The sequence below is a fragment of the Lissotriton helveticus genome, chromosome 1_1 (assembly GCF_964261635.1).
Source record: "Lissotriton helveticus chromosome 1_1, aLisHel1.1, whole genome shotgun sequence".
Classification (NCBI taxonomy): domain Eukaryota; kingdom Metazoa; phylum Chordata; class Amphibia; order Caudata; family Salamandridae; genus Lissotriton; species Lissotriton helveticus.
Genome location: NC_136057.1, coordinates 1,294,276,059 through 1,294,420,237, shown reverse-complemented (window position 1 = coordinate 1,294,420,237; position 144,179 = coordinate 1,294,276,059). Strand labels below are relative to the sequence as shown.

The 144,179-nt window shown below is 44.9% G+C and overlaps 1 protein-coding gene across 1 annotated transcript; it reads left to right on the top strand.

Annotated features, from left to right (window-relative positions):
* The first annotated feature begins 29,404 nt into the window (after nt 1-29,404).
* LOC144763920 (uncharacterized) lies at nt 29,405-135,498 on the top strand. The gene is made up of 4 exons (XM_078649962.1): nt 29,405-30,504; nt 57,276-58,052; nt 58,525-58,579; nt 135,143-135,498. Exons 1-4 carry the CDS (start codon nt 29,551-29,553, stop codon nt 135,496-135,498), a joined length of 2,142 nt encoding a protein of 713 aa, XP_078506088.1. The 5' UTR covers nt 29,405-29,550.
* The last annotated feature ends 8,681 nt before the right edge of the window (nt 135,499-144,179 follow it).

Here is a 144,179-nt window from a genome sequence, read left to right as displayed (position 1 = left end):
TGCCTTATCTTTCTACAGCGAAATCTCGCTTTCGCCTGACCTCAAAATGGCCGACTTGTTGTGTCCGCGTTTCTATTGGCCCCCTCTGCCTCTTTCTAAGATGGCCGCCGATCTTTTGCTGCTCTCGCGATGCTACACGCTTCAATTGCGAGCGCGCGAACTCCCCACGCGGTCTCCCTGCAGTCTTCGGCTCTGCCTCTCTCTACGGCGGGGCTTCTCTTACCGCTCGTTGGCTGTTTCTGTTGGACGCTTATCGGGGTGGGCTCCCGTGTAGCTCCTTGCGTCAGCGCTCTGCACCTGGATTTCGTTGCGCGTCGTTTTGACGCGCGTCGCAGTGGCGTTGCAGTATCACCCACCTTCGTCGCCAGATGTCATGTAGTGCGTTGCGCTATATGCAGGAACCACACCGGAGACTGATTGCATGTACAGGTATTGCTTTATTCTGTTTCCTCGTCCGTCCTCGTCTGGGCACGTCCGTCCTCGTCTCCGTCCTGCTATGTACTGCCCCTTCTTCCTGTCCGTCCACAGGAAGTAGTCTGGTGACCTGGTCACCACCCTGTGACCCACAGGGTCCTAGTGTCCGGCGTCAGTCGTGGTCATCACAGGGTGCATTTTCCTACTTTGCGAGTGGAGAGAGCTGTGATGCTGTTTCCTATATTCTATGGGCTGGCTATTGTTCTGCTGATCATGACTCTTTGACTTTGCTCCTTAACTCTTCTTGAGGGCTTAGCTTACTCTCATGGCTAGAGGGTAGCTTTTCAGATTTTTTTAACCACATATGTTTGGTTAGTATAATATTCAGAATTTGCATAACTTATTTGCAAATGTCTCATCCTTTATTCTTTGGTCTCTACGGTTATCCACTCACTCATTGCGCTGACGTTTGAGATGTATAATTGCTATTGTATTTACTAATGATTATTCCTTGTGTGGTGATCTATGATTCGAGCTGTATTGTACATGATGAGCGATCACATTATTTGGATAAATAATTTTAATTCAGAAATTAGTTTGTCATTATTAGTATTATTGATATTGTGATATAAAAGGTATATTTTATGGTGATTGAGAAATTCTGATAATATTTTCCCAAACCCTGATTAACTCATAAAGATTTCATCGCCAAAGAAAGGATAAACAATGATGAACCAATTGGTAAGTTTGGTTTAAACTCACCCAGCGTGAAAGGTACTGTAGGGTATTGAAATTGGGTCCAGATGATAAAATGTATTTGTTCCTGAAATGCTGGATCAGGTAAAATGGAGTTTGCCACTCCCTCCAGCCACCCGCATTGTCCCCAACAAATGGCCATGTGAGATAGATAGAATTACAGGGCAGTCGAAGAATAACGGATAGTGAGGGTGGAGGAGGATTCACTGAGGGATTGATTGGATTCTCTGAGGGTCCGAGAAGGTGGGGGTGCGTAACTGTTTTAGTTTCAGAGATTACAAGGTTTGAGTGGAGAAAGGAGTGAGCTTGAATTTATGATGAAACAAGCAGAGTGAGAGCGAGGAAGGTGCAGTGAACGAAGACGCGAGTGTGCTTAGAGCTAATGCGCGCCAGTGCAGAGGTTTGTCTAAGGGTTACACTGAGGTATTTAGTGAGTGCTGGTCAGTGAGTGTGTTGCAATTTAAATTGGGCCTGGTGGGGTCCCTAGGGGACCGCACCACCACTCCTCAGGGATCAGGATATTCCTACCCTGCCCCCTCTCTTTTTTGTTTAAGTTTTTGATAAGGACTCAGGTGAGTCCGAGTCCCAAGACGGCTGCCAACACTTCCTGGTTCAAGTGTTTGTAACCCAGAGATTGAGAGGATTGGCGTAGGCTCCGCACCCCTAGACTTATAAATCTTTTTTTCTATTAATAGCTCTAAAACTCCTGAACAGATCTACACCAAACAACACAAGGTCACTTTCAAAAGCAATACCTACCTTTCTGCCAAACTTGGTGTAATTCTGTTCAGCAGTTCGGGCTGTAGTTGTGTCTGAAATCACTATGGGAATTAACATGGGAAACACACTTTTTTTGAGCCACCTTTTTCTCAGCCCCAGCTTGACAGATCACCCTGAAACTTTCTATGCACAATAACATTCTATGTCAGGACCAGAGGCTTCAGAATATTCTTATATCTCTCTTCGCTTTATTATTACAAAATCTCATAGCAGCCAGAAAGATAAACAAATAAATCTTTAAAAAACATTAACAGGAAAAACTTCAACTCCCATACATCCATGGAGGAACCCGAGTATATAGTCCTTCTGTTGTGTCCATTGCCAATAACACATAGTCCCTTGTTTATGTCCCTCCTTCGCCTGTCTTTGCTGCTACACAGCCAGTTAAGTCGACTTTTTGCTTCTGTCTCTATTTATTCTGGAAAAATCGTTCTATCATCTCTATTTTAAGGGCAAGGCGTTAATTGGTAATTGTTTGATTGCTTTTGCTCCTACCCAGTTGTTTCTGCATTGTTTCTGCATTGCTCTGCGTTTCTTTCAGATTCCTCAGTCAGCCACGGAAACATTTTCCGCTACTTCCGCCGCTGGTGCCATGCTGTTTGCGGTGCTCTCTTTGCCCGCTAGAGTGACTCACTCGTCTCATTGGTCTCGCACTGCAGCTCCTCAGATGAGGAGCTGCACTGCGAGAGGAGACTGCACCGAGCTTTGTCCCCCACTGCCTTCACCTTGACGCCCGTGTTATCGGGTTGCATTTCCCCGCATTTCTTTCACTTTATGTCCCGACGGGGGTCTATAATGCGGGTCCGCCCGCGGTTTACGCTTGTGAGCGCTTTTGTTTTTTGCACATTTTCCTATTATTCCCTTCCACCACACCGAAGGATGATTCTGGTATGTTGCTTCCCGATGAGATCATGCATCCCTGGTCTGCAGCCATGGTTCCCGGCGACAAGGTAGCCAAATTTGTTGCGGGTCGTCTCCGTAAGCCTCTGGAAAAAGAGGCTCGGGTTGCCTTAGGGTGGAGTGCCCAAGGCCCACCTTGGATGACAATATTGCTTTTACGCCCAAATTGGATTCTAAAATGGCCACCTTTCTGGCAAAATACATGAAAGATCCACGGAAGGGTATAGATAGAGCCTGGCAATCCTGTCAGGATAAGCTCCTTGACGCCACTGGTCCTATGAGGAAAATCTTGGATATGGCAGAGAAAGCCAAAGTCTCAGGTTCGGCTGTTTCATCAGAAGTCCTTTCAAATTGGGCCCAGTGGGCCATCATTTTTACGGGCAATGCTAATTGTGCTCTATCAACTGAGCTTCGTCGGTCGTTGTTGATCAACCTCAATCCTAAGCTTGGGGTTTGGCCTCCTCGGAGGCAGGGGCAGTAGCCCAAGGGGGCCTTTTTGGCAACCCTTTTGTTAAAGAGTTGGGTAAATTTGTTACAACATTTACGTAACTGGATAAGGCCCAGTCTAATATTAAAAGGGTCATCAAGCAACAGGTTTTCCATGGGGCCGGTCGTGGTTTCCAACAGAATCCCCCAAGGGGATAAGACTCTGGTCGCGGGTAGTATAACTCCCCTGCAAATTACACAAATTTCTACCCAACTCGAGACCAACGTTTCAGAGGCCGCGGAGGTTTCAAGAACAATCCGGGTGGTGGAAATACCAGCAGTAAGTGTTCTTCCAGCAACCCACGTTTGCATCAAGGGTCGATTAGCGTCCTTTGGGGATGCTTGGGCGACCATTACTTCAGACGCATGGGTCTCACAGACCGTTCAAGGTTTTCCTATAGAGTTTTATAAGAACCCTTGTCATGAGGTTTCTCCGAGGCCAATATTATTTAATTCGCACGAAGCATAGTGATCGACGAAGAGGTTTCCGAGTTACTCCACAAAGGGGCCATTTGCCGATTTGTCGCAAAGGGGCCATCAACTTTGAATCTTCATGGTTTCCTCAGCAACATCTTTTGGGTGGACAAGCCCAATGGGGGGTGGCATCCAGTTATCAACCTCATAGAGTTCCACGGGTGGCTGGTTTACCGCCTTTTCAAGATGGAGGGAATCCATCTGCTCCGAGACGTCCTTCTTCTCTCCGACTGGATGGTGCGGTTGGATTTAAAGGATGCCTATCTGGTGCTTCCGAACCATCCTCCCCGTCGGCGTTTTCCTGCAGTTTTGTTGGGAGGATCTTGTTTACGAGTTCAGCGACCTTGCAATCGACCTTTCCTCAGCCCCTTGGTGCTTCACTAAGGTACATCATCCGGCTGTGGAGTTCCTCAGGGCTCAGGGAATCCGGATGATCGTTTACTTGGACGATCTTCTTCTTATGGCACAATGCCCTTGGCCCTCATCCAGACAGCTCCAGCTGACGGTCTCCCTTTTACAAAGCCTATGGTTCATCATCAACGAGAATAAATCGGTTCTCAAGCCTTCTCAAACAGTGAAGTTTCTGGTATTTGTGGTGGATTTCACCCACACGACTTTGAGTCTACCGTCTCGGAAAATGGCCAAGATTTATCACGAATTGCGTCAAACGATTTCCAGACCTTACTCCTCCCTCCGACAACTGGCCAGACTGGTGGGCCTTCTGTCCTCGTTTATTCAGGCGATCTTCCCGGGGCACCTATATTATCGAACACTCCAGTGCCTCAAGGTGTATCTTCTGAGGATAGGATTGTCATACGACCACTCAGTGCCTCCCTCAGCAGAGGCAAAAGAAGAAGTCGCATGGGGGTTGTCCCATATAGAGGCGTGGAACGGTCAGGCGATTTGTGGCTCGGTTACAGACCTTATCATAGAGTCCGATGCCAGCAGGACAGGCTGGGGCTCCCCTGGCGGTGATTATTCCACTGGAGGCGTTTGGTACTTGGATGAGCAAGACCTTCAATCAATTAATCAAGGCATATGTAAAGCGATACTAATCACCTGTGAGGGTTTCAAGGCACTGAGGTGGGGGGGTGCAGGTTCTGGTCCATCAAGGTCCTCTGTCGAAGCGCCAGGTCTTGAGTTCTCTAACGAAGATGGGAAGAGCTGTTGTCTGTCTGTGGTGGAGGGGAAGGGCGTTCCAGGCCTTGGCCGTGAGGAAGGAGAAGGAGCGTCCTCCCTATCTGTTTTTTCTGGTGCGTGGGACCACGGTGTAGGAGAGCTGGGCTGATCGTAGGGTCCTTTGGGGTGTGTGGAAATTGAGTCGGCTGTTCAGGTATGCTGGTCCGGTGTTGTGGAAGGCCTTGTTTGTATGGGTGGGCATCTTGAAGGTGACTCTTGCTTCGATGGAGAGCCAGTGGAGTGTGCGCAGGTGCTGGGAGATGTGGTAGTGTTTTGGCAGGTTACGGACCAGTCTTGCGGCGGCGTTCTGGACGTTCTGTAGCTTGTGGGTGAGTTTTTTGTTTATTCCGGCATGGAATGCGTTGCAGTAGTCGAGTCTGCTGGTGACCAGGGCATGAGTGACGGTCTTTCTGTGTTCAAGGGGGATCCATTTGAAGGTCTTGCGTAGGATGCAAAGGAGTGGAAGCAGGAGGATGAGACAGAGTTGATCTGGTGGTCCATTTTGAGCTTGGGATCTAGTATGATTCCGAGGTTGCGTGCGTGGTCCATGGTGGTGGGTGGGTTTCCGAGGGTGGGGGGCCACTAGTTGTCGTCCCAGGCTTCTGGGTTTGGGCCCATGATGGGTACTTCCATCTTGTTGGTGTTAAGTTGTAGGTAGCTGTTTTTCATCCATTGGCAATGGCTTCCATGCCCTCTCGAAAGTTGTGTCTGGCGTTGTTGGGTTAGTTGGATAGGGAGAGGATGAGTTGGGTGTTGTTTGCGTATGACACAATGCTGAGTCTGTATGTTTTGACGATGGGGCGAATGGAGCCATGTAGATGTTAAAGAGTGTAGGGCTGAGGGAGGACCCCTGAGGGACTCCGAAGGTGGTTGGTGTAGGGTCCATGAGGAAAGGGAGGAGCCTGACCCTCTGCGTTCTGCCGGAGAGGAAGGAGCTGTTCCAGTTGAGGGCCTTGTCCTGGATCCCTGCGTCATGAAGTCTGCATATTAGGGTGCGGTGGGAGACTGTTTTGAATACCGCTGGAAGGTCGAGAAGGATGAGGGCTACTGTTTCTCCTTTGCCCACAAGGGTGCGGATGTCATCCGTTGTGGCAGGAGGGCAGTTTCCGTGCTGTGGTTTTTTCTGAAGCCGGACTGGGAGGAGTCGAGGATGTTGTGCTCTTCGATGAATGTGGTGAGTTGGCTGTTTATTGCTTTCTCTATGACTTTCGCTGGGAATGGGAGCAGGGAGATGGGCCTGTAGTTTTTGAGATTGTGGGGTCCGCTGACGGCTTCTTCAGGAGGGGGTTGACCTCAGTGTGTTTCCAGTCATCGGGGAATGAGGTTGGTTGTCTTCGTCAAAGTTGTCGTAGATGTTCTTGATTTTGTGGTGAGTTTGTCGCATGGGTCTTGTGAGGGAGGGATGTCAGTCAATTCGCTGGTTGGTTGGGTGAACTCCTTGATTATGTTGAAGAGTTCTTTACTGTTGTGTGCATGTGTGGAGATTCGGTCTTCAATCGTTCTTTTCCTAGTTTTTCTGATGAATTGGTGGTGGGCGTTGGTTGCGACTCTGAAGTTGTTGTGAGTTTCTGTGGATTTTGTGTTCCTCAAGCCTTTTTCGAGGCGAAGGCAGGGGCGTCTGGACTGTAGAAGTTCGGTGGTGAACCATTTGGCTTCCTTGGCGTGGGTGTTGTTGTTTTCCTTGAGGGGGGCTATGGTGTTGCTGTCAGAGATCCATCTGTGCAAGATCAAGGCTGCTGTGTTGGGGTGGAGTTGTTGAGTGAAAAGGTAAGCTGTTGGTCGGTGATTCGGGTCCAGTTTCTTCGTGGTAGCAGGTGCTGATGTCTGTGAGTGATGGGTGTTCTGAATGTGAAGTGAACGCATCAGTGGTCAGTCCATGGGAATTTGGTGGTGTGGCTGAAGGTGATAGAGTTTCCTATTGTGAAGAGGGGGTCGAGGTTGTGTCCTGCTGAGTGCGTGGGTTCAGTCACAACTTATCGGAGTCCAATGTTGTGGAGGTTGTCCAGGAGGGATGTGGTGTTGGGGTCCAGTTGGTTGTTGAGGTGGAAATTGAGGGTCTCCCAGCAGGGTGCAGTTGGTTGATGCGATAGCATGTGGGGAGATGATGTCCGTCATGTTGTTGGTGAATGATTCGTGGGGTCCAGGGGGTCAGTAGATGAGGGTTCCTCGGAGGATGGTGGTGGGGTTGGTCTGTATCTTGGAGTGTAGATGTTCCATCATGTCTGTGGGCTCAATGGGGAGTGTAGTCAGGCGGAGGGTAGATTTGTGGACAATGGTGATTCCTCCTTCCAGGTAGGTGTGGCGGTCCTTTGTGGAGATCTTGTATCCTTGGGGAATGGTGATGGCAATGTCTGGACCCGAGGTGGTGTTAGTCCAGGATTCGGTAAGGAGTGCTATGTCCGGGGTGGTGCTGTTGAGAAGGTCCCAGATTTCGGTGGCGTTTGTGGAGGGATCGGAAATTGAGGAGGATGCATTGTATGGTCTTCAGTTCCGGTATGTTCTTGCGGTCGGTTTGTGCTGGGTCCGTTTTCCTGGCGGTGCTGTAGGTTTGTCGGCATTAGTGACAGCTGAAGGGTCCTTGGGTGTTGGCATGCGACGCTAGCTTGCAATTGTTGTTGCGGCCTGGGCTGAGTGCATTGGGTGCCACTGGGTCGTAGCGTTGGCGGTGTGGAAGTCCAGGGTTCCTGACGTTGGTCATGCTGGAGCAGACGGCTTGCCTTAGGCGCCCCTTCGGCACGCCAGGTGCGCAACCACATAGCAGCCGCCATTAAGTAGGGGAGGGGAAGGGACGGTCAACTGGGAGCCGAGGACGTGTGTGGGCCAGGGGAGGGGCCACAGGGGCAGCAGCAGTGGGAAGAGGGAAGCAGGATGCCAATGAAAAGAAAATGAACAGGGGGAACAGAAACTAAATGCAGAGCACAAAAATACAATACAATAAGGATAACACAGAGCCAAATACAAGGGGCACAACCAGAAATACCGGTCACGCAGCGGAGCAGGCAGTAGCCTTGAACCCCTCCAGGGAGGGAGTTGAGGCTCAATGGCGACGGCGAGGCAGATGGTATGGAGCTGCGGGGGAAGAGCAAGCCAGTGACCAAGGTCAGAGGTCTTACTCGCGCTCCCCCGCAGCGGCCACCATTAAGTAGGGGAGGGGGGAGGCATGGTCAGCTGGGAGGCAGGAATGTGTGTGGGCCAGGGAGAGAGGTTGGAGGGGCGGCGGGGAGAGGGAAGCGGGATGCCAATGAAAATGAAAAGAAAATGAACAAGGGCACAGCAACTAAATACAGAACACAAAAATACAATACAATAAGGATAACACAGAGCCAAATACAAAGGGCGCAACCATAAATATCGGTCACGCAGAGGAGCAGGTAGCGGCCTAGTACCCCTCCAGAGAGGGAGTTGAGGCTCAACAGCAACGGCGAGGCAGATGGGGCCCGATGTAGGTAATCCCAAATTACCGATTCTTAAATACCGAATCATACCGATTCGGTATTTAAGAACAGGCAAATGGGATGTAGGTAATTTTTCTTTAAAAATTACCGAATCAGTAAATTTCGGTAATTACCGAATCGGTATTTACCGATTCGGTAATTGCCATTCATTCCTATATGCCTTCAGGCCCATAGGAATGAATGGCAATTACCGAATCGGTAAATACTGATTCGGTAATTGGGGGAAACATTGAAGGGTGGCAGGGTGGCACTTTGACACCCTGTTGCACCCCTCAATTGTGTATGGGTGCACATGTTGCAGACATACATGCCCTAAGGGCATGTATGTCTGCAACATGGCACTGTTGGAAAAGCAAAAAAAATGCTTTTTCAAAGGTTTCCATTATTTACCACCAACTTGTAGTTGGTGGTAAATAACAAACCCTAAAATGGGGAAAGCACTCATTTGAGTGCTCCCTACATTTCAGATTCGGTAATTTACCGATTCGGCATTTTTAAGAATCGGTAATTTACCGAATTCTTAAATACCGATTCGGTAAATTACCGAATCTGAAATGTAGGGAGCACTCAAATGAGTGCTTTCCCCATTTTAGGATATGAAAAGCCTAATTCCGGTCGGTAACGGCCGAAATTCGGTAATTTCGGCCGTTATAGACCAGAATTAGGCTTCCTACATCTGGCCCATGGTGTGGAGCTGAGGGGGAAGAGCAGGCCAATAACCAAGGTTAGAGGACTTACTCTTGACCTTGACCTTCATATCAACTGCCTGGAACTTCTCGCAGGCTCTTTTGAGGTTCGATGTTGGACCAAGGACAAGGTGCAGTCCTGTGTCCTTCTAAAAATGGACAACATCTCAGTGGTTCAATATTTCAACCAGCTGGGCGGTCCCCGATCTCAGGCTTTGGCAAACCTAGCGAAAGATTTTTGTTTTTTTTTGCGTGGCACACCACATTTCGGTCACAGCGGAATACCTTCCGGGCCAGAACAATCAGATTGCAGATTGGCCTCGAGAAATCTTTACGATTTCAGTCTCTGGAAACAAAACCCTCATATCTTTGACCAGGCTAGGTCGCCCCCATGCTCCTCTGCTGCCTGCTACCTTCCAGGTAGCCTCCACGCTTCCTGGTTTTGCTGCTTCCTTTTTTTCTGCTTCGGACGACCCAGCCGCCGCTGAGCCGCCCACCCGTCCCAGACTCTTCCCGCCGCTGCCTCCCTGTGGCCCCGCCCCCGCCAGCCCATTCGCCACTCCGCTCCCGCCACCCAGCTGCTCCTCCCTCCCGGCTCCTTACTTATGATGCCCAAGCGTACGCGCAGCGGACACGCGCAGCGGGCGCGCCGATTGTGCGCCAAAGGCAAGCCCATCTGCGCCCGTCCGCGCCAGGACCGTGCCCAGCGCCAGGACCCCTGGCCCCGACGACGCCAGACCTCACGAGGGACCTACGACGCCGCCACCCTCAACGCACTCAATCCCGGCCGAACCCCGGCCTGCTACCGAGCCACCCCGAAACGCACCCACGGACTCTTCACCTGCCAAGCCTGCAAGTTCACCTGCCACCGGAACTGCCCCGCAACTGACAAGCCGAGCACCAGCAGCAACCACCTCAAGTGCATCCTGCTCAACACCCGCTCCGTCCACAGACACGGCGTCGAACTCTGGAACCTGCTCGACACAACATCACCAGACGTCGCCTTCCTCACAGAAACCTGGATGAACGCCTCCTCAGCGCCCGACATCGCCACAGCCATCCCGGACGGATACAAGATCATCTGGAGAGACCGCGTCAACCAGACCGGAGGAGGCCTCGCCATCGTACACAGGAACACCATCCGCATCTCGACCAACTCCAACGACACCCTCACCGCCGCCGAACACCTCCACTTCCAGATACACACCGACCCCAAAACGACCCTCAGAGGCACCCTCATCTACAGACCCCCGGGACCACGCACACAATTCAGCGAAGACATCGCAGACTTCATCAGCCCGCACGCCCTCTCCTCCTCGGACTACATCCTCTTAGGAGACCTCAACTTCCACCTGGAGAACAACAACAACAGCAACACCACCACCCTGCTGGACAACCTCGCCAACCTCTGACTCAAGCAACTGGTGAACACCCCCACCCACTACACCGGCCACACGCTTGACCCCGTCTTCTCCGCCAGCAAGCACATCTCCTTCAGCCACTCCACAGGACTTCACTGGACCGATCACTGCGTCCACTTCAGCTTCAGGAGAAACACGACCCACCACCACCCACAACAGGCTCCTCGCTGGAGCTGGAGCAAGATCACCGCCGAGCAGCTCACCACCTCCCTCAGCCAGAACCCTCCTGCCAGCACAACGGACCCCAACGAAGCAGCCAGCAACCTCAGACAGTGGTTGACCGACTGCGCCAACGACCTCACACCACTAAAGAACCCTCCCAACAGGCCCGGCAGCAAGAAAACCCCCTGGTTCACCGACGAACTCAAGGACTCCAAGAAGAACTGCCGCACCCTCAAGAAAGCCTGGCGCCATTACCAGACCACAGACAACATGACCGCCCTCAAGCACCCGCAAGCACCACCAACTGATCCGCACCACCAAGAAGACAGCATTCAAAGACCGACTGGACAACAACGCCCATGACAGCAAGGAACTCTTCAGCATCGTCAAAGAGCTCTCCAACCCCAGCGCCGGAAACAACGACATCACCCCCTCGCAAGACCTCTGCGACTCACTCGCCTCGTTCTTCCACCGCAAGATCACCGATATACACAACAGCTTTGGCGCACCAACCACGCACCCACCCGCCGAACCAACGCCCCCTAACACAACCCTCTGCAGCTGGACCCTGGTCAGCACCGAAGACACCACCCGCACGATGAAAACCATCCACTCTTGATCACCAACCGACCCTTTCCCCCACCACGTCTTCAACAAGGCGGACTCCATCATCGCACCCCATCTGCAGGACATCATCAACACCTCCTTCCACACTGCCACCTTCCCGGAGAGCTGGAAGCAAGCCGAGCTCAGCGCCCTCCTGAAGAAACCAACAGCGGACCCCACCGACCTCAAGAACTTCCGCCCCATCTCGCTCCTCCCTTTTCCAGCCAAAGTCATCGAGAAGACCGTCAACAGACAGCTCACCGCCTTCCTCGAGACGAATGGATCCCTCGACCCCTCGCAGTCTGGTTTCCGAGCCAACCCCAGCACCGAGACCGCCCTGATCACAGCCATCGATGACATCAGATCTCTGCTCGACAACGGGGAAACAGCAGACCTCATCCTCCTGGACCTCTCCGCAGCATTCGATACTGTCTGCCACCGCACCCTAGTACAGCGCCTCAGCAACATCGGAATCCAAGAGAAGGCACTGGAGTGGATCATCTCGTTCCTCACCGGAAGAACCCAGAGAGTCCGCCTCCCCCAGTTCAGATCCGAGGCCACCGAAGTCATTTGCGGCGTACCACAAGGATCATCACTCAGCCCAACCCTCTTCAACGTCTACATGAGCCCCCTCGCAGCAATCGCGCGACAACACAACCTCAACTCATCTCCTATGCCGACGACACCCAGTTGATCCTCTCCCTCACCAACGACCCCGCCACTGCCAGAACCAGCCTACACGAAGGGATGAAAGACGTCACCGAGTGGATAAAGAACAGCCACCTGAAACTGAACTCAGACAAGACGGAAGTCCTCATCCTGGGATCATCGCCCTCCGCCTGGGACGATTCCTGGTGGCCCCCTGCCCTGGGCTCCACTCCCAAGCCAACGGACCACGCCCGCAACCTGGGCTTCATCCTGGACTCCTCCCTCTCGATGACCAGACAAGTCAACGCCGTCTCCTCATCGTGCTTCAGCACCCTGCGTATGCTCCGTAAGATCTTCCGTTGGATCCCCATCGAGACCAGGAAGACGGTCACCTAGGCACTCGTCACCAGCCGACTGGACTACGGGACCGGGAACACCCTGTACGCCGGAACCACAGCCAAACTGCAGAAAAAACTCCAACGCATCCAGAACGCCTTCGCACGACTCGTCCTGGACATCCCCCGTCACAGCCACATCTCCGGCCACCTGAGAGACCTGCACTGGCTCCCCGTCAGCAAGAGGATCACGTTCAGGCTCCTCACCAACGCACACAAGGCTCTCCACGACCTGGGCCCCAAGAACCTCAACGACCACCTGACCTTCTATACGCCCACCCGCCAGCTACGATCGACCAGCCTCGCCCTCGCTGCCGTACCACGCATCTGCAGAGCCACCGCCGGAGGAAGATCCTTCTCCTACCTGGCAGCCAAGACTTGGAACTCACTCCCCATCCACCTTCGGCTGACCCAGGACCATCTTTCCTTCAGGAAGCAACTCAAGACCTGGCTGTTCGTGCAGTAACGTATCCCCTCCCCCAGCGCCTTGAGACCCTTCCGGGTGAGTAGCGCGCTATACAAATGTCATGATTGATTGATTGATTGATCTTTCAGTGGGGGAAACATTATGGGGACCATTCTCGGTCGACCACTTTGCGTCACATCTGGACCATCAAGTTCCTCGATTTTTCAGTTGGAGACCGGACCCAATGGCTCTGGCCACAGACACCTTCCTTCAGGAATGGAGGGAAGAGAAGGGCTACGCATTTCCTCCCTTTTCAATCATCAGAAGTGAGGCAGCCAAGATTCGCCAGCATGGGACAGAAGTGACCATAATAATGCCTTGCTGGAGATCGCCAGTTTGGTTTCCATTTCTGCTAGAACTTTCTTGGGATTCTCCAATCCTACTCCCCTTGTTTCCTTACCTGCTGCTGAACCCAGACGGTGTTCCACATCATCTGATCACCCAGGGGTTACTCACCTCATGGCGTGGCGGCTTTAAGGGAACGCTGGTCATGGGTCTTTCGAGACTGGCTGAGGTCCTCTTGTCAAAGGCTTAAACAGATAGCATCACAAAATGTTATCAGTCCGCCTGGACGAGATGGGTGTCATTTCAATCTTACATTTTTTTGCTGACTTGGTGACAGAGGGGCTGGCATATTGTTCGATGAATGCAATGCGATTGGCAATTTCAGTGGGCCATACCCCGATAGACGGCACCCCAGTAGGGGAACACCCATTTGTTTGCAGACTACTGCATGGTATCCGGCTTTCTCTGCCTCCAGAACTACGCTATTCGGTCCTATGGGACGTCAATCTCATATTGAACCTCTTTTTGTCCTGGCAACTGAACAGATATCTGTATTTGAAGGAAATATCATCAAAACTGGCAATGCTTCTGTGTCTAGTCTCCTGTAGGAGAGTTTCCGATGTCCAAGTATTGGATATCTCGGCGAGGGTTTTTTCCCGGTCGGAGAAGTGTTCACAGTTGGATGACGTACTAAGTCTCATACCTGAACGGTTTCATATCCGGCTTTTCAAGACACCCCAAAATTATATGTGGTGGATTGCCTGAAGGTATATGTAGAGATAAGTTAAGAACTCCGCCCTCTGGGAGAACAACAACTCCCTATTGCTCTCAAGAAACCGCAGAAGACTGTCTCTTTCCCCTCCACAGCCTGGTGGGTGCGTTGGGTCATGCAGGAGACGGGTATTGATACAAAACAATTTGGAGCTCATTCAGCCAGGGGTGCAATGGCCTCTAAGGCGTATGCGCTAGGGGCTTGTCTAGAGGATTTTATGCGTGCAGCCGATTGGTCCTCAGACTCAACATTCAAAAGGTTTTACTTTAAACCAGTTTTGGAAGTGGCTCAGTTAGTGGTAAGTAAGCTTTGAAGTAGCATAATCTGAAGCCTCCGGTGCTTACATGGAACGGGAATTTGCCTAGCACCATAATGGTAAGTTCCAATTCTATTAAGGACACAGAGGTGAGGATTATCCCTCCCGGGGCACGTATGGTAGTAAGTAACTGATTCATATTTTTGCAGTGTGACTTTGGTAATGTTTGAACGCTCTCTTTCGTTATTGAGGTTTTTGTGCTGCAATTGTCGGGATTGTGTGTTACATGCTGTTTTAGTTTCCTGGAGTCCTTACGGTGTCTTTGCTTTTCAGGAAACAATGGTTCAAAACAGGACCAGTGATGATTGGGCATGACTTGCACAAAGAAAGAGGAAGAAGGGACACAAACAAGGGACTATGTGTTACTGGCAATGGACACAATTAACCCTGGTGTATTTTGCATAGTAGCACTACATGTAGCTACGCGAAGTGCACTTCGCACTACGCGAGCTACGCTTAGCTACGCGAACTGTGTAGTGCACTCTGCAAAATGCTGTTTGCACTGATTGCACAGTGCAGGATGCTTGTCCGCACTGTGCAATCAGTGCAAACCGCATCTTGCACAGTGCAAGCGGTCGTTTTCTACCGCTTGGGTAGTTTTCTACTCGAGCGGCAGCTTTCTCAACGCGAACTGGTGGTTTCTCATCACGAGTGATGCGAGCATACGCGACCACTCGCAATGGGAAACCTGTCCTTCCCGCTTTGAAAATCTCGCCGGGAGGTTTATTTTCCACACTCGCGATCGGCAACTTGATGTTGCTGATCGCAAACGGGGAAAAAGTCTCACCAGGATGTCATTTTGCTCACTCGCTGTCGCCAACTTGACGTTGAGAACTACGAGCAAGCAAAAAATGACCGCTATGCGACGCTACGCGACGCTACGTGTGTCTGCACTGTGCTATGTGCAATTCGCGTAGTGCGAAGTAGCGCAAACTACGCGAGCATAGCGTAGTACTTCGCCCAGGGGTAGACACAATAGAAGGACTACATAGGAACCCGAGCCTCCCTTGATGTATGGGAGTTGATGTTTTTCCTGTTAATGTTTTGTAAAGATTCGTTTGTTTATCTTTCTGGCTACTATGAGATTTTGTAAAAATAAAGCAAAGAGAGATATAGACATAATCCTCGGCAACGTGTCCTTAATAGAATTGGAACTTACCTTTACCGTGCTAGGCAAATTCCCATTCACTGGGGCACTTTTTGGGGAACAATTATTGAAGATTCACCAAAGGGCGCCAAAGACACAGGCAAGTCAAAAAACGCTTTTCCTATTGAACATGGTCCTAATTATAACTCCTCACTGGCAACATATATAAATATATATATATATATATATATATATATATATATATATATATATATATATATATACATATATAGAACTATGGTGCAATAAAGAATTGTAAAGAAAAGATTCTCTCGAGTGCGTGCTCATTGCCTGCGAGGGTATTTTTGAAAATTGAATTCGGCGGGGCTCTGCCGAGGAACACGCACCGGTGATAGAGCGCCAGGGGTCAACCAAGCGGAGCCAAGTTGTGGGGATATATATATATATATATATATATATATATATATATATTCACTGAAAAAACCATAGGTTATAGACCATATATAGTTAGGAATTAGCATTTACAAAACCTTGAAAATTCACTGAAAAAACCATAGGTTATAGACCATATATAGTTAGGAATTAGCATTTACAAAACCTTATTTTACTCACACAAAACCAATGAAATTTGCATATATAGTGTGACCAGTAATGTCAAATGAGATGTCATCAGTGATGTCATCAGTGATGTCATTTGAGATGTCATCAGTGATGTCATCAGTGATGTCATTTGAGATGTCATCAGTGATGTCATCAGTGATGTCATTTGAGATGTCATCAGTGATGTCATCAGTGATGTTATTTGAGATGTCATCAGTGATGTCATCAGTGATGTCACTGACCATGTCATGAATGATGTAATATGTGACATGATCAGCAGTGGATTGCGGGTGCGCGATATATAGTTAGTGCAACTAACTATATATGCGAATTTCAATGGTTTTGTGTGAGTAAAATAAGGTTTTGTAAATGCTAATTCCTAACTATATATGGTCTATAACCTATGGTTTTTTCAGTGAATTTTCAAGGTTTTGTAAATGCTAATTCCTAACTATATATGGTCTATAACCTATGGTTTTTTCAGTGAATTTCAATGGTTTTTTAATAGCAAATATCAAAAGCTGTAAAATGTATTCTTCTTTTAAAGGAAAAATATATTTTATATGTATTTAATATAATTTTTTTATGTATATACATTTTTTGAGGGAACGAATTTATCAACTATCATGCTGAAGAAGAGTGTGGGGAAAAAAAAACAAAGAGGAGGACTAAGAGGAAAGAACAATCAGTTCAAAAATACAATTGCTTTAAAGCATGAAGTGCTTTTCCACACATTTACATTTAAATAACCCATATTAGAACATACAAAATATCTACAGAGGAGACGGTGTACATTGAATTTTAGACTCTTCATTGGTACCTACATGTTGGTACTTACATCACCCACACAACACAACAGCTCTATTCAGAGCTACCCTACCTCAAAGCACTCTAAAATAATATTTTAATATTTCCCTTGGTTTTCCCCTTGTTACGCTTTCTGGAACGCTATCAGTGATGTCATTTGAGATGTCATCAGTGATGTCACTGACCATGTCATGAATGATCTAATATGTGACATCATCAGCAGTGGATTGCGGGTGCGCGAAATATAGTTAGTACAACTAACTGTATAGGAGCAATTTCAATGGTTTTGTATGAGTAAAATGTCCAGCTAACTATAACACCACTAAAACTTATAGTTTTTTGAGTGAATTTCAAAGGTTTTTTAAAAGCTAATTCATAACTATATAACTCCTGAAACCTATGGTTTTTTCAGTGAATTTCAAAGGTTTTTTAAATGCTAATTCCTAACTATATAAGGCCTGAAACCTATGTTTTTTTCAGTGAATTTGCAAGGTTTTTTAAATGCTAATTCCTAACTATATAAGGCCTGAAACCTATGGTTTTTTCAGTGAATTTGCAAGGTTTTTTTAAATGCGAATTCCTAACTATATAAGGCCTGAAACCTATGGTTTTTTCAGTGAATTTCAAAGGTTTTTTAAATGCTAATTCCTAACTATATAAGGCCTGAAACCTATGGTTTTTTCAGTGAATTCGCAAGGTTTTTTAAATGCTAATTCCTAACTATATAAGGCCTGAAACCTATGGTTTTTTCATTGAATTCGCAAGGTTTTTTAAATGCTAATTCTATTAGCGGATAACGTTTTTATATATTAAAACGTTTTTTAAATCTCAAATGCCTGCTTTGCTAACAGAGTTTTTAAGCACAGGCTCTTTTGTCTCTGGTGGCCATCTTGGGAGACTGCATATCAGAATTTTTTTAATGAAATATAAGAGGATTTGAGAAGTCACTCAAAATGTGCCCTAATTTTTCTTTCTTCAGCACTAATCATAATTTCTATGGCAAAATGAACCCCCTCATTTTTTTCCTTTGCCAATTAAATGTTTTAAGTGTTAACACTTTATTCCAATCAAGATGACTTCAGGTGTGCCATACTTTTGTCATAAGTAAGACTGTTAGCGCTCTAGTTGTTCTTTAGAACACTCTGGGACATTCTGTCATTGGGCTATAGTTGGGCTACATCTGGCTGATATTTGGGCTACATTTGGTTTTTTTTGTCTCTGGTGGCCATCTTTGGGCTACATTGGGCTACATTGGGCTACATTGGGCTACATTGGGCTACATTTGGGCTCTAACATATATATAGCCCAATGTAGCCCAATATATATTTTTTCAAAGTTAATTTTCGTAAAAACCACTGGAGTACATATCTTGAGACATAGCAAAGGCACATCGGGCTACCAGTCCCTACAATTTTGCCAAGTTTGGTGGAAAACCATTCAGCCGTTCGGGCTAAAAGTGAGTCCAACCGCCCTATGGAAATTAACATGGGGAAAACACGTTTTGGGACCCCCTTTTATCTCGGCCCCCGCTTGATCAATCCCCCCCAAACTTTCAGGGAAGGACCGGAGCGCCGCGAGGCAAAGTTAAGGAAAATTTCCGGAAGATTCCTCAACCGGCGCCAAAGTTATTCCCAATAGAATGTTGCAATTTCCCTATGGAAAACAATCCTAACTATATATACCTACTGGCTATCGCCAGTAGGTAATATATATATATATATATATATATATATATATATATATATATATATATATATATATATATATATATATATATATATATATATATATATATATATATATATATATATATATAGGATGTATGACGTTACAACGCATACTTTTACAACGCCTACCTTTACAACGCATTTTTTACACCGCAACATCCATTACAACGCACGCCATTACAACGCATGCCATTACAACGAATTCTTTGAAACTACCATTACAACGCATTCCACTACAACGCATACTACATTTGCAACGCATACCATTACAACACATTACATTACATTGCATGTAAGGTAAGTATTGGATAGTGTAGGGGTAAAAATTACTATTCTAACTCCAGGGGGCGCAACAGTAGGGTAGGTTTTGGATAGTGTAGGGGTAAAAATTACTATTCTAACTCCAGGGGGTGCAACAGTAGGGTAAGTGTTGGATGGTAATGTTATGCGTTGTAATGGTATGCGTTGTAATGACTGCGTTGTAATGGCATGCGTTGTAGTGGTGTGCGTTGTAGTGTCATGCGTTGTAATGACTGCGTTGTAAATGCATGCGTTGTAATGGATTTTGCGTTGTAAAAGTTTCATTGTAATGGTAGTGTGCTGTAAAAGTTGCATTGTAAACGTTGTATACCATATATATATATATATATATATATATATATATATATATATATATATATATATATATCTATATCTATATCTATATCTATATCTATATATATATAGGTATATATAATTAGGACCTAGTTACCATAGGAAATTCCGAACATTCTATTGGGAATAACTTTGGCGCCGAATGAGGGATCTGCCTGTAATTGCCCTTAAATTTGCCTCGCTGTGCGCCGCTCCTTCCCTAAAAGTTTTGGGGGGATTCGTCAAGCGGGGGCCGAGAAAAAAGGGGGATCCCAAAACGTGTTTTCCCCATGTTAATTTCCATAGGGACATTCTGACAAGGCTACAGCTCGAACGGCTGAACGGAATTATACCAGATTTGGCAAAATGGTAGGGACTGGAATGCAGCAGTGCCTTTTGTAAGTTTGGTGTAAATCCCTCCAGCAGTTCTTGAGAAAATAGAATTTGAAATTTTTCAAATGGCATTTTCTATGGGACCTTTAGACACGGCTACAGCCCGAACGGCTGAACGGAATTACACCAAACTTGGCAAAATGGTAGGGACAGGTATGCAGTAGTGCCTTTTCTATATTTGGTGAAAATCCCTCCAGTAGTTGTTGAGAAAATAGAATTTGATTAAATTATATATCTATATGCGCTCACCGTACACGCACCGCACGCGTACGGTACGCGTACGTGCGCGTACCCTTACGTGCTCGAGCGAGTTTCTGATTGGCTGGCAGTCGACTGTCAACATCCCAAACTGTCCTAACCAGGAAGTGTTGGCCACCATCTTGTTTTTCAGGAGAACTGAGGCACAAGAGAGCCCAAAACAAGAGTGGAAAACACGAAAAGGGGGCAGGGTAGAGACCCCCAACCCTCTAGCCCTTCTCAGGGGGTCCCAAAAGGACCCCCAAGGGCAAAAACAAAAAAAACAACAAAAAGAAAATCGCGGGGTACGCGCACCGCACGCGTAGGGTATGCGTACCGTGCGCGTACCCCGCGATTTTAAAAATAAATAAAAAAATGTTTGCAATTGGTGGTCCTTCTGGGACCCCCTGAGAAGGGCTAGGGGGTCAGGGGGTCTCAACCCTGCCCCCTTTTTGCGTTTTCCACTCTTGTTTTGTGCTCTCTTTTGCCTCACTTCTCCTGAGAAACAAGATGGCTGCTCAGGTGGTCCCAGAAGGATAATAACATATATAAACGTTATCCGCTAATAGAATTAGCATTTACAAAACCTTTGAAATTTATGAAAAAAAATATAGGTTTCACGCCTGATATAGTTAGGAATTAGCATTTAAAAAACCTTGCAAATTCACTGAAAAAACCATAGGTTTCAAGCCTTATATAGTTAGGAATTAGCATTTAAAAAACCTTGCAAATTCACTTAAAAAAACATAGGTTTCAGGACATATATAGTTAGGAATTAGCATTTTAAAAACCTTGCAAATTCACTTAAAAAACCATAGGTTTCAGGCCTTATATAGTTAGGAATTAGCATTTAAAAAACCATTGAAATTGCTCCTATATAGTTAGTTGTACTAACTATATTTCGCGCACCCGCAATCCACTGCTGATGATATCACATATTACATCATTCATGACATGGTCAGTGACATCACTGATGACATCACTGATGACATCTCAAATGACATCACAGATGACATCAATGATGACATCTCATTTGACATCACTGATCACATCACTGATGATATCATTCATGTGATAATACGATGCAACTCCTCACACTCTAATATAACCTTTGATACACCCAGTGTTAAATACAGACTACCATTCTTGAAACCATTGACACACCAATACCAGTTACTACATACGCACTCACTGATTCCTAGGTCTACACACACATTCACTCATTCACCCATAGAATCACTCATACATACAGTCACTCATCAATATAACACTATCATATGCACTCATACACCTATACAGACACTATACTAACACATACTTACTCTCTTATACAATCACTGATACAAGTACACAATGATCCATACAGCCACTCGCACATTCACTGGCTCTCATGTATAGTCATTTATATATGCCAACTCTCACATGCACTGTGTTTTACATATGTACTTACTTGCACATGTAGCACTGAGATATCCATTCACTCACCAACACACCCATGCACACAGTCAACCGCCCATATAGCTGTTTTGACATGCACTCTTGAAGTCATACACCTAGTGAATCAACTGCTCACACATCTATGCACAGAGCCACCCACCTCCCAGCCACCCACACACACACTCAGTCTCCCATTCAAATACTTGGGCAACCAATCCATAACCCATATAGCCACTCATATAGCTACTGATCAACACATGCAGCAGCTCACACAACAACAGACATACTGATGCACACATTCAGACAGTTTAGTCACTAACCCATGCATTTAGTAAGACACATTTAATCACTCACTCATACAGTCAGTCACGCACCTACTAAATCCTTCATCCAGACACTTATACATCCACTCATTCTTCAATATGTAAAACATATTTAAACTTTACAGAAACACACAGTCACTGGATGATGTCATCAGTGATGTCAAATGAGATGTCATCAGTGATGTCATTTAAGATGTCATCAGTGATGTCATCAGCGATATCACTCACCATGTCATAAATGATGTAATATGTGACATCATCAGCAGTGGATTGCGGGTGCGCGAAATATAGTCAGTACAACTAACTATATAGGAGCAATTTCAATGGTTTTTTAAATGCTAATTCCTAACTATATAAGGCCTGAAACCTATGGTTTCTTAAGTGAATATTTATATATATACACACATATATTCACTGATAAAACCAAAGGTTACAAGGACGTTATAGTCAGGCTCAGATTTCACTCATACAAAACCATAGAAATTCAGCAGCTATAGTTACCTTAGCTAACTATAACTTACACCCCCGCAATGCACTGCTTATGACCTCGCATTTTATATCACTCTTCACATGGTCAGTGACATCACGGATGACATCTCATGTTACTCCCAAATTAGATCATACCATAACTATAAGTGTTTCGTAAATATTTCTGAGACTTTAAGATATATACTAAGCAACAGCATAAGTTAAATTGCTTTTCTTTCTGTACTAGTAATTAGTCATACTATTTTTAATATATTCCATCTGAGTGGCTGTCTGACTGTCTGTTTCAGTGCGTGAAAGGATATCTAAGTGGCTCCAAGAGTGTGTAAGTGGTTGTATGGATGTTTTAGTGGTCATGTGAGTAAAGAACAGTAGTCCAGGCGCTAATCACCTCGCACCTGGACTACGGGAACGTACTGTATCTTGGGGGAAATCAGGAGGTGCTGAAGAATCTCCAAGTAGTCCAGAATTCCGCAGCTCGCCTTATTTGTCAGACTCCAAGGAGATCATCCATCTCCCCGGTGCTGCGCGATCTGCACTTACTCCGCATTGAGAGTCGGATTAAATTTAAGACCTTGTGTCTTATTTTTAAAATCATCCAAGGGTATGCCCCCCTTTATCTTAAGGAGATTGTCCATCTCTATGTTCCGGCTCGTCCCCTACGCTCAGCCACCCAGGGCAACCTGGTAACACCGAGCTGTAGACTATCCAGAATGGGTGGTCGCTCTTTCGCGTTCCTTGGACCTAGATTATGGAACTCCCTTCCTTGGTCTATGAAGCAGGAACAGTGTTATGTCAGGTTCCGACGAGATCTTAAGACCTGGCTCTTTTCTCAGTGATGAGTTCTGGTTACTCAGTTACAGTATTTCAACTACCTGCGCCGGGAAACCCTGTTCAGGGTAGCTGTGCGCAGTATAAATGTAATTTAATAATAATAATAATAATAATAATAATGAGTGAGTGGCTATAAGAGTGGCTGTATTGGAGAGTGAGTGGGTGTATAAGTGGCTGTATGGGTGTCTGGGTGGATGTGTAAGAGGCTGTTTTGGAGAGCGCATCCCACAAGCTCCCAACAATCCCGCTGTGTGGGACTTACTGGAGGCAACAGGAGGGGTTCTTGGCCCTCAAGGACCCTCAGACGTTAAGGGGATTTATTTCATCCCCAACCAGTAGTGCACCAGGAGGTGAATTTGCAAAGTGGTGGAAAAAAGGGGTGGGACCTCCCATATGCTCTAAGTAATATTGCTCTGTGGGACATACTGGAGGTAACAGGAGAGGTTCTTGGCACCCAAGGACCCTCAGCATCTAAGGGTCTACATCTCCCAACCAATAGTGCACCAGGAGTAGCATTTGCTGTGCGGTGGAGAAAGGAGGTGGGCCACAATGACCTCTCAGCAACCCCTCTGTGTGGGACTTACTGGAGGCAACTTGAGGGATGGTTGGTCCCCAAGGACTCTCAGCAGCCAAGGTGACTTTATCCCCCAACTAGTTGTGCACCAGGAGGCCCCATTGAAGAGTGGTTGAGAAAGGCGGCCTTTTAAATTATTTTTAGGTCTCGCTGAGTCAGCGCGCATGCGCTGCTTGGAGAGACATTTAGTAGCTGCTTCAAAAAGCAATACCTTGCCGGCCACCAGCTTGCTAGAATGCGCACGCGCGACGGGGCCCCCATGGACCCGTGACTTCACCACATTTTCAACAGAGCCGCCAACACCATTGCACCCATGCTCTGCATCACCATCAACCGCTCCCTGGCAACCACCCCGTTCCCTGATGACTGGAAGCACGCTGAGATCAACGCTTTCCTGAAGAAACCCTCAGTGGACCCCACCGACCTCACAAACTACAGACCCATCTCCCTGCTCCCCTTCCCAGCGAAAGTCATAGAGAAAGCCATCAACAGCAAACTCGCCACATTCATCAAAGAGCACAACATCCTCGACTCCTCCAAATCCGGCTTCAGAAAAAAACACAGTACGGAAACTGCCTTCCTCACCGCAACAGATGACATTCGTACCTTAATGGACAAATGAGAAATAGCCGCCTTCATCCTCCTACACCTCTCAGCGGCGTTCAACACACTTTCTCACCGCACCCTAATACGCAGACTCCACGATGCAGGCCCTTGACTGGATCCACTCCTTCGTGTCCGGCAGAACGCAGCGGGTCTGACTCCCCCGTTTCCTCTCGCACACTACACCTACCACCATCGAAGTCCCCCAGGGGTCCTGCCTCAGCCCTACGCTCTTCAAATTCTACATGGCTCCAATCGCTCCCATCATCAGAACAGACTAAACATTGTGTCATACCAAGACGACACCGAACTCATCCTCTCCCTATCCATTGAACCCAACACCGCCAGACACAACTTTCAAGAAGGCATGGAAGCCGTCGCCAAATGGATGAAAAACAGATTCCTACAACTAAACACCAACAAATGGAAGTATTAATCATGGGCCCAAACCCGATGCCTGGAAAGGCACCTGGTGGCCCCCTGCCCTCAAGCGCCCGCCCACCCCCATGGACCAAGCACGCAATTTGGGAATCTTCCTGGACTCAGAGCTCAAAATGAATCGCCAGATCAACTCCTTCTCATCTTCCTGCTTACACACCCTCCGCCTCCTACATAAGACCTTCAAATGGATTCCCCTTGAACACAGAAAGACCATCACTCATGCCCTGGTAACCAGCAGGCTCGACTCCAGCAATGCACTCTACGCCGGAATAAACAAAAACCTCACCCGCAAGCTACAGAACATCCAAAACGCCACCTCAAGACTGGTCCTCAACCTGCCATGACACTGCCACATCTCCCAGCACCTGCACAAACTCCACTGACTCCCCATCGAAGCTAGAGTCATCTTCAAGATGCTAACCCACGCTCACAAGACCCTTCACGACACCGGACCAGCATACCTGAACAGCAGACTCAAATTTCACGCACCCAAAGGACCCTTCGATCAGCCCAGCTCTCCTACGCCGTGGTGCCCCCCAGCAGACAGACCAGGTTGGGAGGCCGCTCCTTCTTCTTCCGCGCGGCCTGAGACTGGAACGACTTCCCACTCCACCTCAGATAACATCTCTCCCCATCTTCGCAAGAAACCTCAAAACATGGCTCTTTGACAGACCCTCTCCTTGATGGACTGGAACCTGCGACCCTCCCCACACACACACCCTCCAGCGCCTCGAGACCTTTACGGGTGAGTAGTTGAACTTAACAAAAACCTGATTGATTGATTGATTTTTGTGTGGTACCTGGCTAAAGTGAGTCCCAAGATGGCTGCCAACTCTTCCTGGCTAAAATGTCAGTCACAGCTCTGCATTTCCCTGCACAAACTTCTCTTTATTTGTGAAGTCCTCATGGCCACAGAAATCACTAACTTCTTTTCTGTTAAATTTCTCAACAAATACTTAACGTATTTACACCAAATAAATGAAATCATGATCTGTGTAACCAAATCTACCTTTCTACCAAATTTGGTGTAATTCCATCCAGCAGTTCAGGCTACACTTGACTGATCACCCCAAAACTTACCATGCACAACATAATTCACCAGGTACTTTTTGGGGCAAGACAAAAAACGCTTTTCCTAACATCTTACTTGTGACACTCGATATTGAGAGCTTATACACCAGCATTCCACAAGATGATACCATCAGAATCTTGGAGGAAACTCTCAACAACACAGGCTGGGAATATAATACTCCAAGAAGATTTATTATTGAATGTGCTACGTTGGCTCTGAAGAAAAATTTCTTTGAGTTCAAGGGCAAACTTTACCTACAATGCACGGGCACATCAATGGGCAGCACTTTTGCCTCTAGTGTGGCCGGGCTATATGTTCATACCTTTGAACAAAAATACATCCAAACTGACAACAACCAGTTTATCCATTAGTTTATGGAAGAGGTACATTGCCGACGTACTAATGATATGGCAGGGTACAGCAGAATCTCTACAATCCTTCCTAACTTGGATCAATACCTTACATCCTAATCTCAAATTTACCTACACAGTGGATAACGATGAGTTGGTTTTCCTGGACGTCATAATCTCCAAAGACAATGGTTCTTTTTCCACAAAGACACACTATAAGCCCGCTGCCAGGAACAACTTGCTGGAATTCACAAGTTTTCATCCGAGACCGCTCCGGGAGAATCTCCCCTATGGCCAGTACCTTCGGTTGAGGAGGAACTGTACCCATTTGGAAGATTTTTGTGATCAATCCAAAGATTTAACCACCAAAGTGCAAAATAGGGGTTATCCTGAGCCAGTCCTCAGGAAAGGCTACAAGTGAGCAAGAAATCAAGCAAGAGAAGCTCTCCTTGAGACTGTTCAGAAAACACAGAAGGACATTCCACTTACCTGTGTCACTACCTACAGCTCTGCTTCTAATGCTGTAAAACGAATAATACAGAAGCATTGGCGGATCCTTAACAGCAACGACAGGCAGTGGGAAAAACCTCTTTTTTTGTTTAAAAGGTGTCGAAGCTTAAAGGACAGCTTGGTCAATACACGACCCATACAACGGAATATTAATGTAACAACATCCGTAATCAATGCTTGGGGCTTGCCCAAAGTTACTGGTCACTACCCCTGTTCCAATTGTAGTATCTGTCACCTCACCAGTCACACAAAAACTCTCAATTTGGAACCAGCACAAACGTGGACCCAAAGGGCTCATACCAATTGTAACTCTGAAAACGTTATTTACCTTATCACTTGTCCCTGTGGACTACGTTACGTTGGTATGACCTCCCGGAAGGTCAAATTGAGAATCTGTGAGCATCGGAGCAACATCAGGTGTGGCCGAGCCACAACGAAACTGAGTGATCACTGTATACAGAGTAATCACACAACGAATGAAATACGCTGGACAGTGATCGAACAGGTGAATGCAAGGGCTAACACTCAGAGAATTCTATTTGAGAAAGAGCAAAGATGGGTGTACCGTTTGGGAACCCATAAAAAGGGCCTTAACGATAACATCCCATGGTCCACAGCCCTTGGAAACTGAACCTTTCTAACTTTAACCAATACACATATTAACATCTTGTGTAACAATGATAATCACAATTTCCCCTTTTTTCTATTTTTTCTATTCATTCCTTCTGTAGTTCAAAAGGAAATTGCTTTCTCTGGTTTATTATATACTGTTTTGATTGTACTTAAATATTCTAATTGAAACAAATGCATTGAAATCAATAAGTCAAGCAGGTTGCAGCCTTAAGGACCTCGATTCCTAATATGCAGAACTAATGCCTTTTGAGTTCCTACTAAGACGTCTTCCCCTCTGGGAACATGAGGGATATAAATACTGTCACTCTGCTTTTCATGCTGTTTCTTTATCTAAACAACTTTATTAGTCTCGACAGAGTTTCTAATCACTTCGGCTCCAATCGAGCCCGTGAAATAGTTGCCACAACAACTTCAACAACCCCTTGCTCTCCTTCTTTTGGTTGCCCCCCATTGGTCCAACGGCTATCACATGATCAGCGTTGGTTCGGACAGAATCTTTAATTTCTTTGTCTCGACGTGAGCCCGTACAAGAGTTACCATAACAACTCCTTTCTTGGCTTCTTTACTGGTTGCTGTCTATTGGTCCAGCAGCGGTCATGTGATCGCCGTTGGAACCAATCAGAGCGTACCACTACGGAGACCAGGAAGTGTACGCCGGCACGTAAGGCGGCAGATTTTCATTTCCTTTTACTATTTCTATACCTCATTTACGGATCTCCCCAGTCTACGGGGTCCGGCGCAGGGGTATGCAGGTGCAATAACGGGTGCCTAGCCAAGGAGGCGTGAGTAATACGGAAGCGAGATAAGTACATCGCCTTTTGCCTTAACGCTTTCATGACCAGCTTTTCTTCTTCCTTTTTTATAGGGTGTGCCATTTCGCTATCCACCCTCCCCCCCGTGACCCATGGCGCTCAGAATTGTAGCGCCGAATGTAAGAGTGTGTTTCGAGTGTTTGGAAATACTTTTCATATCGATTCAGTCGGAGTATGAGTAGTTCTTAACAGCCCTAGTACGCACTATGAATCAAATAGTCTGTATTACACCACTCGTATGATCTAAATTTATGGGCTGTTTTTCACAAATATCTTTTTTCGTCTGTGTTTGATCCTTAAGCACGTTATGAGACATGAGGTACATTTGTTCCCGTGTCTCCACCAGTTCGCTGTTACCATTTACGAGCACGAGTTCACTATAACCTCACTCGTACTCTATATATGGCAAAGCAGTCACGATGGTAACACCACAAGCAAGTGTGTGTAATTACAGATGACAGTGAACATGGTTCCTAATTATGGTTTATTTTCTCTTTCTATTCATGTTTTGTCTGTCATTTGTTTTTGTTTTTGTTTATGTTTACTAATCAGAATAAACTCGGTTCCACTCCAACACTTTGGAATCTTTGAAACCATACAACTTTTTGGATTTTTAACACTAGTAACCCTTGGTCAGGGTGGGCCTTAGCGCGCTCACACCGCCAGGGTTCAGACACAACTTTATCACTCACATCTGGTCCTGACGAATGCCTGATTAAATTACATCACATAGGCTGAAACATGTTGACCTAAAGCACTACACTTAGGGGTAAATCTGGACTTGTAATTTCGGTCCTTTACCCTCCACTGTTTTTATACTGTCCAATTGGCAAACTAATAAAATACCTTTTTTTGACCTAATTGTGACATTTTAAATTTCTCACTTCACTTTCACGAACCAGCTCCGCAGTAACTCTGGCGTTGCAGCACACTGGGGTGGCATTCGGCCACTCCCGGTGGGGCCCAATGATGAAGCATCTCACCAACTAGTGGTGAGTGAGTGCCTTCTATAGAAACCTACAAGGTTCTTTCTATATTAGCACACTTGCTGACAAACTTACCTGGTTCTGTCCTAAAAGTCACTTTTGTGACGCTCCTTTGTTGTTTATGTATTATTAAGATAGGGGTATAGGAGCGCCTTTTTTCCTTCCCTCACTCTCTTGTTGGTACATGTAAACAGGCAAAGACTAGTAAATGAGCATGTGACCTTGTTAAATACCACATCACCATGACACATTAGTGTTAACTCTGGTATTTTCTATTGTACTCATTGATCACCAGAGTATGAATGAATCAGTGCGTCAGAAGCTGGCCCTCATATTCTGCCTCCCCAGCAGCACGCCTCTGATCACCCCAGCCATATTTATTCCTGAGCAAGAAAGGCTTTACATTGATTATTACATCAGCTCAACCGCGATCCATGCTGGTCAGGAAATGGTAGGCTTTCGCCATACACTATTTCCAAACAGTTTACGCAAAGAGATTCATAGACAGTGGAGAAGAGGAAGGAAGTGAGGAGCTACCTCAAGGTATGAGACTGGCTCAGAGCTGGTGAGACATCAGCAGAGGGCTGCAAAAACCAGCCTCCTCATCTCACACAATTCAGACACTCAGAGAAGGTGCTGCAGCGAGGGTCAGGAGGTGACACTGCGGAATAACTTGGAGAGATGGGATGGGACACTTTTTGGCCTACTAGAGAAGACTGAGAGAGAAGAAACCGCCCAAGAGACATCAGAGAAGGTGCATGTGCAGTTGCCTATGACAGCATAATGAGGACCGAAGCAGCCTGGCTGCTGGTCCTCTTCCCAGGAGTGTACTGGGCTGCACAAGTTGGCATCAAAGAAGTACCGGGAATTGTCGGAGGGGAACTGATTGTACACTGTAAATATCCCAAAAATCTTGGAATGCGCCGATGTTACTGGTGCAAAATTACGTCTCGCAGCCGCAGGTGTCCCTTCATTGTATGGAGTAGAAGGTCAGAGAAGGTGACAGAGGGACGATTTTCCATCAAGAACAATCACAATACTAACACAGTCACACTGACCATGACAGCACTTCGAAAGGAGGACTCAGGGCTGTACTGGTGTGGAACAATGAATTCTGGTCCATATGCAAGGTATAAAATAACACTGACTCTTCCCACTCCTAACCCTAACTTTGACCGGCCTGGGATGATGTCTACCATAGGAATGGATCCTCCTACTTCATCTTCTGTTCCTGTAAGTTCTCCTGCTCCGGGAGTGCTGCTACCCTCCCTGGTGACTGTTGGTGTGTTTGCTTCACTTTTACTCGCTTCAGCACTTGCCTGGCTTGCATTACGGAATAGAAGGAAATTCCTGATGTCAGAGAACGCACCTAAGGATTTAGGCTTTAGTTTGTCTAAAGGGTCTCCAGGGGACATGATGAAAAACCCACTCTGTCTCTCAGCAGAGGCCCCTGAGTATTCAGTGATTGAACATGTCCCCCTTCCTTTGATCCCTGATCACTGCTACGAGGAGATCTTTAGCTTGTATTCAGAAGCCAAGGCTCCCACCAACCGCAGCATGGGACGGGAGCCAACCGCTGCATCCGGAGAAGAACATGGACCATGCATCCCAGCTGGAGATTCAGGGTACTCCTTACTGATGCCACCAATGGAAGGAAGGGGTACTCAGGTGGGCATGGGTACCAGTTTTGCCAATCTGCATCCACAGGACATGGTGGGGAACAGAATCTACGCAACAGTGGGGGTTCCGACTACCCGGGATTAGACTACACTGATTTAACACTTGCCATTTTCAGCATTTATCAACCCCTACAGCACTGCCATCCACTCTAACGTGGGGTAAGAGACAGTCTAAGTGCTAAGAAAAACTGTCAGACAGGCAGCTCCTCTTCACACTCAACAGTAAGGACATGAAGCAGCATTGTTTCATGAAAATGTTGATGATGACAGCCACAACTTCAAACATTACTATGTGCAATAGAGGTGCCAGGATATCCACTGGTTCTGTTTACCAGAATCTATTGTCAAAAATTAACTGCATAGCGCTTCTGACCTGGAAGGAATAATACAAAGTGCCTTATTATGAATACCTCTGTCCTGTTGAAGTATATAAACTCCATTTACATCATGGTGGGACATCACTTAGCGTTTAATAAGTATGCACATATCTGCTTAAGAGCCTCCTCATGAGGTGTATTACTACTCCAGGGAATGCATATAGCATGCACTCATAATAAAATATTTTTAAAAGTAGTGGTCGCTGTTATCAGGTCCCTGGGCGCTGCATTTATCAAATGCTTTAGACTTAAGGCTAATAAAGAGTTTGGTGTTAAAGCAAATTCCTGCAACGGGTAAAGTGCTAATTCCTCTGTTGGAGGATTTTCTTAAAAGTGAAGAATCCATGACTTCCAAAGGCATAGTAAGGCTGAAGATCTGATGGCAAGGCACGGCAGCTAGCATAATACATTAACTCGTAAATGCCAATAACAGCAGCAAAAATAAATAATGTTGCTACACATTATCTAAGACCAGTAAAACAACCACCACATTGAAACAAGTTCTCGTGTTATACTGCTGGTTAATCAGCTAAAGCACGCTTTTATTGTTTTGTTAAAAAGCAATGTTAAAAACTTGCCGTTTGAATTTGATTTATTTTTGCTTATTGTTCGATTATTTCCTATGTAAGAGTTGGAAGGGTTGTGGTTGTTTATTTTGTGTAAGCAAAAACTTATAGTAAAAACTTTTCATTTCTTTCAGCATCTTTCTTCTCAAGCGTGAATTTTAATACCAATTTTTAATTTACATTAAGAAGTTAGTTATGAAGTACGAAGGTTTTGATAATTTTACTGGGTCTTTGCGTGTGACTGTTGGTTCCACATTCCCACTGTTGTGTACGCCCCCGCTAATGGTGTGGGCTCCTTATTGTGGAGCGCTAGTAGGTCAGCTCCAGAGTGTGCATGTTCCTTCTTGTTCGGAACAATAAAAAATAAAAAAAACTCTAGAGTCTTATTTTTGAGCCCATGCAACACTTTTGCACCACCGGTGCGTCACTTTTTATGTCGCACCATCGGTGTACAAAATACGCCATGTTGCACCCTATTTACAAAGTGGCGCTTCCAGGCAGATGCATCACTTTGTAAACCCCTGCGCTACATTATACCTGCGTCAGGTAAAATGTATGCAGGGTGGATGTTCCCCCCATCCAAGCCTCGTAGAGGTGGCAAATTGAAATGTATAAGATTTCAGTGCGCCAACTCTAGGAGGCCATTGCGTCAAATGCTTACGGCTCCCTCATAGCAGGTGTAAGGGTGACGCAGTGCTATATTTATAGCCCTCCCACCTGCACTGCTGGAGTTGTGCCACGATTCTGACACACTCCAGCAATATGTCAGGTTTATGGCGACAGATATGTCACTAATACTGACGTATCTGTCATCCCTTGCGACATGAAGCGTCATACAGTAAATATGAAGCATCCATTATGTCGCAAGGAGGGCAGACTGAGAAGTGGCACATCGCTGTTTTCACGCAGCAATACATCACTTTTCATAAATGAGGCCCCCATTTCTTATGCTTAATTAACAACTGCATTTTCTCTGATGAATCGTGTAAGAACATCTTCTAAGTTATCTAACAAGAGAGGTATTCCTAGTTTTGTGCCTTAAGCTGTGCCTCCAAGACACAACTTTCTCCAATTTAAAATTACTACTTTTCAACCCTTTCTAAAAATGCTTGAGGAATGTATCACTTTTCCCAAAATTCTCCAGAACTGAAGTTAGACTTGTAAATAAACTTCCTGGAATATTTAGGGGAAATTTGCTCTATCCCCAAATATACTAGGACTGGAGTTAGAATAGTAAATATAACCTTCCAGTGTCTGCCATGCCCACTGCTGCCCTAAGAGCGCAGATCAGGGCAAGAAACAGGAACAAGCTGTGAGAGCTGAGAAGCCGTGCCTGTGTGGATGGGACGGAACCTCCCTCTCCACCTTGGGTATGTTTGGGATTGCTGTACCGATGAGAGCGTAGCAAGTGTTTCCTCCCTGCCTGCTGCTTCCCTAGTCAGGAAGCTCTGCGCATGTGCAGAAAAATTACACTTTACCTCTGAGCACAGTTAAGAATTGAGGTGGCAGCAATGTTGGCTCCTATGGAGGCAGGGCCATAGCCAAGGGTGGCATCTAAGGGCCAGGGCCGCCTATATTAATCTTTGGCTCACCAAAGGTGCGGGCGGTGGGAGTCCTGCAGCACCCCCAAAATAGCCATGCTGGAGTTAATAAAGTAGTGAGCAATTGAAATATCTTTGAATCTTGCCTTTTATCTTATCATATTTGCTATGCCTTCAAAGACAGAGGTCAAATGTCAGCCTTTGTCTTCTGCCAGATTGCTGCTTATGTGTTTTTAATATGGAGATCTTGTTTATTTTTCTTTCTCTGACTGCGACGTGAGAGAACTTTGTAAAGTTAGATATGTGACAATTTTACTGTGGTACAGAGAGCAGGAAAAGAAAGACTGAAGGACCTCAGTTTTTTCTAAAACACAACAAAATGTAAACACCTGTAAATGAACTGCACACATATTTCAAAATAAATGAGGAGTTATTAAAGCACAAATGAAACACATTTTGTTTCGCAATTCTGAATTGTGATGGATAAAAAGAATTTTACATGCCCAATACGCATCTTGGTAATGCACAAACAATAAATATTGTATTATATTGCAGCATTTGTATATATGTGGGGTAATGCAGTGCTTGCCTACATGGGCAGCAAGCTACACCATATAGGCTTTGTGGTTGGAAGGGTGTTGCCTTTGTTTTGTGATCCTGTGTGGGAAGTGCTTCCATGTAGTTCATGATGACCACTGAGGTGCGATTATCATGTTATATGACACAGCAAATAGCAGTGTTGTGGATGAAAAGGTGTGAGAGACAGAGACGTACAAGAGGTAATGGCTTTTAAGAATGCTGGCAGCTTTGAACAGTTCTTCAGGTCCGGTTATGGTCTGTTTATCATTGCAGCCTGCCTCGCTGGTTCCTGCACTGGGTTGTCCAATAAGAAATCCTGTGTGTAGTTGTGGGCCTGAGCTGGCAAGGTAGGGAGAGAGAAGTGGAGAGTTGTGCTGGGATGGGTGGTGTTACCATTACCCCATATCTGAGTTTCATTGTGGGATTTAAAGAAGTCGACATGTTACAGATACTTGGTACCTGCAGTGGTGCACTAGATTAAAGTACCTGATTGAGCAGCAGTGTGCTACAGATCTCTTCTGTTATCCCATGCCTGTTAATTTGGTGATGGCCGGTTATTGGCTGCACAGCACTGTTGATGGACAACCCTCATCGCAAATATGTCTATGTGAATGTAAGAGGTGTAAGTTACAGTTGGCTGCCAAGCATTGAGTGTGATGGTATTAGCACGGGCCAAAATTGTTATATATATGAAATTACATTACTATGTATTACCACAGCAAACAATGTTCAACCCTCCTTAACCTACCTGCCTATCAAATGTAGTTTGCTATTTGGGTTGTTTCCAAACTATGGATTGTAAACTGAAGATTGATCTTAAGGGTACGACTGGTTCTGTTCTGTTGCAGGGATGTAGGGTAGTATAGATGTTTTGGAATAGCCATGTTTTTCTGTGATGTGTATAAATGGCTATTGGAGGTGATTCACAACGAGTGTGGAACGTGCTCTCACCTCCAGCAAAGAAGATACTTTACTCTTAGATGTTACATCATGAGTTTATTACTCACATGCTAAATTAACTCCAAAGCATTCGGCATATGTTATGCCTTGCCCACCCGTGAGCAAGGCATGTCACATGCGGAAGCGCTTTGGGTTACTTCAGCATTTCAGTAATAAACTTGTGATGTAACAAATCTGAGTGAAGCATCTACTTTGCTGGAGGCTAGTGAGCATTCTGCTCCCGTTTTGGCTATCAGAGATGGTTCATGATACATGAGGACTCCTCAACCATGAAACGCTCTGGTGCTAATCCTGGGTCCCGGCCTACTAAGGACTTTTGTGATTTGGAATATATATAAACATATATATGTGTGTCTGTATATGTGTATATGCATATATATGTGTTTATATATATATTCACTGAAAAAACCATAGGTTTCAGGCCTAATATAGTTAGGATTCAGCATTTAAAAAAACCTTTGAAATTCACTGAAAAAATCATAGGTTTCAGGCCTTATATAGTAAGGAATTAGCATTTAAAAAAAACTTTGAAATTCACTGAAAAAACCATAGGTTTCAGGAGTTATATAGTTAGGAATTAGTTTTTGAAAAACCTTTGAAATTCACTCAAAAAACTATAAGTTTTAGTGGTGTTATAGTTAGCTGGACATTTTACTCATACAAAACCAATGAAATTGCTCCTATATAGTTAGTTGTATTAACTATATTTCGCGCACCCGCAATCCGCTGCTGATGATAAAACATATTAGATCATTCATGACATGGTCAGTGACATCACTGATGACATCTCAAATGACATCACTGATGACATCACTGATGACATCATCCAGTTAATGTGGTTTGCTTCGTTATTTAAATATGCGTTATATATATAGCAATTTACATTGAAGAATGAGTGGATATATATAAATAAATATTTGGATGGAGGATTTAGTAGCAGTGTAATTGACTGTTTACTTGACCAATTTATAATGTCTCACTAAATATAGTGGATAGTGACTAAACTGTGTGAATATCTGTATCACTTTGTCAGTTGTTGTGTAAACTGATTCTACAGTTGGTTACTAGCTATGTGAAAGTCTATATTAGTTATTGATTAGTTAACTGAGTATTTGTATGGGAGTGTGAAAGTGTGTGTGGTTCGGTGGGGGGTGTGTGACTGTCCATAGATGTGTGAATAGTTGATTCAGTAGATATATGAAGATTAGATGCGTGTATACATCTATGAATCACTGAGTGGATTTTTAGATACTTGTATTGCTGTGACAATGGATTTAAATATGATACTCTGTATTTACAAGCAGTGATGACAAATTGTAATAGTGTATGAAAAGGTGTATGTGATTGTCACGTGGATGATGTCATCAGTGATGTCATCAGTGATGTCATTTGAGATGTCATCAGTGATGTCACTGACCATGTCATGAATGATCTAATATGTGACATCATCAGCAGTGGATTGCGGGTGCGCGAAATATAGTTAGTACAACTAACTATATAGGAGCAATTTCATTGGTTTTGTATGAGTAAAATGTCCAGCTAACTATAAAACCACTAAAACTTATAGTTTTTTGAGTGAATTTCAAAGGTTTTTTAAAAACTAATTCCTAACTAAATAACTCATGAAACCTATGTTTTTTTCTGTGAATTTCAAAGTTTTTTTTAAATGCTAATTCCTAACTATATAAGGCCTGAAACCTATGGTTTTTTCAGTGAATTTCAAAGGTTTTTTAAATGCTGATTCCTAACTATATAAGGCCTGAAACCTATGGTTTTTTCAGTGAATTTCAAAGGTTTTTTAAATGCTAATTCCTAACTATATAAGGCCTGAAACCTAAGTTTTTTTCAGTGAATTTCAAAGGTTTTTTAAATGCTAATTCCTAACTATATAAGGCCTGAAACCTATGGTTTTTTCAGTGTTTTAAAAAAAAAATTGATTGGTTAACTGGCTTATTAAGTGTATCTTAGTGAATACATATATTAGCGAGTAATGTTTAAATATTTAAATATATGCATGAGTGATGTAATATGTGACGTCATCAGCAGTGCATTGCAGACGTGCAAGTTATAGTGAGTCCAACTAACTATAACATGGGAATTTCAATGGTTTTATGCGAGTAAAATTTCCAGCTAACTATAACTGGTGTGTAACCTATGGTTTATTCAGTGAATATATATATATATATAAAATTTCTATGGCAAAATGAAACCCCTCATTTTGTTCCTTTTCAAATTAAATGTATTAAGTGTTACCACTTTATTCCAATCAAGATGACTTCAGGTGTGCCATACTTTTGTAATAAGTAAGACTGTTAGCGTTCTAGTTGTTCTTTAGAACACTCTGGGACATTCTGTCATTGGGCTATAGTTGGGCTACATCTGGCTGATTTTTGGGCTACATTTGGGCTCTTTTGTCTCTGGTGGCCATCTTGGGATACTGCATATCAGAATTTTTTTAATGAAATATAAGAGGATTTGAGAAGTCACTCAAAATGTGCCCTAATTTTTCTTTCTTCAGCACTAATCATAATTTCTATGGCAAAATGAACCCCCTCATTTTGTTCCTTTGCAAATTAAATGTTTTAAGTGTTAACACTTTATTCCAAACAAGATGACTTCAGGTGTGCCATACTTTTGTCATAAGTAAGACTGTTAGCGCTCTAGTTGTTCTTTAGAACACTCTGGGACATTCTGTCATTGGGCTATAGTTGGGCTACATCTGGCTGATATTTGGGCTACATTTGTTTTTTTTTGTCTCTGGTGGCCATCTTTGGGCTACATTGGGCTACATTGGGCTACATTTGGGCTCTAACATATATATAGCCCAATGTAGCCCAATATATATATTTTCAAAGTTAATTTTCGTAAAAACCACTGGAGCACATATCTTGAGACATAGCAAAGGCACATCGGGCTACCAGTCCCTACAATTTTGCCAAGTTTGGTGGAAAACCATTCAGCCGTTCGGGCTAAAAGTGAGTCCAACCACCCTATGGAAATTAACATGGTGAAAACACGTTTTGGGACCCCCCTTTAATCTCGGCCCCCGCTTGACGAATCCCCCCCAAACTTTCAGGGAAGGAGCGGAGCGCCGCAAGGCAAAGTTAAGAAAAATTTCAGGAAGATTCCTCAACCAGCGCCAAAGTTATTCCCAATAGAATGTTACGATTTCCCTATGGAAAACAATCCTAACTATATATACCTACTGGCTATCGCCAGTAGGTAATATATATATATATATATATATATATATATATATATATATACACAAACACACACATATATATATATATTCACTCAAAAAACTATAAGTTTTAGTGGTGTTATAGTTAGCCGGACATGTTACTCATACAAAACCATTGAAATTGCTCCTATATAGTTAGTTGTACTAACTATATTTCGCGCACCCGCAATCCACTGCTGATGATGTCACATATTAGATCATTCATGACATGGTCAGTGACATCACTGATGACATCTCAAATGACATCACTGATGACATCACTGATGACATCATCCAGTGAATGTGGTTTGCTTCGTTATTTAAATATGCATTATATATATAGCAATTTGCATTGAAGAATAAGTGGGTATATATAAATAAATATTTGGATGGAGGATTTAGTAGCAGTGTAATTGACTGTTTACTTGCCCAATTTATAATGTCTCACTAAATATAGTGGATAGTGACTAAACTGTGTGAATATCTGTATCACTTTGTCAGTTGTTGTGTAAACTGATTCTACTGTTTACTAGCTATGTGAAAGTCTATATTAGTTATTGATTATTTAACTGAGTATTTGTATGGGAGTGTGAAAGTGTGTGTGGTTCGGTGGGGGGTGTGTGACTGTCCAAAGATGTGTGAATTGTTGATTCAGTAGATATATGAAGTTAAAACTACATGTTCTAACAGTTGTTTGGGTGAGTGAATCTCTTTATGGGTGTGGTGATGAGCAAATATATTTCTCAATGATACATGTCCAACAAACTAGAAAAATAAAAGGCAGTGTATGTGTCAGTTGTTGTATATAAATAAGTATACATAAGACACAATGATTGTGTGAGTGACTGTATGGATAACTGTATACTTGTAATAATTATTTTATAATTCACTAAGTATGACTTACTATCTAAATGAATAGAAGAAGTGGTGTTTGTATAAGTGTTTTGCTAAGTAAATATGTAAGTATGATCAATTGTTTGCATAAGTGAGTAGGATGACTTCATATGTGAATAGGATGCGTGCTGTTGTTTAATGTCGATATAGATGTATAAGTATTTTTGATAGTGTTCTATTGTTCATTGACAGCATGTATGAGTGAATCCATAGGTAAGTGATTAGATGTGTGTATACATCTATGAATCACTGAGTGGATTTTTAGATACTTGTATTGCTGGGACAATGGATTTAAATATGATACTCTGTATTTTACAAAGAGTGATGAAAAATTGTAATAGTGTATGAAAAGGTGTATGTGATTGTCACGTGGATGATGTCATCGGTGATGTCATCAGTGATGTCATTTGAGATGTCATCAGTGATGTCACTGACCATGTCATGAATGATCTAATATGTGACATCATCAGCAGTGGATTGAGGGTGCGCGAAATATAGTTAGTACAAATAACTATATAGGAGCAATTTCAATGGTTTTGTATGAATTAAAATGTCCAGCTAACTATAACACCACTAAAACTTATAGTTTTTTGAGTGAATTTCAAAGGTTTTTTAAAAGCTAATTCCTAACTATATAACTCCTGAAACCTATGGTTTTTTCAGTAAATTTCAAAGGTTTTTTTAAATGCTAATTCCTAACTATATAAGGCCTGAAACCTATGGTTTTTTCACTGAATTTCAAAGGTTTTTTAAATGCTAATTTCTAACTATATAAGGCCTGAAACCTATGGTTTTTTCAGTGAATTCGCAAGGTTTTTTAAATGCTAATTCCTAACTATATAAGGCCTGAAACCTATGGTTTTTTCAGTGAATTGCAAAGGTTTTTTAAATGCTAATGCCTAACTATATAAGGCCTGAAACCTATTACTTTTTCAGTGAATTTCAAAGGTTTTTTAAATGCTAATTCTATTAGCGGATAACGTTTAAATATATTAATATCCTAGTGGGACCACCTGAGCAGCCCTAAGGGGTCATGGTGTTTCTACCCTGCCCCCTTTTCTGCTTTCTTGTGCCTAATTCCTAACTATATAAGACTGAAACCTATGTTTTTTTCAGTGAATTTAGGTGTGCCATACTTTTGTCATAAGTAAGACTGTTAGCGCTCTAGTTGTTCTTTAGAACACTCTGGGACATTCTGTCATTGGGCTATAGTTGGGCTACATCTGGCTGATATTTGGGCTACATTTGTTTTTTTTTGTCTCTGGTGGCCATCTTTGGGCTACATTGGGCTACATGGGGCTACATTGGGCTACATTTGGGCTCTAGCATATATATAGCCCAATGTAGCCCAATATATATTTTTTCAAAGTTAATTTTCGTAAAAACCACTGGAGCATATATCTTGAGACATAGCAAAGGCACATCGGGCTACCAGTCCCTACAATTTTGCCAAGTTTGGTGGAAACCATTCAGCCGTTCGGGCTAAAAGTGAGTCCAACCGTCCTATGGAAATTAACATGGGGAAAACACGTTTTGGGACCCCCCCTTTTATCTCGGCCCCCGCTTGACGGATCCCCCCCAAACTTCAGGGAAGGACCGGAGCGCCGCAGGCAAAGTTAAGGAAAATTTCAGGAAGATTCCTCAACCGGCGCCAAAGTTATTCCCAATAGAATGTTGCGATTTCCCTATGGAAAACAATCCTAACTATATATACCTACTGGCTATCGCCAGTAGGTAATATATATATATTGTCCGTTCGTTTCCACTCAGCAACACGCCCATCATCTGGAACTGCGGCAGGAAGAAGAAACAGAAGACCCAGAGTGCAGGTGAGTATTTTTATTTTAGGCACACCTCGCCAGCATAACGTTTCGGCCTACACAGAGGCCTTGGTCACATGACGCACTGAGGGAAGTGAACTAAATTTAAAGTGCTAGGGCTAAAATGACAGTGCAACTGATTGGCTAATACATTGGGAGGGAGATGTCTTATAACGAACAACATAGAAGACATCTTGTATAAAGTGCTGAAGAGGGAGTAATCCCACAGTATTATTAACATTCACTGTATAAATACATTAAAATACTGACGCTTACCAAACCTTTATCGTATAAAGTCTAATACCACAATAAATTGCAATTGATAGACTATACATTTTTTCAAACGACAAAAATATATACATGTGCATATGTTATATTAAATTTAATTAGGTTTGGCAGAGCAGACCTCAAAATACTGTGTTTGAATACACAGTTACCCCTAATGTCTGATACCGCACTTTAGGCCCATAGCACTAGACATGCTGATGTTATACAAATGTAATACTACCTATGCATATCTCGTATATTGGGTTTATACATAACTTGTTTTATAAACTCCATAGCCAAACCTATGCACCAGTGTGATGAACAAAACTAAAACATGTTTTTTATATAAACTTGCGTGAGCGAACAAAACCAAATGTGGTAAAAATCTAGAATTCAGGTTATGTATAACCGGCACTACGTGATACATGTTCCGAAGAAAAATGGACCAGGTGTATTCATTGCATGTGTACCAAACTCTACATCCTAGCTGTTAATACTTATATAGTTGTAATAGTGGAAGGGTACACCGATACTAGTGGTAAGCAAATGATATGGGCAACCAATAACATAACAGTGGAGGCTGGTTATTGATTGACATACAGAGTTGGCTAGAGACACGTATAGAAATCCTCTGTAGAATTGAGGCCATAAGGGGTCTTACTGTCCATTTCTAAGATGTATCTGGTCTCCAACGCTCTTAAAATGCCTTCTCTGTTGCCATCTCTCCTCATAGGAGCTACCGTATCCATGGCATAATACCTAAGGAGTCCACTGTTGTTGTTGTGGAATTCCTTGAAGTATCTCGCAACAGGGTACGTGGCATCGTTAGTGTTGATAGCCCTAATGTGCTGAAGTATCCTCTTGTGGACCTGCAATTTGGTACTAGCAACATATTGCAGGCCACACGGACACTCCAGCACATATACCACGTATTCACTCTTGCACGTAAGTTGTTTTTTGATTTTACGGGGCACTGTGGAAAATGCAGTTTGGAACTCGGTTTTATTGAGTCCATGTGAGCAAGCCTTGCAGCTCGAGCATTTTCTAAAACCTTTACTTGCGGCCATCCAATTTTTAGGAGGAATCACCTCAGGACTGGATTTAACCAAGGCATCCTGCAAAGAGTACGCCTTCCTGAAAGTGATAGCTGGCTTACTTGGCATATATTTGCCAATTACCGGATCTAACCTGATTAAGTTCCAGTATTTATTGACTATTTTCCATAGTGCACCGTGTTGCCTATTGTAGGTCCAAATGAGTCTTGTTGGTTGGGATGGCTTTGAATCTGTGAGTCTCTGGACTTTTTTATGGGTCAATGCATCATTGCGGGACAGGGCATTCGCTTTGTTAATAGCTATATCAATTAGATTTTCTTTATACCCCCTAGCCAGAAACCTTTGCTTACTGGCTGCCTGCGCTGTTATGCAATGGTTGTCTGTGCTGCAAATGCGCCTAATTCTAAGCATCTACCCGTAGGGGATGCTTCTAATTAGGTGCGGGGGATGGTGACTATCAGCATGCAGCACAGTATTGCCCGCAGTGGGCTTTCTGTAAAGTCTAGTGTCCAACCTGTCCTGGCTGACCTCTATTGTGATGTCCAGAAAATGTGCTTGTGTCTGACTGAGATGTGATGTAAAAGCCAAATTATATACATTGCTGTTCAGGGTTTCAATGAAATTATTTGCCTCCCAATTGTCCCTCGCCAAATCATAAGGACATCATCGATGTACCTATACCATCGTACGATATGGCGGGAGCAGATTTCGTGGTAATCACCATGGAGGACCTGCCTCTCCCAGTAGCCCATATGCAAACAGGCATAACTGGGAGAGAAGCAGGCCCCCATGGCAACACCCCTAACCTGCTGATAGTACTGATTGAGGAATATAAAATAGTTATGGTTTAAACAGAAACTGGTCATAGTGAGTAACATTTTGTTATGTTCAGCAAGCTCTATCGGGCACTGGCCCAGGTAAAATTGGATGGCTCTCATTCCGTCTGTGTGTACAATACTGGTGTAAAGTGATGTTACATCAAGTGTAATAAACCAGAAATCTTTCTCCCATTGTACATCTTTAATTTTTCTTAGCAGGTCACTTAAGTCCTGGATGTAAGATGGGAGTGCCACAACACATTCCTGAAGGAAAGAATCAATATATGTTGTGGCATTCTCAAGTAGTCCCCCACAGGCCGAAATTATAGGTCTTCCTGGCGGTTTAGGAGAATTTTTATACACTTTGGGGATTAAGTACAACACAGAGGTGATTGGATGGTCGTTTTTTAGAAATTTCAGCTCATCCATGCTGATGAGCCCTCCCGACCGCCAGCCCATCAACATGGAGTGGAAATCAAATTGCGCTTTTCTCAATGCACCCACATCACAGTGTTTGTAACAACTTGAGTCATTCAGTTGCAAGTACGCCTTCTCCATGTAGAGGTTCCTGGGCCAGAGCACCACATTGCCGCCCTTGTCAGATTGCCTGACTATCATGTTACCATCCTTTTGTATTTTTTTGACCAGTTCCTGGTATTCATTGTTACACCTTTGATTATGTTGTTTAGATTTCAATGTTTTTACATGCAATGTCTTGACTTGTTTAATAATTGCATCATGAAATATGTCGATGTTGTCATAGGGTGTTACCGGAGTGAACGAGGAACGTGGTTTAAAGTTTGTTAACCTGCCAATATGGGCAGTTGTATCCCCCTGTATGTCCTGTGAGGGAGATAATTCCACTTTCAATGCTTCCAAGTCCTGCATAAGCGGGATATCATTCACAACCAACCCCGTAGTAGTTGACGTAACCGTTGATTTCTTGGCTGTGTTACGTAATTTACTAGCAGCGAAGTGTTTTTGCAACTTAAGCTTGCGCGTAAATTTAAAGAGATCTAATCTTGTGTCCGTGTAATTAAAGTTGCTCGGGGGGCTAAACAACAAACCCATCGACAGAATACAAATCTCTGCGTCAGTAAGAACAATAGGAGTTAAATTGATCACAGATAAGCCATTGTCTAATGTATGAAATGTGTTGCTTACTTCTTTTTGTTGGTGTTCCACCGCTTGTAGTTTCTTTTCTTGGGCTTTACGCTTTGTGTTACATTTCCTGCGTTCTCGGCGCTTGATGTTTGAGCTTTACTGGAGCTAGATTTCTGGGACGCAATGTATCGCGTCTGTCCTGGCGTATGCATTCCAACTCTTGTTCCAGGGTGAACCGGGTAAACCCCATCCGCGCCGCCCATGTAGCCGCATCTGATTCAGACCCACTGGCCATATTTGAACTGAGGTCTGTGTTGGTAGAGTCGTCTGGGGACTTGGAGCGTGTTGGAGCAGTTGCTGGGGTGATGGTTTGCACCATACGAGAGCTAGAGACTTTTGTTGCTTTGATAGCCTCAAACTTACGAGCAAATGTGAAAATGCGACCCTCATTGTAATCGGCCTTATCGCGCTGGAATTTAAATGCTTTGCGTTTTCTGATAACGTCCTCCTCTTTTTGGACTTTTAGCTGCATTGTCTCTCTGTGTTTTTTACATTCCAGGGAAATATCCGCATTATCCACGCACAAGCTCGCAATTTCAGCCTCAATCTCGTCAATCTGCTCTTGAATTTTCGCCCTGTCACTCTCTGCATATCGCACCAGCATTACAACCCTGCGCCGGGATGAATCCAAACTCCATTCGGCCCAGTCCTTGAGCATTGCAGGGTCTATATATTCATAACTCGGGGCCAGCATAACTCTCAACCCCCGAGGGATCCGATACACCTCAAGATATCTGCTCAGGGAACGATGTTCCCACCATTTGGACTGTTCCCGTTTGAGGAGTTTTTCCAAGATTTTAAACTTGTCGTGGATACCGGAACCTCCCATTACACCTGGTTCCACGGAAGTGCTCACAGTCGACCCCCCAGCCGGGGAGTCGTCAAAAGCTTCGAGAGCCGCCACCTCTCTCCCTTTGCGTGCGTCTGCCGACATGGTGTTTGCCAAATTAACGATGTAAATATATAACTCACTACAATACGTGGATGCAGCCACAGTAGCTGTCAGACCTGCGTATTAGCACAACTTCCCCACCGGAGCAATCCTTAATTCACCGCTTCACAGCGGGTACTCGGCACGGTGTTAGGACAGCCGTCCCACCACACCAGACCCGGTCTCAAAAGCAGCAAATTTGGTCGGCGTCCAGGGGCTAGAGCAGTAACTCCCCAACGGGAGAAATAAACGACTTCCGGTTGATCGGAGGTCATGGCTTCCTGCTGCTCAGCTACTCGTTGGGGAAGGGGTCTTCAAACACCGGGGAAACACTTAACCGGTTAAGTAATTGTCCGTTCGTTTCCACTCAGCAACATGCCCATCATCTGGAACTGCGGCAGGAAGAAGAAACAGAAGACCCAGAGTGCAGGTGAGTATTTTTATTTTAGGCACACCTCGCCAGCATAACGTTTCGGCCTACACAGAGGCCTTGGTCACATGACGCACTGAGGGAAGTGAACTAAATTTAAAGTGCTAGTGCTAAAATGACAGTGCAACTGATTGGCTAATACATTGGGAGGGAGATGTCTTATAACGAACAACATAGAAGACATCTTGTATAAAGTGCTGAAGAGGGAGTAATCCCACAGTATTATTAACATTCACTGTATAAATACATTAAAATACTGACGCTTACCAAACCTTTATCGTATAAAGTCTAATACCACAATAAATTGCAATTGATAGACTATAAATTTTTTCAAACGACAAAAATATATACATGTGCATATGTTATATTAAATTTAATTAGGTTTGACAGAGCAGACCTCAAAATACTGTGTTTGAATACACAGTTACCCCTAATGTCTGATACCGCACTTTAGGCCCATAGCACTAGACATGCTGATGTTATACAAATGTAATACCACCTATGCATATCTCGTATATTGGGTTTATATATATATATATATATATATATATATATATACCCGCAGGCAGGACCGCACTCTCCAGCAATCGACCGGCGGGTAAGGGTAACAGCTGCAATTCCATGTGTTTACCGTCCTTGTGTCAATGATCACAGCCTGACACGTTTCTGGGCCTCTCGCCCTCATCAGAGGCTTGACATTCGGTTCGTGCTTATGGACACGCCCACTTTTATTCACAATTAACAGCCCTCAGATGGGCTACTCGAATGAGTGCAACGCAATGACTTGTGGGGCTGGTAGTCAATTTTCCAGATGGTTGCACAATGATAATAACTACTGTCACTATTGAGCCTTCAATGGGCCTGGAATTACATATTAGCCATTGATCCATGCGTTGCTGGCCCACTTGCAGGACTCCGAAAATTCGAAGTTCAGTGGCCCCCAGTCCTCACGGGGTGGTGCAAGTTCTCGTGGCCGGGCAGCCGCGTACAACATAAACATAAAAGCTCCAAGTTTGCCCACAGGCAGGACCACACTCTTCAGCAATTGACCGACAGATAAGGTTAACAGTGCAATTCCATGTGTTTACAGTCCTTGTGTCAATGATCACAGCCTGGCGCGTTTCTGGGCTTTGTGCCCACATCGGAGGCTTGATATACGGTTCGTGCGTATGGACACATCCACTTTTATTCACAGTTAACAGCCCTCAGATGGGATACTCAAATGAGTGCAACACAATGACTTGTGGGGCTGGTAGTCCATTTTACAGATGGTTGCACGATGATCGTTACAACATGGCTTTGAGAACAAAAGCCATTGTCTCAATGTAACGCCACAGTGATGGTTATTGGCATGTCACCATGCTGTCACACCAATACAGAGGGGCCATATCAGTCATGGGTAGCACTGAGTTCAGTGCAGGTAGAAGAGGCAGCGTAGCTACCTACATTGGTGACAGTTGTTCAAATGTCTGGTCTGTGTGGAGAGTTGTTTTGGAAGTTGCACAGGAAGCATTCTAAGGCAACAATGTATGAGCACATATTTACATGTGATCACTTGTAAGAGACACGTCACACTGTTCCCATGTTCATTGATCTCTAACATTACCAGCTTCACAACAAACAAAGATTTTGAGGCACATAAGTGTTAATCTATTGAGGCCTTGTGCTTGCCTTTGCCTCTCTTTTCAGTGATGTTGGGGTGCCTTGATCAATGTGCCCAACTGCGCCCTGTTTATGGCATGACTCATCTAAGCAATTGCGTCACTTTGTAAAGTTCTGTGCTACATTATACCTGCATCTCAAATTAAGTATCTAGAGTGGGCATTACACCATCTTCTTAGGACTGGCGCTGTGTAAAATAAGAGGGGGCATAGTACAAGCCCCTTGTGCTACCGGTGCATCACCTTTGTTACGCACCGATGGTGCAATTTGGTGCTCTGTATTTACAAGGACACTTAAAGCCAACCTGTGTGGCTTTTCGTGTCCTTGTAAATGCGTTCCCTTTTCATGCAGCACTTTGCATGAAAGGGGTGTGCCATGGGTGTTGCAGTGGGTGTTTCCACGCAACACCCATAGATTCAGCCGCATTTCCAGATTTAAAAGGTTTTGTAAACCTGGGAATGCATCAGAATCCTATGCCTCCCTAGGTGAGGTGTAAGGAGGCGCAATGAGGAGAAACACTTTTACTTCAGCTCTTTTTTTCTCTTTCTATGCGTGCTGCATTCTGCAGTACACATAGAAAGAGAAAAACGCCTCTTGTGATTGCTTTTGTGCACGAAAGTGTCCCTTCCTGGACAAAAACAATCATCCCTGGCACATGGCAACCAATTGTGCCCCAGTGCAGGGGTGAGCATAGGGATCCGTTATATTGTTGTAAATATGATGCCTCGCTATGCTCTGAAAGTAACGCAGTACGTCACAGCCAAATGGCTTGCGGTACTTGGCTGTGCTACATTCGTGTAACTAAGGCGCAAGCTTTCTCTGCACCACTCATGCAACTTCACTCTGTCGCAATCCTTATGCATGCTTCAAGCAGGTGTAAGGAGTGATGTAGGGCTTCACACATGGGACACACCCTTGTGTAATGGCACATTGCTGGAGTTGCGTCAGTTAACCTACACACTCCAGCAATGCTTCATCATTGCACTAACAGATAAGTCTCGATTCCTGAGGTATCTGTTGATTCACTGTGCCATGGAGCTCCATAGAATAAATACGGTGCATCCAAGGTGTTGCAAGGATGGCGTTATGAAAAGTTTTGCGTTGCTGCTTTTCCCCAGCGATGGGCCACTTGTCACAAATGAGGCCCACACAATGCATATGTATGTGTGAGTTGAGCTATCAGTGTGTAGGTATGTATTGACTTATCAAGAGGGCCTCCGACTTCCAGGCCGAGATTGTCTAGTAGATCAGCCTCTCTACTGACGACATCTTGCCAGAGGTTCTTTAGCTGGTGGACAGTCTTCTCCACATCTGGTACCGGACCTTTACCCACCTTTGACGGTGTTCTCGGGGGGTGGGGGGGTGTAGCCTTTACTGACATGGCCACCAGTGACAATCCTATTGGGGAGGTAATGTACAATAAGCCAAAGTAGGCCCCCAAACTTGTGTGGCAACAGGTTTTTGGACCTGCCTGACATCACTATAGTTAATTACACCAAAAAGATATAAACAGATACGTATTACCCAACCATACCCCTACCCCTACCCTACAACTTTTGACTCCAAAAATGCACGCACACCCCACAACACGATAATATGCATTAAAGGAGATTCATGTCGCAATATCTGCACACGTCTTATTTGTTGTTGAAGCTTTGTTTTTCCATATGGAGTGTTATGTTTAGTGAGGAATAAGTCATTTTTACAGGAGATGCGTGAGTGTTATCATTAATGAGTCCGTTTTCTGACAGACAGGACGCGTTTCGTATGCCAAAGTACCTCTTCCAAGAAAAGCGTGAAAATATGAAGTGATGCATGGATTTTTGTAAGTGATACATCACGTAATGCTTAGGTATGTTACCTTACGTCAAAATGCATGACATTTACTATGCTAAAGCGACTTTTGGGACAGACAATCACGCACCTGCTAGGGATATGTCATCATTAGTTCTAATACCTCACTTTTGTTAAGTTGGTGTGCTAACTTATGACACTTTGCATGGGAGATGTGCAATACACTAATGTAACACATCCCATTCTACTGTACTATGCACTGTTGGTTACCCTTTGCCCTTGCGTATTGGCCTACTGTTTCGTGACCTGTGGCACTAATATATAAAGGACGCACTTTCCTTGTTTGTGCCAGGAACATCCTAAAGCAGGTGTGCCAGCCGCAAGAGGGAAATTGCCCACTATTACATGGAATGCGCTGACCCCAGGGCAGACACAAACTTATGCATCCCTGGGAACAGCACATTCCAGTGAAGGACACGGTGGCTGCTTAGAATCTGCTCAATTTTTGGATGTACGACGTTACAACGCACACTTTTACAACGCATACCTTTACAACGCATTTTTTACACCGCAACATCCATTACAACGCACACTTTTACAACGCATACCATTACAACGAATTCTTAAAAAATACCTTTACAACGCATTCCACTACAACGCATACTACATTTACAACGCATACCATTACAACGCATTACATTACATTACAATTAAGGTAAGTGTTGGATAGTGTAGGGGTTAAAATTACTATTCTAACTCCAGGGGGTACAACAGTAGGGAAAATATTGGATAGTGTAGGGGTTAAAATTACTATTCTAACTCCAGGGGGTGCAACAGTAGGGTAAGTATTGGATGGTAAGTTTTGCAATGTAATGGTATGTGTTGTAATGACTGCGTTGTAATGGTATGCGTTGTAGTGGTATGCGTTGTAGTGTCATGCGTTGTAATGGTTGCGTTGTAAAGACATGCGTTGTAATGGATGTTGCGTTGTAAAAGTTTCGTTGTAATGGTAGTGCGTTGTAAAAGTTGCGTTGTAAAGGTTGTTTCCCCAAATTTTTCACAGTGCAGGCAGAAACACACAAATATAGATCCTTCTGCAGGCGGGTGCAGTGAGTGACTGCGCCCGCCTGCAATGGGAAGTCGGGTGGCCTTGGTAGCCCATTTCCCCCCCTCCAGAGGGCTGCCATCAGGGGGCGCACTGACAGTGCCACAGATATTGCTTGGCACACTGTCATTGTTTTTCCTGAGAGCTTGTTTGCCTCTGGACCCATGTCTGTTATTCAGTGTGGGCGCAGAGGCAAGGGGATGTACGCATTTGCATGGGGCCATGCAACCATACAAATGTATGTGCGGTCTCTGAAGATGGTGCTTGCCTTATATGTGCATCTGTCCTATCAGTATCACAGAAGGGCCTACACAAGCATCTGTAGCCCCTTCTGTTATACCAAAATGTCCCAGGGACATGCAAGTCGGGTGCAGATGCACGTTGCACCCCCAGGGCAGTTGAGTAATATGGCCTTTGTTCATTTTGTCCAATTCTGAGCCTCTGTCATTTGGTACAGTAGATGTCTCATGGCCTGTAAACACAAAAACACACCTACAACTCTTTTAAGAGTACTTGTGATTTTATTGTGAACCTTAGGGCTGTTTTGGACACTGTAATAATAGCTTGTTCATGAGAAAAAGTGATTGACAATGTGTGTGCGTCGCCTTATTCCGGCAGAAGTGTTGAGGATGTCTCTGCCATCTGCTTCAGGGTCATCCTCATAATCGTCCATTGTCTCAAGAGGTTGCTGTTCTTCCCCCCAGGGCTCATTAGTTTTCACACATATGTTGTGGAGTACTACACAAACTATGATCATCTTGCATACCATTTTTGATGAATAGAGCAGCCTGCCACCCGATAAGTCTAGATACCTAAACCTGCCCTTGAGCAGGTCGAAGCTTCTCTCCATCATGTTTATCATGTTTTGTGCTCAGCAATATGCATGGTGTAGGTCTTTAAAGGGTCTATCTGGGGGTGTCCAATGGGGTCATCAGTCAGGTCTGTAGGCCATATCTGTGATCAGCTGTAAGTGAGAAGTAGGAGAACTGTCTGTACTGTTGGTCATGCTTACCAATACCTTACATGCGGTGTATGTTATGTATGCTGCAATTTTTAGCAATATTACTAAGGTTATGATTAGATGATGCATTTTCCATATAGTTGCAAATTGTTTATGGCACCTTTCATTTCCATGTCAAATGCGTGACAGAGGATGGTACATTGCTGGCCTTGAGTCGCTGACTGCAAAGTATAATGGATCAGATTCTGCGATGGATTTCTGGGTCCCTATTATGTATGGTGCACACTTTCCCTGTTTGACTCTGACACACTTTGAAGTAGGTGCATTGGTCACAAAAAGGTAAAGTAGGTCCATATTCTTAGATTGCCCCCAGGGCTGCCACATACTCATGCTGCTCTGATGGCAGCACATTCAAGTGAAATGCAGAGCAGCTTTCAATCTGCCGCTCTGTGTTTCACTGTGCATACGGGCACCCGCATGCACTTTGAAAGGGGATTTAATATCCCATGCAGGCGGGTGCAGTGAGTAACAGTGTGCATAATGAGAGCTTCTTTGCCTGATGCGCCTGCATCTGTAATACGGTGCCAGTGCAGAGGCAAAGGTATTTCCTCATTTGCTTGGGGCACACCCCCTTGCAAATGAGGTGACACCCCCTTCAGATACCACTGGTGCTTTATGTGCACCAGCGCTATCGGTATTACAGAAGATGAGATACATGGGTCTGTGGCCCGCTCTGTATTAACAAAGTGTTCTGGATGCGCACAAAGAAGGCACAAAAGCTTGTAGCATCCAAATGGCACTTTCTGTAATACTGCCCTTGGTGTATGTACCTTTCTTCTATATGTCGCATGCTTAGAGTGTATGTGTGTGTTATCCTTTGCACTTTAACTTCTTTGGTCAGTATTTGGGTGTAATGTGTATGTTGTGTGAGGTCCAACAAGTCTTGCACTGACACCTGCATATGTCCATGACTACACACGGTGGTCAGTGTAAGGTTACATTCCATGAATGAATAAGCATTGAAATGACCGGTGGACACATGTCAACACACATGTCACCACTAACTTGCACACAGTGATGCTCTAATGCTTTTTGTGCCATATTTCACAAATGTGTTCCCTTAACAACCTCTATGTCAACCATGGAGGTCTGCCTGTCTTGAGTCATGTAACCAGGAAGATTTTGTTTAAATATGTTGTGTTATATGTATGAAGCTCATAGTAATGGCACTATCCACCTGGATGGTCACTGAGATGCTTATATATGAGGTGCCTTGTGGCTCTTTTGCACTGCCAGTATGTCACATAATGTGCCTTGGCATATTTACAAGTCCACATAAAGGCACTAAACGTGGCTTTTCATGGCCTGGTAAGGATGTGCCCCTTTCACGCAGAACACTGCATGAAAGGGGCATTCCATGGGTGTTTCTGTGGGTGTTCCCACACAACACTCATGGAATCTGAGGCATTTACAGATTTTCCATGAATACTATTCCTGGAAATGCATCAGGATACGGAACTATCCCAGGGGTGGCATTAAGGAGGCGCAGCGAGGATAAAAGTAATACAACTTCCATGTTTTTTTCCTTTTACTATATGTGCTGCATTGTGCATTGAGGAAATCAGCAGAATGGTTTGTCCCTTCCTGCACAAAGTCAATCAGCCCTGCAACATAGGCACCATTGCACCGTGGTGCAAGGGTGTCTGCGTTGATGCATGGCATCCCATTGTGTGTTGGTGCGGGGTGAAAGGACAGGAAAGCACCGTATCTAAGAGATACAACTGATGGAGCTTGATTATTTAAGAGTGTTTGGCTTGATCAATTCCTACTCATTAGGTGTGATACTAATACGTACTTAAGAAACATGACTAACAGTCTGCCTCATGAAACAAGTGAGAGTTTAAACATATCATAAAAGCATGCAGAAACGGTCACAAACTGGTTTGAGATGAAGTCATTAATGACCGCGAGAAATCTACTAATGTGCTATGACAATAATGTGAAATGTAATGATGCAGTCTGTAGCTTTAAACAAAATAGGATTATGAAAATGCCCAAATAAAATTATTCCTGCTTATGCTTTCTCCAGCAAATCTGAATGTGTTTTCTCGTTTATTAATGAATCGTAATCAGACTATGCTTATAAGTAATGGTGTTCTTATATTATTTCTTATGCATCTCTATTTCTCTAATGTTTTCAATATTAGCATGTTTTTTCTTTAGAAAATGGCGATTTAGTGGTTTTCCATCTAGGCCTCAAAATGTATTTTGTCTTTCATTATTTCTTCGAATAGACTAGAAATGCTGATCTGATTGTAATGTAACTGTGAGTATTATTGCTGACGTTTCTTTCCTACAGTTTGAATAATGGACATCCTCTCTCTTAGTACAAAACTGTATCAACCTTGTTGCAAGCTCAGAAGAGAGCATGTTGAGCGGACACGTTGAGTTGTAAATGTATTTCCTACTTCTGAAGGGAAGTGATATTGCACATTTTTAGAGAACAGTGAACACTGAACAAAGGTATTACAAATAGCTTCCCGAATGATTTGGGTTAGAGAACGATGACACCACAGTTGCACCATGGATTTTGACCAATAGAAATCATGCAAACTGCGTACAAGTTATTTTATGGGCAGGAACTGAAAACATTTGTAGGTATAATTGCCCCGAGGGAAAAGGACATGGGGCGGAGGCTATTTTTCTCTTGCAAATCCGTGGTCTGACATGCTGTCAGTCTGAACTCTGATTTACCCTGAACTGAACTCTCCTGAATACCTCTGCACTTTACCAGCTGGTGAAGTTGAGGAGGCCAAACCTTTCAGCTGAAGACTTAATAACTCCAGCTATTGCACGCAATACTCTAGCATTCTACTGGGTCCATCTCTTGTCCCGGTTTTGATAAATCTACAACCGATTCTTGGTTTGTGTGAGTCCAAATTGTATATTGTATTTTCTCTCAATGTCTCCCTTTCGTCCTCACACTAGATCTATATATATAAATTGTAGAGTTTCTATGGGCCAAACTCTGTGTTATTGTGAATTGTGTTGCTGGGGATTGAGTTTACAGTGTAGTGGGTAACCTATGTCTGAGCCCACAAATCTTACACAGCTTCCGCTGGATCACAGTGCATTGCTGCCCTTCTATTTTGTCACAGGGCAGCGCTGCAAGTTCCCTTGCTGCACTGCCCGGTGACAAAACCTCATAGATGAGGCCCTGAGATGTGCCAGATGTCCAGCAAGTCTAACAGATAACTGGTATGTCGAATATTTAAATTTTGCTTATCTACAAGTAGACCATTGCCATATTGCCAATTTTGGAGGTGGTCATTGATGATGCTGTGGCGGAATATATCTGCATCATGCACACTACCAGGAAATGTAGCCAGTACATTAGTGGAGAGTCCCTGATAGTCCACCATGGCCTGGACATTTATTGAGTGTGTGTGCTTCCTGTTACAGTATAGATGGGCAGTTGGTTGCAGCAGGAGGGACCAGTTGCACGTGTGCAGTCCATTGCACCAAGAACACTTGGAAAGCCTGCGATGCCATAAAATCCTTGTTTTCTCTCAATCTGCTACTGTTAGGTGCTGGAGAACTGGTGGAACTGTGGCGTGAGGTGAATTATGACATTACAGGACAGATGGAAGGAAGGCTGAAAACGATGCCTGGGAGACACCTACCAGTCATGCTGTTGTGGTCTGGGATTAGGCTGTAGCCAACATGTGTAAAACAGCAGTAGCTTGGACTGAGGTGGGATGTTGGAGACCCTGGTAGTTGATGGCTGTAGCTGTGGTGAGATTTGATGCACAAGTTTACAATGGATATCCTCCTGAGGTGGTAATATCTTATGACATCTTCCTCCCGGAGCGCAATGAGGCTGGTCCTCTGGTGATAAATGCTCTCCCTTCTCCTGCGCTGCCTTTGCAGTAGTGAAAGTGGGGGTTGTTGTGGTATTTGGGCTTGGGTGGTCTTCTCTGTCCAGCTCCCAGCTGCAATATTAGGAGGCCCGTGGTGTCAGATTTGATGGCAGACTGTTCTGCCAAGCTTTTCAATTAGTGCTACAGCACATGCGTAGTTTCCTACGCATGTGTTTGTGATGCGCAGGGATTCTAATGCAATTTCCAACCTGCATGAGTGTAGGAAGCTGGCTCTGTATATACTATACTGAAGTGAGGTATAGTGTGCAACTTAGGGCGAACATATCAAAGCCAAAGGGGATGCCCAGACGTGGGTCCCTTGCTCACTTTGACACTGGATTCAAGCTAGCCTGGATGATGACGGCTGATTAGCCAGAAACCGGTCCCAGGATGCTTGTTTCCGGTCCAGGGAAGACATGGCTGGGCAGTTCGGGCTGGACTGTTCCCACGAGGCACAGGGTCAGGCTGATTTGCATATGGCCATGTCTGAACTGGGGTGGCGGAGTGAGCAAAAGAATGATGATGGATTAAACCCAGATCAGTTGACTGGGGGTGAGTGTTTGCAATGTTCAACACTCCATCCATCATCCCCTTTGGTTTAGCTCCTCATATTAGCAATCTATTCAAATTCCTCACAATACCAATCAATGCCCTATGCTCTGCATACTGCCCAACAATGTAAACTGACATCCAAGCTGGCTCCTCATATAGGCAAATGAACAAAGCTGAATGAATATACGATGCTACCATGCATGCCCTTACCACGCATGTAATACAGTGTCTCGTACTAATAAATCGTGGGTCTTTATCAGACGTTTTCATGGTTATTGCTGATATTGTATATGCAATTATATCATTGAAAATGTCATGAGTGATGTAATATGTGAGGTCATAAGCAGTGCAGTTTTCTCAGTAAACAATACCTGGTGGATTTCAGTACTTTTTTGTTTTTAAATTCTAGCTTTCTTATCATTACAAGGCCTAACTATAACGTTGTTTTAACATCTGTTTTTTCAGTAATTTGCTAGGATTTTGTTTAATTTAGCCTAAATTCTTAGTACCCTTCCTAATTATAACACCACTTTAACCTTTGTTTTCTACAGTGAATTTCTGAAGTTTTCTTAATGGAAAATAAGATATTTTTATCAGACTTAACTATAATGTCATTTTAACCTTATTTTTTTTTCAGTGATTTTCTGTTTTTCTTTTTTATCACATTTACACAACTCCCTCACTGAGCATATCTTTTGACCAAAAGCATTAGGGAATTGAACGCACCGTCTAGGCGCAGGGCCTGCCCAAAGCCCCACAGGAAGCCACTCCATGCCATTCAGCGAATGGCCTTTGTCCGTGTGTAGTGGGGCATTGGCCACTCTCCATACCAGAAAGGATTCGGCATTCGGGAGTCTGGCTGTTTATTCCCCATTCTGTCAACTCAATGTAGTAATTTCATGGAGCAGGGGTGCCTTTACCTTCCAGAACCGGTGAACAAGCCTTGATCATTTTAGCGCACCTGCACTCTGCAACTTGGGGTCTAGATAGGTAGACAGCAAAATGTTTTAGGGGGTACTAGCACAGAGGATTGAAAGTCTGTCAGACTCTTCTCGTTGACAAGAACAAAACTGCACTCACTTCAAATCTGTGGGACAAACTCTGGACATTGCTTTTAAACATCGCCTCTAGCTTTTCACACCTTTAATTGGCCAGTCGAGAGAAAATGCATTCTCTTGTGAGATACAGTGGACCCTTGCTCTAACCCTGGCCCTGATTGGATGCGAGCTCAGTCTGGCTCTAGCAGTCTTTGGAAATAGAAATTTTCAATACCATTCATCTTGGGAGCTGCATTTTCTGTATTCAGTAGTACAGCATCAACGAAAATGCTGCCTACAGTTCCACAGAGGCTAGCAGTTCAGTGGAGCTTCTTGGAAACTGTTGTGCCTTTCTGCATGATAACAGTGCATCAATGGTTGAATAGAGCAGGTTTCCGCGTAGCAGCATCAGTTACAAAGTCCAGTTTCAGATCTTCCAGTGGACCAGAACAGTTGCATTGTGGTAGATGTAGTATCTTTGCTTCTGAATGTTAAATATCAGTGATAAGAAATATGAATTGCAGAAAAGCACTTTCTGTCCAGTTCATAACTGTGTTTTTGTAGGCTTTGCTCTAACAAGATAAGGCGAAAGGTGTGTAAATTAAAGACACTGAAATAAAATAAATAGAATGTGCAACATTTTTTATATGAATTTAATATTAACATTTGCCTCTTTTCATATTTCATTTTGTGTAAAATAAGACAATGATTAATAGAACATGTTCAATAGTTATAGAGTTGATCTTGCTATGAGATATGACAGAGCATATAAACAGGATGTGACAGTGGACTGAGCGGCCTGTGCAGTGGTCAGAATGTGGCTTGACTTCCTGTAAAGCTCCACAGATATAGATAGTCACCCTAGAGATGGTCACAATAGGGCAATATTATGCATAGAAAAGGAAGGAAGTGAGAGGCAGCCACAAAGAATGAGAACAGGTGCTGCACAGTCAGAAAAGAGAAGAGCTTCAGAGACTCCCAAGGACCAGAGGGCCCAGCCCACCCCGCACGGACCAACCCCATCCAACACAGGCACCCGGGGAAGGCGCTTGACCACAGAACAGAAGGTGAAACTGCAGAGAACCTGGAGAGAGGAGGTGGAAGGCTGCTCTTGGTAGAGAATCCAATCCTGATCCACTTAAGAAAGACCACAGCCAGGAGACCGCTGACTAAAACTCTGTTGAAGCGAAGAAAGAGATGACCAGACACAATGAAATGAGGAGGGCCTCAGTCTGGGTGCTTGTTCTATTTCCAGGAGTTTGTTGGGCTGCAGGACATGTCATCCGAGAGGTGTATGGAAATGTGGGAGGGACATTTACCATACGTTGTAATTATTCAATACATCTAGTAGGGTCCCGGCATTACTGGTGCAAAACAGGCGAGTGGTTCTTCTGCGACATCATTGCACAGAGCACAGGATCAGAGGAGGAGGTGAGAGAGGGGCGGGTTTCCATCAAAGACAATCACAAAACTCGCTCATTCTCCATGACGGTGAGGGATCTTACAGAGGAAGACTCGGGGCTGTACTGGTGTGAGACTGTAGGATTTGAGAGTGATACAATTTACCTATTTGAAGTGACTGTTTCTTCATATGATATTAATTTTAGAAAAATAGAAGAGTCTCTCACCAAGAAAGTGGTTATCCCTTTGGTATCTAATTCTTCTGCCATCGATGCATCATGGCTTCCTTGGAATACACTTGAAGGGAGCAACACCACTCATATCCTCTCTGCTACCAGTTCTCCCTCAACCTCTCCCTTCTCTTACCTTGTTCTTCAGTGGCAGGTGAAAGCTGCCTTGCTCGGTATCATTCCACTCACAGCTGTAATAATCTGTATAATATCAAGGAAGAAAAAGAAGTCCCTGGATGGAGTAGGTGCACAAGCAGACAGAGGCTGTTTGAGAAACCTTCCTCCACAGGACGTGTTGGACGATCCAATCTACGCAACAGTGGAAATATAAGCAGCCGTGGATCAAACCGATGCCTCCTTTATACAATGATTGGATGGTCAAGCTTTGCAAGCCACAAGCCCGGTACAATGTAGAGACTTGTACTGAGACGCCTAGGCTCCCAGCAAACAGTACACCACTGAAAAGATCCAGACTTCACTGAGTAGATGAAATGATAACAGTCAATAATGATGCTCCAACAGTGTGTTAAAGTATGTCATTATTACCATCTAAGCAATGATCATCAGAAGGACCTTTAATAAAACCAGGAGATCCAGCTTATATGGTCCTCAAAAATCTAGCGTGTTCTACTTTTACTCTGTATTAAAACTGAACCCATCATCTCATTACACTGCAACTAGCTCCTGCATTCTGTGAACACAAAAAGAGGTGAGGCAGTCTTGTATGCTATTAAGCTCTTTGTGTGGAGAGCACACACAATGGTTTACAAGTAATGTGTCTCCTTTCTCAGAACTACCTGCTTTTTGCTATTTCACCTCTTACTGTGCCATCTGCTAAAGTAAATGGTGAGAGGATTTGCATCACAAAGTCACTGGGCATGCTGCATCTAAGACTAAAAGCCTGATGTACAAAACACCGGTTGCAAAATGCTGGTGGAAAAGTGTTGAATTTTGCGAAAAAACCTATGCACTAATAGGTCGGGTTGCAAAATTTCCATTCAGAGTGGGTCGCAATACAATCGACCTCATACCTATTAACCTCTCCCATGCTGGTGATGGAACCTTCCCGTCACCAGCCACGGATGTGCTGTGCTGATGACGGAGCGGTTCCGTCACAGCCCGCTCAGCGGCCTGCGCGGCGCGGATTCCGCGCCTGCGCTGGACTCCGCGCCTGCGCTGGACGTTCTATTGAGCAGGCGGGGCTGTGACGGAACCGCTCCGTCATAAGCACAGCGCACCCGAGGCTCGTGATGGAGCGGTTCCGTCACGAGCATGGGAGCGCCGCGCGGCCCCCCACCCCCTAGCACTGCGGCGGAATTGCCGCCGCAGCGAAGGGGTTAAAGAGATAACTCACAATGTGTGACTTACTCTGATTGGATATGGCACAGGGATGGTAGCTTGCATTAGTCAGCAGTTCACCATAGAGTAAACATTTATTTTTTAAATGCAGCCTGTTTTCTTTAAAGGAAACAGGACTGTCTGTAAAGAAAAAAGTTCTCTCGAGAGTTGGCAGTGTTCCGTCTGCTAGAACACTGCCTACTCCTCAATTTCTTTTTTTTACTTTCACGAAAGGGACGGGGTTCCTCTGGAATATCTTCGTTTTTGCAAATGTATTGCCACCCCAACTTGGGAGTTGGTAAATTTTCAGTGTTTTGCGACCGGATTATGATTGCAAAACATTGATAACTACAGCACCGACCTCCCATATTTGTCCGCAATCCCATTTTAGTATACAATAAAAGCTTACTGACTCCTAAAATGGGAATACTAGATACTAAAACCTATTTTGCAGTCCAAAATGTATTTATTTATTTATCATTTATCGCCTGGCTACACCGACTGGTGTGTCCCTGCGCTACAGAAACAGCTACATGCAGAGTCAGGCAGGGCAGTGAGGCTCCTGTCTAGTAAAGCCAAGTTTTCAGGCCTCTACGGAAGACACTTTCAGATTCCTCTGCGCGCAACGATGGCAAGATTGTGTTCCATTTTGGTTGCCAAGTAGCCAAATGAGCATGCACCCATCCTCGCCCTTTTGATTTTTGGTACTTTGAGCAGATGCAAAGCTGCTTACATGCAAATATATCATTCCTCCCTCAGATCTCCTCTTAATGCCACAATTGAGTCAGTACTGCCTTCCTCTCTGTTGCTCCTGCTCTGTTGATTGTATTTATTCAGGAGGATGGGACCACCACTGAATCGTTCATCGTGATGTGCTCTTGGTGTTCAAGTCATCTGCTTGGTTCTCTCCATAGGTTAGGGAGGACTCTACAATCATTACCTCTCAAACTGCTTGCTTTATTTTCATTTTCACTTTTGTGAAATGATTATATTCATTTTAGCATGTAAAGATAGCGTTATTTGTTGTTTAACTAAAAGTACTGTTTGCTATATTTTCATTTTTGTGAGATGACTATAGGTGATTTAGCATGTAAAGATAGTTATGTGTTGTTTTACTAAAGGTATGCAAAATGTCTGTTTTATTAATTAGGATGACATGAGGGCAGTATCACTAACACAATTCATGCAAAAACTCTGGAGTAAGCTACCGGCACCCACAACCCAATAACAACAACAATTTTACCTTTACATGCTAAAAAGCATATAACCAATTCACAAAAGTGATCTTTGAAAAATATCAGGCAATGACAGAGGTGAAGATTGTGGGGTCCCCCCTAACCTAGGGAGAGGACCAAGCAGATGCCTTGAACACAAAGAGCATATCATGCTCAACGATTGTGGTGGTCCCATCCTCCTAGGACCACCCGAGCAAAGTAATGGGCAAAAATACAATGCCAACCAAAGGCCCAGCAAAGCATTATGGTGCGAGATTCTTGAGAGCAGTGAATATTATAGTATTAGCTCTCAGCTGAGCTGAGAGCGCCTGCTCCTTGAGGAATGTTTTAATATTGGATGCTATAATATTCACTGCACTCTAGAATCTAGTCCCATAATGCTTTGCAGTGCCATTGGTTGCGATTGTATTTTTGCCCATAACTGACTGTGCTTGGGGTAGTCCTAGGAGGATGGGACCACCGCCGAATCGTTTAGCATGATGTGCTCTTGGTGTTCAATGAATCTACTTGGTTCTCTCCCTAGGTTTTGGAGGACCCCAAAATCATCACCTCTCTCACTGCTTGCTTTATTTTCATTTTCACTTTTGTGAGATGACTATACATATGTTAGCATGTAAAGATAGTTATTTGTTGATTTACTAAAGGTATGTGAGATTTCTGTTTTATTAGTTGGCATGAGCTAAAGGGAATTTCACGAACACGGAATTCTTGTAAAAACTCTGGGGTGATCTACTGCACCCACAACCCCCTGATAAACAATTTTACCTATACATGCTAAAGAGCATTAAACCAATTCACTAAAGTGAGCTTTGAAAAATATCAGGCAATGACAGAGGTGATGATTTTGGGGTCCCCCTAACCTAGGGGAAGGACCAAGCAGATGCCTTAAACGCAAAGAGAATATCATACTTAACGATCGTGGTTGTCCCATCCTCCTAGGACCACCCTGAGCAAAGTTATGGGCAAAAATACAATGCCAACCAAAATGCCCAGCAAAGCATTATGGGGCGAGATTCTAGAGTGCAGTGAATATTATAGTATTAGCTCTCAGCTGAGCAGGGAGAGCCTGCCCATTGAGGAATGTTTTGATATTGGAAACTATAATATTCACTCAAAGGCTGGGCTGGTCTCCTAAATATTTGTAGCCGGTTTTGACCGCGGGATATCAGGTACAGTAGAGTACTCCCTTGTGGATGAAACTTGCCGCACCCCGCCCCCTGTGACTATTGGCATAATGCTGATCTCATGTGAAGATGATGGTCTTCTTCACCATGTTGGGCTGCTAAGTCTGCAGAATGACAACATCATCCGTCCATCTGGACAAGCAACAGCTTACTTGGCTGTCAGGCACATCTGCCCCAGAATCTTTACCTTGACAAGGGGAAAGTAGCCCTATTCACAAACGCTGAGGATGTCCTTAGAAGGAACCCTGTTCCATCAGAGGTTTGCACTTTACTGGTGAGAAGCATAACGTCACACAGGCAGCAGTGTCATAGGGCTCCTGGTTATCTTGTCCACTGTGTGAAAACACAGGATGGCAAGAAAGCTGAGCAAAAGGGCAGATGACACAGGTGCTCATGGAATGAAGACACTTTTGCCCCTTTTTGAAACAATTAGTGACAACGGCAAAAGATTTTCTTAGAAGGTCCTTGTCCACAGCCACTGCTGGAGTCATCCACTTCCTACATCAGTGAATGCAAATTGCAGGCAGGAGTTATGCCCATTAGCTTAGGTGCTAGGCTGCTAGCACCACCCTTTACTGCAAATAGTGTCGTTGGGGGAAGGGAGGGTGAAGGGCTGAGATCTGTTTTAATTTTTATCATAGTTTCATAGTTTGTGCTTGTACTATGTGCAAAAAATCAAAACTTTGTTTAACTTTTGTGACAGAAAAGCATCTAAATGGTGGAAAAGCACTAGTAAATTGAGGAAAGAAAATCAGATACACAAGGCAAAAACGAGGTTTTTCACAAAAGCAATTCACATGAAAAAAAGGACAGAAACTTCCTTTTGTGAAGAAGGATGACGTTAACTATTGGGCCTTGTCACACCCCCTAGGCTGTTGAGTATCCACGTTTGTTTCGGGTGCCAAGTTGGGCTAGTTTGGTGATTTCATAGAGTTAATGAGACAGGGTGGTTAGAGGCAGTCTTCAGGGCTCCTTTGGGCTCTGCTCCAATACAGAGAGCGTAGGGTCTAAAAAAAGCCATATACACCCATCCCAGGGCCACTGTAAGGGGAGAAACATGTCGAGCTCACAACAAGGTTAGAACTATTCCTCTTTATTAGGTCGAGCCTAGCCAGCGCTTGCGCTGCTCTGCACAGGCGTGCTGTATTCAGTCTATGGGCTTCTCAACACACCCAGCGCTTCTGTTTGGTTGGTTGGCCTGCCTTTCGAAATTCCATTATTGTGGTTAGTCAATAGTGCCCATCTGCCCCTTTGAGTGCTTGTTTCCCCCCCAGAAGACATCACAAATTGATCCTTTTTGTTGGTCATCTCTGCCCATCTGTTGCCTCTTCACCCATACTACCCCCCTCCTGTTATTGCTGCCATCCTTCCTACGCCGCTGCTTGCGATTTCAGTCATTGTTTTTTTTTGTTGCCCATCTCTTGCCATTTGTTGCCTACTTGCTCTCACCCCCTGCCTTCCTTCATTGCTGCATCCTTCAACAAGCAGGGTGGTTCGTCTCGCACCTGAATACCATATAGCATCTTGTTTATCAAATGTCGCACACATGCCTTGTTTTTATTATGTACAACTTGGAATGTGCTAATGTACAACTTTCTCCAACTTTATTATTCAGCGGCTCCATGCACTGCTGCTTCTGCCTGCTAAAAATGCCATGTTCAAATTCCTGAAGTGGGCAGGGATGTTGTGCACAACACCGGACCGGAGAGCGAGCGCCAAGGCATGCAGGTAGTAGGCTAAAAGAAAAACACAGGGAAATTCTGTTGTGAATGCATCAATAGCTGAGAGAGGCACTTTTTACTTTGCTGTTGCTGTAGAACTCTCGTTGCAAATAGTCACATTTCTTCTGCACAGATCCTGCAGCTTTAATGCAACTTTCCTCTTTAAAGGATGGCTTTATTTTATTAAAGGCAGAGAGTTGACAGCCTCTCTGTGGTGATTAATAGGGTTTAAGGGTAGGTTCTGCTTCCGGGCCTTCAGAACTGAGGCTGCTCGCGGCTCACGCTCACGCAGTTGGTCACCTCAAAAAGGCAGCCACCTTAGTGCCACATTAGGCACACTGCCACCCCCTCTACTTGAAGGGACCCTCGGGAGGAGTCCCCCAGCCCGTCGAGCCAGCCGCATCACTTCCGGTGCGCAGAGGGTTGGGGTGAGGTATTTATACCAGGCCAGCCCCTTAGGAAGAAAGGACCCGTCTCTCCGCTGCCATATCCCAGGCATTAGCTGGTTTGAGACGGATGTACCCGCCCTTCTCTGAGTCCACAGTGACTCACTATTGCTGATTCTTTCAACCCAGACCCCAGATGCCGGGTCGGGAATATCACCGGCTATACGGACCGTTACCCCATTTGTGCTTACAGCCCTGAAGAGTCACGGGCTCCTTGCCCGCTTGACGAAACATCTGTCGGCTGGTCATTTGCTTTTGAAGTTACCTTTCAACAAAGGAAGGTCAAATACAATCCTTTGAAGAACAAAAAGACTTTCTATCGTGTCCACTTTGTTCCATGTACTACCTATTGTGTTCTTTTGATTAAGCATGATACATGTATACACCTCGCTTAACGTGTGCACAGGATTCTTGTCAGGTATTTATACCTGCCCCCTCCCAACTGGCGCCCTCTTTGAATCTGGACACATCGTCCACGGGTCGATCCTGGTTCCGCGTCGCCGGCGTCGGATTGGCAGAGTTGGTTGTTTTCAGTGGTGAGTTCGAGCTCTTGGGGCAGTTTGTGCAGTCTCTTGAGACTCTCTCTTGTGGCTGGATGCCCCTGCCCATAGGCATGTTTAGTCAGAACTCACCGGTGTCCCCACTTCCTCCTCTATTTCAAAAGGATTACTTGGGGTGAGGGGGGGGCAATGTGCCGACGTAGAACAGCGCAGCAAGTATATCCACCAGTCGGAAGCAGAGTCGACATTGCCGACAGGTGCAGGGGTAACTGGCCCCACCATCAACAAACCATCTCGGGAGTAGGGCCCGCTTGGAGCAGTTAGCAGATATGGCCCTCTGACTGGTTTCCCCCGTCCTGTGTCGTGGTGTTGGGTCCAGAGCTACCGCAGGCATCATGTTGCCTTGGTGAGTGCGGGTCTCTGATCGTGTGAATCGGAGGGAGGCCAAATGAGCAGCACGGGCTGGACACACTGTCCAGGCATGCAACGAGATGAGCAGAGGCAGCTAGTTTCGTTTTTTTGTGGCTTGAGGTGAGCAGGCTTGGCGTTTTTGATTCTTGGGTCAAACTTCTGCTTGCAGCGCTTTAGAGCGCTGGTAGGGATATGTTGAGGGTCATGTCCGCTGTGCGAGTTGATTGGCGCGTCACATTAGCATTGAGTGCTCTGAGTGGGCTTTGTTGACGAACAAGACCATTAGCGCCTCCCCACACAGGTAGTGGCAGTTTCAAATCCACTGGTTCTATGTCGGGGGGAGAAAACGATGATGAATGTTGCAAGATAACCGCGGCTACTTACCCAATCGGGGAGCCCACGATCCCTGATAGATGGGTGGAATATGTGGGCAAACAGTTCCGGTGGGCGGCAATAATGCATGCTGACATCTGTCAGGTAACCAAGACTAGTTCATATGGTGGAATTTACATTTGTTAACAAGCTGCTCTCTTGGGTCCGACAGGCCTGGTGAGCGGTAATGTGATAGGCCGAGGGAGGGTTTATTCCTAATGGTGTCGGCGGTGGCCCATATGCAGCATGCGTGCACTTGAGACACACTGCGATAAAGTTGTAGTGGCGGGGTTTGGTGACTGTGATGTAACTTCTAACAAACGCATTATAGATCTTGACCTGTCCCATCATTTCAGAACGGAAGCATTTTTCAATATTTTTACAAGGAAGCCATAACTGTTGCTTATTTACCTATGCAACTATCAACCATTGACAAAGGCAATAATCATGGCTGGCGATAGGTCTAATGTTACAGATTGTTTAAATAGCGGGATACAAGGACAGAAGAGGCAGAACTATGTGGCACACTATGCCAAGAAAGGATTTCAGCTTAAATGTTTTAATCCAATGCCTAAAATAGAGCCTCAAGGTCCAGGCCAAAATGATTAGGCCACCGGTTGGTTCGACTAAGTACTTTTAAGCATACTGATGACACGTGATAATGGTGCAGGATAATTATTCCTTTTCGGTCCACCTCGTGACTGCCAGATGGGGAGGACTTGTACTTCGATGAGCATACTAGTTTTAATCAATACTTTGTTCAGATAGAAGGGATGATTGGCCTATTTCTGACATGATCTTGACCATTATTCACTGACTTAAACTGGGTCATGTACAGCTTGTTTAAACTGGATGGGGTGGGTTGCTTAACAGCCGATATCCAGCATCGACAGTTCGGATGGCTTGTGGAGCAACGGATGCTGGGCCTACTTGCATGGGCAGGTGATTTCTTCGCGGGCTTAGCCTTGCATGATACGTTGCATTTGGTTAAACTGACTAGGGTGATGCAATGCAATTGTTGCAACAAGCTCCGAGAGACGGGTTTTTCGATACAATGCAACACCATGAACTTAACTGGAGCGAGTAATCAGGCCAAGGAGTGGCTGCATGACTCTTGGGTGCTGAAGATGGTCCGTTTGTTGGCATGCTTTTGTATATGTTGTTGCAAGCTCTCGCGTTTTGTGGTTCTGCTCACCGATGGCAACGTCTTTTTTTTTTATGGATCACACTCCCCAAGTTTAGGTTTTACCTTACACGTCTGAGGTTATGCACTTTGCCTCCTCAATCACATGGGACTAAACTAGTGAAAGTTGCTATTGTCACTTCCTTTCAGTGGGTCTCCCCGGCCTGTGCCCTCATTGTGAGCGGAGGTTGTCGTTCCAATTTAGACCAGTGAACGCCTTGGTTAGTTATGTAGCACCAATTTATTTATTTTATTTATGTGCTTCTATAGCGCCTGAATAGACCCCCGAAGGGGTATCTCCGCGCTGTGCCATACAAAAGAAACCAGCTACTCTGCCCATATACATTTTTAGTGGGTGGTGGGAGAGGAGTAAGTTAGATGCTGGAAAAAAGGTACGTTTTCAGGGTTTTTCGGAAAGACAGGTGATCAGTACTGAGTTTTAGTGTAAGGGGCAGGGTGTTCCATAGGACAGGCCCTGTGTATGCTAAGGCTCTGCCTCCTTGCCGAGTTTTTTTAATTTTTGGAACTTTAAGGAGCTGGAGGCTGCTTGATCGTAGTGAACGTCCAGGGACATAGGGAAGGAAGGCTGAGGTGAGATATTTCGGTCCTTTCCCCATCAAGCACTTGTGAATTGTACACAAGATTTTGAATTTGGTCCGCAGTCGCACTGGTAGCCAGTGAAGTTCTGTCAGTAGTGGCCGGGAGGGAGTCCTAGGTGGGGCATTCATGACTAACCTCGCGGCCGTATTCTGGACCACCTGTAGTTTGTTAAATTGGCCTTCATTAGCTGACAAAAGAAGGCCATTACAGTAGTCCAGTCTACTGACAACCAGAGCCTGGACCAAGGTCTTTCTATGGTGGTCTGGGAGAAAAGGAAACACCCTTCTCAGCAGAGAAATGACCCCGAAACAGGTACCAGCAACCTGGTTGACGTGTTCTTTAAAAGTCAGTGACTGATCAAACAGCACTCCCAGATTTCTTATGATCTGTTTAGGAATAGGGGCAGGTCCTAGTTCAGGCGGCCACCACTCATTGGACCAAAGTGTTACTGCTTCCCCATAGAGTACAACCTCTGTTTTAGTCACGTTGCACTGTAAGCAGTTGTTAGTCATCCATCTGGAAACTGCCCTCATGCCTTCTGCGAAAGATCTCTGTAAGGCAGGAGAGAAGGTCTTAAAAGGGAACAGAAGCTGGGTGTCATCGGCGTAGGACACCGGTATAAACCCAAAGGATCTCACCAAGTCAGCCAGGGGGGCCACGTACACATTAAACAATGTGGGGCTTAGGCATGAGCCCTGTGGCACACCCCTGGTGAGCTCCCTAGCGATGGATTTATGGGAGCCCAATCGGACTTCCTGAGAGCGACCCGAAAGAAAGCTCGCCATCCAGGACAGGGCTGTACCTCCCAATCCTATCTCTCTCAGCCGACAGAGAAGCAGATCGTGAGACACCGTATCGAAGGCAGCGGATAGGTCCAATAGCACCAGAATCATCGACCCTCCACTATCAAGCGTCATCCTGATGTTATTGGTGACGGCCAGTAGGGCGGATTCGGTGCTATGGTTGGGCCTAAACCCGGATTGTGAAGGGTCTAGGCCACCCGCTGTCTCGATATAGTTAGAAAGGTGGGTGTTCACATGCTTCTCTGTTAGTTTGCCGATGTAAGGCAAGAGAGAGATAGGTCGGAGGTTAGATAAGTCCGTCCAGGGTAGGGTCGCCTTCTTCCGGATAGGGCTTACTACCGCAGTCTTCCATTCCATGGGGACTTGGCCTTTGGCCAAGGAGGTGTTGATAACTGCCTGGATCGAGGGGCCTAAGATGGAAATCAGAGGGGCCACCATTTTGGCAGGAAGGAGGTCGCTGGGGGAGCCAGTTTTCATATGGCCAATAAGTGTTGCCAGATTGAGATCTGTGACGGGAGGAATGACAAACAAGGAATTTGTAGCCTGAGTGCTAAGTTGAGCTTCGGGAATGGGTGTAGTAGCCCCACCCTTAGAGGTTAAAATTTTGTCATAGATCAAATTTATTTTTTCCTCGAAAAACTCAGAGATTTCGTCACAGAGTGGCTGAGAAGCATCATCAGTACTTTCAGTGGCTGTGGGTTTAATAAAATCTTTTAAAATCTTGAATAATTCGCGCGGACAGTTCCCTGCCTCCTCCAGTTGCGCGGAAAGGTGGACTTTTCTGGCTAGTTTTATATTTTTATAATATGCTGACTGAGCCTCGTGAAAGGCTTCCCTGGCCTCTTCACTTTTTGATGTTCTCCAAAGTTTTTCTAAGCGTCTGCATTTTTGCTTTTCTTTCCTAAGATCAGCTGTATACCATTTCTCCTGTTTGGTATGGGGAAATTGTTTGTGTAGTTTGAGGGGAGAAATGGTGTCAATAGCAGATTTTAGGGATTGATTAAATTTCTCCAATGCAGACTCAGCAGTATCTGTCTCCGTGATAGTCGGTTGCACCCAAAATTTGTGCAGGTTGGTGACTGAGATTTTATGCCATTCTCGACGAAGAATAGGCGGGGGCAAGGCTTTCTGAGGTCGATTGATTGGTCCAGCCAGGTGGAACTCAATCAGAAAATGATCTGACCAAAGGATGTTTTTAGCAGGAAGACAGCGTATTTTGGGACAGTTTGAGAATATAAGGTCGAGAGTGTGCCCACCTATGTGCGTGGCACCGTTGTTACTTATGTTAAGCCCTAGGTGGGATAGATCAGTGGTCAGATGAGTGGCTTCCGGCAGTTCAGGGACATCCATATGTATATTGAAATCCCCGAGGAGGATAAAATCCTCCTTGGCTTTTATATGGGGAGCAAGTGTTTCCAGAAGGAGCAGGGCGAAGTCCGGATTGGGAGTGGGTGGACGATACAGAAGGGCTCCTCTCCAGGAAATATTACCTAATGTGATTTTAAAAATCATGATTTCCAACATTGGACTACATATTTTATCTAAAATAGTTGTCTTAAACGTGTCCTTACAAATAATCGCTAAGCCACCACCTGTTTTAATGGGCCTATCAGCATGCATAATTCTGTATCCTGAGGGAACACCCAACACAACAGCAGGTGTCGTGTGGGGTTTCATCCACGTCTCAGTAAAGAAACAGAGATCAGGTTGTTCCGCGTGAATGAGATCCCAAATCTGTAGTTGGTGCTTAGGCATGGAACGCACATTTAAAAGGAGACACTTAAGTTCCAGGGGAATGGTGGGTATATTATCTTTGTCGCAAAAGCTATTGCCTGTCGAATCTGACTGAAAGCGGCATTGGAGGCAGGAAAAGCTCCCTTCGAGCTGTTTATATTGTAACCGAGTATCACACTTCACCCTTGGCTGTAACAGTCGGAGGGTGTGGGGTGAGTAGGTAACAAGGTTAATACCTTCAATGTCGGGAGGCATCGTGGAGTCGCCTTATAGCCTCTGTGCCTCTATCTGCCTCGTCCTGTCGCGGACGGGCGCAGACGGGCAGCTCTTTGGCTGATCTTCGGCGTGGCTTCGGCGACGCTGCGCGCGAACGCTGCGCGCTCACAAGGGGCGATGGCTAAATAGGCCCTCCAGATAGGTGCACTAGAGCGCTAACCGCTCGTGTAGTGTCCCGGCAGGAAGTGACTGGCTCTCCCTGGCCCGCCCTCCGCGCAACGGTACTGGTTACCGCGTCGGAACGGGGCGGGTCAGGAGGAAAGACGAGCACAGGCTTCCTTGGGTGAGTAAGTTACGTTCCCCTCCTCGTAATCAAGAAAAGGGCTATGGGGTTTTTAATCTCCCCAGTGTCAGATATGTGCGTGGTGCAAGTGAAATGCTGTCAGTGCTCAGTTAAAAAACACCGTTAGTGAGTCAACAGATGTTCATTAAAAAACAAGTTATAAAAAGACTGGCAAATCCAGTCCCCTAAACCCTAAACCTGAATCAAGCACACAGGTAGCAGAGAGGGGAAAAGATGGACCACCAGAGAGGAAGGTATGAAACTGTAGGAGAGGGTCTGGGTAAGAAAACGTGAAAGGATTGTCTGCCCATAAATGTCTCTGTTTCACTAGTTACAATGCTGCATTGTGGGTTGTCGACTCTACTTGTAAGGTCAGGTGGTTGGCAAGATGTGAGAAGAACAACAGGAAGGATTGGGAGAGTGAACCCAGTAGCAGTCAGGGAAGGGTGAGGGTGTGAGGAATTGTAGCAGTTTGCCTGTTTGCATTTGAATAAGAGTTTATAGTAGCTGCTGCTTCTGTGTTTCTGAGGGACAGTGTTGGATGTACTCCTGCAGCCCCCTGTGGATATATTTCAGTGGTCCAACAACAAGAACCAGTTAAGTTCAATACTATAGTTTCCAGAGGTGAGTTACATCACTCAAGTGTTCAGAAAAATGTCTCAGCAGTGAAGGGATGGATCAAATGTTTCAATTTTTTTCAGTCTATTAGTTGTAATGAGAAACCCATTTTGTAACTTTTATCATGGGCTCGTAAGAGTTAATTATCCAAATGTATAGATTTCTGAAGTAAATAATATGGACATGTCAGGCTTTAGCCCTATTCATTCAAAGAATGAACATCAAACAGTCCAGTGAAAGGGAGGCTAGTGCCACGAAGCAAGGGAACAAAACGTCAATCGCTAGATTAGATAAATATCAGTGGCCTGGTGAGACATTTTCCTGTCATCAGAAGTGTAAAACTTTAAATGACATGCCCCCAGATTCATCATACTCCCATTCTGCGATTTCTAAATTGCGAGAAATAGCGAATCGCAATTTACAAATCGCAGAATGGGATTCAAGAAAAATTGCGAGAAAAAAAAGAGACCTATTGCATTGCAAATTATTGCATATCATGCTGTGAAGGGCCGGTGTAAATAGGTTGCTGGTTGCTGTGTACACAGCACTCTGCGTGCAGAATGCCTCGCATTATGTTTGTACTGACTGTATCACAATATGCAGGCTGCTTATAGTGTCTGGCTTGGATTGTGTAGATGCAGCCTGTGCACCCTTTATGACAGGTTTGACTGTGTCTGATTGTATGGCTGCACACATTGTACAGTGTGCTCACAGTGGGGTTGGTGACTGTGCTCTAGAATGTGTGACCTTGGGCTGAGCACACATTGTAAAGGGTGCTGCTTGTGCTCTGGGCATGTGGTGCTGGCGGTGCACACATTGTGGGGTGAGTTGACTGCCTCAGATTTAGAAGTGCTCAGGTTATGTCGTGTTCTGGTGGTGCATACATTTTGCGTGGCACTGACACTGTCACAGATTCAAGTAAGGCCGCATCGGATGCCTTGCATGACAGCTGTCAGTCACAGATTGTCTGCCACATGTGTTGTAGGCGCACAGCAGTGGCGCAGCCGCCTTTAAAAAACAGAAATTGTTGGGGGGCTTTTGTGCATCTCTGGCGGAGTGACAGGCCTGGCTTTTAACATAAAATCATAAATAATACCATCCATCAGGCCGGTCGCTCACAAAAACAGATTGCTACTTGCACGGGCCCCGGGCCCCCGAATGACACAAAAGTGATAGTTTAAACCCGTCTCTTTTCTTCTTTTCAGAGTTGCTTGATAATAGTGCTGTCAGGGTAGGATTCCAGTTCATCCGTTTATAACAAAACACAGAGGAGCAGGTTCCCAGTGCCAACACGGTCATCGAGGCGGGCAGGTGACAGCTTTTTCTTTGGGTTTCAAGAGCTTCAGATCTGTGCTAAGTGTCGCAGAACACCCAACTCTTGTTTAAAGATAGTGTACAGCTCAGCGCCACTCACACTGGAGGTGATGAGACTACTAAGATTACAAAAAAGGTGTCCATTTGTGTTTGTTTTCAGATGTCATACCCATTTAATGTTTGGCCGCTCCGCAGAGCCCACAGACTAATTGTCACATATGCGCGGTGATCGTTTAAGTGTGGACAATTAGACAGACATAGAAGTCAGATATTTTTAGAAGTGATCCTTCCCGTCACATTTTAAACTCGAAAAGTATGAAGCAGTTTCCCTTTCTATCCTCACATTATTACTCAATAGCGCTATTCACTTATTTCTAAATGTCAGCTCAGAGGGCCAGGAGAGTCCCAGGGGACAGGGGCTGCGCCGTGAGCCAGAGGGGCAGCATGATGCAAGAGTGGCTATGAAGCCGGCTGAGGCCTGATGCACTGTGCTAGAGGCTCCAGTGTCTGCTGGGAGAGGGCTCAACTGGGGCTCTCAGTTCTGAGGGCCAAGAACGTCCCAGGAGACATGGGCTGCGCCGGGAGCCAGAGAGGCTTCGAAGCCGACCGAGGCCCGGTGCACTGTGCTAGAGGCCCCAGTGTCTGCTGGAAGATGGCCTGGGTGTACAACATCCGCTGCTGAGGGACATGTGCTCCTTGTAACCAGCTGCTGGTGTTGACCCCCTCACAGACAAAGACAGAATAAATATTGTGGGCACTTGAAGCAAGAGCCGGAGCCTGCTGTGAAGGCTGTACTCCTTGTGTAATGTAGCTGGTGTTCATGTGAAGCGCTACAGTTCTTTTCGGAAGTGTTGTCGCTCTAAGAAAAAGCAACAAGCAGGAGGAGGGGAGAGAGGAATGGCCTGCACCTGTTTCCCTTGTGGGAGAGAGCAGGGGCACCATCTGTTTGCAAGTTAATTACAAACAGATGGTTTCAAAGCTCGCTCTCCCATCGTAATCGCCAAACGTGCATACGTTGCCATTGAAAGCAATGCAAAGCGTGGACGTTTTGGCCCAAAAAGTGAATCGATTTCTAAAGGTCTCCTCCTAAGCAGCGCATGCGCACTGCGTAGGTGACACCTAATGAATGTGTCCTCATGTAACGCAACTGGTGCTATGTAAAGCGCTCTGATATGCCCCAGGGTAGTTGTGCGCTTTATAAATTTCAATAAATAAATAAATTAAATAAATAAATAAATAAAAGTCACATTGGCTACCAATACTCCCCTCATCACTACTTTCATTGTGCCCCAGTTGAAGAAATATTAAGAAGTACTAACAACAAGAATATCCAAGGACATATTTGGGTTATGGGTAATCCAACACTGGATTAGGTGATAGCTGCACCCAAAGTCATTGAACAATGAATAACTCGGTGAAGAATGGTAATACGTATATACATATATGTTAAGAAAACAAATTAAGTAGATATTACCCACAAACTCTTTGAACCACATCCAACTAATATTAAAATGTTGACCTCAAAGCTAATTGCTTAAATTGGGTCACTGCTTTTTACTTCACATACTTTAGGCTGTCCAGAAGGTGGGGAACTGTGCTGGAAAGGAAAGCAATGCGCTAAATCACAAGTGGGGCTACTTAATGATGTGTGACAAATGATAATTCTAAGGAAAAGGTTAACATAAAAAAATTGTACTAATTATAATGAGTGTTAATAGGATTGAAGGAAATCACAAGGCTAGTTTTCCTGTGTGCACTACATTAGTTCTGGGAATTTTCTCAAAGTTATAGCTGATTCAGGTCACCACGATGATCATCATGAAACAAGATTTGGTAAGATTTTGGAGAAAAGATAGAGCTAGTGGAACCTGATGTAAGAGCACTTTCTGTCATGGTGTGATTGTAAGGTATATTTTGTGACTAATATATTACGAAATGGATTTCGGATTAGATCACGATATCTGTAACCCTCAACGAAATTTGTTTGATAGGCTGTAGGGAACTCACCCCCAGATTCATCATACTCCCATTCTGCGATTTCTAAATTGCGAGAAATAGCGAATCGCAATTTAGAAATCGCAGAATGGGATTCAAGAAAAATTGCGAGAAAAAAAAGCGAATCGCAATCGGCCACAATTGCCGATTGCGATTATCCGAAAATCGCATAAAAATCGCAGAATCGGCCGATACCCTTGTTGAAATTGCGATCTCGCAATTACCGAAATCGCAAATAGCCATCTCGCTAATTGCGAGATCCCAAATACGGGAAGTCGCATTTTGAGCACAGTGATGACATCACAACCAGGAAGTAGGCAGGTTCCACCCTCTTTCTGCATTGTGAGCCTGAAGTGGAAGCAGCATTGCTCAGAGCTCCACTCCAGAGTACCTCCAGCTGAAAACCAGGAGACACCCCACTGCAGAACAGGAAGCTGCAGGGGAAACTTCCTCAGGAAGGAAAAGGAAAATAAAGTTCTCAGAACAAGAATTTGAATATCTAATAGAGGGAGTGTGCAAGGACCACGATTGCCTCTTTGGTAAGGACTCCAGAAGGGTGCCTGAGGCCGACAAAAGGAGGATTTGGGTGCGCATCCGCGCGAAAGTAAATTCTGTAGGAGTGACCCAGCGCTCTGTGGATGATCTGAAAAAATGCTGGTACGACCTCAGAGGGCGGGCCAAGGAGAGGATCACAGAGAGGCTGGGGGAGCGTGTCGCAACAGGAGGAGGAGAGCCCACTGTCTCACCCAACACCCCACTTGAGGACCGAGTAGAGGACATCCTGCATTCCCAGGCATGCGTTGGGGTAACCCAGCTGGACTCCTCCCGACCTACCCAAGATTCACAAGGTAAGTGCCATGCGACTGCGACCCTGTCCCCCAACAATGGTCATGACCCAAGATCATCCCATTAGAAACCCCAGTCATGCAGCCAAAGCACACCACAAAAGCCCTATTGAATAGTGGGACATGTAGTCTGACCACAATTACCATCTAGCCCCATACAGCCAGACCTGTTCAGTGAGAGTCAATCCTGCAGCGAGTCAGGGAATGGTAGCCTGCATGCATGTAGCAACCTTCAATGTGTAAGATACACGTCAATAATCAACGTCCACTTTACATCACAGGTGGCGCTGAAGTACCCAGTACAGATAGCGATGCCCTACAAATTGAAGACATTACTGAGGACACAGAGGGAGACGGCCATCCATCCACAGAACCAGGACCATCAGGGCAAGCTGCCGCACCAGCGGTAGTACCACCACCTGCCCCTGTGGCCAGTGCCGCCTCAGCGCCAACAGCCGTATCACGACCAGAGCGTGTGACTCACACGCCAGTGGGGCCAACAACAACAGCTGCAGCGCGAAAACAAACCCGCCGCACTGCCGCTGTGAGGAGCCAGTCCAGCGGAATGGTGAGGGATCCGCGCAATACCATACCACGCGCTGGCAGGGGGGTGAATGTGCGTGCACCTGGGCTCTCTATTGAGCGCCGTATGCTCCACATCCACCAAACACAAGCCCGTCATCTTGCTGCAATACATCTCCAGCTCAACAAGACCGCTAGGAATATTGGACAGCTGTCAGACAGGATGGAAAGGATGACCGCTGCAGTGGAGGCCAACACCCAGGCCATGTATAGCCAGCGGGACGTCAACCGGCGCAAACACCGGCAGCTGCTGACCCGCCTGTCTGCGTACACACGGTCAAATGATATAATAGGGAATGCCACCTCCCAGCTTTCACGACGCTCCTTGGCCATGCAAGTGCAAATGGTCCAGTGCTGCCAGGACGTCGCGAGGGCACTGGAGCAAGTGACCACTGCTGTGCAGGTTATGCAGGCAACTGGCCATGGCCAGGCGGGTGGGGGGATGACACTAGTGAGGCAAATTCTAGCCACAGCAGCCAATCCATGCAAGTGGTGATAGCAGCCCCGCAGCAGCACCAGGTCCTCTGCTGCCTCACGGACAAATCCGGAGTAAGAACTAGAAAGAAGATTGGGAGCGTCCGCCCGGAGGCGCCATTGAACATTTGTAAAGTACCATGAAGGGCCATGCTGCTGAGACAAGCATGCCCTCCTCAAACACATGGGACATATGACTCAATATGGCTCTCATGTCACTGTGTGAGAAAATCAAACTTTATTGTGCAAAAAACAATAACAAATATTCTGTTCAAGTTAATCTGACTCATGTCGTTATTTCTATTGTCATGCATGAGTGAAGTGTTGGGTGAGGGGAGTGGGTGGACTAGAAACAGTTATTTGTGATTTGGTTGCGGCGTCTGTGTCCTTCAGCTGGATTTCCCCCGCGTGCATGACGCGCATGTGGAGGTGGGCGGTTGTCCCCTTCCGACTCACTGCCAGATATCTCAACAGGTATCCTGCGCTTGGTAGCAATGTTGTCGAGTATTGCACACACGGCAACAATGCGGCAGCAGACCTCAGGCTCGTATTTGAGGGCCCCACCAGTCTAATGCAGTATGCGGAAGCGGCTCTTCAAAAGCCCAAATGTCCTCTCAATGCAATTCCTTGTGCGGATGTGTGCTGCATTGTAACGCCGTTGCTGTGGTGTAGCAGGGTTGAGGTAAGGGGTGAGGAGGTACTCACGGAGACCGTAGAAGCTGTCACCTGAATGAAAGGAGCAGAGGGTGAGTGCATGTTCTGCGCAGCTACATGATCACAGTGTACTATATGGGGGCATGTGTACTTACCTAGTAGGTGTCCTTCGCCAAAGTCTCCCGTGGCCAGTCGTGTGTGAATGCCGCTGTGCCGGAATATGAAGGAGTCATGTGTGCTCCCCGGATATTGTGCCACTATGTCCGTGATGTAAGTCTTTGCGTTGCACCCCATCTGGATATTGAGGGAGTGGTAGTTTTTGCGGTTGCGGTACATGTACTCCGTTTGTGCTGGTGGGCAGATGTGGATGTGGGTACAGTCAATGCATCCGATTACATGTGGGAATTGCGCAACGTTGTAGAAATGTATCTTGGTCTCATTCAAGTCCTGTTGGGTGGTTGGGAATGAGATGTAGTGGTGAAGCCGGCTCAGCATTGCCTCCAGGAAACTCTTTAGGCAGCGGGACATGGTGCTCTGGGATATCCCCCCTGCAACAGCGACTATCCCCTGGAAGCTTCAGGAGGCCAGTAGGTGCAGGCAGCACAAGACTTGGACATGTGTGGGCACGGCATTGGTCCTCCTTGTTGGGTGAGGCATCAGGGGGTCTAGGTCCCGGATCAGCTTTAGGATCATTGGCCCATTCAGGCGGTACTTTGAGTAAATTTGCTCCGCTGTTTGGCCCAGCAGGGTGACCCGCAAGTGGAATATTCTCTCCTGGATCCTGCGTCTGTTCCGTGCTGCAGCCTGGAGCCTGCGCCGCCTGACCACCATGTAGAGTCCTGGCATTGTGAGAGTCCTCAGGCTACTACTGTGTTTCCTTAAGTGTGTTTGTTCTGGACTGCACCTGTGGCTCGTTAGTAAATTTTTTTTTCCTTAATGGTTACCACCTGCTTTTGGTTCTCCTTAAATTGCGCCTCGCAAATAGCGATTTTCAGCTTTTTCGCTAATTGCGAGTTTTCATGAATAGCGTTTGCGATTATATAGCGAATTCGCTAAACAAGTTGCAGAATCCATGGATTCTCGCTAATTCCGAATCGCTATAGGGGTTCCTCCTAGATTCTGCGAATTTTTTTGCGAATGTGCAATTTTTTTTAGCGATTTCGCAAATTCTGTGTTTTTGACATGATGAATTGCTTTTCTGTAAATTGCGATCGCAATAGCTAATTCGCAGCTATTGCGATCGCAATTTTACTTCATGAATCTGGCTGAATGAGTCAACCTTGGGGAGTAAGATATTTTCAGGGGGTGTTCTAAATTTAAGAACATCAGACTTGCTGTTGTGACGACCAAAACACAGCAGATATCCTGATGTCTTCCCTCAGGTGCAGCATATACAAATGATTGAGTGTGAGTGACAAATGCAGACTATGGGGCTGATCACGATGACAGTCGAATGAGCGTCCGACCGCCATTGTTGCGGGAACGGGACTATTAGTTGGCGATCCCGCCCGGCAAATTACGATCCAACCGCCATGTAGGCAGTCAGAAAAATGCTTTTTGCCATTAAGGCTTGGGCTGCGGCCCTGAAGAGGTCCGCAGCACAAGCCCAAATGGCAAAAGCATGTTTACAAACATCCCAGCAGCCTGGAAGCAAATGGCAGCTGACTGGCCCTCCACAAAAAATAATGCATTTTCTTTGAGGACTGGGCAGTTTAGGGAAGCAACAGAGGAGCAGGTGAAGGGAAAGCAATGGGGAAGGGTGATGCAAACACTAAATTAAAACAAGTATAAAAAGGGCTATGAAGGGGGAGCAGCAGGCAAATTGAATGAGAGGGTAAATAAATAATACCTGAATCACGATGGGAGCAGCAGACGGGCACCAATTAAGTTGAATCAATCTGTGCTTGGTCCCTGCTCAACAATACTCATCGGAAGTGACGATTTGGCTACACTGCCCAATGAAGATGGCTGCAATGAAGAGTGATGCGGAAGCAGACAAATGGTAAGCAATTGGCAGGATCCAAGCCCTTTTTGTAAACAATAGTCTCTCACAAGTGAGACGCATGCACTTGTGCATGCTCTCACAAGTGAGACCCTTATAAAGCAACAGAATAACTTCAGGAAGCCAGTAACTGGGGGCCTCATTTACAACAATTTGTAGCAGGGTGGCACTGCACATCACTTTGCAGCGCTGCCTTGCGTCAAAAGAAAAGGGCAGGAATGTGCTGTATCTGTGAGATACAGCACATTGCTGAGCTCTACACTGCACTGACACAAAAATGGCAGCCTAGTGCCAACGCAAGCACTCTTGCACCATGGTGCAAAGGTGCCTGCGTTGAAATCAAGTTGTTTTTGTTAAGGAAGGGACACCTTCCTTTACAAAAATAACCGTTACGCCATCTCTGGGGATGCACAGGGTTTTGTCCCATTCCCAAATTTACACTGTGTTGTCAAACTGGGAATGTGTCAAAAACCATGGCCGTTGAGTGGCAACACCCATGTCACGCATTCCTAAGGCAGTGTGAGGCAACTATATTTAGGAGGCCACAAAAATGCACGCAGCGCTGCATTGCTTGGCCTCGTAGATATGGGTCTGCATTGTGCGCCGCCAGAACGCCCCAAAAAAGTGATGTTCCGGCTGCGCACTGGGCCTGTAAATAAACCCTTGGGTTCCTGCAGAGGGGTAAGTTCAGCATTAGGAAAGGGCAGCTTCTATACTGTTCTGGAGTTCACTTAGAGCGTCAGCTGTCTCAGGCACCCTGAGGCTGGGCGTGGCCTCAGGTATAAATATAGGGACGTCCTGCCATTCAAGGCGGAGTCATCAAGTAATTCCTTATCCCGAGTCTTTGTGATGCACCGCAGGTGCTGAGGCCCAGTCTAGTTCACTGTGCCCCAGCCCAGAAGAGGAATGTATGCTCTAGTCTTGGAGCTACACAATGGCATAAAAATCAAAGGGAAATTTTAAAGTGTTCAAGAGCTGCCTTCAGAACACATTTAGAAGACAGCATCAAGCTAAGATTGCGAAAGCAACCACTGCAGGTGTATATTATCGGCAGAAAGAACTAAAGATACTCTTTCTTAGAGCTGCCTTAGACAGGAAACGGGCACATTAGTGACAGCACCAAAGCTTCTTGGAAAGCTACTTCAACAGAAAACAGAGACCTCCACCACATTCCTTCACGGATAAACAAGTGACAAAGGGCCAGACGTACAACCTTTCCATTTTGCAAGTCGCAAATTGCAACGTTTTGCGACTCACAATTTGCAACTCACAAAATAAAATTTACAACAGTGTCTCAGACACTGTTTGCGATTCCTAATAGGGCCGCTAAAGACCTACCTCATTAATTTTATTGAGGTAGGTCTCAATTTGCAATCCATCTGAAATCTCACATATCACAGGGATAGTGGTCTGCTGGGGACAGCAGACAACCATGTCTGTGTTTGCTTTTTTAAATCAAGCAACTTTTTTTTTATATGCAGCCCGTTTTTCTTAAAGGAAAACAGGATGTGTGTAAAAGAAAACAAGCATTGACTTAGTCAATAGGTCTCGCCTTTTGGATCTTATAAATGTTTAGCCATACAACAGTTGATGTTGTTGCACCAAGGATATTGTGCTGCATAACTAAATACTTAGAAGGTCCCAAAAGCGAGACCTATTGGTTATGCCAATGCTTGTTTAAAGGAGCCATGAGCTATTGCAGCGGCCAGTAGAAGAGAAGGCGCCCCCTCATCAACTGCCCGACATCTACTCTGGAACAGGTCATTCAGTTATGAAACTACTCCAGAGGGCCAGTCTGGCATTGCAGCAGTCGCCTGACAAGGAGTTGTCCCGATTAGGTATGACTCGGTGTGCGAGGGATCCACAATCCTTTGAAGGATACTCCAGTACCTGGGTACTCCTCCTGATAAACCTACTTCAACAGAAGGCGAGAGTCTAGAATGGGCACATTTTGGTTAATCCCCTCCGCACTTAAGAGATGCACCTCATGAGTCCACCACACACTCATTTCTTCCAGGGAAGTCTGTACTATGTTACTTCATGAAGTACAGTCATCTGCAACGTATCCATCTTATATTACAAATGGATGACATGCACCACACTGCATAATTAAAAACATGGCTCACTATTGTTCTGGGGCCTCTGCCTAATAGGCCTCACAAGGCAGCTTTAATGACATTCATGAAAACAGAATCGTGTATGCAAGGTATCTACAAATGCCACTTGTATTTGAAATTTAAAAAAAATCATGCAATGCGCTATTGATGAAGACAGTACCCTCAGCAGGATGCTGTTAGCGCTGGCCATGCCAACTTGACCCACCCCTACGATGGTGACCTTGTTGGTAGGAATATGAGGCTTCTCATCAGTAACAGAGGTTATCAGCTTTTGTTGAACTGTCGCCATTTTGATTTAGACTACAGGAAATAAAAAGAGCATTAAAATTACAAAACAAGATGAAAGCAAACAAGTTCAGCTCACAATTCATGTAAACTTATACATATTCTAGACGGCCACCTCCGTAGTCCTCAGTTCACTGCACCAAAACCCGAGGTCCTACTTTGCTACCAACGTGGGTGCCCATAGAGTCTTGTTAAGCCCTCCATCGTCTATACACTGTAGACTATCCAGACACTGTACACTGCTAAACACGGTCACAGCATCACTGAAGGCCAATTCAATTAATCTGGAGTGTAGGCAGGTGTGTAGGTTTACTCCTTACTGTAAAGGATGGTGAAATGTGTAAACCACCAGTGGTGGGCCTCTACGTTTTGAGCAGGTGCAGCACAAAGGCTGGGATTGTGCAGCACAAAGGCTGGGATTGCTCAGCTCCTGGTGTGTGCGCATATTGAACACAGGTTTAGAGAGGCTGCCACCTGTGTCCCAGTACAGCGCATACTTACTGTGGCTGGGCTACTTCAACGTGACCTAGTAACAGCTAGGCCTCAATATGTGGCAAATTTAGTACTTTCAGGATGCCGACATGGAGCAGTACTAAAGTTAGAATGGTGTCAGACTTTGCATATTCACTCACTCAACTTACAGTTAAGCACCTGCTACAGAGATCCATCCCCAAGCTTATCATGCCTCAGCACATGTTCTGGCCAGTGAAAGCTTTTACTAGTCTGCCCTGCTGGACTGGAAGACTTAACTTGCCTTATGTGAATACAAGGAAAACTTGCTTTGCTATTGCCACAATGTACAGATTCTGTAAGAAAGCAAAGCTTGCATTGCTGCCCAACTAGAGCTTGTTCTGCTACTGAGAAACCTTGTGTTCCTGCCCCAGCAGTACCCGTCACCAAAGGAGGGACGCTTGCCCTGCTTCTGCTCAAGGTGTACCTAGTCTTTTAGGTACAAAGATGATCTGTTATGTTTAATCTTGTGGCATGAGGCAAAAACAATCATTTAACTCAAACCAGACAATTTTAATATACACCCATGTTTAACAAAGGGAGAACAAAAGACCAAAGGGACGTAGCCTTAACAAAACTAAGGAAGCCGTAACTAGGAGACAGTACAGCCAGTGAACCGTGTTACTCTTGGATACTTACAGTGCTAGACAGGGCCGGTCCTAGGATTTGTGGGGCCCTGGGCGAAAGGGAAGATGTGAGGCCCCTCAATTTGCATTTGACATCACAAAAAGTGTCATCACAGAAAACCAACATCACAAGACTATTGATCTTTGTCATTGCTGAAGAGACATAGTGTTGATATCAACTAGGTTTTTTTAAAAGATAAATATCCAAATGAAATATGTCTATCTATTTTGAAACTGTATTAAGTAGATTACATAGTCACATTGGATGGGAAAGCTAGACGCAGGTCAAAGATGGATATTCTAACTCCTAGTTAACTGTGTGTCACCAAATTAGTGCATAGTAATAACTAGAGAGCATTGCAGAATATAAATTGAATAGCATCCCAGGTAAAAAAAATATGCATTAGGGTATAGTGAGATGAAGTTGAATTCAGATACAAATACCTTTTTTATTCTTTTTGTAGCTTAAATCAGACTAGAACAAAAAAGGAAAGCAGAGTTCCTTAGAAAAAAAGCTTTCGGATTTAGGATTCAGAATGATTATATTCTCCTCCCAGGGGATGTAAGCCATGTGAGGAATATATAAATTTCTTTTAAAAAGCAGATAAAAGGAAACATTACAATCTGACAATGAGAAGATAATTAAATTGAAGTACATACAAAGACAATTCCAGTGAAACATAAATAGAGTAACATCAAAGTTCTATTTATTCTCATTGGGTGGCTCCCTGGTATTGATTCATTACGTAAAGTTTAGTGTCTGTGTGTTTAAAGTAAAGGTATGCTGCAGATTTAAGGGGTTTTATACCAAGGTTTTTCATTTGGTGTCAGACCAGTTGAAAGTGGTAATGGCAGAATGGCATTATTCTGATGAAAATCCATCAATCACCCCAAAAAGATAGGCCTATTCTTCTCTATATTCACAACTTTACGTGATCGTCCAACGTGAGAAAATTATGGGGTAGGGCAGGAATGTGAAAAAATAAATTGACATCTTCGTATTATGTCCTGTACACATCTGGAAGTTATTGGTAGAATGTGCCCTGTTTCACCTGCATCCTAATACAAATATATACATATAACAGGTTATCGGAAAGCTCATTCATAACTAACAGTGAAATAATACAAGGCAACAAAATTAGTGTTATACCTACCTTCTCCTTCAATGATTAGGTGGTGATGATCCTCTGAGCTGATCAGGATATTCCTCAATACATTGGATATCAGAAGTAAAGTTAACTTGTGGAGACACACAAAAAGTGTTTTTCACAAGGCTCTCAGGTTAGAGAAGAGCTGTTATATCAAATGGGGCGGACCAGGAGTCGTTAGGTCCAGCATATAAGCTACTTACTAAGCATGGGCGTAAAATCCGTTCCGCTCGCGAATTTTGCGGATTTTCGGCAAATTCACAATCCGCGAACTCTCGCGAATTTGCCGAAAATTTGTAAATCCGTGCGAAGCGGATTTTTTGCTTGGTCGCACTTGCCAACTAGAATACTTTACAATTTTGCGGCGCGCAGCGTTCACTTACCGTCATTCAGCGTTTGCAGAGTTGTTTTTCTCCATGTTTGCGTGTGCTGCGCCATTTTGGATCTTGCTGCGGGATCCCGCGGGAGTTTGTCGACGTCATCGCGGCTTGCCACCTTGCACAGCGAGAGTTTTTCAACGCGAGTACGTCATAAAGGCCCGTGATCACGCATCGCGGGAGTAAACACTTGCGAACACGTAGATGCGGCGGGCAGCGACAATCTCGCAATTGCGAGATTGCAAAATTTGCAATTTCGCACAAGAAATCCACCAGCCGGCAGCATAAACCTTGAAAATTATGATTTTTATCAGAATAACTCCTCAGGTTGACATTTGCCTGCACTTTTTTTTTGCAAGGAGTCCATTTTGGGGGGGGGGGTGAGAGGAAGGAAGTGCCCCACAGTCTCCAACTTCCTGTTCCTGTCCAGCAGGCTCCTCCCAGTGCTTTCTTCATGTGCTGGTCACTTTGATTTGGATCTTGACCTGGAAGGATTACTTTTTGTGGATGCTGCTGGATATTTGGATTTTTGCAAAACTGAAAGCACTCAGCAGGTGCAAAAGTTCAATCTTATCATTAGTAACCATTCCCTGTAGTGCTTCCTGAGGGGCCCCTTCAGAGTTCAGTTGTCTACTTGCAACTATTCTATGACCCTGCTCTGACCCTCACAGCAGGCTCAGAGAATAGCTACAAGTATACAACAAAGGTCCTGTTAACAAAATTACACTGCAACAGAAAGCAATTACAGATAAGGAAGCAGGTGCCAGCCTGGAAGTTCTAATTCAGTGACACATTAATCAGCCCCTAATTCATTCATGTCAGTTGAGGCAGGGCAGGTGTGCTTGTCCCCCCATAATCTACAGTGATGAACTAGAGGGGGGCATGGGTGAGCCAGAGGGTGGCATGGGTGAGCCAGAGGGTGGCAGTGGTGAAACAGAGGGTGGCAGTGGTGAAACAGAGGGTGGCAGTGGTGAAACAGAGGGTGCTGTGATGAACTAGACGTAGAAACAACATGGTCGCGACCGTTGCTACCCGACAAGTAAGTTCGCGTTTGCGAACTGGTAAAAAACCCTTGCGAAATGGCAGAAACACTTGCGAACACAAAAAAAAAGGATTCCGCAAAATTCGTGAGAGTTCGCGGATTTTGTGGATTGCGAATCCGTAAATACGCAATTTTGCGGATTGCCAATTCGCAAAATCCGCCCATGCTTACTACTTACTATATATAATGGTCCAACAGTTCTATGAAAAGATCTCCGGTAAAGTGCCCCCTTGTGGGTGCCCATTGGGCATTGCAGTGCTGGCCTGACAAGGAGCTTGCCCGATGATGAAGCATGACCCGCATACAGGTGTGTGAGGCACTTCCTCCTATTACAGCATATTCCCCCTCTGATAAACGGTATTCCTACACACTTATTCCACCATCTTCAAAGCACTGCATACTATTGTTGGATGAGATAAGAGCAGTGCCAAGACTGAAAAAATTGAGAAATACCAATCTGTGTCATGATGCTCTCCAAGACAAAATAATGAAAGCTGGGTAAGTCTTATTTCTTCAATTGTGTCTTTTTACCTTGATATGTCATTCACTACTAATAATGAAGGTGAACATTTCTGGGAGGAAATTCCTAAAGGTCATGAGGATGTTTCCTCATGTTAGCTAGAATGAACAGGGGTTCCTGGGACTCCAAGTAAAATATTGGGCTTGCATGGAGGGGTGATGTCACAAGGCAACACTAGGCATAACAATTTGCTCTTGTGCTCTCAGGGCAAAAACCTATCAAGTGCTTTGTCACTCATCTTTCAACGTTCAGGGTACCAGTGTGGCTGGGGTCTAAACCACAATCCAAATAAGACCCGTCTGACTGGTGATTGTCTGCTTTTGACAGCCATCTGCAGCTTGAGAGAGGCTTGTGTGAAATCCTGCTAAAAATATTGGTTTCCTTTGGGCCCGTAGAAGTAGGTGAAATTTGGATGTTATAAAGTTTGTGTTGTTCCTGCTGAAGTTGTGAGTCTTGATTTATCTTGGGCTTCCTCCTTTCTTCATCAGGTGTACTTTTTTAGCATTAGGCCATATCTCTGCCTCTAAATAAATAAAATAGTGCATGGCTACAGCTTATGCCACCAATTACCTTTCTAGCGATGTTGGCATCTTTTTATTAATTGAAAGCCTTTGCTTCCAGGCACATGTCACCATGTGGATTACTGGGCCTTTGTGATTATCACCCTTTTTGGGGTACAGACACACATCATTCCACTATCACTGTGGCTAAGCTGGGAATTTGTAATTATATTTACAGTTGGTGAGTCTCCATCTCACATACCCTCACTCATCTCAACCCCTGGTGCTGCTTCCGATAACATAAACTGTACCTCGTTGTCCATCACGCATGACATAAAACACATTACACATAAGCTCAAAACAACACAACACCCTTCTAACCACACACTTCCAACTACATGTTGTAGCTTGCTATCTATGTTTGTAAGTGCTTCAGCGCCTCATGTATGAGTAGTAAGCACTAAACAAAGGCTACAATACCATACAATATATTAATTGGACACCTCCAAGTAAGACACTTGAAATGCTAAAATCCCATTCAAATGAATTAGAAATGCTTCCAAATTGCTGCTGTGGGTTACACAGCATTGAATATTAATCTATAAGGCTGCTTGGTGGGGGTAACGTGATTTCTATTGTGATCAATGTACAACCTCGAGCAGGCTAGCTGACATAAGGTTGGCATGAAGTTCAGACCTCTCATCTTTCATGTTGAATTTCATAAGTGTACCTATTTAATTGCTCACTTAACAGGCTGTCCAGCCTACGATTAACATATCCTTAAACTGGGTAACAGTAACGTATGCTTTTTGCAACACTACAAATTACGTTTCTCAAGGATAAACCTGTGAAAAGGAAAGCTCCAAAGGGCTGCCATCTTGCCAATGTACCAAAACCAAAGTATGAAGATGGGGATTAAGGAATGAGTTAGTGAGCTTCATTGCTATACTATGGCTACAGCTTTACATGCGAGGCCAATAGGAACCCCTTGCACAATGTCCATCTTCTTTCTGATCCCTCCGTAAAGTCGATTTGTGCTCAGTACATGCAACAAACAAGGCTTAATATGTGCTGGGCCTTTATCATTGTGCGTTGACGCTAATATTTGGGGCCTAGGATTGGATAGAAAATCTGTTAACAAACAAAGCCTGGAGAGGAGGCAAGCAAAGGCCTCAGTTTATTCACAGTTGATAGCAGAATAGTTTTTTGAGTTGCACCCTGGCTGTATAACTGCAGATCAGCAGTTTGAAACTATGCGTGGCATTATCGTCCTTCCAAGATCCATTATCTGAGTGTCATTAAATAGTACAATAGTAACCCCTTAGAAAAAGTGGAATGAAACAGCTTTATATGTAAATGATAATTCAAATGACAGCCAAAAATACCTTTGTCACACCACCACATGGGTATTGTGTGTTTCACCACTGCCTTATATCCAATGTGTTGCGTGCCTCTTTTCATGACAAATATCATGGCAAAAGCTCAGAATAACATCACCATTAACAAGCAATGGCAAAGCCGATAGGTCTTGCCTATAAGAAATATTGGGGCATATTATCAACAAATAGCGATATTTATCGCTATCTAGGCTTAGAGGCTATTTTTCTATCGCCGCCCATCACTGGAATTTATCCCTGAGATAACGTGCTATTAGCAACGTTTATCTCAAAAGCGATAAAATTCCAGGTGATAGCTGTAAAATCCGTGAATATCGCTGAGAATACAGCGATATTCACGCATTATCGCTAACAGGGTCTTAGCCATTATATCCACCTCCCATTGGATATAATGGCTAAGAACTGGTCTGAGCAGGTGTTATTTTTTGGAGATATTCACGCTTAGCGCGAATATTTCCAACGCTACGCCTGTGTTGGTAATAGGCGATAGCGAGGTTAGCAACTGCTTTCAGTCACTAACAGGTTGGGAACGCCCACTTTGCCGGGACTGCTGTGTTGATTGTAATTACGCCGCAATTTTAACTAACTGCACGTTTTAGTTATTATTTGCACTAGAACTGTATTTTTAACTGTGACCAATTCTGAACTATTTGCCTTACTTACTTGCTCGCCTTTAGCCCACCGCAGCCGACTTAACGCTACGTGGGTTCGACTAGGTTCCTTTGCGCACGCCCTCTTAGGGGGGAAACTCAGCGAGCGGTCTAGTGCTCGGCCCCTCGCGCATCAATCACTATAAAAGCCTACAAATCCACTCACACTACTGATTGAGAGAGTGTGAGTCTTGTCCTGAGGCGGAAGCCGGGACTGCTGTGTTGATTGTAATTACGCCGCAATTTTAACTAACTGCACGTTTTAGTTATTATTTGCACTAGAACTGTATTTTTAACTGTGACCAATTCTGAATTATTTGCCTTACTTACTTGCTCGCCTTTAGCCCACCGCAGCCGACTTAACGCTACGTGGGTTCGACTAGGTTCCTTTGCGCACGCCATCTTAGGGGGGAAACTCAGCGAGCGGTCTAGTGCTCGGCCCCTCGCGCATCAATCACTATAAAAGCCTACAAATCCACTCACACTACTGATTGAGAGAGTGTGAGTCTTGTCCTGAGGCGGAAGCCGGGACTGCTGTGTTGATTGTAATTACGCCGCAATTTTAACTAACTGCACGTTTTAGTTATTATTTGCACTAGAACTGTATTATTAACTGTGACCAATTCTGAACTATTTGCCTTACTTACTTGCTCGCCTTTAGCCCACCGCAGCCGACTTAACGCTACGTGGGTTCGACTAGGTTCCTTTGCGCACGCCATCTTAGGGGGGAAACTCAGCGAGCGATCTAGTGCTCGGCCCCTCGCGCATCAATCACTATAAAAGCCTACAAATCCACTCACACTACTGATTGAGAGAGTGTGAGTCTTGTCCTGAGGCGGAAGCTGGGACTGCTGTGTTGATTGTAATTACGCCACAATTTTAACTAACTGCACGTTTTAGTTATTATTTGCACTAGAACTGTATTTTTAACTGTGACCAATTCTGAACTATTTGCCTTACTTACTTGCTCGCCTTTAGCCCACCGCAGCCGACTTAACGCTACGTGGGTTCGACTAGGTTCCTTTGCGCACGCCATCTTAGGGGGGAAACTCAGCGAGCGGTCTAGTGCTCGGCCCCTCGCGCATCAATCACTATAAATGGCCCCCCCTAACAGGCAGCGCAGCGGACGGGCGCAGCGGGCGCGCCTAAGGCAAGCCCGTCTGCGCCCGTCCGCGCCAGTATGGGGCATGGGGCACCACATTCTACCCATTGTCTGAAATATACCGCAGCTGACCTATGCCATCTGCACAAAGTGTCCCAACTACCTGATAAAACCACGAGGCACCGCCTTGATAGACTTGGTCTCCTACAGCAAAGGGATAGATTCCCGGAAATACGTTATATTCAAAGGAACAATAAGGCAATTACTCCACATAATCACTTGAACTTTCGTGTGTCCTATTTAAACACTCGCTCCTTAATTAAACATCAACTGGAGATTTTCACCTTACTCTCCTCTGATTTACCTGATATACTGTTTCTCACGGAGACATGGATAACTCCGGACTCTGCTCCTGACATACTGGCTGCTATCCCCTCTGACTACTACATTCTCCACTCCGACCGTCCAGCAGGAAAAGCTGGAGGAGGAGTGGCCGCCATTATTCGTCGCCAACACCAATTTACTTCGATTGACTCCCTCAATCTAGCCGCTGCAGATAATTTAGTGATTAAACTCGATTCAGATCACACATCCTTGATCTGCGTGGTCGTATATAGACCCCCTCAGATCATGCCACTTTTCCCCATCACCTTGAGTGAACAGATAGCTAATTTAGCAATCAAATACGCCAATATTCTGCTTATCGGCGATTTCAACTACTGGTATGGTGACCAAGCTGGCGGTCCCCATTCCCTTGAATTCACCAATCTTTTATCTAATTTTAACCTTAGACAACATATTTCCATACCTACTCATAATAAAGGCCACATATTGGACCATGTTTGGACGACAACCCCGATCATCTCCGCATTAAAGGTAGCCCCGTGTATATGGTCCGATCATTGTCTAGTTACATTCCACCTCACTCTGGCTATCAGGACTAAACCCCCCCTGGTCGAGGGTGGGTCGGTCAGATGTTGTAAATCCATTGATTTATCTGAATTCAAAAACTTTCTGGCCGGCTCGACACCTAACCCGGACCAGAACGTGGACTTATTTGACACTCAGATCTCTGGCTGGTTAAAAACAGCAAGTGACCACTTTGCCCCTCTTAAAAAAATCAAGATAAACCGGAAGGCAGATGCCCATAAATGGTTCTCCCCCGAATTAAAGGAGATGAAACTACTACTCCGCCAAAAGGAAAGGAGATGGAGAGCTCGCTATGACCCTGGCGACAAGCTCCTCTATAAATCAGAGCAGGCAAAATATAATACAGCAATCAAATCAGCCAAGAGAGATTACTTCTCCTCCAAGATCCTAACGTCCACAAACAAATCAAGAGAGATTTTCTCAATTGTGGATGAACTATCCAACCCTGATAGAGTGTCGTCTAAACCTACTCCTACACAGGAATTATGTGATAAATTGAATACGTTCTTCATAGAAAAGATCACAACAATCAAAGCTAGTATTGTATGCTCCTCACCAGCCGCGATTCCATCTGATTCTTTCATGAATAATTGTACCCTGGATAGTTTTCCAACAATCGATTACGAATCTCTTATCTCCTTGATGTCTAAGGTCAAATCGGGTTCTCCCAGAGACTGCTGTCCCTCACATATATTGAGGGAAGTTTTCTCCACCATCCCCCAACCTGCCCTTTCTTTAATAAATTCATCACTCACCCAAGGCCGCGTCCCCAAATCATTTAAGGACGCTACAGTGGTCCCTCTGATCAAGAAGGTCGGTGCCGATTCGGTTGATCCATCTAACTATCGCCCCATCTCCCTGCTCCCATTCTTAGCCAAGGTCTTGGAGGCACATGTTGCTAAATCCATGTCCACCTTCATAGAAGAGTCCGGACACTTGGATCCCCACCAAGCCGGCTTTCGTCCAGGTCATTCAACTGAGATGGTTATCTTGGCAGTGCTGGATGAGCTCCGCAGGGAGGCTGATATTGGAACCCCTCAGGCCTTAGTCCTCCTAGATCTGTCTGCCGCGTTCGACACGGTGGACCATAAGATCTTGGTCGACCGCGTCGGGCGGGAAGGTCTGCAGGGCAGGGCCTTGAGTTGGGTTACCTCATTTCTGGAAGATCGTTCACAGGCGGTTCGCCTGGCTAATTTCACAGCTTCTGAGTTAAGTTCCACATGTGGGGTCCCTCAGGGTTCTTCCCTGTCTCCACATCTGTTTAACATCTACCTACTCCCCCTGATCAAAGCCTTAAAACAGAGGAAAGTAAAAACATTCAACTACGCAGATGATCTGCAGCTCTCCTTTATAATAGATAATTCCACCGAATCTATTACCAACTTCCAGGACACCATGGTGTTCATCCATCATTGGATGGATCATAACCAATTGAAGCTAAACCCTGGAAAGGCGGAGGTACTGCTGATAGGAGACAGCCGCATCTCCTGGGGCCCTCATTATTGGCCGGCCGAACTGGGGCCTTTCCCTAAACCCTCCTCTTCCGTAAAAAGCTTAGGGGTGACTATCGACGGAGACCTGTCCCTTAACACCCAGGTGGGAGCAGTTGTTTCTAAATGTTTCTTCCAACTACGTAAAATCCAGAAGATTCATCACCTGCTCACCCAGGCAGCACTGATACAAGCTGTGATCGGCCTAGTCCTGTCGCATTTAGACTATGCTAATTCAATCTATCTAGGCCTTCCCTCTTATCAGATCAAGAGACTCCAGCTTGTGCAGAACCAGGCGGCACGACTGATATATCAACAGCCTAAGTGGCAATCGGCCAGACCCCTGATAAAAAAGCTCCACTGGCTTCCACTTCTCCAACGTGCCATCTTCAAAACCACCTGTCTCACTTTTAAGTCCCTAAACTGTCACAGTCCAATGTTTATTAACAGCTTGATCGTGAGATACACTCCCTCCCGTGACCTTCACTCTAAACATCAAAACCTGCTGGTCAGCACAAAGTTCAAACGCAAACGGCATGGCGGAAGCCGTTTTGGCTACCTGGCGCCACAACTTTGGAACTCACTCCCATGGGAGATCCGTTCCTGTCCCCATCTGCTCCAATTCAGAAAGCAGCTAAAGACATGGCTGTTTACACAGGCACATGACTAATTCACTCCCACTGCTATCATTTCAGTACAGGCTACTCAGTACAGTCTCAACAGCGCCATGAAACCTTGGTCAAAGTGCGCTTTATAAATTGGTTATAACATAACATAACATAACATAACATGTCATTAGCGATAAATATCGCTGACATGCAAAGCGGGCCCCAAACCAATCGCTATCACCTACAAGCTGTCGCTAACTGCTGTTAGCGATACAAAAGGGGATGATGGATGGAGCATTTGAGCAAATCAAACACTCACCCCCAGTCAACTGATCTGGGTTTAATCCATCACCATTCTTTAGCCCACTCAGCCACCCCATTTCAGACATGGCCATATGCAAATCAGTCTGACCCTGTGCCTCATGGGAACAGTCCAGCCCGAACTGCCAAGCCATGTCTTCCATGGACCGGAAACAAGCATCCTGGGACCGGTTTCGGATTCATAATCCTCATCAGCCAGGCTATCTTGAATCCAGTGGCCAAGTGAGCAAGGGACTCAGGTCTGAGCATACCCTGCCACACTTAGGTCGAACAAAGCGATACAAAAGGGGATGATGGACGGAGCGTTTGAGCAAATCAAACACTCACCCCCAGTCAACTGATCTGGGTTTAATCCATCACCATTCTTTAGCCCACTCAGCCACCCCATTTCAGACTTGGCCATATACAAATCAGTCTGACCCTGTGCCTCATGGGAACAGTCCAGCCCGAACTGCCAAGCCATGTCTTCCATGGACCAGAAACAAGCATCCTGGTACATGTTTCGGATTCATAATCCTCATCAGCCAGGCTGTCTTGACTCCAGTAGCCAAATGAACAAGGGACTCACATCTGAGCATACCCTGCCACACTTAGGGCGAACAAACAGCAGTTAGCGACAGGCGGCCGAAAATGGCTGCTGTTCAGCATGGTTAAAAGTTAGTGGCATGGAGTGTCCTTGAGTGGACTGGTAGGAGTAGAGTGTCATAGACTGGATTTGTTGGAGTAGTAGTTGTACAGTGGAATAGGGGGTGTAGAGTGTCATACAGTTGAGTAGAGCGTAGTAGAGTTCAGTGGTTCAGTGGCAGAGAATGTTGTAGAGTGCAGTGTTATCAAGTGCAGAGTCGTAGAGTGGAGTGTCGTAGATTAGAGTCGGGTGGAATCGGGTGGAGTGGGTTGGGTGGACTGAGGTAGTGGGCGTATTGGATTAGAGTAGATTTGGGTGGATTGGGTTGAATTGGGATAGAGAGACGGAGTGAGGTGGACTGGGTGGGTGGGGTGGTTTGGAGTGGGATGGATTGAAATTGGGTGAGGCGGTTTGGAGAAGGATGTATCGGATTGGTTTTGGGTGGGGTGGATTGGAGTTAGGTGGGCTGGAGGGATTGGACTAAGTGGGGTGGTCTGAACTGTGGTGGATTGGATTGGGGTAGAGTTGGGTGGATTGGAGTCAAGTGGACTGGAATGAACTGCAGTAGAGTGGGGTGGACATGTGATGGATTAGACAGGAGTGGGGTGGACTGGACTGGGGTGGAGTGGACTAGAGTGGAGTGAAATGTAGTGAGGTGGGGTGGAATGGATTGTGGTGAATTGGATTGGGGTGGGTGGATTGGAGTAGAGTGGATTGAATTGCAGTGGGATTGATTGGATTGACTGGGGTGGATTGGATTGAGGTGAACTGGATTGTGATGAGGTGGAGTGGATTGGAGTGGGGTTGAATGGAGCGGGCAGATTGTTTTGGACTGGAGTGGGGCAGATAGGAGTGGTGCAGATTGGAGTGGGGAAAGTTCTTTTGGATTGCCGCTGAATGGAGTGGGGAAGTTTGTATTGGATTGGAGTGGGGCCGATTGTTTTGGGCTGGAGCCAGCAGACTGTTTTGGATTGAAGTGGGGCAGATTGTTTTGGATTGGAGTGGGGCAAATTCTTTTGGATTGAGTGGGGCAAAATATTTTGGCTTTGAGTGGGGCAGATTGGAGTAGGGCAGATTGTTTTGGATTGGAGTGGGGCAGATTGTTTTGGATTGGAGTAGGTCAGATTGTTTTGGACTGAGTGCGTGAGACTGTTTTGGAGTGCAGGGTGAAGATTTTTGTGAGGCAGATTTGGGGGGATTGGAATGGGGTGGATTGGAATGAAGTGGGATGGATTGGGGAGGGAGTGGGGTGGATTGGATGAGTTGAGGTGAGGTGAGAAGGGTTGGAGTGGGTCGTTTGGATTGGGCTGGTTTGGGGTGGATTAAATTGGTGTTGGGTGGGGTAGATTGGATTGGAGTGGATTGCTGCGAATTGGGATGGAGTGTGGCGGACTGGGGTCTGGGGTGGATTGCTTTTGATTGGTGTGGGGCAGATTGTTTTGGATTGGTGTGGGGCAGTTTGGAGTGGGAAGATTGGTGTGGAGCAGATTGGTGTGGGGCAGATTGGAGTGGGCAGATTGGTGTGAGGCAGTTTGTTTTTAATTGGTGTGGGGCACATTGGAGTGGGCTTATTGGTGTGGGGCAGCTAGTTTTGGATTGGTGTGGGGCAGAGTAGAGTAGGCAGATTGGTGTGGGGCAGGTTGGTTTGGATTGGTGTGGGGCAGATTGGAGTGGGCAGATTGGGGTGCGGCAGATTGTTTTGGATTTGGTGTGGGGCAGTTTGGAGTGGGCAGATTTGTGTGGGGCCGATTGTTTTGGATTTGAGTGGGGCAGATTGGCGTGGGGCAGATTGTTTTGGATTGGTGTGGGGCAGATTGGAGTGGGCAGATTGGTGTGGAGCAGATTGTTTTGGATTGGTGTGGGGCAGATTGGAGTGGGCAGATTGGTGTATGGCAGATTGTTTTGGATTGGAGTGGGCAGATTGATGTGGGGTAGATTGGTGTGGGGCAGATTGGTGTGGGACAGATTGCTTTGGGGCCGGTTGGAGTGGGCAGATTTGAGTGGGCAGATTGGAGTTGGCAGAATGTTTTGGATTGGTGTAGGGCAGATTGGTGTGGGGCAGGTTGGAGTGGGCAGATTTGAGTGGGCAGATTGGAGTTGGCAGATTGTTTTGGATTGGTGTAGGGCAGATTGGTGTGGGGCAGATTGGTTTGGGTTGGTTTGGGGCAGATTGGAGTGGGCAGATTGGTGTGGGGCAGATTGGAGTTGGCAGGTGGTTTTAGATTGGTGTGGGGAAGATTGGAGTGGGCAGATTGTTTTGGATTGGTGTGGGGCAGATTGGAGTAGGCAGATTGTTTTTGATTGGTGTGGGGTAGATTGGAGTGGGCAGCTTGTTTTGGATTTGTGTGGGGCAGACTGTTTGGATTGGAGTGGGTAGATTGTTTTGGATTGGTGTGGGGCATATTGTTTTGGATTTATGTGGGGCAGATTGGAGTGGGCAGATTGTTTTGAATTGGTGTGGGGTGGTTTGGAGTGGGCAAATTGTTTTGGATTGGAGTGGGCCAGATTGGAGTGCGGAGATTGGAGTGGCAATATGGTTTTTGATTGGCGTGGGGCAGATTTCAGTGGAGCAAATTGTTTTGGATTGGAGTGGGCAGATTGTTTTTGATTGGTGTGGGCAGATTGTTTTGAATTTGTGTGGGGCAGATTGTTTGGATTGGAGTGGGCAGATTGTTTTGGATTGGTGTGGGGCAGATTGTTTCGGATTGGTGTGGGGCAGATTGGAGTGAGGTAAATTATTTTGGATTAGAGTGGGCCAGATTGGAGTGTGAAGATTAGAGTGGGCAGATGGTTTTTGATTGGAGTGGGGCAAATGTTTTGGAGTGGAGAGGGCCAGAGTGGAGCGCAGAGATTGGAGAGGGCAGATTGTTCTGGATTGCATTGGAGCATATTGAAGTGGGGCAGATTGGGATGTGAGATGGGAGGATTGGAGTGTGGTGCAGTGGGTGGTTTGGATTGGCCTAGGGTGGATTGGATGAAGTGGGGCAGATTGGTGTGGGGTGAGGAGGGGTGGATTGGCGTGGATTAGAGTGCATTAGAGTGGGACCGATTGGAGGTGTACTGAATGATTATGTGTTAAAGCATTGTCTAGCTACAGTACTTCCCTTCTGCCTTCCACCACACCCCACCATCCCTGCCCTGTTAAACGTGACCCAGGTGCAGCACAATCATGGGCTGTCAAAACAGTATCTATGAATTACCCAACAAGTAATTACATGGACAAGAAATTCACATCCACTTGGACATAAGTGAGGGACTCAAAGTGTGTCACAAAGCAGTCAACCTGCTTCATTCACGATAAGAGGGGCCATGGAGCTCCCTGCTGGAAAAATTAGGTGGTAATCAATTTTTACGCACTGCATTTACAGCCCTCTAAGTACATCACTGGTGGCCTAGGCTGGGAAGCAAGCATGGTAGGTTCTCTGGGAAATAAATGTACCAATATAGCGCTGTGAGGCCAAGGACAGGGCCCCCCTGTCCTGGACCTCCCAGCACTACCTAATGGCTACAAAGCCCTGCGACGGGCCCCACATCTGGACCTTGCAGCCTGATCGATTGAGAGATGTGAGGTCCACCTGCCCTGGACTTTGCCTGACAAGATAATGTCACAAGTCTCAGAGAAAGGGGCCCCACACCTAACCTTGCCCCCTGATTCAGTGCTTCGAAGCATAGGTTTGGAAATGCAGATTGCTCAGTACAGTGCATCTCGGAATTGCAGTTGCATGTTGCATGGTTACAACACTATAGAAGTAAAAAGATGGAAAAGCTATTTTACACAATTACTGTCAGCTCAGTGTTGTGTGGCCTAGAAATTAATTTAGAATGTGTGGCCACAGATTACACTCTGAATACACAAGAATACTGTGCTCTCTACCGAAGGAAAGCTGCTCAGCGAGTCCTATTAAGCACTCCACTGTCCCTTCAAGAATCTTAAAACATGATACTGCATTAGATTTTGCTATTTTCCTACTCAGGCACAAAGCACAGGAAGTTACTTATTATATGTTAACAAACATTCTCAAATCACAAAATAAGCGTTTCTGGAGAATTTTGTGTGCACCAACCGGCTGCACCACCGAATATACTTTATTTTTTCTCTCTTAGGGGACTGCTTCATGAAAAAAATAACTTGAATAAAAACAAGCTAAAGGGGAGGGCCCGATTACTTCAAGAGCAGGAACGTCAAAAGGGGAAAGTATGAAAAAAATGGCATCACATATCATATTTTAACCACCTGCAGGCAGCACTAGTGTTGCCACCTATTTTAACTAGTCTATGCACACATACAAATAAACTATAATGACCGCTCTGCATGGGGTGGGGGTTATGCAGAATGTAGTGCTATGTGATAATAGAATTTGTGGAGAATCTATGAAGGAGAGTATGAAAGCTCCCATGGAGATCCAAGGGTTTTTGAACATGGATGCTGATAAGTTGCATAGAAGGCTGCTGGAAATGAGGATGGTCAGGATGGTGGTGCTAGTGAAGTAAGGAGTAAGTCTGATGTCACTTCACACTCAAAGGAAGGGGTGGAGCAGTGTTGCCAGGGGCGTGGCTTGAACAGTAAGAGTGGGGCGGTGTGAGCTTCAGATTTTCCAAGAATCACGCTGGTGAAAATACATTATATGAGAAGCAGGACTTGAGGGAGACTTAAGGAGCGATGGAAAGGGAGAGGAATCCCACAATTCCCAAGTTAAAGCACCCGTCTCCAACTATTTACTTTGAAATCCATTTAGCAGGGGGATGTAACACCCCGAACACTCCCCACCGATGCTACGCATCTGAGTGTCGCAATGTGAGCTGGAGGCTCAGATGCCTACCAAAGTGGATGTCGGATTATAATGTGACCGGCTTATTCTTCCTAGCTTCACAGTTTCAATTGTTCAATGTGTTATGTTGGTATTTCTTGTTTTTATAATAAAAGGGGATGCGTCAGGGACATAACACTGGACGCTGCAGCCACTGCAGCGCAGCGGGCCCCCAACTCTTCAGCAGTCCCCCAATCCTACAAAGGGGCCAATGATTAACCTTGAGATATGGGAGACTCAGGGCCCTCATCCTATTTTGGTGGGGGCCCCATCCAGGCCCGTACTGGCCGTTGCGGGCACCGGGCAATCCCTCGGTGCGCCGCAAGGGTGGGGGCTGGTTTTTGGGCCCTGGGGGCCGTTTTTGTTACAGGGCCTTTTCTTGCAGCATAGCTGCAAAATCGGCCCTGTAACAAAATCGGCCGAAAACGGCCCTGACAAAGAGCTCGGTCGCACCCCAAGGGGGCTGACTGAGCACTTTGCCAGGGCCGGTTTTGGTTCTCAGTCCGGCCCTGGCCCCATCATTTTGTGTTAAGCAACTGGGATGTGCTACTATCTATTGGAGGGGTAATGAGGATTGTAGTGTTCTGAGGAAATGGAATGCTGTAACAGGCTGCCCCCAGGAAACTTATTGGGTAGCTGGTTGACAGCTCGAGAACGCAAAAAGATCATAGCGCAGCAGTGTTTTCAGTAATAATATGCCGTCCTCGAGGACAACATGTTTCTTTGCTGGGAAATTAGTTGTGACCTCTTATTACATAGATGTGCCCTGCGTGGCATTCTTTCTCCCCTGAAGTTTCACATAGAGATGTTGGCTGCTTTCAGCAGCTGGAGTGTTCATGAAACCTGAAAACATTTAATTCTGACATAAACTTGTAATGGGGTAGTGTAGACAGGGTGATAGATTCCTAGCTAAATGGATAACAGTATTACAAGCAGTGGCGACTGGTGACATTTGAAAATGGTGAGGCGTAAAAGTTGTGACTAAATGCTGCTCAGCAAGCGAGCAAAGTGAGCGAACCCGACCATCATAAGGAGGGTTCAGAGGTTCTCCCACCGGGCATTTAAAGTGCCCTTTAAAGCAAACTTGAATAAGCAAGAAGGTTATAAAGCATTGTGAAAGTGTGGACTTGCAATATTTAAATATGTTGCACTTAACTATTCAACTAGTACATATATATCACATAGTCTTTATAAGAACCTGTCTGACATTTTCTTCATGCAGTCTAGTTATGACATTAGTAAAGACAATTAATATGATGATTACATAGCTGCTCCATTCTGTAGCCAAAGAACTTAATCAAACCACATTGTTAGCCCGGGCCTAATCGCAGCCCCTTAACATCCTTGTGTTTGCTGTTGGGCCTGTTTGGGAAGGTGAGAGCAAGGAAGTATAGAAAGTTAAGAGGGCTCCTGAAGCCCTGTTTTCTTTCTATTTGTTTTACTTTCTGTTACTGCTTTTGCACTCATGAGGTCACTCTCACAGTCACTAGCAGAGCCTGGGTATATTCATGTACATGGCCTTCAAAGTGTGCATGCACAGAAAGACATTTGGAATTGGAAATAGTTAATCCATCTGTGTGTTTTTCAAAATAACCAGTTTGACTGAGCCATGGCGGATTGTGGAAACTCAAGCAGCATGCACCATGCTTGAACAGCAACTTTTCATGCCAGGGTAAATAATGTGAAGTACTATTAACTGACTTGCAATATATTTATTTAATCTAGTTAAACGGTATACCTGAACTAGCCACTCGTTTGTTGTCCCCAGGAATCTGTGATAAAATGTCCCTCATTTGAAAGCAGCAGCATCCACTGGGCTTGCACAATGTTTTACTTCACAAAATGGTTTCAGAGTAGGGGCTATAAAGATTTGGCCATTAATGAACTCAACCGTATCTTGGGGTTAAGTAATCCACAAAAACAGTGACTTCTCTACCTTTCCTCAGGGCCTCAATAATTCCAGTAAAGTTCCCTATAAACTTGTTATAATATAGCAGCGGCCAGTGTATGACAGTAATGATTTTTTTGTCTGGTAAGGGTGCTTTTAATAGCATTCACCAGAAAATATTTATTGGGAATTGAATGCCACTAATAAACTTTTTTCAATTTTTAAAAGATAACATTTCTTTTCACTCAGAAATAGGCTGTTTTCTGCCAGGCTTAAACATACTTCACAAACAACATTTAAATGTGTGCCAACATTTTTAGTGAATATCAAGATATCATCTCAGAAATATTTGATGGCATTTTCCAAATATTTAAACTGCTGAAACATTGCCCTCTGAAACACAACACAGAGCCTCAAGGACAATCTCTCAAATTGTTAAAGAGGGTTATACATGCAGTTAAAGGTTTGGAAATTTGTGCTCATGCAATGTGGTGGAAGGTCATCAACTGTAGAAAACGGTTTGTTTCAATAGAAGCTTTAAGGTCACTAAAGTCTACACACAAACATATGTCTCCATTGCTCCTCTTCACCTGAACAATAGGGGAAACTCATGCAGAAGCCTCAGCTATACTGCACTTCTGAATTATGCCCTCCAATTCCTCCTCTTCTACCACTGCAAGATCAAGGAGGTCTATGACAGCTTCACAACCAAAGACTCACCCACCCGCAACCACTGCACTCAATGCTCCAGACCCCACAAGACCCTGCACAACTGGACCACCCTCATCTCTGATGACACCATCAGGATCATGAAGAGCATCCACTCTGGAGCCCCCTCAGATCCTTCCCCTCACATCTTCAACAAAGCCGGCACATCCATCTCCATCTCCCACTCTGCTGCACCATCAACTGCTCCATCGAATCTGCCAACTTCCCTGAAGACTGGAAACATGCAGAGATCAACCCCCTGCTGAAGAAACCCTCTGCCAACCAGACAGACCTCAAGAACTATAGACCCATCTCTCTGCTCCCTTTTCCAGTCAAAGTAATTGAAATGGTCATCAATACCCAACTCTCCGCGTTCATTGAAACAAACTAAACTTTGGACCTCTCCCAATCGGGTTTCAGAAGCAACCCTAGCACCGAGACCGCACTCCTCAGTGCAACAGATGACATCCGCACCCTCCTCGACCAAGCCGAAACGGCAACCCTAATCCTCCTATACCTCTCGGCTCCCTTTGATACCGTCTGCCACCACACCTTCTGAGCAAGGCTACGCCGGTATCCGCGACAAAGCCCTCGAATGGATCTGCTCCTTCCTCAACGGCCAAAACACATAGAGTCTGACTTCCACCATTCTACTCAGAACCCACAGAGATCAGCTGCAGAGTGCCTAGGGTTCCTTCCTGTGCCCCTCCCTCTTTAACATCTACATAGCCCCCCTTGCAGCCATTATCAGAAGCCACAGACTCTATATCGTCTCCTATGCCAACGACACCAAGAGCAACTTCCTCAATGGGATGAAGGAAGTTGCTATCTGGATGAAGGACAGCTGCCTCAAGCTCAACTCAGACAAGACCAAAGTCCTCATCTTAGGCTCCACCTCCTCTGCCTGGGATGACTCCTGGTGGCCTGCAGTGCTCAGAACCCCCCACACCCACAGACCACGCATGAAACCTCTGCACCATCCTGGACTCCTCACTCACAATGAACAGTCAAATCAATGCTGTCTTGTCCTCCTGCTTCCACACGCTCCACCTGCATCGGAAGATTTTTCAAGTGGATCTCCACAGAGTCCAAGAAAACGGTCATCCATGTGCTCATCAGCAGCAAACTCGACTACGGCAACACACTCTACGCCAGCAGCACCCAGAAACTCCTAAAGAAACTGCAGAACATCCATCAACGCCTCCGCCAGACTCTTCCTGAACATTCCCCGCTATAGCCACATCACCGGTCACCTGAGAGACCGTCCCACGCTCCCAATCTACAAAAGAATTCCGTTCAAGCTCGTCACGCATGCCTACAAAGCCCTCCACAACGCCAGACCTGCATACCTCAACCACCGCCTCTCCTTCTACATGCCCATCATACATCTCCACTCCGCCCAACTGGCCCTGACCACAATCCCACGGATCTGCAAGCCCTCAGCTGGAGGAAGAACCTTCTCCTACCTCACTGCAAAGACCTGGAACTCCCTGCCTCTCCATCTCAGGTAATCACCGTCACTGCCTTAATTCAGGAAGGACCTCCTGACCTGGCTCGTCAACGGAACCCCAGATCCCCCCCAAACTGCCTTGGAACCCAAAGGGGTGAGTAGTCGCACTCTACAAGAAACCTGATTGATTGAATAAATAACACATGCAATTGGTAGTGAGTGCCAGTAGATACTCCACTCAGTTCTGTTTAACAGGAGCAGAGTCATTTTTAGCTCAGATCGTGAGCACATCTTTTAATTTTCCCAATTTTTTCCCAAAGACTACAGAGAATGAACTGAAGATTTGGATATTCTCACATATTTACTGTATTTCCATCACAAGTTTTGGGGAGCTTGCACTGAGAATTATTTTCAGAAGATTCATATATCTTGATCAAAGCAGAACTTCCCGTAAATATTTCATTAATCACAATGTATAATATAAAATCAATGGTATGCCTTCAAATAATCAGCTCTGTCATCATGTAGTATTGGCTTTTTGACTTTCTCTCCAAAAACTCACCAAATATTTTTTCGTGATGATCTTGTCAGAGGATCTGGATCAGCCATAACTTCAAGATTTACCCCCAGAACTAATGAAGTACCCATAGATGAACTAACTTTGCCATCTTCCTCAATGCTATTAACATTGATTATAGTTAGTACAGTATCTTGGATATTAACCTTTTCTTGTTTGAGCAAAGGACTGTTTGGATAGCAGAGCAACCCAACAGCAAATAGTAGCTGATAAGCCATCCACAAAATAAAACTAAAAATAAGATGTATGCCACGCATGAGGGCACCGGGTAGCAGTGGAGGTGCAGGTGAGGAGCAGGTAGGGCAAGTAATGAAGCAGTGGGTGGGTGACAGGTGAGTTGAAGCAACAGAGGCATAGAAAAGTGCAGAATGTCAAACTGAGAGGGGAAGCAGCACATGAGAGAGAGGAACAGAAAACACATGGACTCTCCTAGAGTATTTAGTGAGAAAGAAAATTGTAGTTTCCTAAATATGAGCAGTGAAAGGATGCAAGTCAATTAATGAAAAGGATGGAAAGGAGCCTACGGTCCAGAGAAGGGATAAACACAAGAAACAGAAGGGAAACCATTAGAAGCAAGTAAAGTAGAGTGACAATGAAGCCAACCAATAGTAAGCAAGGGGCGGGCACTAAAACTGCTGTAAACTGTAGGTATATGATAAGGTCCACTAGAGGCTTTCATCTACAGACAGCTAAAAGCTGTCTATGGGCGAGACCTAAAAAGAGCACGAATAAGGAGAAAAGGGTTTATTGAAGATACATGCAATGTAATAAAAAAAACAACATGTTAGGTTCACAACTACCTCCTCATTTCGCAAATGGTTCTCTCTAGATTCCCTTGGAACCCAGGGTTCTTGTCCATGAGCAGGTGGACACAAGGGAGAAAACTCAAACAAGGACTGAGGTAGACATGGTGTACAGTCATAATATCGAGTCTTTTATTTCGACTGGACAGAATATCGAGTAAAACATATAGAATGGACATAATATCGACTAGACATAATATAGACAACAAAAATATCGACTAGAGAAAATTAATATCGAATAGAATGGACATAATATCGAATCAAAAATATAGAATGGACATAATATCGACTAGACATAATATAGACAACAAAAATATCGAATTTAAGGTAAGTTAATAATAATTTTTATTTTTTGTGTAATATAAGTCTGTAGCGGGTTGTGGGTTTATAGGGGAATAGGGTGGGAAGTAATTTAATTCTAATTAATTAAATATGTTAATTTATTTATTAATATCTATTTAGAATTAATTGTTAATTAATTATTAATTGGTAATTAATTAAAATATAATTGGTAATTAATTATAATTGATTAATTGATAAATATTTTAATTTTAGTAATTTATTTTCTGTAGCGGGTTGTGGGTTTATAGGGGAATAGGGTGGGAAGTAATTTAATTATAATTAATTAAATATGTTAATTTATGTATTGATATTTATTTAGAATTAATTGTTAATTAATTATTAATTGGTAATTAATTAAAATATAATTGGTAATTAATTATAATTGATTAATTGATATATATTTTAATTTTAGTAATTTATTTTCTGTAGCGGGTTGTGGGTTTATAGGGGAATAGGGTGGGAAGTAATTTAATTATAATTAATTAAATATGTTAATTTATTTATTGATATTTATTTAGAATTAATTGTTAATTAATTATTAATTGGTAATTAATTAAAATATAATTGGTAATTAATTATAATTGATTAATTGATAAATATTTTAATTTTAGTAATTTATTTTCTGTAGCGGGTTGTGTGTTTATAGGGGAATAGGGTGGGAAGTAATTTAATTATAATTTATTAAATATGTTAATTTATTTATTGATATTTATTTAGAATTAATTGTTAATTAATTATTAATTGGTAATTAATTAAAATATAATTGGTAATTGAAAATAATTTATTAATTTTTAAATTGTAAATTAATTTATTGTTAATAGGTAATTAATTAGTATGAGTAGGCAATTTTTATAATTAAATAATTTTATTTTGTATTTATAAATAAATATTTAATATTTGTATACACTTTTTTAATATTTTAATTATTTGTAATTGGTATTACTATTTATGTTATTTATATATATTTGTGAAGTATTTACTTTCCCTACTATTGCACTCTCTGAAGTTGGAATAGTAATTTTAACCCCTACGCTATCCAACACTTTCCCTACTGTTGCACCCACTGGAGTGGGTATGCAACGTTTACAACGCTACTTTTACTATGCACTACCATTACAACAAAACTTTTAAATTGCAAAAACTTTTACAACGCATACATTTACAAAGCATGTTTTTACAACGCAGATACCGTTACAACGCATACTATTACAATGTAAGTATTAGTAAGTATATAATTATTTTTAAAAGGTTATATGTTTGGGATTTTGGGTAAAGGGGTATTTTTAGGGTTCAGGGTCAGTTTTCAGTTTTTGGGTAAAGGGGTATTTTTAGGGTTCAGGGTCAGTTTTCAGTTTTTGGGTAAAGGGGTATTTTTAGGGTTCTGGGTCAGTTTTCAGTTTTTGGGTAAAGGGGTATTTTTAGGGTTCAGGGTCAGTTTTCAGTTTTTGGGTAAAGGGGTATTTTTAGGGTTCAGGGTCAGTTTTCAGTTTTTGGGGTAAAGGGGTATTTTTAGGGTTCAGGGTCAGTTTTCAGTTTTTGGGGTAAAGGGGTATTTTTAGGGATCAGGGTCAGTTTTCGGTTTTTAGGTAAAGGGGTATTTTTAGGGTTCAGGGTCAGTTTTCGGTTTTTGGGTAAAGGGGTATTTTTAGGGTTCAGGGTCAGTTTTCAGTTTTTGGGTAAAGGGGTATTTTTAGGGTTCAGGGTCAGTTTTCAGTTTTTGGGTAAAGGGGTATTTTTAGGGTTCAGGGTCAGTTTTCAGTTTTTGGGGTAAAGGGGTATTTTAAGGGTTCAGGGTCAGTTTTCAGTTTTTGGGTAAAGGGGTATTTTTAGGGTTCAGGGTCAGTTTTCAGTTTTTGGGGTAAAGGGGTATTTTTAGGGTTCAGGGTCAGTTTTCAGTTTTTGGGGTAAAGGGGTATTTTTAGGGTTCAGGGTCAGTTTTCAGTTTTTGGGGTAAAGGGGTATTTTTAGGGTTCAGGGTCAGTTTTCAGTTTTTGGGTAAAGGGGTATTTTTAGGGTTCAGGGTCAGTTTTCAGTTTTTGGGGTAAAGGGGTATTTTTAGGGTTCAGGGTCAGTTTTCTGGTAAAGGGGTATTTTTAGTGTTCAGGGTCAGTTTTCAGTTTATGGGTAAAGGGGCATTTTTAGGGTTCAGGGTCAGTTTTGGGTTTTTGGGGTACAGGGGTACTTTGTAAAAATAAAGTAAAATTACATTTAAATTAAATTTATTTAATAAAATTAAATTATATTAAATTATATTATAATATTTTTTATTAATTTATATTCAAAAAATTATTATATACTTACCAATACTTACGTTGTAATGGTATGCGTTGTAAAGGTATATGCGTTGTAAAATCTTGCGTTGTAAATGTATGCGTTGTAAAAGTTTTTGCGTTGTAAAAGTTTTGTTGTAATGGTAGGCGTTGTAAAAGTATGCGTTGTAACGTCATACATCCCTGGAGTGGGAATAGTAATTTTAACCTCTACGCTATCCAGCGCTTTCCCTACTGTTGCACCCACTGGAGTGGGAGTAGTAAATTTGACCTCTACGCTATCCAACATTTTTGCTAATGTTGAACTCACTATAGTTGTAACAATAAATTTTAAACATTTTCTAAAATGTTATATATGTTTATTTAATAATATGTTTATATATATATATATATATATATATATATATATATATATATATATATATATATATATATATATGTGTGTGTGTAATTTTTGGTGATATAATTTTTTTAATTATATAAATTATTTATTAAAATTACATTTTTTTATTAATTATTTCTAAGTTTATATTAAATATATTTATTACTATATTAGTTTTAACTTAATTTTAAGACATTTAAAAAAATCGATATTTTGACAGTCTATATTTTTGTAAGTCGATATTTTGGAGTCGATATTTTGGTACTTACCTGTTTGAAGATAGGGAGTCGATATTTTGTCAATCGATATTTTTTACTCGATATTTGTGTATCTCGATATTTGTGTCGTCGATATTATGTCAGTGATCCGTAGACATAAGGGTAGAAGAGGGATGCATTCTAGCAGAGCAGCTGGATGGCTTAAGACCCTGTTGTTTAATCGAGAGGGCATAATATTTCCTGCTTGGAAATAAATTATGAGATGAAATACACATGTAAATAGCCCATAATACTCAGTATGTTTGAGACACTGCAAAGGTAATGCAACTGCATGTCCCCTGAGGAGTTTGACCAAACGTTCCACTGATGTAAGTTAAAGAGTATCGTCAGGACACAGCCTAAAAGCATGAAGGTGCCGTATATGTTGTTTGCTTGTTAAGCTAACGACAACCAGGTAACATGTTTTGTTTAAATTAGTCTTTAATACTCACTTTAAAGCTGTCAAATGTTCCAAGTCATCAAGTCAACATATTTGTGGGTGCGCTGAGACATTTTTAATAAAGCTGGAGTTTATTTCTTTAAATAGAAAATGCAGTATGCATACAAATTAATTTTAGTATTTTAGATGACACATGTACATTAGTTTATAATTCAATTAAGGATCAGTTTATTTAAATATAAATTATCTGGGCACTAATAAATCTCACACTAAAATGAGTAAAATATGGTAAGCACACTATTGGTCTTTATATTGATATTTCAACATGCACATTTTGTTGCTACCCGCAAAAAGTGTTGATACAAACAAAAGCTTGTTATTCTGAGTTCTTGGCATTTAGAAGTAGATTCACAGAGCATCATTTCCTATCCCATGCTGCAGAACCAGTTTGGTTTGGTCCTCTTTCAAGTGCTGCCCCCAACTTGGACTCCAGATTCAGGCTTTGTGTAAAGTAATGCCGTTCACCACAGGAACAAACGCTGTCTCGAGACAGGAGATCCCAAAACACAAACATAATGAGGTGTGAGATATCTGACCCTGGTTGTCATCAACTTTCCTGAAGCAGCAATTGGGGAAGACAAAAAGGGCTGGCCTGGCCTAAAAACGTTCTGTCCTTTAACAACAAACTATATAGTCCCACTTTGACCTCTACCATCCTCCAAAAGCAGTGCTCAGGACAAACTAATCATCCGATAACAATGTCTTCATTGAATATCTGAAGGGGGCCTTTCCACCAAGCTCCTCGCTTCAATTTCTGAGTCTCCACACTGTGGCCACAAGAATGCAGACAGAACACTTATTTATTTATTTTTCAAATTTTGAAAGCGCACTGTTACCCGAACGTGTCCTGGCACTGAGTGATCACTAGTATGCGTGCGCTGAGGAATTAGTGTGTAAAGAGCCAGGTCTTCAGGACTCTCCTGAATAACAGCAGGTCTGATATCTGTCTGAGACTCAATGGCAGCGCATTCCAGGCCTTCGCAGCCCCCAGGGAGAAGCTCCTGCCCCCCCCCAGCGAGCTTTCCTGACTCTTGGGACTACAACCAACCCCTGCTCAGCCGACCTTAGTGATCTCACCGGCTTGTACCACTGGAAGAGCTGAGTCATACATTGGGGGCCTAGGCCATGCAATGCCTTGAAGATCACACAGAGCATTTTAAAGACTATTCTTTTACGGACTGGTAGCTAGTGTAGCTTCACCAGATCTTGCACTACCGATGCAAACTTGGGTGTACCCGTAATCAGTCGGGCTGCAGCGTTCTGCAAGATTTGCAGTTTGTTTAGCAGCCCCTGTTGGGCATTCAGCAGCAGGCTGTTGCAGTAATCGAGTCGGGACATCACCAATCCTGTTACCACTGTCTTCCTGTGTTCATCCGCAAGAAACGGCAGGACTTTCCGAATGGTTTTTAGCACATAGTAGGTTGCAGAGAGGACAGCGAGTTAATTTGTGGCCTAAAGGACAGAGAGTCGTCCATTAGTACACCCAGGTTTTTGACCTTCGCAACTGGTGAAGGGGGGGCCTATCGTTTGCCGGTGGCCAAACGATAGCCTGGCAGTGGAATCCTGGCATCCTTTTCTAGGATGAAGTACCCTATTTCTTCCTGCAGTTTTGCATCCTCTAATTAAATGCAATATCCAAAAACCTTCTCTATATTCTCAAAACCCAGCATGTAAAACACCCCCTCTCTTTATTTGAATAGCCCTCCCTATACTTTCCATCTCTGCATGCCGCCCCTCACTGAGCACAGCCCACTTTAACTCACATGCATGTTTATCTTAAACTTCATTATTGCATTTTTGCAAATTGTTCATTTTGTTCCAAAATTTCAAAAAATCACAACCTCCTCTTCTTTGAAAGTCAGACTTGCAATAGTACCTAACCTCGTCTACCACAGTTAGTAATCCCATCAACCATCTGCATGAGCACACTCCATCCCACACTAACGACCACACCTAGGGCCTCATTTATGAAAAGTAACGCATCGCTGAAAACAGCGATGCGTCACTTTTCACTGCGCCCTCCTTGCACCACCAATGATGCATCATATTTACAGTATGACGCATCATTGCGCAAGGAGTTACAGATACGTCAGTATTTCTGACGTATCTGTATTGCGCAAAAGTGACGCATTGCTGGAGTGTGTCACAATAGTGACGCAACTCCAGCAATGTATCCTTTCACATGGGGCAAGCCCCATGTGAAAGGGCCTGCGTCAGTCTTACGCCTGCTGTGAGGCCGGTGTAAGAAATTGACGCATTTGTGTCCTAGAAGTGGCGCAGTTAAATCACATAGATTTCACTGCGTCACTTCTACGACCCTTTCTTGCGTCAATACGCCACCTTGCATACATTATACCTGGCGCAGGTATAATGTGGCGCAGGAGGGTCCAAAGTGACGCATATACCTAGATGCGTCACTTTGTAAATATGGTGCAACAAGGTCCATTTTTTACGCCACTGGTGCGTCACAAAAAGTGACGCACCAGCGGCGTAAAAGTGACGCACAGCCTAATAAATGAAGCCCCTAATTCCTTTTTTAAAAAAATATATTTATTGATTTTTGCAAAACCACACAGCACATTACAGTAAATAGAAAATTAAAGATCAAACAACAAGAGATACACAGCACAGTATATCACAATTATAACCAAAAGGAAAACACAAAATTACCACAGTAGATACTACCTATCTCCCCAGCAGCACACTACTTTATCATTACATAATGTATTATCCCCCAGCCTTTATCTAGATTGTAGACCAACTGATAATCCTCATTAACGAACCAAGCCCTCTTTCCAGGCCCTTATAGGCTCCCAAATCTTCTTACCTAATCGCCTCGCTCTCCTGCCCTTTCTATCATATATCCCCTTTTCCAAATTACAAACTGCCAGGAGCATGGCCAGCCACTGTTGCATCGCTGGAGGTGTTTTATCCAACCATGTCCTTGCTATTGCTAATCTAAACACAGCCATAGCCACAAATAAGAATTCGCCATTTAGATTGCCCGAATCTGTACTGACTCCTAATATAATCAGAGAGGGGGTAAGAGTAGTAACGACCACCAGTGAATTGGACAAAAATCCTTCAAATGCCTTGATGAGTGTATGGAGCTGAGGACAGGTAGCAAAAATGTGAATACTGTCAGCCTCTGGTGCGTTACATCTTGGGCAGATTGTTCCGGAGGGTACCCCTCACTGTGCTATTCTTGCCGGAGTAAAGTATAAAGAAAATAATGTTTTATAATGCTGCGCTTGGAGTGAAGCTGAGCAAAGCGCTGAGCATCCTAAATCTACTGAATCCTGGAAATACCCTGGATCGATTTCCAACTTATTAGCCCATTTGTCTCCATGTTTCCCCATGTCATCTCATTTATTTGCAGCCAAGGCTGCATACAAACCACGGATTGAGCACTCACCCCTTTCGATAGCCTCCATTATATTATTTCTAGCAAACCCACTCGTCCCCACTCTCTTATTGCACAAAAAGCTACGCACCTGGAGATACTTAAAAAAGCTTTTCCTATTTAAGTGGAATTTAGCCTCCAACGTTGAAAATTGCTGTACCTCCCCATCCGGCCCCAGCAAGTCCCCTATTTTTAGAATCCCCTTGCTTGCCCACTCAGCCATAGTGACATCGGCGAAAATCAATGGGGATAAAGTTCTATTTTTATAGAGGCTGACATACCTATTGAATCTTCCTAGGCCAAATTTTCTTGCAAATGCAGACCAAATATTCAGTGCTGCTCGAATAGTCTTGAACCTTGTCCTTTTAAAATAGGAATAATCGGTGAAATTTAAAAAGCAATTTTGCGTCTCTGAGCCAAGAATAGCTGCATAGACTTTGGTGGACGACGATGTTATTCTGGGGTCTGATCCCTTCCCTCCCACTAGGCTCTGCATAAACTGTAACGCCGCTGCCCAATAATAAAGTCTAAAATCCGGCGCCCCCCAACCTCCCCTCTCCCTTGGTAGGGTCATAAACCTATACGCCCTTCTAGTTTTTCCGTGCGCCCAGATAAACCTATTCAACAGTGCCTCCAATTTATTAAACCATATACCCTCAAAAACCAATGGAATTTCCCTAAAAAAATATAAAAACTTCGGGAGAATCAACATTTTGATTACATTTGTGCGTCCTACCAGAGAGAGATAGAGATTGTTCATCCTCACCAGGTCCGTAGTAACCTTAGCCATTAAAGGTGCCAGGTTTCGTTCCACTACAGTGTCCAAATCTGCAGCGATTTCTACCCCCAGATAAATAGCAGAGCTAACTACTCTGGGATCACTACAGGAAACCGATGAGTTCTTAACTATTTGCGTCTTACTACTGTTTAGCTTATACCCTGATATTCCACCAAATGAGCTTGCCTCTAACTCTATCTCTTGGATTGCCAAAGTAGGGTTGGGGGTAACTATTGCCACATCATCGGCGTATGCCAACACTTTAAACTGCCTGTCATTTAGACCTATTGGTGGTATATTGGGATTCCCTTCCAGTTTTCGAAGTAAAAGATCGATGTATAACGCGAAGAGCAGAGGTGAAGATGGACATCCCTGCCTAGTCCCCCTCTTAATGCATACCGCTGCAGACAAGCCCTTGTTGACCTTAATCCGAGCTGATGGTTCCCTTTATAATGCTTGGACTGCTTTAATATAGCCTTCTCCTAATCCGTACCATCTCATAACTTCCCACATATAAACCCAAGAGACCCTATCAAACGCCTTTTCTGCATCCAAAAATAGAGCGGCCATAGGGTCTCCTGGGACTCCGGTGGCATCGGACAGGGTAATTACTTGCCTAATATGTTGGGTAGTGCCTTTACCTGGTATAACCCCATGCTAAGATGTGCTAACCATAACCTCAATCACCTTAACCACCAATGATGCATCATATTTACAGTATGACGCATCATTGCGCAAGGAGTTACAGATACGTCATGTGAAAGGGCCTGCGTCAGTCTTATGCCTGCTGTGAGGCAGGTGTAAGAAATTGACGCCTTTGTGTCCTAGAAGTGGCGCAGTGAAATCACATAGATTTCACTGCGTCACTTCTACGGCCCTTTCTTGCGTCAATATGCCCCCTTGCATACATTATACCTGGCGCAGGTATAATGTGGCGCAGGGGTTTACAAAGTGACGCATCTACCTAGATGCGTCACTTTGTAAATATGGCGCAACAAGGTGCATTTTTTACGCCACTGGTGCGTCACAAAAAGTAACGCACCAGCGGCGTAAAAGTGATGCACAGCCTCATAAATGAGGCCCCTAATCCCTATTCATTTAATCCGCCCGACATCAGACGTCACAACATGTTTGTGAGACGCGCACAGCACATACTCCTAAAACCTCTTTCTATATTATTAATTCTTTCATTATTACAAAGAATGTTTTTTCTGCACACGCTAAATTGTGCTCCTTTACGAGTCATGAAGTTATGATTTATATAAGATGCAGGAGCGGTGGGTGACATTAGAAAGTGGTGGGGCGCAAAGTGATTTGCATACAGCACCGTAGCGAGCGAGCACAGCGAGTAAGCCCGAACCCCAAAAGGGGGGTTTGGAGGGATTACCCCCCCAAGAAAATGTTTACAAAAAATAAGAAAAATCGTGCATTTCCAAGCAAATTTGAGAAAGCAGGAAGGTTAATAAAGCAATTGTGAAAGTGCAGTTATTACATTAATAGATGGCATAACATAGGTAGCTGCTTATTCAGTATAACAACAGAGCTTCATACATTCCGTTCTATTATGGTCAGGTGCTGAATTCAGACTATAAGACTTTAAATAAATACCAGCTTGAAATACCATGTTTTAACAGTGTGGCTCATGCTCGCACCATGCAAAGCTTGAGGCAATTAAATAAAGGCATGTCAGTTGCAATGATTTAGATTATCAGCTTTCACAAAGTGCTAAAACAAATGCCGTCCTGAACAGTGCCGTCCTGCCGTCCTTAGCAGTGCCCACCACATATAGTGCCCAGTAACCACCTAATGTCCCAGGTCCAAAAGAAAAGGTTTCACTACCTAGAACATGGCGGTAGTAGATAAATCTACTACCGCCATGTTCGAGTTGTATTGAAATATGTAGGCAGCTTCAAAAAGACTCAATATAGGTAGCATGCGCTATTAAAAAAATAAAACACTTTCGCAAAATACCTAAGAAGGTGTACAATTCACAGGGACTGGGTAGACACAATCACTATGCGTGGCAATTTGGGTATATTTTAGTCTTGCAACAAATAACTACAGTTATTCACAGTGCAAGTGTTCTTTCCACCCAGAGCAGGTACAGTAGAGGCATCCGTACTTCGGGCTTCCCTCAAACGTACAGCTACTGTTTATAATACTGGAAATAACAGTAAAAGATGCCATAACGCTCACAGCAGATACAATTCAAGCGTCTGCTGAGAAAGCGTCTCTCACACACAGGTGCAGGTATTCATAGAACCAGATTCCCTCACAAGCAGGTGCAGTACAAAGAAGAGCCACAGTCCAAACTTCCCTAACACCCACAAACACCAGCACCGTGGATGCCACCTGCATCACTGGGGTGAGCTCTCAACAGCACTCCTGTGATATCACTACACCTCAGAAGACTGGGGGTGAAGCTGTGAACAAGGAGCAAGAATCACGGCCTCGGAGCAGTGTGGGCTGCATCTGGCCAGTGGAGCAGCCTACAGCAGTGCACTGGGCATTACAGCAGGGTGCAGGCTAACACAAGGCAAGTGTCAAGCAACCAATGGGCAGATACCCTTGGACCATCCTCTTCCACAGTGCATCTTCTGGAAGTATGCAAGCACAGAAGATGAAGCAGAGTTCAACTAAGCCCAGCTGAACAACGTTTAGTGGCAGTGAGTGAACCACTTGCCTCAAGTCACCACTTGTTCCGGTACCGATGTGGTGGGCGAGTAAGGTTGTAGGTTGGACACCCCTCCATTGGCAAAGAGGTGGGTCCCATTCCAGCCTGGCCTGGAAGAGGAGAGCATAGCATGTTGCTCTGTGCCGCAGCAGGGGGTCTGGAGAGCCTGGGGGCTGGGTTAGATCAGCTGCTCAACCCGCAGATATTTTCAGCAATCTGGAAACATCAGGATAACGTTTCTACAACTGGAGATCTTGCAGTGCGGATCCCTACCGAGGAGTACCGCTCTGCATGACATGTAATCTGGACGATATAGTGTCACTTTTCTCGTGTAAAGTGCTCTGATGCCTTCCATTGCAACAACCATATGGGGGACCCACCTTCCCTAGCAAAAAGACATGTGTTGCCCCCTCAGTTGGCTGTTTCTGGCCACACCACAGCACAGCTGCCAATGTAGTACCTGTCTGCCATTGTTGGGTCTCTATTGTGCTTTATAAACATTTAAAATGTACAATTCAATTTGTAGTTTCACTTTGCTAAATTCTTTGCAGCAATAAATGAACTGTCCCAACTCGACATACATCTAGAAACTAGTAAAGATAATCTTAGAAAAAATAAAGTCAAGGCAGCCGTTTGTAAAACAGTCCAAAACCCTAAAGCCTTTAAGGAAACGAGGATTTTGAAAACGTCTGCAAGAACCCCAACTCCATTTACTTTAAAGTGATAGCATTCAAAATCTGTGCTGCCATCGGTTTCCAGGTACTTGTCATTACATTTAGCAATACGTTTACAGAATTAACCACAAATGCTTTTGTGAAAAGAATGTGTCTTTCACTGGCCCCTCAGACGCAGACTTTCAATTTCTCCCAATAGTCTACCCAGTATGACTTAAATATGAAACTGCTCTGTCTCTACTGCCAAGGGACTTGCAAGCAAACACTTTCTGTGCTACCTTCATCACAGCCATCATCTTGTTTTTTAGCACTTTATTTTCGCTCACTGACTCCAACTTGCTGCGCCCAAACCTGTGTGGTGTGGTGTGGTGAGAACTGCATTTTTCTCCCTCCAGGTCCTTGAGGTTTGCAGGCCGTGTCAATTGCCCGCGTAAATATTATATTACACCGTCCTCCGGGGAGCTATTTGCCCAAACTGAATACCTGGCAGTGCCAGGGCAGCACGCAATAGAGAACCCACACGGGAAGCATACCACGTGCATGTGGTTGCAAGGCTCTCTAGTGTGGCGAGGAGGCACCGCCATATTGCGACACATATCAATGCCAGTCATGATGAACGAACTCTCCGCCCCCCCCGGCAGTACCCCTCCCTCAAAGAAGCGGCCTGAGGCCCTGATTGGCGTCACTGCCATTTACCTAGTTTCTCCCAGGTGACTTTGCTCGGCTTTTCTTCTGGCGCTTTATGTAAACTCTGTAGCCCTTCTGCATGAAAGTGTTGTCTGTTTTTCAAGCCGGGTGGTGGCTTTTTCGCATTTTTACAGTCTGAAAATCACTTCATGACGTTCCAGGACACACATCAGAGGTAGCCCAGAATCTCCCCGGGGGAGGCGCGCTCAGTACAGGAAGCCAAGTGTTGCTGAAGTAGCCAAAATGACATTTATCACCCTGACTAGGCCCTTGTCAGATCTCCGTGACACAGTGCTAAGTGAACTGTTGCCTGCTTAGTCAATAGTCACCAATTTGTTTGGCAGGTTTTGGCGGGATTGAGAAATGCAGAAACGGCCAGGCAGTAGGAGTTTACTAGGCAGCAGAGTGGCGTGCATTGTGCAGCCGGCTCCTTGCACCCCCACCCCTCCAACTAGGGCCGGCACACGTGTGATCTTCGCTCTCTGTGCGGATGCGGCACCGAGTTACCCTAACAAGCGTTTTATGTAAAGCATCACAGGCCGAGGGCACTCACCGTCTTTCTTCGGCATCGTTAACTTTCCACAACTTCTGCCAGCGGCTCCTGCTGCTCCTCTCGCAGCCCCTCCAGGGACGACTGGCACCAGGAGGCTGCAGGGGGGGGGGTTGTGGGGGGGGTCACACACCGGGCCTGGGGGTCTCTCGTAGGGGTCTGCTGACTGCTTCTGCTTGCTTCTCCTCCTAGCTCCTGCCCGGGGTCGCGCCACTCTGCCCCCGCCCACCCACGCGCGGCATCCAATAATGGATGTTGCGCGGTGGACCAGCCAATCCTGGCGCTGCATGCAGCACCAGGATTGGCTAGGAGGGCACACTGTGTACTCGCCCTGGGCAGCCTTTCAAACCCGGCCCGGCTGAAGCCGCACCCCCGGCCCCTTCTCCATGCCCAAAGTATTTTGCTGGCATCGGCGCATGCGCGGTCAAGTCTCAGCCCGGCAGTCTCATGCGCACAGTGCTGGCCTGCTGCAGACTGTCAATCAAGCAGGTGCAGCAGACCAGCAGCCCCGCCCCCCCACCCCCTGCGCACTCCGACCTGACATGAATAATCACGATCCGTTTCACTCCCGTGTCCCGCGCTGCGCTGTTGAAGAATTACAGAATTCCTGGTGTAACTCAGGTGCAGTGCCACGGTGCGTCCAGGGCTTAGTGGGGCTACGCCCCTACACCCCAATGGACGCACCTCGGCTGTTAGGATGTCATCTTCGAGCCTGTGGCAGTAAACGTGCGTTCTTCGCATCCTACGCACTTTTGTTGCTGCGGTTTCTCATAGACAAGTGTGTTTGGAGTATATGGTTGCGGCTCTCCAGCTGGACACGCACATTCTTTCCAAGATACAATAATAGTTACGAGTTTTTGTAATCGTCTTTGACAAAAAATCTATTCTTCAATTTAACAACTGGATATGTCTTCATTTTTTTTGTTCTAGATGAAAAAAGCACTTAATACGGCAAAGCTTCCACAGATTTGCTATATGGTTTGGACGACTTAGGGATCCTAAACTGCTGAAAAATGTAATGCAGCGTTGAAGTAAAACATGTTTCAAAATTGAACAAGCATTTGCAATGCAATAGGTCTCGCCTTTGGGACCTTATAAGCATTTAGTGATGCAGCACATTAGTGCAACGTAGATCTCCATGGCTATAAATGTATCATTGTGTAAGTGCTCCATCAAATATTCAGGTGCAACTACTTCTATTTGTCTATCTGTGGGGAAATATAAGATTATCTTCACTGAATACAACTTGAACCATTTACTTGGGCAGGCATTAATTAGACGGAATAAAACTCTTCCTTCCACTGTACTGTGGTACTCTCTGACTGTACTGGAGCAAGCAGTCACCATACCCTTACTAACCTGTATTCTGCCATACCTGCAGTCTCATTACACAGAACCTGCAGATAAGCTTGTATATGGTGCTTAATTCGTTCTCCTGATTGTTCACCAGTAATCCTGTGGCTGCATGGTTGGTTCCCCTTTAAGCACCACATTGACTTAAGGTTTACTCTACTGAAACTGGTAATAATGTACAGCTCTGGCTGGCTCTAGAATGTTCCTCACCTGAAAGAAGTTAGCACTCTAACGTTCAAACACGGAAAGAAAAACAAAATTCATACACCTCTCAGACGCACATGTTTCTTTTTGTTTTATTTAAGTGATTTATTTAACGTGTCCTGCCACTAAGGGTGGGACCTCGTGCAAAATAAATACGAATTAAATTAAAGTTGAGTTTAGTCGCCAGGAAGCTGTATACAGAAGCTCTTCTGACCACGGCATTTACAGCCTACATTCTTACAACTGCCTAAGGAGAGTTATTTTGCAGCGTGTGCTAATCAAATTAAACCGATTTACCGTTTATTCAGTTTTATTTTATGGAGTGCAACGTAACCAGGGCCGGCGCTAGGCATGGGCAGCATGGGCGGCTGCCCAGGGCCCCGAGCTCAGCCCATCAACAGGGGGGCCTCGCAAAAGTGTTTCCCCACCAGCCTCGCTCCTGTGGTGAGCACTACGTGGCCCAGGGAAGGGCTGCCTCTCCTCTGGGCTTCGCAAGCATGTGTAAGAATAGGAGAAGAGGCCCCCCTCCCCTGTGCCTCGCAGCACTGGTTAATGGCTGTTAACCCCCAGGGAGGGGGCCCCTTTTCCCCAGGGCTGTGCAGCCCACATGTAGTGCGAGGCCCGTCTGCATTTGCAGCTTTGACCTGTAATTGGGGACAGGGTCGGTTGCGAAGGCAAGCAGTGCTGAAAGGTGTGACATGTGGGCCGGTTGTTAAAGGGCCTCAGCTTCATTCCAGCCTCCCAGGCCATCACACTTCTCGCTATGGTGTGCGGGGCGAAGGTGTTAAGTGTGGCAATCTGCCTTAATTGTGGCCAGGTGTTGCTCTAAGTGTTGTCTCATTCTCCCCTCATCCCCCCATTGGGGCCGCAAAGAAGTGTCTTGCCCCAGACCGCTCCCCTGCCAGGCAATGGTGGGTGGGGGCAGGTGGGAGTATGCGGGGGGGGGGGGGTCGTCACTGAGGGAGCAGGTTTTTGGCTATGGGCAATTGACACCTTAGCCTCCACGGTAGCAGCAGTAGCTGTGTCTTTTTCCTTGACCCCCCTCCCCTGCAAGGTCATCAGCCTGAGGATATGGAGGGCTGGGGAAGGAGTGAACTATGATAGGCCTTCCTGGAGGGTGTGGGTGTATTTACATAGGCCTCGCAGTGAGATAACCTTTGTTAGGCTTTTATTAAACTAGAGAGGATGTGGCGTTGTGTCCTAAGCTGCCGGAGACCAGGTTCTAGTCCCAGCATCAGCTCAACATCCTGTCATTCTGGGCAAATCACTTAATCTCACCAAAGATTAAAGTAAACATACATTTGATCTTGTGCAGTGTAACTGTTGCCCATGTAAATCACCCCAATGCCTAGCACCGAGTTCACCTTATGTAAACTATAAAAATCACGGACCGATCGCAAAAAAGCCTTTTTTTTTTTTACTTAATTCCAGCTATTTTAATGCACACTAACTGTCTGATCGGCTCACACTGCAACAACAAGGAGTTTAATCCCCAAGCCATAGTTTCCACTTGCCTTGAGTTTTCTTGAGTTTGTTTTGTGCTCAATGTGTCGATGTATGCATATAGCACCGTATGTAGATTTGCATATACACCTGGCACATAGCACTCCATGCATTATCTTCTCTGGCCTTTGCTATTCTCCAACTATGTGATCACTCACGCCCTATGCATGTAGTGGAGAGTAGCTTCTCTCTCTGGAGTTAGGTCCCCAGCTCACTACTTTTTGCGCCCTGCCATCCGGCCGGGTCTGGGCCGCGAGTGGCGTCTCCTTTTGCTACTCCCCTCCTTGGCGCGGCCAACTCACCCTGCCGTGCGGCATCCCAAAGTGAGTGCTCTCCTCCTACACACCGCCTGTCGGTGTGTCTCCTTATCCAATACAAAATTTCACCACGCCGCAGTGAGGCTAACGTCTTTCAGCGGCTCCCCCCCCCACAAGATGTTTTTTTTAATTCTGCAACCAGCGAGAGCCATTGCGCCCCACAAGTTGTCCGAAAAGACTCTCAGCCCTTCATTGGAAGGATGCACCCCGTCCGGCCCGTGCAGTTCTGGGCGTCCTCGGTGGATTAGACCATGTCTGATGGATTCCAACCCATTGGTCTTGCAGAATTTGTGCATTGCAATGATCAGTTTTCTCCTGGCATTATCCACCGCCTTGTTGGAATCTGCGCCCCTCCAGTGCCTCCTACTGACCATCTCGTACCATATGACAGTCGTGTTGCCAAACCAAGTAGCTGCCCTGGTGAGGTCCATCTGAATGGCCTGCCCCAACGCTTTATGTCCCATTTGGGCCAGGTCGTTGCCGCCGAGATGAATGATCAGGACATATGGATGCCATGCTGAGTCTGCCAGTAGGTTGCCAAGTGTTGCTGGTAGGTCATTCCATTTCATCCCTGGCTGCCCCAGCCAGCGGATGCATGTTGCTTTGGGCTTGCTTGCGATCCTGTGACCAGACTGCTGCCACCATTTCTCCATCCTGGACACAAAAGAATGTCCCACAACCCATACCAGCTGGGGGCGTCTTCCTGCTGAAAAAAGAAGAATTGCAACATAAGGTGGCCTGCAGCCGCACCGGGTCACTTGTCTGCAGTATTTGGGCGAAGGGGGGATGTTCTCTGACACCCTGCCATGCGGCATCCTCAGGTTGCCCTGCTTGAGGCTCACCCTGCCGTGCGGCATCCCAAAGTGGCTAGCGCCCCCTTCATCGCTTGTTCTGCTCTACAACAGCTGAGGTTGGATGTAAGTCTTGTAGGCTTGGGACTGCCATCTGCCGACAGCCTGGATCCTTTCCTCTGGCATGCCATGCTGCGATGCCGAGGTGGCTGCGCCGATTCTGAAAGTGTGAGGAGCAAAGGACTCAGGGTGGAGCCTGGCCTTTGCGAGGGCCTGGCGCATTACTGCAGTGAATTGGAGCTTGCTTAGGTTGCTCCCATCGTGATGTTTGAGAAGTGGTCCTTCGCCCCCCCCGGGCGGCTCACCATGTATCTGACTAGACAGCATACTGTGCAGCACCTGCTCTCCGTAATGCATTGCAGCCGTATAACCGTGCCCTTTCCTGCCTTGTCAGTCTTTGACCTTCTCAACAGAATTTCCGTGGGTCTGATGTTCGTGGCCTGGAGGCACCGTGGGGCCGGGCCCCGCTTGCTAGGAGCCACCAATTCGCTGATGCGGAAGGCGCCAAAGAATGCCGTGGCAAATGCTGCTCGGAAGAGTAGTATTTTGAAACTGTCTTTTGTAACCCATACCAATGATTCTAGTAGTTGGCCCAGTTTTTTAAAATCAATGGGGCGCCTGGTGTCCGCCCTTACCCCTTCAGCTCTTCTCCACCCTTTCAGTGCTGCTTTGAGGTATAGGGATGCTGTAGGATCTTCCCCCATGTGGATCTTGGTAAAATGGGCTATGGCCGCCAAATGGGCCTGTGCCCATGACTTAGTGTTTTTGTTATTGACTGCCCATTGTATAAATTTCACCACCGCTGTTTGTGTCCCAACCCTGTTGCTCAGTGATTGTATGCCGCCGACTTTCATTACTGTGGCTGCATACTTCCTGTACCTTCTAGTTGCTTCTGGGGTCAGTGCCTGATTTACCAGTATGGATAGATCTATCCCCCCAGGTCCCACAGATCTGCCGGTAAAGGGGTCATCTCCTTGTCTGACCCTGGCACCAGCTCTCTGAATCGTTTCATGTGAGATAGTGACACGGCGTCTGCCGCCGTGTTCTCCGCCCCTGACACATGGCGAGCCATCAGCTCCAGATTCCCCTCCAGCTGCAATTTAATCAACTGTCGCATTAGCCTAAGCATGTCAGGGCACCTCGCTGCGCCTTTGTTAATGGCCTGTACTACCACCTTGTTGTCAGACCACAAGGTCAGCTTCATGTCTCTTAGCTCCTGTTTCCATATTGACAATGCTACTATTATTGGGAAAAGTTCTAAAAATTTGATATTACCGGTGATGCCCTGCCTGTGCCATTTCTCCGGCCACCGGCTCGCACACCACCTACTTCCCAGGATTGCCCCGAAGCCCAAGCTCCCCGCAGCATCCGTGAAAAGGGCTATCTGTCTGGCTGTCACCCAACCCTCTCTCCATATCAAAATGCCGATAAAGTTTCTGAGGAACTCGTCCCACATAAGTAGGTCCTGTTTAACCCCAGCCCCTAACCGGATGTGATGGTGTTTGTGGGTGATGCCAGATGTCAGCTGTGTCAAGCGCCTGGCGAAAACTCTCCCAGCGGGGATGACCCTGGCCGCGAAATTGAGCTTCCCAATCAGCCTCTGCAATTCGCGGAGTGTCGCCTTGCTCCGGCCGCACAAGCTCCTGACCTCCTCCCTGAAATCCTTCACCTTTTCCACAGGCAGCCTGGCCATCCCAGCTATTGAGTCCAGTTCTATGCCCAAGAATGTAAGTCTTGTGGTTGGGCCCATTGTCTTTTCAGATGCCAAGGGGACCCCCAGTATCCCAGCCAGCTCTTCAAAAGCGGCAAGGGTGTCCCCGCATGTGGGGGACCCTGCAGGCATGTAAACATGAAGTCATCCAAGTAATGCAGTTTCCCACCCCCTGGATGTCTGTCATGTAGGGCCCATTCCAGAAAGTTGGCAAACTGCTCAAAAAATGCGCATGATATTGCGCAACCCATGGGCATTGCTTTGTCAATAAACAGGTCCCCCTCCCATCGAAAGCCCAACAGGTGGAAGCTGGAGGGGTGAACAGGTAAGAGGCGGAATGCGGATTCAATGTCCGCCTTGGCCATCAGTGCCCCCTTCCCTGCTGCCTTTACCAGGTCAATTGCGTCGTGCACTGATGCGTAGCCCACTGAGCAAGCTTCTGTGGCGATCCCGTCGTTCACGGAAGACCCTTCAGGGAATGAGAGGTGGTGGATGAGTCTTATTTGGCCTGGCTCCTTCTTGGGGACCACACCCAGAGGGGAGACAACTATACCCTTGTGCAAATGTGGTGGGCGAGGGCCTGCCCAAGGATTTCTCTTTAGTCAGTTTGGCACGCACCACCTCGGGGTGTTGCATAGCGGATTTTAGATTGTTGGCCCCCTCTAGAGGTAGAGGGCCCGTGAATGGAATCACAAAACCTTCCTCAAAGCCTCCCATTAGGACAATGGCGTCTGCTCTGTTAGGGTACTTGTTAGCTAGTCTGCGCAGCTGCTGTGTGTCAATTGGGGATCTGGCCAGCTGGCAATCTTGTAGATCTAGTGTATCCCCCCACCTGTTGTCCTGAAGCTAGTGCTTCCTTTTCTTATCTTTTTTGTCCCTTTTTGGGTCCTGCTTGCTCCTACATGCCACCCCCGGGTGCCCTCCACCACAGCTTGAGCATGTGTGCTGGAATTTGAACGCAGTGCCCCACGTGCATTCCCCGGCATCATATTTCCAGCAAATGGCCGGGGCTCCATTGGGGGATGGGGGTTTCCCTGCGCTGTGCTTTGCTCTGTGAAATGGCCTGCCCCTCCCCTTGTGGTGGGAGCCTCGAAAGAACTGGTCGCTTGTTCCCGCCCAAGCCTTTACCTCTTTGGCCACTAGCATCTTATGTATAAAACCAGAAACATCCTCCTCGTTCCATTCCATTTCAGGGTGTCTCTGAATCTTAAGCCTGAAACCCTTGTCATATTCCAACCAGGCATCCCTGGGAAACTGCCTCTGTGCCCAGTGAATATTGGCCTCGTAGAGCCATAAATCTGCAGCACAGGAATCTTTCAACTATGATGAATACCATAATTCTAAATTCATCCAGCCAATTGTCAAAGTTCCTCTCCTTTCTAGAGCTGCGCCGTTCCCTTCTGTCCTCATCCATCTTGTCGCAAGTTGTGAGGTCCAGCCCCTCCAGCTGGATCTCAAGCACGGAGAAAATGTCTATAAATTCTTTATGCCATATCCTCTCCTTGACTGCAAGAGGGATGAAACAAGCTAAATCGGTGGCTCTTGTAGTTAATGACGCCAGACCGGGGGATGGCCTGGTATATGGATCGGTAACTGGACCCTCGTGTGCTGCGGTACTTGCATTACTATTGTATCCCCATGACGCAACTGGGGATCCCTGCTCGCCCTGGGCAGCTTGCACTGCCGGCCCCTGTATTCTCGCCTGTCACGCCCAGCCTGGGTCCAACAAGTGCCAGGGCAAGCCTGATGCCTCATCTGCGCGCTGCTCCTCTGGCCCCTCTGCCCCCTGCCCTATACCTTTAAAGCAGCATGGGAGCCATGGATTTAAGACTTTCTTTTACAATGTTGGTAATATGCTCACCACTTGCCGATCTGCTGGTAGCCTCGCTGTGGTCATCCGCCCTTGCTGGTATGCCCCCGGGCGGCCACTCTCTCCTCTGTGGCTTCTTTCTGGGCGCTTTCTTCTATGGTGTGATCCTGCGTTTTTTGGGTGAAGAACGGCCGGCCTCGTCCGCCTTTTACCATCCTGAACCATCGCCTCCCGCCTGTTCCAGGTGTGGCTGCAGCCAGTCGCTGCCATGTACCGCCGACACTTCGCGGATGCATTTGAGTAACTCCGTGAGCTCCTCTGGCTGACCCTCAGCCATAGCTCCTGGCGGGGTACTGCCGCCTTTGGATGCACCAAGAGGGAACAAGGTATATTTTTCCTTGCTGCCTATTAATCAAACTTGCGTGTTTACTCAGTGCCCAGAAAGCTGTTCTTATTCGGTTGCCGGTCCTTGCACCAGCTAGTCTGAGTGGTGGTAGTACTTCAACAGGACCGAGCCGTTCGCCCCTGGCGTTTCTCCTGCAGGGGGGTTGCTCGCGGCCGCCCCTCTTCAGCCCTGTGCCGCCGCTGCGCTTCTGCGGCAGCCGTGCAATCCTGATGTTGCTGGTCCCCACAAGCCCGTGCCCTCACACGAGCCGGTGGGGGGTGCTTGAGTCGAGTGCTCGCTCAGGCCGAGGGCTCGCCGCCACTCGGTCAGCCTCGCTGACCTTTTTAAATTGTCGCGTCCTCAAGGTGCTTGAAGGGTCCTCTGCCAAGGGGCAGGCGGGTAGCCGATCACGCACCTTACAGCCCACAAATGCTGCGCCTCCCACTGCCTGCGAGATAAGCACGGGAAGGTTCAAGGTGGGAGCTCCGGTACCGTTACCGCTTTCCTGGGTGGCCCAGCTCCGCGGGACAACGGCTCAATGCGCGCTATCCGGCGGCGGTGAGGAAGCTGCCCCGGGTTCGCCGCACGCCTCAGGCATGGTGAGGGTGGCCCCCCGAGACGACCAGCCGGTGTCCGCACCAAAGGAGGATAGGAGCCACGGGCTCAATACCGGGCTTCAACGCGGCCTCACCAAGGAGCGGTCTAGGAGTCGGACAGCCGGTGGGGGTGTAGGGAGACGTACTTGCTGCCGAAGAAAGCTCCCGCTGGCGCACCGTTGTTCCCCGAAGGCCAGCGATGGTCCGACCAGATTGGGGTCCGAGATTCCTCGACCGTTGATCCCTCCGACATCGATTCGCCTCGTCGGTGGTTCTGCAGAAAATCGTCCGGTGCGCCGCTCTCCCTGCTCGACGAAGTTAGGAGCTACCTGGCAGAGCGACAACTTTTATTCCCACATTTTTTTACCTTAGCCCTCAGGTGGAGCCCCTTGATTGGGGGCTTCGAACATAGCGCTGCCGGCCCATTGGTCGACTTTTGGCGCCACTGGGCACTCCTCTGGCGGGTGGGCATCTCCTTCCGGCTGGCTTCTGGGCGCTTTAGGGCGCCCAGAACCGGTTTTCCACTGGTTGCACGGCGCGGGTTATGGCGCCGGCCCCTGAGCATCCCCCCCTTTGGGGGGGGTGAGGCGGCCTCTGCAATTCCGCATGCGAGCTGAGGGGAGCGCGCACACAGAGCCAGCGGTGGGGCAGGCCGGCGCACGCCTGGCCTCACAAACACAGAATGCTTGTGGTGCTTAAATAAGCATTTGCAATACAATAGGACTCGCATTTACGCGAGATCCATTGCTTTGGAAACAGGAGTGCTGTGGGTGAGAAGGCACGAACGGAAGTGCGGGGATGGGGCGGGGGGCCGAGAAGTCATGGACTGCGGCCGGGGGGGAGGCACGGAAAGAAAATAGTGTTTGAAGTAAAGAGCCCAGTAGCAATGGAGGGATACAAATGACGGAATTTTGCGGAATCCAAACACTCGGACGCTGTATGGCTGACTCAATTAAGGTGAGGAGGATTTTTCTTAAGCGGCATGATCTATTGACGGCCCAGACTTATTATGCCCGATTGAGAGGACGGTAGTCCCGGTTTTTTTCATCTGAAGCACGGATGCCACACGCACTTAAATTGAAGGTAAGGACCGAGGTCCAGATGAGTTATGAGGGCTAACGGCAAAAGATTTGGGAGATTTATTATTAAAAGTTTATTTTATTTTTTTCCTTACTCTCTATAGAGCGGTAACGCGAAATAGCGCACAGAACAAGAGTATATAGAAGCTAAGCTCGAATTGAGTACACCTGCGGAGGTGATTTAGGTGAGAGATCTCAAGTGGGGGGGGCGGTATAAGAGAGTCACAATGTATAAGAGGGCGAACCCACACAGGAAGGTTCCATTTCCCCCAAACTGATTTTTAACAGTAGGTTATGTTATCTTGCAGAAACAAAAACATACCCCGCGCACAGCAATATATAAAGATCTACTAGTGCAGAGCACAGAGAACAATATGAAATAATTGGCACCTGAAGATAACAGGTACTCAATTAACTTTGCCCTTACCCCAGAATATCCGCTAAACAGATAGAGGGATGAGTTATACCTAGAGGGGAATATACGCAAACTAGCAAGAATTGCTTCATCACAGGATTATGGCTATTTAACCATGAGATACACTAAGAGCATGTGCTAATAGGCTCTCCAGAACACCATATGATAGAGTGTAGAGAGGAGTAGAGAATATTTTTAAGGTGGTGTGTTGCCCCTTTTTTAATATGTATCAAATAATGATGAACATGGGGAGGAACTGATTGGAAATGTATAAGAAGATTGTTGTAGTTGAAAAATGTATGTAATGTACTGATGGATTTTATGTATGTATTCTTATAGGATATGAAAAGTTATATTCATGCAGAGATAGATTAATTTGTTGTCTTGATAAAGATGGTGTGAAAAGAGGAAGACCCTCGAAACGCATCAACGCTTTTAATGAGTATAATCTAACGGAGCAACACTATTGTGGGAAATACAGATTAAATCGTTGTATTAAGCATAGTGTTTTAGAACCAATTTAGATATACATCAGTATTAGATCAAAATTGTGTCTTACATATGTTTTTTCTGTCTCAATTATGCAGGTCATAATTAATTTGTTAGTGAAGTCACTTTTTTTATGTAAACTGTATGTCGTTTTAATTTAGTAAAGCAACTCAATTGTGGTATCTTGTGGAATCTAATTGAGTTTTTTAAAAGATGCGCATGGCTAGAAAATAATTGTTTTAATAAAGTGTAATTTATAATTGAAAAAATGTTTTTCTTCATTAACTGTTCTGTTAATCACTGTTCATTGTTACAACTGTGGGGTCAAGGGAATCTTTACGTGTTTCAGGATACAAATGACGACATGGCTGTTATGAGGAGGGACTAACATGCCTAAAACCAATCGGAAGCAAGCATTTAGGACTTAAGCCAATGAAAAAGATGGGAGTAGAGTGGGCAGAGCTTCAGCGGAGCTTCCACCCCATACTGAATACTGCATGCCTCGCAAAGTGAGCAGTGCATGCGCGCTGCCGTTATAGGCTTGACCTTAAAAGAGGGACTGACAGGATTTTTTCTTTTGTATATTGTGGATTCATTTTCATAACTGAAGCTTATGTATATGGAGGGGGCAGACCAAAGCTACCTGGGAATTTCAGTGAGGGTGTTAAGGTATAGAATTAGTTTTTTGTATAGCGCTTACTACCCCTGAAGAGGCGCTGAAGCACTTTGCTGATAGGTACCGTGCCAGTCCAAGGGGGGCACTGTTAGTGATTTAGTCATGCATATGGGATAGATATAGTGTGTCATGCTGTTTTAAAGCAGTGTCATGCATTTTGCAATAAGAATGACATGCAAATTTACTGTGCCATTCCTAATATGTCATTGAGTTATGAGTAATGCTTTACAAATGCCCCTGCGACTACTGGAAGAGAAAATACAGCAATGGCACATTAGCTGAAATCTGCTCAATACTGTCCGATTCAACAGGCCAAAGGATTCCTCGGTCTCCTATTCTTAGGATGGTTTGGTAAAAAATTCACATGTTTATTAATTTACAAAAACAACTTTGTCATAGTTTGCACCAAATGTACTTATTTTGTCTGGGGGCTTTAACAAGTTAACAGGCAGCCCGGAATTGGATTGATACTAAAATGGGCACCACAACAGCAAGTGATTTAAAATTAATAAATTCCCAATGTTTGTTATTTATATGGTGTGGATTTACTTATGTATACGTGGGTGCTCACATTACAAGTTACGCAGTTTTGAACTCCTCTTATGGGCATTTATGAAGTTTTGGGTCATGCCTATTTACACGATAACCCGTGCAGAATGTTAGCAAACCTTCCAATTAATGTTTTAGCCTGACATTTAGCCTTCATCTCAGTACTACACATTGTGACAGATATGGAATCCGATGCAAATAACATAAGTAATTTGCCCAGGATCATAGTGATCAAGAGGAGCAGCCAGGATTACACCCTATGTTGCCCAGATTATCTAAAAAAAAACTTGCTTGGACAGTGACGTAGCAAGGCCAGGTGGTACCCGGTGCGGAACATTTCTTGTCACCCCCAGCTTAAGGTACAAATGCAAACAAATAGCATGCATCATAGCGTTTGCGTTGCCATAGCTGCCAAGGTTTCAGATTGCTATGTGTGACATTTCCATAATTTCAGAGTAATTATGAGTGACATTTCACCGACCATGAGTGACTCTTTCTCACAAGCAAAATCAAGCAGAGAAGATTAGGGAAACAAATATCTGAAATTAGACCCATTTGAGCAACGTGACTGCGTCAGCAAAAGCTAATTTATACAGCATAGCAAGTCAGTGCAACAGTAGATCTTGACAACCAGCACCTACTGACTGCAGGCAGGTGCCTGATCCCGCTCTGCCAAAAAGGAATTTGCTAATTTTCATACACATACTTGGATGGCAAGCGCGCTGAGGCTGAATAAACCGAAGAACTATATTTAGGCCTTGACAAGAAATATTTGAGTATTTCCTGCCAGGTAACTCTGTGTAACCAGCACTGCTTGACTCACTTTCATTAACTATGTAATGTATTCCAGGAGCTGTATGTAGTGCTGACCGGTCCCGATTATGGTCCAAAGTGCTGATTTGTAAAAGAAAAGTCCAGGGCAGGCACGTGTGTGAGAGGTAGGGAGGGTGGAGAAGGCAGCCCGGCAGGGTGCGACTGCAGCATAAGAGAGTCTGGGCTCACAGGCGCCTTCTAAATAGATTTAATTTGAACAACCTACTGAACTCAAGAGCCATAGAGTTTGCAGGGAACTGTATACTAGGGCGGGTGGACGTTCGTTCTGAGCTTCGCCCCACCTCCCCCACAGCAACTTTACTTGATGGATCCTATTCCAACAAGAAAAAAAATAAAACATTTACAGAACCAGAACCCTTCAGAGAGAGCAGTGCAACAGCAGTTTCTGCTCAAAACTCCTTGCAAAACGAAGGTACAGAGACGACATTTGCAAGCCTTAAGCTAATTAACACTTCCTTGTTTCGGAAGGTAGTGATCACACAGGGTTTCAGTTGAATTGCTTCTCCCTAACACTGAACAGGGTGAATCTGAGAGCAGGCCATAGAACCCCCCCACCCCGGCCATCGGTCAAGCAAGACAGAAATAGCGTGCTTGAGAGACAGAAGGCCTCTATCCTGCGTTGCTCGATATTTCTATCTATCCTAAAGCTGCATAAGCATTGGAGTTAGAAACACACACTGCAAGCACTTACTTCTTTTCAGTGGTAACACGCTTGCTGGTCACCGGTGCCCACAATTCGCACTCTCCCGGGTGGCCCCACCCACGGCAACACCGCTGCCGGGCATGATTTAAGCTACAGGCTGCTGGTGTGCTCTGGACAGTCTGAGGCTGCAGCTGATGAACCACTCCAGCAGCAGGTTTAGTCAGGTGTGGGTCGACTATCATTATTAAATTTCCCGCCGCGGTGCGAGCCCAAACTTTTCTCAAGAACGGCGCTGCTTGCACTTCGGGCAGCAGGAGGGAGGACCCGACCCGCCTTAAAAAAAACTTGTATGCGAAATGCCGAGGTGCGTGCCATGCGCTGTGCCCATGTTTTGTTACAATGTAGCAGCAGCTGAGCCAGCCCCCAAACCTGCCAGAGCACTCCTCGGTGCACCATTACCCCGCACCTTCACACTAGCTTAAGGTGCATTAGAAGCGCTCCCGCTTTGACAGCTGAGGAGGTGCTATAATGCGTGACTTTCCATTTCAGTGCGGTGATGCGGACCACCACACTGAAATGTGTTATTCTAACGCCTTATGCGTGATACTTGGCAGGGCTGCGTTACTTTCCAAACTCAAAATCATAGAGAAGAGGATGATCACAATGAATCAACAATTAACTAAAAATGTTTAACAATAATAGATTCAGAACGGCACTCATAAGCTTCAGTAATAATGTACAACTAACTCAACAGAATGACGTGGGGTGACTGACTGGCACAGCAGCGGACAAGATTGGTTGATGGTTGAGTGATGATGAGTCACCGGTTGTTTACGTCTCGCTCGAGTACAAATTGCAGAGACAGACTTCAGCAGAAAGAAACACCGCCTCTCTTTCCTTATCCATACGCTCTCCGCTACTCAGCGTCGAGTTCAGCCACGTTTTGTTGCGTTTGTTGACTGAACTAAAAAGTTTCAATATGTACTATGTTGATTTGTTGAAGTTAATTAATTGTCACACAAAGTTATTAAACTTGTTTTAAATATATATATATGTGACCAAGCTCCGTCCGCGGAGCGAAACGCGTCAGGGAGGGCACTTGCTTTGGCATTATCGAAATAAATTTCTGCACTGCTTACACTACATTGGTGTATTGGCGTCTGATATTTGACAAAGGTTCATCGGAGTAGAGGAGAGGAGGTCCGCGCCCGTTCAAGACCGCAGCGATAGGCGGTCGGGATCTTTTTGATTTTATACATATATATATATATATATATATATATATATATATATATATATATATATATATATATACACGAAAACTCCAAAAACGCCACCTCCAATCACAACTCGGATCGGCGAAGCAAGCAGGAGACGAACCACCAGATCGAATTACAGGTTCTTTATTGCATTTCAGCTGGATAAAAGGGCAAGACGCGTTTCGGGCTTGAGCAGCCCTTGTTCACATGCAAATGACCAAATGTAACTTTTTTCTTTTTATAATGCTTAGTGACCCGCCTACATCCCACCTCAGATTTTGGTCATGTGACCATAAACATAGAAAACATTCTCAGCATGGAACTTCTGTGTGCAAAATACGCAAATATGAATGTAAAGTGCATCACATGAAAATAAATGTACATTGACAATCTAGTAAAAAATATACTTGTTTTACCGATTCTTTTTATAACAGGATAAATCCTTTCTTTTCTGTTATCTATAACATAACATTATATTTCAGGGTAATAGATGGAGAATGCACATTGTTATGTTATCAGCGGAGAATAATAGCAAGAAACAGGCAGGAAAACTTATAGTGCTAATAATAGTGACACCGGGTCAATGTCTAAAGTGCGAGAAGTTAAAAATACACGTGCAAATAGTCGGGATAAAGTGCTGTAGTGCATGATAAATCTACCTGTAATGGTAATGCATAAATGCTATCTCAACAATTGGGACCAAACAAGATCTTATTTGGATGTATGACATTACAACGCATGCTTTTACCACGCATGCTGTTACAACGCAGTTTGTACAACGCATGCTGTTACAACGCATAGCGCTTTGGGGTGCTGGATAGTGAATAGTTTAATTTACTATTCCAACTCCAGTCCCCGTGGATAGTAGGGAAGGTGTTGGATAGTAAATTAAAACTATTCTCTATCCTAGAGCGCCCCCCAGTGCAATGCGTTGTAATGGTTTTCGTTGTAACACCTGCGTTGTAAAAGCACTGCGTTGTAAAAGTTTCGTTGTAAAGGATGTTTCCCTCTCATTTTGTTGATAAAAAGTTAATTAAAACATTACATATTGGTTTAATAATTTATCATGGTTAAAAGTGAATAAAACACCCTGTGTATAAAAAAGTAATAACAAGAATCTGATAAAAAACAGAATAATGAATATATATATACACACACATATATATATATTTATATATATATATTTTTAAGTGTTGTGAGCCCCCCAACATTTTTTTTATTTAAAAACACATATTTTTGCCATTTTGTCGCCCCCCCTTCAGTGATGACACCTGGCACAGCCCACGCCCACAGCACCCCCCCTTCTTACGACACCGTGCTTGTGGAAGAGATTCTTCCGGTATCTGAAGGGGACTTCCATACTCCATCTTAGCTCGATAGTGATGGAACTAGTGAAGAGTGGAGCAGCCAGGCTCTGGCAGACTTTCACTGCCAATGGTGGGTCTTCACTTTACCTGCCAACATTTGTTCTTCTTCATACTGTCCACCTGACTCAGCTTCTCATGCTGCCCACAGGTGCCAATGTCTCAAAGCTTTCATCAACATCAGCGTCTCATCCTCTCCATCAGCTCAAATAATGATATGAACTGAGTTCCCCTCCCATCATTCTGCCCATCAATGCTGTCCCCTACACCTATGTCAAATGCACACAGTGCACATTAGTGCCAGATTCTCTCACTTCCAGTGTCAGCTTCCTTAATGCCCACAGATGCCAGCTCTCACACTGCTCTCCAGTGTCAGATCCTCCTACTGCCCACTAGTGTTGAGGTCACACTGCCTAACAGTATAAGCTCTTTGTTCTATCTGCTGGGGAAGGGGCTCCTTACATCCCCTCTCCAAAGCTACCTCTTCATAACTGCCACTGGTGCAACCTTTTTGACTCTGCCCATCATGGCTGGCTTCTCACAATGACCAGCAGGCTTCCCACGTTTGCAGACATGTCACACTGCCTACAAATTAAGCCCTTCATATGCCCATCACTGTAGGCTCCTTATATTGTCGACCAGCACCAGTGAGCTCATCCTTTGCCCACCAGTGCCAGCTTCTCACACCACTTCCGCTGCCAGCTTCTCACACAGCACAAAAGGAATTGTCTCCTTCTCACACTGCCAACCAGTTAATGTTCTGTACAACTGCAAGCCTTGCCAGCTTGTGGCATTGCCAACCAGTACTAGCTCCCTACACCAGCACTGCCTCCTGTACCTCTGCTCTGTGTACCAGCCAGAGCAGAAACGCCATCACAAGGGGGGGAGGTACTCGTGTGCCCTTCATATTCAAATCTATTTTATGTCTCCCTAAAGGTCACTTAACCACATTTGTACTTAGAAACTTAAACTAACCAGCCAGTGGCGTAGCAAGCATGCTGTTGGCCCAAAAACAGTCAAGGAAAACCGGTCTCCACAAACCCTGTTGAGTAGTATACACAGCCCTATTTCGGGCGTAGTGGCCTCATACACTCCTGTGACCTGGTGCTACTCCATCTGCTGCACTAATCAGAGCAATGCCTCTTCAGCCAGGTGTGGTGATCTGGCTGGACCGTGTCATCAGCCATGTCATATGCCCATGTCACCGGAATCTAGAATGTACAATGCTTTGCCTGCCTGAGTCATTCCATGTATCTTCAGTTACTCAGGACCTTGTACAGCTGTGACTAATAAATACTCTACTTGTGATATATAACTATTTGTCATCCTTACGTCTTCACAAATTGGCGACGAGGTGGTCACAGCAAAGAATCCACGCAAAGAAAATAATTTTACTAAAAGAAAGAATTTTAAAAAGGAGAATATAGATGGGAGAAAGATTGATTTGTTAGGTTATTTTGAATGTGAACTTAAGTTTAAGGGGCGCACGATTTTTGGGAAGGTGTACGTTGCAAAGAAGGGATTAAACATACTGGGATGGTATCACCAGGGCCTGTTCGGCATGAAACTTTGTCCTGAAAAAAAACCAAGTATCTTTAGTGACTGATGATGTAGAGAATAGGGATAACATAGGAAAACAGGAGAACAGTGGCACAGGTAGTAAACAACACAATGATACAATCAATAAAAAGAGAAATGATAGTAAAGGGTTCAAAAAATTTTCGAAAGTTTTTGAAGACAAACTTGGCAAAATAAGAGAGTTTTGCTCCAAGTTTATAAAGAATGTTGTAGCAAAAACAGCAACACTAAGAGAATTGTTAATATAAAACAGAATATTTGTGTGGGATGTAAATTGTCCAAAAGAAGTTGGAGACTCTGATAATAATGCCTGTGTCCGCAATTGTGTTGTTTGTGCAACAAGTAAAAAAAACGAAAAAACAGAGCCAAATCTATTACGTCCTGTTGATCTGCCAAATATGGTTTGGCCAAAATTGGCAATAGATTTCATTGGCCCTTTTGGTACTCAGCCTAGAAAAATGAAGTTTGCCATTGTAGTATTTGACTACTATAGGAAATGGTGGGAGGTGACGTTTGTAGAGGAACCCAATACCCTCAGTGTAATTTCAATTTTGAAAAGTTTATTCATTAGAGAAGGTTTTCCCAAATAAATCGTTTCGGACATTGGTGTCAAATTTATTTCTAAAGAAATGAAGAGTTTTTTGGAAAATAATGTCATCAAACATAGATGTGTAGCATTATATCATCCACAGGGTAGAAGAAATGAATCGCACATTAGTGGAGTGCATTCAATGGGGAATACAGAACAAGTGTGACATTGGTAAAGCTGTTGAAGAGATGTTGTGGTTCTATGGATGCACCCCTGATGCGGGCTCTGGGATTTCTCCATTTGAGCTTTTAAGAGGACGTCTTCCTACTTCAAGACTTTGTCCTGCTTGGCTGAGGGAGTTTAAAAAGAAAAATGAGCAAATGTCAAATATTTTTAGTGTTGTAAGACCTAAGGTAAAAGAATATCAAAAGAGAATCAAGAACAGTTATGATGCCACACATAGGTTGAAACCTGTTCAAGACAAATTCAAGGCGGGTAATTGGGTCCGCATTAAGGATGCTGTTCCACTCACTGTAGTCTCTCCTGATGTTCAGGTTATTGAACAAATGTCAAATTCCTATCCTTTATCTGTAGGCAGAACTGGTAGAAGGAATATAGGCAAACCTCTATTCCACAATCTTTGATTTAAATGTTTCATCTTATTTATTTGCATGACTTAGTTTTATATTGTTTATTTGTATGACTTAGTACTTTACAACCTTTGTGTTAATCATTTAATTTTGCATTATCTTTTTGCTCTAATGTACTGTTTATTTGTAAAGAAGGGAGATGTTGTAGTGATCTGGCTGGACCGTGTCATCAGCCATGTCATATGCCCATGTCACCGGAATCTAGAATGTACAATGCTTTGCCTGCCTGAGTCATTCCATGTATCTTCAGTATCTCAGGACCTTGTACAGCTGTGACTAATAAATACTCTACTTGTGATATATAACTATTTGTCATCCTTACGTCTTCACACCAGGTCAATACATTTTAATGTAACGTTTGAGTAGGCGCAGCATTTCCTTCTCCTTGGCTCTCAAGACTTTGAGAGTTAATCTCCCCCCTAACCCCAGGCTCTGAATAAAGGGGCTTTGAACTCACACCTAGGCATCACTAGCACTGCAGCACCAAGCACCTAGAAGTGCACAAACGAGGAAACAATTGGCTTTGACAATGCTTATTACATATGTTAGCAAAATAAGACCCTATGTGAGAAAGAAACTTCGAAACCTTTCTTTTAGACACCTAATGGAAAAACTTTGCGCACTACATTTGTAAGTAAAAATATAACATTAGGTGCCAACCAGAGAGAGACTCAAAATAGACCTGTGTTTCCTGTAAGAGAAGCCAGGAGCTGCAGATGCACCGGAGATCACACCTCTCGAAGCGTCATAGGTCAGGGTTTAGAAAAACGAGCTCCTCTTCTTTAGAGTCCGAAGAGACACTGGACCACAGAGTAAAGCGGAAGGACACGAGGAGCCGCCGCAGACGACGAGCCTGGGACTGCCCTGGGCAGAGATGGAGCTTCAGGGGAGATGAAAAGAAGAACTGGAGGAACCCGAGGAGATGAGACAGAAGTCTGTCCTGAGCAGAGACCTCCAGCCCTGATCCACTGAAGAGAGACTGAGTGTTAGAGGAGAGACGCCCTCAAGAGAGGAAGGGAGTGCACCAGTGAACCGAGGCAGCGCCATGAGGACTGTCACCGCTCTGGCTTTGATGTTCTGTGCAGGTGTCTTCGGAGCTGCGGGAAGCGATGCTGAAGAGGTGATGGGTGCCTCGGGAGGGTCCCTCACTGTGCACTGTCGATACGCCCCGGGGTTTGTAAAGTACAAGCATTACTGGTGTAAAGGAGCTGATTGGCGCTCCTGCTCCATCCTTGTACAAACCGCAGGATCCGAGGAGGCGGTGACGAGGGGGCGGTTTACCATCAAAGACAATTACACAACTCGCACATTCACAGTGACCATCACAGGCCTCCAAGAGGAGGACTCGGGGCAGTACTGGTGCGGGACTGAGATATGGTTTAATGATAACATGTACCAAGTTAAAGTGACTGTTTCCAAATCTGATGCTGGATTTCATTAAACGGAAAAGCCATCAGCCACAACGAAGGGTCTGTCTGTCACAACCGACACACCACCAGGTCTCCAGTGCTCTGCACATGAAGAAGTAAACACCGCTTCTGTCACTCCAGGGGCTACTCACACTCCAACAGCCTCTCCCTCATCTTACCTGGCTCTCCAGTGGCAGGTGAAAGCCGCCCTGATTGGTTTAATTCCACTTACAGGTGTAATCACCTGGATAGTATCCAAGAACAGAAAGAAGTCTCCGGGTGGAGAGGGTGTCTAGGGCGATGAGGGATATCTTTGGGTAAACTGCCTTCACAGGGCATGTTGGAAGACCCGCTCTGTGGGACGGGGTGTGCCCCTGCATATATGGAACAGACCCCGCTTCCTGCATACAATGATCAGGCATGTTCAAGCTTCTACAGTCTTTGAGCCCTGGTACAAGTTCAGAAGCTTGTGCGCTGAAGCAAAGATTCACAGCACCTCCAGCAGGACACAGAAACTCTACACACCCCGGGCGACACTTGTTTTGGGGGCGGCTGCCCCCCTGCTCTTACACGAGTCCATGGGCGGCAAAGTGCCGAGCTACGCCACTGGCAGTTCCCCAGCATGGCCTGACTCAGAAAAGCGATTCTAGTTAAAATGTTAACCCAACTGAAGGTCGCTCATCCAACAGACAACTTGCTGCGCTGCGTGAAAGGGAGAGGCCAGGAATGCTCCATATTTAGCAATACATCATGCATTCATGCTGTCTGACTGCGATGGTGCACAATCTGCCCCGAGGGAACCTTGCGCCATGGTGCAAGGGTGCCTATGTTGCAGGCAGGATTGTTTTGTGCAGGAAGGGGCCTCTTACTACACAACAACAATCCCCACAATACCCTGCTGCTTTTTTCCTCTTTCTAAGTGTGCTACAGAATGCAGTACACTTAGAAAGACAACCGAGGAGAGCTGAAGCTATTTCTGCTCGTTGCGCCTCCCCTGGTAAGGCGTAGCATTTTGATGCATTCCCAGGTTTACCAGTGTTGGTAAATCTGGGAATGGTCCAAATCCATGGGTCAATGCATGGGGACATCCATGCTGCACCTATGGAAAGTCTTCCCAGGGCAGATTAATGCAAGGCAGCGACTTGTGCTTCCATGCATTACTCCAGATTTATCAAGCAACGTAGGGCCATACAAGGTGGCTTGCGTTGTCCGTTAAATCTGACTTAGGGATCGCGTTGCCCTTCCGACACCCTGCGTGTCCCTTGGATTTTTTTTTGGCTAGGCCTGCGTGGAGTTCTCTGGGCGACATACCACTTAACATTCATTTTTGGGGTGAATTGAACAGCACATGCCTCTAAAATGTCTTTCAATTCTGATAATGTTTTAATTACATAGGAAGAATTAATGTTTTTCAAGTGAAAGTGCTGTGTTGTTTTATTAGATATCTTGCCAAGCTTCTGTAGACATTTTTTAAATCATTATTTTTTGTACTTTTATGTTTGAAAATATGGAGATAAACCTATTTTCATTGCACCATACCTTAATTGTAAGCCTGTTCCCTAATACTGATTTGCAAATTTGAATATGCCTGTACTGATGCCATGCTTTCATTTACTATTCTTAACTACACATTTGCTTATCTTAATTGATAGTCGTGTGGCCCTTCAGATGGAGAAGCTGACACGTGGCCTAATACAATAAAGGTTAATAAAACAAATATGCCTGCTAAAAAGCTATTCGATATCTGTATTTCTTTGTGTTCTAAATATAGAGAAAGGAAACATGAGAGAACATGCATTGACATGAACTGCAAGATTACTGTAGGCATTTTATTAACAAATTGTATAAAATATTAGCGGTTGCCTACCTCGATCATGCCATTAAAAAAAATATTCAATATTTAATTAAAATGTCTTCCAACTTGTGCCCACTTCCGTTTTCAATATGGCGAACGCGAACAGCATTGTCATACAGGAATATTTTCATTCATCATTATGTCATTTCAATAAAATGTATTTTGTTTGATAGGAAATATGTGTAATCACACAATGCTCTAAATATATAATGCATCTCAATATTTAATTTTTACACAATACAAACGTAAAAAATATAGAAAGCATCATTTGTACATCAATGCAAGGAAAGTAGCCAACTTAAAACCCATATTTCACAGAGGTGAATGCAAGTGACACTCCCTGATTCTTTAAAATAAACAACTTCATTTTTATTAATTCTTGTTCAAAATTGATGTTTTGGTCATCAAGATAATAAGTGAATCTGGTCTTTCTCTGGGGACATAAAAATGTAAAGATTTAAAATACACAAATGAAAGCCCTTACGAATGTGGGGGCATATTACCAAGGGGGTTTATCTCCGCTTTTTTGGCTTTAAAAGCCAAGAAAGCGGAGATAAAATTATCTCCCTATTACCTAGCTGTCGCTAACACCAGTTAGCGACAGCTAGTAGGAGATAGCGACCATCTTGGGCCCCACTTTGCATGTCAGAGAGGTGTGTTACTAATGACATGCAAAGTGGGCGTGCCAAGATGTTAGCGACTGGAAACAGTCGCTAACATCGCTATCTCCTATTACCAACTTTTGGAGATATTCGCGCTAAGCGCCAATATCTCCAAAAGCTAACACCTGCCCTGAGCAGTTCTTAGCCATGTTATCCAATGGGAGGTGGATAACATGGCTAAGAGCATTAGCTCGGTAATGCATGAATATCGCTGACTTTTCAGCGATATTCATGCATTGCGGCCGTTTTTTATCGCATTTGCGATAAACCTTGGTAATACCAAGGTTTATCTGCGATAAAAATCGCCGCAGCTCAGCAGTAAATTTTTGTCTCTAACCAAGCAATAGCGATAATTATCGCTATTGCTTGGTAATATGCCCCGTGATTCATAATAAAATATATTTTGGATTTAAAGGCTTAGCAATCTTGTCTCCATAGTTTTGTAGTGTAGTTCCTATTATCCTAATAGGCTCTGCGCATTGGAATAATAGTTTATGTCTATTTCTTCATCTGTAGAGTTATTGCTGTTCATTGTTGGCTTTGGAATAGACGGTTTATTTAAGTCTTTGATTTTGGCTAGGCCAAGACAGGTAGTTTGTTGAACAGTGTCATTCAAAAATATAATTTGTTCTGGGATCATGCAGGCTCTAAACAATGATTCTATACCTTGTACTTGCCATTCTTTTGTACCCCAAACACTTTTTACTTCAACATTTTTGTCCCAATAATCAAAACCAAATGTATTCATTTGTTCAAAAAATGAGTCAGAATATATCAATTTCGTGTTTGTAAGCATGGTTTTTGTTCCTGTCTTATTTGACAATTTGAAATAAAATGTTTCAGCATTACTTGTGTTGAACCCTGAAAAGTATGAATATTTGTCATAAAAGGTTCTTGAGCTTCCTTTTGGAGGGGTTGCACAATGTTCCCATTGATTATAATTTAAAACATTTCTAGGTTGTGCCGATTTATGTAGAAAATGGTTACCATAGTGGTTGTAACAGTACATACTATCATAATTAGACGAACCCTGCAAATAATCATGTTTGGTAAATTTAGCAGACATCACTAGGTCAGACATCATATCATTTATACTTTCAAAGTCCCAATCATCAGCAAATGCGCTTGGTTTTACAAAGTCACTCAACGAGATCTTGATTTGGTGTGGATATTTCAGGATTTCAACCGGACCATAAATTTCATAGTCAGTGTTGTCCCATGCTACCCCACCCGGTATAGGATTGGCTGTGAAGTTGACTGAAGAAAGTTCTCTTTTCTCGACGTGTGAAGACGTGTGTGGCTTGAGGATCAAGTTGATTTTCTGGCTTGCTGTGTCCATTTTAGCATATTTTCCCTCAATGAAGCGTCCCAAGCATAGTACCATGATGAGCCAAAGTATGAGGATAAATGCACCAAAGGCCACCCAAAATTCAATCCATGGAGAAATCAGATAGGTTTCTTTCAGTTGTTTCAAAAGTTCCTTAGCTTTATCTTTAAAGGTTTTTGTTGATGGCTGTGTTTTTGATTCACTGAGGTCTTCAGAGGAATCATTGAAGTTTATGAAGTAGCCGGATGCCGTTCTGTCAATTGTTCCAATTGCTTCAGGATTACTGTTTCTTGCATATTCGTTTGTTACTTCATTGTAGGTTGGTGTGTCTCTACTAAATGTTTTTATTTGGGTTTTTAGAGGTGTGAGTTCCAATGCATTGTTGCATAGTCCTTGTTGTTGTTCTGTAGGCGTTTCGAATGTGATTAGCCTCTTAGTTAGGACCTCTGTATTTGTAGCAAACCTTGGTGTTCTACTACTTATCGGGAGTCCACTTGGCCTACTGTTTGTTATCGGCCACATGATTGTGGTTTTACCAGGTCGATGGATACAACTCGGTTCTCCTTTTTACCAGCAAGCGGCGGTAGTACAACTGATCTTGTCCCGTTGATAGACAAGACAGGAACTGCTTTTGTGTAAGAAGGCCCAAATTCCTTCTTTACCGCGATCTTTTCTCTGACTAGATCCCCGACTTTTGGAATCCAGACAGGTCTTGCTGGGACAGGTGGTGGTTCTTCAGTGGTTGTTGGCTGCTGTTTCAACTTTATGTTGCTCAGGTCTTTTCTTGTTTCGTTTAAGTCCTGCAAAATAGCCAAACGATCTTTGATATCAAAGCTTTTTTCCTTCACCACTGAAGTCTGACTGTCAAGATCTAAGACCATCATCCTAGTCCCAAACAACAATTCGTACGGACCGAATCCCTTCAGAGAATTTCTTGGCAGGTTGTTTAGACTACATTGGACACTTATTAGATGACCCACCCAGCTCCCGAACCTAATATCCTTTCTGTTATAGATAGCTTTATGCCTTGGTTTTTTCTTTACACCAACCCGTATCCCTCAGGAAGGAAGTGAGAAGAATCCCGCTGTGCTATGCTCATTTGGCAATGATTAAAGTGAAAACATTGGTCAAACGTAGCATGCTCCTAGCGCATATGCCATTTAGACTCGCAAATCTTTGTATAACAGTCCCGACGTCAGCCGAGTGCTGGGGTCTACATTATAAGTGGAAACTAGTCTTTGTTTGTTAATAGGACGCATTATTTACACTGGTCTTATTGATTATTGTTTAGCCCTTCTTGAGTGAAACGCCATGGTATTACACCGTTTCTCTCGCCGCTGCGATCTCTGTTGCAGTCCGGGCATTTTTTTACAAAAATGTGATGCTGCAGGCTCATGCCTGGCCACCAGTACACTGATTGTAGTTCTTCCAGAGAATCTTTTAGTTTGAGATGACTAAGACCCTCACCTATATGTGTGTCTACAATTAACAAAGTTCTCCTGTCCATGTTTGGAATTACTCTATCCCCCACTCCAGGGATTCGAGCAAAAGGAACGGAGTTTGCATCGATTATGTATGTATAATTGAGTGGATAGTTGATCGGTAGCGCTGAGCAGTCGCCTTTTGATGACGTTCTCACCGCCAGCACTGTTTCACCGTCAATGTATTTCACTGTACGCTTTTTTCTAGCTACGGAAGCCGATTTAGTTGCTACCGCTGTGGCTGTCTCAGCCAATGAATTCCCTGCAACGTGAACGCCATCACGCTGATGACTCAGTGAGTGTATCACGTGAGTCTTTGGTAGTTCTTTCTGTAACAGAACTATTTGTTTCCAAAGCAGTTTTTGCTGTATTGTTGCACCTGTGTCATCTTTGTAACCGTTTTGAATCCATTTCTGCAAATCGTTGTTATATGATTTGACGCAGTAATATGAATCGGACACTATAAGTGTCGGGAATTCGCGATCTGCATTATCTAGCGCCATTTTCAATGCTATTATTTCAGTCTGTTGTTCTGAATTAGTTTCTACTGAGTGTGTTTTTGTTAATAGAGGTCTTAGTTTACCTCCGCGCCACACTTCTTTTGTAATCTCACATGTGGGGTTGTAAGTTTGATCTCCCCAAACGGAGGGTTGAGCATGTCCGTCTGTATAGATTACACAAGCGTATTGTCGTAATGGCAGAATGTCTATTGGCAGAGGGAATGTTCTTTCATATTCTAGATATTTTAATTCCTTTAGTTCTGGATCAAAGTAGTATTTTACTTTGTCCATTGTAATGGAATTCACCCATTGTATCCATTCCGGATTCAATGCTGTTGTTGGTAAATTACACGGTGTTGTTAATGCCTCAAAGGCTGGTTCTGCTGTTCTGACTGTGATACGTCTACCGTCAGCTTTATCTTTTTCTCTAGCTATTGCGGTTTGAACTGCATGAACAATGTTTTCTTTAATGCTGAACTTCTTTTCAGCTTCTGTGTACAAGTGTGATTTGAATGCAATCGGTACCTTTTCTCCCTCATTAGAGGTCAGGTATGTGAATCCGCATCTTTCTGGGATGACTCGAATCACAAGATTGCGTGTGTTATCACGCGTTTCTAATTTTGTTTTAATTAACATGTCTGTTTGTAAGGATCTCAGAATTTCTGTGTGTATTTGAGTCCAATTGGTTCTTTTAAAATCTGGTTTTATTAGATCATAAAGGGGTTTGACCCTTTCTGCGTAATTTGCAATGTATGTTCTTCCGAAATTTAGGAAGCCTAGAATTGACTGTAGGTTTTTTAGTGTTCTAGGTGCTTGGAGTACGGCACATTTCTCTAGGAAATTGTCAGCCAGGCTTTTGCCTTCACTTGATAATTCATATCCTAAGAACAGGACTGTTAGATGGGCAATTCTAGATTTTTTAAAGTTGAATTTGTAACCCTCTGCTGCAAACCCAAGTATTATGGTGTTCACTCTCTTCAAGTGAGTATCCAAGTCATCATCTGTTAGGTATATGTCGTCGACATAAGATAATGCTTCGTCATCATATGTTTGTAGTAACTCTGTTACTCTCGCTGAGAATAATCCTCGGCTGTTCTTGTACCCCTGGGGTAACCGACAGAATTGTTTTTGAGCGCCATTTATTGAGAACGCGGACAAGTATCTGCTCTCTGGTGCTATATTTTGACAAAAGAATCCATTAGAGATGTCTAATGTTGTTTTGTATTTTTTGCGCACTATGTTATTCATTAGTGCAGCACTATGCGAGTTTTGCACTGCAAAAGTTTTGCAACATGAGTTAAGGTGTCTGTAATCCAAAACTAGACGATATGAATTGTCTGGTTTGGAGACAGGAAACAAAGGGTTGTTCATTTGTGAGGTGCAAGTTTCAATCACCCCCTGGTATTCAAGTTGATCTAGGATCTCTTTTTCCTGTTTTTTAGCTTCTTGCTTGATTGGATACTGTCTTTGTGCAGTAGGTTGTGATTTTAACTGGATTTTGTGAGGAGGAGAGTCCTCATCCCATCCTACATGATTTTTATATAAAGCAGGAGCTTGAGCTACTGCCCACTTCCTAGCAAGTGTGTATTTTTTATGAATTGGAATATGATTTGAGAAGGCAGGCATAATTATTTCTTCGCCATGAGGGCAGTCCCTGACAAACTCTGGTGGCCAGTCTTTTTCAGCTAGAAGGATGTCATAGCCCTTGGAGAGATTATCCCAAAATAGGCCCCTTATTTTCCTAGTCTTATCCCCTTCTATACGTAACGTTATTTAATATATTTTGTGAGGTTTGCTAACTCTGGTGTCTGCAGTTTCCACTTGAAGGTATTCATTCGTGTCCACTGTCTCCAGATGATTCTTAAGGACTTTGCGAGCTATGCTCACTTCTGCTGCGCTGTCTAGCATTGTCTGAGCCCATTCTCCGTTTTTCAGTTGTGTCCTCAGTATTCTCGGCATTGTTAATTACTTTAATACTGGCTACCTTCTTTTTCGGAAATTGTAATTTCTTTTTTAGATGAGCAGGTTCCTTGTCTTTGGACTTGCCGTGCTCTTCCCTGTGTTCTGATCGTCCTCTTCTTTCCGATTTCTGCGAGGAAGTCTGAAAAGATTGAGAGGGACGTGTATCAATTTCTTGATATCTATCAGGCTTCTTTATATTATCCCTATTTCTAAGATTGTATTTTTTCCCAGAGGGCTCACTTTGGGGAGACCTGTGTCCTTGGTTCGGAGATCTTTCTCTTCGCCGAGGAGACCTTCCTCTGGACTGGAATTTCTTTTCTTTAGGATTGGATTGTTTGTTTCCATCCCAGCTCTTTTTTTGTGTTGGTAAATTATTTAAAAAAAATACTTTTTCAGGACTTTCAATCAGTTGTGGTTTTACTGGTATTCCACCTAAACTATCTCTACCTAGTTCCTCATAGGATTTTTCTATAATTCTGGCAATTTCAGCTGGTTGGTCTGCTATATCTGTCTCTTTTAACCTTTGGCGGATCGCCACGTTTGCTGCTTCTCCCTTTATGTTGGCTAATAGTATTGCCGAGACCTGCTTGAAGTCTTTCAGTAATTTCATACCGAGAGTTAAAGCGGGTTCTGGACCGTATTCATCTTGAATTTGTTTTAGCACATCTGGTATTACTGAGATGGATGGAACACCATGCGTTTTTGTGTAAATGGAAGCAAAGACTGTACCCCAAGTGTCACAGTCCTCCACGTGTGGTGCGATTCCCATTGGAAGACAGAAAGTCAGAATCCTGTGTTTTTCTAATGGGGTGGTGTCTGGAAACACCGCCTCTATTTGGGTGATTTTTTGTGCTAACCAGAATGGTATTTGTTCCCGTTTAGCTGGTACTTTACCTAGGCAGGACTGTATGTTCTGTGGTGTAATT

What these genes read in the sequence shown, in the direction of transcription:
- LOC144763920 (XM_078649962.1), top strand. Translation starts at nt 29,551, where the DNA reads ATGAGGACCGAAGCAGCCTGGCTGCTGGTCCTCTTCCCAGGAGTGTAC. An exon ending in ACGATCCAATCTACGCAACA is followed by an intron (nt 58,053 to 58,524) that starts GTGGAAATATAA and finishes CTCCTTTCTCAG; the next exon opens with AACTACCTGCTTTTTGCTAT. An exon ending in GCCATCTGCTAAAGTAAATG is followed by an intron (nt 58,580 to 135,142) that starts GTGAGAGGATTT and finishes TGTTCTGTGCAG; the next exon opens with GTGTCTTCGGAGCTGCGGGA.